The sequence below is a fragment of the Pelmatolapia mariae genome, linkage group LG3_W (assembly GCF_036321145.2).
Source record: "Pelmatolapia mariae isolate MD_Pm_ZW linkage group LG3_W, Pm_UMD_F_2, whole genome shotgun sequence".
Taxonomy (NCBI): domain Eukaryota; kingdom Metazoa; phylum Chordata; class Actinopteri; order Cichliformes; family Cichlidae; genus Pelmatolapia; species Pelmatolapia mariae.
Window position 1 is genome coordinate 79,581,951 of NC_086229.1, and position 141,134 is coordinate 79,723,084.

The 141,134-nt window shown below is 41.2% G+C and overlaps 9 protein-coding genes, 3 long non-coding RNA genes and 1 pseudogene across 14 annotated transcripts in view; 9 read left to right on the plus strand and 4 right to left on the minus strand.

The window, feature by feature from the left end:
- Positions 1-2,465: 2,465 nt before the first annotated feature.
- On the plus strand, positions 2,466-8,413 carry LOC134619077 (calpain-5-like). The gene is made up of 12 exons (XM_063464815.1): positions 2,466-2,630; positions 4,382-4,513; positions 4,669-4,880; positions 5,043-5,235; positions 5,317-5,510; positions 5,847-5,924; positions 6,015-6,438; positions 6,510-6,632; positions 6,710-6,906; positions 7,719-7,837; positions 7,950-8,086; positions 8,161-8,413. The coding sequence occupies exons 1-12, from the start codon at positions 2,466-2,468 to the stop codon at positions 8,335-8,337; spliced, it is 2,151 nt and encodes a 716-aa protein (XP_063320885.1). The 3' UTR covers positions 8,338-8,413.
- Positions 8,414-29,308: 20,895 nt separating this feature from the next.
- On the plus strand, positions 29,309-41,068 carry LOC134624005 (calpain-5-like; annotated as a pseudogene).
- Positions 41,069-42,914: 1,846 nt separating this feature from the next.
- LOC134619086 (transmembrane protein 272-like) lies at positions 42,915-48,824 on the plus strand. The gene is made up of 5 exons (XM_063464826.1): positions 42,915-43,010; positions 45,304-45,389; positions 45,492-45,542; positions 45,646-45,852; positions 48,041-48,824. Exons 2-5 carry the CDS (start codon positions 45,326-45,328, stop codon positions 48,247-48,249), a joined length of 531 nt encoding a protein of 176 aa, XP_063320896.1. The 5' UTR covers positions 42,915-43,010; positions 45,304-45,325; the 3' UTR covers positions 48,250-48,824.
- Positions 48,825-52,866: 4,042 nt separating this feature from the next.
- Positions 52,867-56,399, plus strand: LOC134619096 (transmembrane protein 272-like). Its single transcript, XM_063464837.1, has 5 exons — positions 52,867-52,929; positions 53,788-53,873; positions 53,976-54,026; positions 54,126-54,332; positions 56,102-56,399. The coding sequence occupies exons 2-5, from the start codon at positions 53,810-53,812 to the stop codon at positions 56,311-56,313; spliced, it is 534 nt and encodes a 177-aa protein (XP_063320907.1). The 5' UTR covers positions 52,867-52,929; positions 53,788-53,809; the 3' UTR covers positions 56,314-56,399.
- Positions 56,400-58,286: 1,887 nt separating this feature from the next.
- Positions 58,287-60,681, plus strand: LOC134624006 (uncharacterized). The gene is made up of 5 exons (XR_010573571.1): positions 58,287-58,369; positions 59,029-59,061; positions 59,144-59,194; positions 59,771-59,926; positions 60,559-60,681. It is a non-coding gene; the product is annotated as an uncharacterized LOC134624006 (long non-coding RNA).
- Positions 60,682-67,188: 6,507 nt separating this feature from the next.
- On the plus strand, positions 67,189-69,493 carry LOC135932571 (uncharacterized). The gene is made up of 5 exons (XR_010573572.1): positions 67,189-67,254; positions 67,759-67,856; positions 67,939-67,989; positions 68,553-68,708; positions 69,397-69,493. It is a non-coding gene; the product is annotated as an uncharacterized LOC135932571 (long non-coding RNA).
- A 6,740-nt stretch (positions 69,494-76,233) lies between these two features.
- Positions 76,234-89,118, plus strand: capga (capping protein (actin filament), gelsolin-like a). The gene is made up of 9 exons (XM_063464848.1): positions 76,234-76,354; positions 83,100-83,293; positions 85,800-85,954; positions 86,390-86,548; positions 86,755-86,904; positions 87,124-87,210; positions 87,299-87,431; positions 88,415-88,506; positions 88,705-89,118. Exons 2-9 carry the CDS (start codon positions 83,101-83,103, stop codon positions 88,768-88,770), a joined length of 1,035 nt encoding a protein of 344 aa, XP_063320918.1. The 5' UTR covers positions 76,234-76,354; position 83,100; the 3' UTR covers positions 88,771-89,118.
- A 4,041-nt stretch (positions 89,119-93,159) lies between these two features.
- On the plus strand, positions 93,160-96,173 carry si:ch211-114c12.5 (E3 ubiquitin-protein ligase TRIM39). Its single transcript, XM_063469002.1, has 8 exons — positions 93,160-93,306; positions 93,391-93,489; positions 93,887-94,015; positions 94,181-94,303; positions 94,435-94,563; positions 95,273-95,351; positions 95,514-95,540; positions 95,641-96,173. Exons 1-8 carry the CDS (start codon positions 93,160-93,162, stop codon positions 96,171-96,173), a joined length of 1,266 nt encoding a protein of 421 aa, XP_063325072.1.
- Positions 96,174-96,786: 613 nt separating this feature from the next.
- On the minus strand, positions 96,787-103,377 carry LOC134619115 (natural killer cells antigen CD94-like). The gene is made up of 6 exons (XM_063464862.1): positions 103,320-103,377; positions 101,664-101,765; positions 99,895-100,014; positions 99,553-99,713; positions 98,058-98,182; positions 96,787-97,195 (listed from the first exon to the last, which is right to left on the minus strand). The coding sequence occupies exons 1-6, from the start codon at positions 103,372-103,374 to the stop codon at positions 97,078-97,080; spliced, it is 681 nt and encodes a 226-aa protein (XP_063320932.1). The 5' UTR covers positions 103,375-103,377; the 3' UTR covers positions 96,787-97,077.
- A 928-nt stretch (positions 103,378-104,305) lies between these two features.
- LOC134620160 (uncharacterized) lies at positions 104,306-107,000 on the minus strand. The gene is made up of 3 exons (XR_010092082.1): positions 106,948-107,000; positions 104,625-104,722; positions 104,306-104,480 (listed from the first exon to the last, which is right to left on the minus strand). It is a non-coding gene; the product is annotated as an uncharacterized LOC134620160 (long non-coding RNA).
- Positions 107,001-116,070: 9,070 nt separating this feature from the next.
- tp53 (tumor protein p53) lies at positions 116,071-122,828 on the minus strand. 2 transcript variants are annotated; one of them, XM_063469975.1, is made up of 11 exons: positions 122,714-122,828; positions 121,721-121,848; positions 121,537-121,621; positions 121,231-121,419; positions 119,972-120,146; positions 119,521-119,633; positions 118,796-118,905; positions 118,478-118,602; positions 118,301-118,392; positions 118,149-118,219; positions 116,071-117,288 (listed from the first exon to the last, which is right to left on the minus strand). In XM_063469975.1, the coding sequence occupies exons 2-11, from the start codon at positions 121,807-121,809 to the stop codon at positions 117,192-117,194; spliced, it is 1,146 nt and encodes a 381-aa protein (XP_063326045.1). In that variant the 5' UTR covers positions 121,810-121,848; positions 122,714-122,828; the 3' UTR covers positions 116,071-117,191. The 2 variants fall into 2 exon arrangements, with proteins under 2 accessions (XP_063326045.1, XP_063326044.1); XM_063469974.1 differs by having other exon boundaries at positions 121,537-121,645.
- A 5,329-nt stretch (positions 122,829-128,157) lies between these two features.
- LOC134624867 (solute carrier family 2, facilitated glucose transporter member 4-like) lies at positions 128,158-137,572 on the plus strand. The gene is made up of 11 exons (XM_063469973.1): positions 128,158-128,272; positions 130,086-130,181; positions 131,614-131,774; positions 133,760-133,884; positions 133,988-134,103; positions 134,366-134,528; positions 135,614-135,801; positions 135,915-136,019; positions 136,513-136,614; positions 136,744-136,947; positions 137,274-137,572. The coding sequence occupies exons 1-11, from the start codon at positions 128,240-128,242 to the stop codon at positions 137,514-137,516; spliced, it is 1,536 nt and encodes a 511-aa protein (XP_063326043.1). The 5' UTR covers positions 128,158-128,239; the 3' UTR covers positions 137,517-137,572.
- Positions 137,573-140,102: 2,530 nt separating this feature from the next.
- The window catches only part of LOC134624869 (Y-box-binding protein 2-B-like), a 3,651-nt gene continuing 2,619 nt past the window's right edge, over positions 140,103-141,134 (minus strand). Inside the window, exons 8-9 of one of the 2 annotated variants that reach the window (XM_063469978.1) lie at positions 140,563-140,694; positions 140,103-140,464 (exon numbers count right to left, since the gene is read on the minus strand). In XM_063469978.1, coding sequence (XP_063326048.1) covers positions 140,429-140,464; positions 140,563-140,694 — 168 coding nt within the window. In that variant the 3' untranslated portion in view covers positions 140,103-140,428. Of the gene's footprint in view, positions 140,468-140,562; positions 140,695-141,134 lie in introns of both variants that reach the window. The other variant, XM_063469977.1, reaches the window with a different exon arrangement.

Sequence of the window (141,134 nt, forward strand, 5' to 3'; positions counted from 1 at the left end):
ACGTTTGTAAATTTATCTTAAATACCTTGTGTTGAATGACTAGTGATATCTCGTTATTATCTTAGTTGATTACCTGAAGTGAGCTTATACATAAAACACTATAAACAGGGAATCTGATCAGCAACTATGATTTTTATTAACCTAAGATTGTTTTAAACTATATGAAAAAAATTGATATAAAAAATGGATTGCAAAAGCTACTATAAATCTGACTTTGAACCCTGTACTTTTTGCTATTGGCATATTTACAGATTTGTGGTATATGCTCCTGCTACAGTATACTTTCGCCTGTTCATGCTGTTGGCAAACTGATAATGACGTTGTGAAAAATATATAAATAACAAAATAAAACAAAAAGCAGGTCTGATAAATGTTATTTATATGCTTAAAAAAGTTAATTTTAGCCTGTTGCTAGGTGGTTGCTAGGCAACATGAAGGCCTCATAGAATATTATGCTTACCTCAACTTTTGTGGATAAAACTGAGACGTTATTGTTGTGAAATTAAAATAAACAAAAAATGTTTATGCCCAAAATACCGACTTTGATTACATATAAATTAATAAATTCAAACACTTTGACTTAATTGGTATACTTTCAGTTTATTAATCATTCCTGAATGATTAATTATTCAAATACAAGAACTTTGATTTGATGCTCACTGGGAGCGAATGATGATTTGTTTTGTGTGTGTTAGGATACATTTTATAAAGTGTTGCATAAATGAAAAAGGGTCATTTTAGTCGATTGCTAGGTGGTTGCTAGGCAACGTAATAACACGTTAATATCGGAAAAATATAAAAACATTCAAAGGCCTAAGATGTATTTGTGTGCCAGATATGGTTGCTCAACTAGGTGGCGTTCACAATCAGTGAAACAAATAAACACACAGCAAGACAAAGATTTCATTCACTGTAATAAAATTCATTATTCCACGTAGTGAATTTGGTTTTCGGTATAACAAAAATAGACTCAGATCAGGCTCATCCGAAATAACGACCATCTGTTTAAAGAGTCAAAGTAGTGCACAGCAACAAAACAAACATGTAGCACCTGCAGATAAATTCATAGAAATGTTACTAGAAGTACTAAAAATAAAACTCAGTCTAGTTGTGAGAAAGGCAACATCACCAACATCAGCATCTAATCCAAAAGCATCAAGGAAAAGACATTCATCAATTCCTGCAGCTTGATGTCGTAAAAATGTGTGTTTATAGATTTTCCTTCACATTTGGGACGTCTGTGAAAAGATTGTATGAGAAAAAAAGCCAAAAAATAGACTTCACCAAAAAGTGATAACACTGACCTCCTGGCACACTCTCTCTGGCACTGAATCATTCTGCTACACAAACACAAACAGTTAACGCTCAACTATGCTCATACTGCTGACTCTGCCTGAGTTCATATCACTGATGACTAAAACAGTGCCGTTACTTTATTGCTGTCCTCACCCTGTGCCCCCAAAATACACACTGACCCCACAGAACACCCCCCAGCTACCTCTGCCATGAGCTACATACCCCTTTAGATTCAGTTCAATTAGTTCAATGTTATGTAGCCTGCATATTAATACTTACACAGTTGTTTCTATGTGCTTACTCAGTCTTGGATGTTATACTTGCATCATCAGGATTTTCAGCAAAAACTTAAAATATGCTACATTAGGTGGTTTTATGTACATTTTAAATTAATACACTTTGTGAATTTCAATGAACTTTTATTAATAAGTTAAACAATGACAGTGTTTGCAGTTTTACTTTGACATTTTGGTTAAGTGGGAATTATATGAACTGTGGGGTTTACCTTAATGGGACGGCACAGAAAAGTCTCTAGGCAAGTTGCAGCCGGTCAGTGTGATGTGATATGTTTGTAATGTTTAGTTGGGCGAAACAAATAATAATATTAAGTGAAGTAGTGTGAAAGGTCTCAACTGTCATTGAAACAGCAAAGTCATTGGCATCTATCAATCTGGAAGGTATTACAAAGCCATTTCTAAGGCTTTGAGTCTCCGGTGAACCACGGTGAGAGCCATCATCCAAAAAGGAAGAAAACTTGGAACAGTGTGAACCTTCCCAGGAGGGACCGGCCTACCAAAATTAACAGAAGAGGGCATTAACGACTCATCCAGCTCACAAAAGAACCCAGAACAGCATCTAAAGAACTGATTGTCTCACATTTACCAAAAAAACATTTTGATCATCAATTCAATAAAATTTCATTTATAAAGCACCAAATCACAGCATCAGTTGCCTCAAGGTACTTTATATTGTAAAAATCCTACAATAATACAAAGGAAACAGAGTAAACCCCAACAATCATATGATTGCCCAGTGAGCATGCTGTGAGCATATCCCCGCACTACTTTAGCAGTGCATAGCTCCAGTTTCTTACAGTATGTTCTCTGACCCTCTCTCCCCTTTCTCATCTGCTTTCCACCTTCCTTTAAGGCCTCTGAGGCCCAACCAGGATGCCAGAACGAGTGTATGACTTCCAGGGCCAGAGTTTTCACAAGCTGCGGCGGGCCTGCCTCCGTCGAGGAGCGCTCTTCAAGGATCCTCTATTCCCTGCCACAGACCAGTCCCTCTTTTACAAGAGACAGCCTCCACCGGGTCTGACCTGGAAGAGGCCGAGGGTGAGTTAGACGTGAAGTGTAAAATAGAATTTTTTTTGTTTTTTAACTTGAAATACATCTCCTCCCCTTCCACATCTAAACTGAGTTGCTGCCTCCACATGTTGCATTTCAGCAGATTGGGTTAATTAAAGCACTTTCTATTAAAGGACAGGCGTCATGTCAGCTGGTGAAACCTTAGCCCTCAGGGAGCAAGTCGATGACGGACCGCTGTATTAGTGGGATTGTGGGTGTGTATAGCTGAGTATAGAAAAAGCACAAGCCAATTTAAATAGCCCAGGTGTTTTTACCACACTGTTGTGATGGGTACAGCTGTCTAACTATAGGTTTTTATTGCGTCCACAGAGAGCTAAGGGTGTGGCAATACACTTGGATTAAACCAGTGAAATGTTAAGGTGAATTGAGGTCGAAGGGATTGTTGTTTAGTGTGGATATTTATCAGACATTTGATGGTCCAGTAACTTTATGATTACAGAGTTTTATGCCCGTCTGACATGTTTTAATTTTCAGGACACTGATCCTCACTGTGCTGTGCTGAGGAAAATCTGTTTAATCCAAACGGTGAAACATGTGAAAGGATCAGAAATCCCTGGGTATTTCCCATCGGGGTCATTAGTTCAAGGAGTTCATTCAGTATATTTGCCAGGCCTTCAGTGCTCTTAATGTGAAACGCTGCTGACGATTAATTTGTTGACTCAGAGCTGGAGAGAAAGGGTTAAAGGTATTGTGTTCCTAATGCACTACTCGGGTATTTTAAGCGTGTATCAACACAGATGATAGGGTGTCACCTGTCGCTTCACCCTGCTGGCACACAAACACAAACACACCCTAACTTCCCATTTGCTATCAAAACTATCCAGTTCATAATTTCCGTGGTCTCATCTGAAGCTTGTTACGAACATGATAGCCTCGTAAAGAAGGTTTATTTCTTGTCTAGTGTTACAGCTGAAGAAGTTATGGCCACCCAGAGTGTATCTTTCTGCGTGTGTGTGTGCAGTGACACCTCTACAGTTACCTGATCCCATCCAAAGTGAGAGCAGAAGGTCTACACACACAGGATCTGTCTCCTCAGCAGTGCTTTGACATCCTGACTGAATCAGCCCGCAGGCCCCATAAAACTCTGTGATGATACGAGCTGCTGCAGTCATTAATGACAGTGCTTGCTCCACTTAACTGTGTCGTTTAAAGCTGCTTCACGAAACAACCTGCTTTTAGAGATGAACTCACCGATAATAATGAACACCGACCTTCCTTTCAGCTTTAGATTTAGGTTCAAGCCTGCTACTATCATCACAGGATCTCACATCCCAGGTGGACACAGATGCCATTCACCCCATTAGCTGTCACGCAGTGATGAACAATCCCTGTATTTTCCTAGAAATGTGTAGGTAGGAGCTCATTGGCTCCTTGATGCACAAATAAGAAATGAACCTGCTGTTGCTGATAAGGTGGAAAAACTGTGGTCCAAACTTAGGATACGAAAGTGACGACCAGAAACTGTGGTCACTTGAGGTTAGCTTCAAGCGGGAAGAAAAACTCCCTTTTAACAGGAAGAAATCTCCAGCAAGACCAGGCTCAGGGAGGGTTGGCTGTCTGCTGCGACCGGTTGGAGTGAGAGGAGGAAGACAGGGCAAAGACACGCTGTGGATATACAGTCTATTGCTGAAGCGTTATTGTTTTCCTGCAGCCTGCGAGGTGATTGCTAACTACGTCGCAGATTTTTTGTCATAAGCCTGATCTCTCTTCCTCTCCAGGAGATTTGTAAGGACCCCCGTCTGTTTGTCGATGGCATCAGCACTCGTGATTTGCACCAAGGAAGTCTGGGTAACTGCTGGATGGTGGCAGCCATTTCCTGCCTGGCGTCTGAGCCATCACTATGGAAAAAGGTTGTGTGTGTTTTTCCCCTCACCTTCTTCACAATCATCTTTCCTCTTTTTCCTTATTCTTTACTATCGTCCCTACTCTGCATTCTCTGCATTTCCTCCTAGTTCCTTCCTTGTCTCTCTTCAACCTTCCTTATCCACTTCTCTCCTCTTCCCAGGTCATCCCCGATCATTTGAATCAGGAGTGGAATCCAAAGCGTCCTGACTTGTATGCAGGAATTTTCCATTTCAGGTTCTGGCGTCTTGGTCGCTGGATGGATGTTGTTGTAGATGATCACCTGCCTGTCAGTGAGGATGGAGTGCTGCTCTTCTGCCGTTCGGCAACACCACGAGAGTTCTGGAGCGCCCTGCTGGAAAAGGCCTACGCCAAGTGAGCATCAGCAGAAAATGCTGGTTTTGATATTTGATGGGACTGTTGTTAATTTTATGCAGGCTGCTGAACCTACGTCTTGACTGCCACAACCACTACTTATGGCAATCCTAATGTCTAATGATCCTGAATCAATCACTCAATCCCTCTCTCGCCTTTTAGACTTAACGGCTGCTACGAGGCCTTGGAGGGAGGGAACACTGCAGAGGCCCTGATCGACTTCACTGGTGGAGTTTCAGAGCCTCTCAGTCTGGATAGTGAGGCCCTGAGACTGCACAGTGACCAGAGGAGGGCGCTCTTCCAGACTTTAACCAAGGTCCATGAATGTAAATCACTCATCACTTGCTCCATACGGGTAGGGCTTCTGAGTCTTGAACATTTTGAAAAACTGGTAAAGAGATGGGTTGAAATGATTTCACTGTTTCACGTTTCTCAGCCTGCAGAGGGAGAGACCGTGGAGTCAGTGCTGGAGTGTGGGCTCGTGCGAGGACACGCCTACGGGATCACGGCAGTGAGGAAGGTGAGGTTGGGGGAGAAGGTACTGAAGACAGGCGGGACATCCAGACTCTTTATGGTCCGCATGAGGAACCCGTGGGGGACCACAGATTGGACCGGTGCCTGGAGTCAGAGGTGAGAGGTGACTTTGAACTCTTTGCATTGGCTTCTGCCACATGTCAGACTGCTGAGAGCATTTTGTAGGAGCTCTGGGGGGAAAAGTCTTTGCTGACTTTAACAGTGTCACTGTGGTTTGCAGCATTTTATAATGCCACTGCTGATATTCTGGAGAGATTCTGACATTTTACTATAGTTTCGAATTTATTTTACTGGGGTGGGGGGGACATCTGCTGTTCACATCATGGAAGTCTGAGAAATGGATCAATAAAGGTTTCTAGAAGCTGAAACACTGCTTTTATTTTTATGTCCTTTCCAAGTGTTCCACTTTTTGTCCTTGTGTGCCCCCTGCAGGTCAGAGCAGTGGCAGCAACTGAGTCGCGCAGAGAGGGACAAGATGGGGCTCGTTGTTCGTGATGTTGGGGAGTTTTGGTACTTCTGAGTTTTATTATTTGAAGAACAAAAAGTCATGTGGGTTAGCTGGTTTCTGCCTCACATTTTTTTCTTTTCCTTTTACCTAAGGATGGATTTCGAGGACTTCTGTCAACACTTTACAGATGTGGTGGTGTGCAGACTGGTGGAGAGGACTCTGCTGTGGCCCAAGTCTCGCTGGAGAGAAGTGAGCTGCTACGGGGAGTGGGTTCTACCTCCCCCCACCCATGGAGCACCTCCACCCACTGTTCTCCAGAGTAACCTTACACTGACCCTGAGTAAGAGCAGCAACGGGCCTGGAGGGACCAAGCAGCGTGGGAACAGAAAGGAGGATCGACTCGGTGAGAGTCAACAGGAAGGAAGGAAAAGAAAAAAAATTGAGCCTGATGTGAACAAAGTGACAGCAGAAAAGGGTGGTGGGAAGGTGAATGGAGTCTGGAAGGTGGAGTTGGATAAGAGGAGCCGGTGTGGTGGATGTATCAATCACAGGGACACCTTCCTGCACAATCCACAGGTAAATACAAGATTGAAACCAGGGTTTGCACCAGCACATGAATGCTAAAAATGACTTTTCATTCTTATTAGTTCATGTTTGAGGTGCGAGCCAAAGAGGAGGAGGTGCTGATCTGTCTGCAGCAGGAGGACAGGAGGATGTGGAGGAAAAATGGAAAAGGAGAAAACCTGCCTATTGGCTTTGAGGTGTTGAAGGTGAGCCGGGCCACTGAGCAACCTCACGCTTTTTGAGTCATAAAAAAAACATTTCACTTCTTCCTCATCATCTGCAGGTGGAGGTGAACCGCTGCAGTCGGGTGCAGTGCGTGGTGGAGCAGGCGGCCAGCTCCATCTACATGGATTCCCGCAGTGTGACACTGAGGGGAACTCTGACTCTGGGACGTTATGTTGTGCTGCCCACCACCTTCCTGCCGGGCGTCACTGGACGCTTCCTGCTTCGCCTCTTCTCCCACTCTCGTATCAGACTCAGGTGAAATGCTGGTCAGGAAAGAAGGGTTAGAAATAGCTTTGAACAGTTTGCTATTTGTAGATACTGAAAAGGTACGGAGGACCAAAGCTGCCCAAAGGTTTAAAAACCAAAAAACAATTTTTATTACAATTTTATTTTTATATTTGCCACAATTTATGTTTCCAGTGTTTTGAATTCTCCATCTAACTTTTAATGTATTTACCTACTGACTTTCTGCATTTCAATTTATTCTTCAAGTGGCACTTTTACAAGTTCAGCATTTCACATACTGGATGATTGATCCTAGTAAAAACAGATATTGTTGCTTCTACTCAGGAGATCTTTACAGATGTTCAACTAATTAACACGAAGATTTTAAAATTACTAAAACTAAAATAAAAAATCAAATAGTAAGTAATCAGGTGAATAAATACAAAATTAAATAATACAGGAAAGGTTTAGGAAGTAACAGAAAAATAAATGTAAATGACATTTTTTAAATTGAGTAATGGAAAAGTTTTAATATTTATTTAGTCATAAAGTATATTTATTTATTAATTAATTATTTTTGTATTTATAATTCAAATAATTTTCAATTTGGCGGTTTTGTCCTTCCACGGAACAGAGAAAAAAACAAAAAACAAACAAACTAAATATGACAGAAATTTTTTTTGACAGTTTATAAAAATCAATATAAAATCACTATTAGCATCATAAAGTTTATATTATTTCTTACAATTAATTTTTCCCACTTTTACAGCAACAACCTCTTTTTCTCTTCAGTATTCCCAGTCCTCTTCCTCTAATTTAGTTATTTTCTTTTTTCCATGAAGGGAACTGAGGGAGGACTTACCGTCTCCCTCTGTGCTCCACTGTTTTCTACCTCAGCCCACAGTGGTAACCACAGTTTATCTCCGCAGGGCGTCAGGACTCAGCCCTCCCAAACAAACAGGTGACTGCAAAATGAAAGACTCACATTTGGACAGACTCTTAATTATTGCACATATCTCCCTTGGTGTTTTCTTTCCTTCTTTCTTTACACCGTGCTGGATTTTGTTCCACAGCCCCCGATGTTTACGCTGTAGTGAGATGTGAGAATGACAACGTCAGGACGCGGGTGTTCAAGGAGAGCGGAAACCCTGAATTCAACCTGAGAACCATCTTCTACAGGAGATACCCCAACACAGACATCTCTGTTGAGGTTTGGCACATTCCTGTTCCCTCTCATGCAGCACACAAACACACAGGGCTAATGGGCTTCCTGTGTATTGACAGATATACAGCAGAGGTCTGCTGTGGGACTCGCTCCTCGGTGAGACTCGACTCCAGACGGCCGAGTCTGAGAGGAGTCGAAGCCTCGTGATGAATCTGCGAGGCGGACGGTCTCGTTCAGGGCTCAGAGGTTGCGTATATCTTGAGACGTCTTCCAGCATGTGCCTCACAGACTTGTGACAGTCTGGCTGCCCTGACAAACACTGCCCTCTCAGGTAGAAGCTGATGAGCAAATACTACTAAACTAAATAAAGCTGTGTGACAAAAGGTGCTGTAGTTTTTTGTTTTTTTTGACCTGTTGTATTTTAAGCCACAGTGAGCTGCTTGGTCTCTTGCACTTTGCTGTGGGACTTTAATAATTAGGTTATTAATGTACTGACAGATGCTCTGTGCTGATCTGCTGCTGAGTTATGCAGGCACAACAACTTCGGCAGTTCAACAAGAAAAGCGCCGAAACCAGTTTGTATGTTATTTTAAAATACGTATTATTATGTGTTGTCTTTTTATTGATTTATTATTTATCTTTTGTTTTATTCAATAAAAATGGCAATATTTGGCTCACATTTGCATTTCTCATAATTAAACTATAAACACTGTGTAAGCCTGTTTTATTTTATCATCACTCAGCAGACCTACTTGCCTTCAGTCATTGAAATGGTCAGTCAGCTAAGAGCCATAATCTCTCCAGCATGTTCTGTGTCTGCCCCACCATCTCCCTGCAGTTGGAAATGCCTAGGCTGATGCCTGAACATCCTCCACTGGCTCCTTTCATTTATGTGGAGGAGCATCAGCTTTATTCTCAGCCCCCCCTCCCCGAATGACAGAGCAACTTGCCCTGTTCCTAAGGGAAAACCCAGACATCCTTACTATAGTACACTATAGTTCTGAACTATAGTCAATAATGTGTTATCCATCTGATACGAGTCAGGAGGAAGGAACGGCACAAAGTGAAGGTGAGCAGACTTAGACCTACTCTTGTCTCAGGGGGAAGGCCACAAATGATTTTTATGTAACAATGTGTAATTTTACATTTTCATAAATAAAATAAAATAAAATAAAATAAAACCTAGTAAAAAACCTAGAATTAGCAATAACAAATCAGACTTAACCACTATTTTTATCTCTTATGGTCATACTGAGAGGTTCAGATTACAGACTATTGCAGACAGAGAATCAACACACAGCTCCCACTCTTTTATTTTAAAAAAATTGATTTTCTTTTTAAAGAATAAACATATAAAATTAAAATCAAAGTTTTAACAGCACTGCGCTCCTTTCTTTGTCAGTACGTAGTACAGGATGAGTGGATGTAATGAAATATCCGTTTACATCACTTGGAGCTAGTTCTGGGTCATTTTGACCCAGCATTTTGAGTTTCTTGTATTTTGGTATTGTTCTGTATTATGGTTTATGTTCTGATTCATTAGTTGTGCTGTTTTGATTAATATTGTCTTGGGTTTTGGTTTAATTCTTTTTTATTTTTGACAGTCCCTGTTCTGCGTTTCTCATGTCTGCTCTGTCTGTCCTGGTCTAGTCATCCCTGTTTTTCTGTTCCCTCTGTATCATGTCAGCATTGTTGTGGTGGGAAGTTTGTGTCTGAGTATAAGTCTGTGTCTGTGTGTGCTGTCGCAGTTCCTGTTTTACTATGATAGTCTTGTGTGTGTTGTTAGAGCGTCTAGTTTTGCCTCGCTTGTCTCATCCTGATTAATTTCTCCCAGCTGTGCTTCCTTTCTGTCTACCGTTCCCTGATTACTCCGCTGTGTATTTCAGTACTTTGTGTATGATGCGACAGCAAGCGGTGACTGACAATCGCATCGTGCTGTGTATTCTCGCTTTGTGTCCTGAGGATTGCCTGGCTTGAATTTCTTAGTTTCTTGGTTCCAGTTCCCAGTTCAGGTTTTAGTTCTGCATTTAAGGTTTTGGTTTGTTCTTGTGATTTTTACTCCCACAAAGAGTTTTTCCAGCAATAAAAGCTGTACTTTGAGTTTTACTTTCCGTTTCTGAGTCCTACATTTGGGTCCTTCATCCTGCCTGCCACAGCCCACACCAGGGACTTCTTCAGAACAGACGGCCATGGTGAGTAAAACAGACTTTTTCGTTACCCCTCGCAAATCAATCACAACAATTAAGACTGTGACTGAGGACCTCACCTCACGAGATCTAAAAGCTGTTTCTCTTTGCCCTATGAACAAGAACTCTGATTTTGTTTCTGATTTTGAAAAACCTGAGATTTCTGTTTGTACCACACTGTTTGCTACACTACACAAGGGACAAAATCACAAACTTTTAATGTTTAGTCTGAACCAGTACTTACTATGGACTATCGTACTGCCCAGTTGATTAAAGCAGAGACTGTGTTTCCTGTTTTTGGACCCATGTGTGAGGAAGACTGTTATTCTCCTGTTTTTCCTAAATCTCTAAATTTTAAGTCAGTATATTCTGATGTAGAGTTTTCTGTTTCTGAGCCTGTTAACCCAGAGTCTGTAAATCCAACTAAAGATGATTGTTTTACTGCTAAGATAACCGCAGAGGCCTTTAAAACGGTTTCTTCAGAGCCAGGTTCTGAGGTCTTTATGGACTGTTTTCGTGTTGCTCCGGCCGAGCCCGGAGTTAACAGGACTGTTAACTCTAAGGATGTGAATGTAAAGGACTGTTTTTTACCTGCTCATTCTCAGCAGGGAAACAATATTACAAAGACGGTTTCTGTGTCCCAAGAACTGGCATCTCTGGAGAGTATCACTCTCTCCAGAGATGACAGTTCTACAGAGAGCTCAGGCGAGCTCACCCAGCGTGCAATTAACTTTGTCTCGCTGCAGCACAAAAAGCATCCAGAGCTTGCTGGGTGTTTCACGCAGTCTCAACTGACTTCGTCTTAGCCAGACGTCCCCACACCTGCTGTGTCTGTTCCCGCTGGGGACTCTGGTGACCCACTCCAGCGTTCCGCGGATTGCATGGTGCTGTCCAGCCATCTGTCTCTGCTGGAGGGTCCGAGGAGTTGCTCCAGCCATCAATGGCATCACCATCAGCACCAGCTCAACCATCCACAGCTGCCATGCTACCACCAGCAGCCACCATGCTGCCATCTGGACCTCTAACTGCGTCTCAGTATAGATCAGTTCCAAGTCTGGTCCTGCCTCATCTGCGTCCAGCACGGCCTGCTCATCCAGTGCTCAGCATTATGAAAAAGGATTGTGCGCTCTGACCCATCGTCCAGGATGGCGTACGGCTCTAGCTTCCTTTTGCCATTATAGAGGCATACCATGACCATTTTCAGTAGGACGCAACTGCTCCTCCACGTGGGATCAAGGTAATACGTGACGGGCTGGACAGCCTTCTCCACTGGTCTGTCAGAGCTTTTGTATCACGATGCAACAACCTCATGGAGTACCTCCAAATGCATCTGAGTGCATTGCTGTCATCTAGCTTTCAGGTAGCATTGCGCCTCTGGATGGTCCCTTCCGCATGTCCAGCACCGCTTGCCTGTTTGAGTCCAAGACAACTTCTGCTCCGTACTGAGCTTCTTGAAATCGTTGCACTTATTGAAATAGTGCTAAAGATTATTACAGAAGGGGTAGAATTCCTTTGGCTTCCCCAGTTTGGAAACTGGAAGCAGTGCCTTCTTAGGAAGCTCTGATCCTTTACCCACATAGCAAAATTGGTATGGTCCGGATCTGGCCCACACAATGTGCTTACTTATGGCCCACATATTGCAAAGAATGATGGCCCTTTGGTGGCCCAGATCTGGTTTGCCAAAGGTGGCCCACACATGGGCCAGCACAAAGTCAGTTGCAGACACACTGGTGGTCCTTTGCTGGCCCATGTGTGGATTACCTCTGGCAAACCTGATCTGGGCCACCAAAGGGCCGTCATTCTTTGCGGTATGTGGGCCATGTGTAAGTTGTGTGCAGCCACGGGCCAGTTGCAGACACACTGCTGCCCTGTGCTGGCCCAGAACAGTTTCAGCTATGGCCTAATGCGCATAATAGTGCATAATAGTGCAAAAGTAACATGACAAAACTCTGTTCGGACAGTGAATAGACTGATTCTTATATAGTATTTTTCAACTCTTCCAGATTAATCAATGTGCTCTATACAACATGCCACAGTCACCCAACCACACACTTTCTCTTAACTGCACACTTCCTAACTACATTGACACACATTCAGACTGGAAAAGCCAGGGATCGAACCACTAAACTTCCGATCAATAGGTGACCTGCTCTACCACCTGAGCTACAGCCACCAACTGGCAAAGATGAGTAAACCCTCACCAGGTTTTGGATAAAGTGTACACTCACAAATAGAGATGGCACGATACCACTTTTTTATGTTCGATACCGATGTCATAAATTTGGATATCTGCTGATACTGATATGAATCCAATATAGTTCATTTTATAATCAACAAAACTGTTTTTTTAATTTCTTGCTGCATTTTTTATAGGTTCATACTCAAGTTTTAAAAACCAAAACACTAAACCCACATAGCAAAATTGGTATGGCCCGGATCTGGCCCACACAATGTGCTTACACATGGCCCACATACCGCAAAGAATGATGGCCCTTTGGTGGCCCAGATCTGGTTTGCCAGAGGTGGCCCACACATGGGCCAGCACAAGGCCAGTTGCAGACACACTGGTGGTCCTGTGCTGGCCCATGTGTGGACTAACTCTAGCAAACCTGATCTGGGCCACCAAAGGGCCGTCATTCTTTGCGGTATGTGGGCCATGTGTAAGTTGTGTGCAGCCACGGGCCAGTTGCAGACACACTGCTGGCCTGTGCTGGCCCAGAACAGTTTCAGCTCTGGCCCCAGTTGTCAGCCTAATGTGTACCTTAATTAAGCCATGTAATAACAACATGTGCATAATAGTGCAAAAGTAACATGACAAAACTCTGTTCAGACAGTGAATGGACTGATTCTTATACAGCGCTTTTCTACTCTCCCAAATTAGTTAAAGAGCTCTATACAACATGCCATATTCACTCAATCACACACTTTTTCTTAACTGAGTGCTTTCTAATTACATTCATACACACAACATGCAGACTGGAGGAGCCAGGGAATGAACCACTAACCTTCCAATCAATAGGTGACCTGCTCTACCACGTGAGCTACAGCCACCCACTGGCAAAGATGAGCAAACCCTCACTAGGTTTTGGATAAAGTGTAAACTCACAAACCTGTCAAACTTGCATTTGAAACGTTGGCTACCATAGCAGTATAGTATTGCAACATGGCATTTGGGACTTCTAACTAAAATAGGAAAATAGGAACATAAATAGTGCCATCATTGCCAGACCTGGCTCACATCTGGTTGATGTACACTCTGCCATGACACCAGTCAGTCAGAAGTGCCAGCTTGATGCCATATCCGGGCCAGGCCTGTTTTCTATGAGACTGGGCCACATAAACCAAACCACAATCGAGCCAGATGTGGCATGCCATCACATAAACAGTGCCATCTATGCCAGGCCTGGCCCATATCTGGATGACATACGTCTTATCATGCCAGAAGTCAGCCAGCAGTGCCAGCTTGATACCAGATCTGGGTCAGACCTGCTTGCTATGTGGGAAAGCTATTCTGTTATACCTGTATGCAAAAAATACACTGCACAAAATATTTCATTGTTTGGCAATACCAATCAATCTAATAAACTTAAACCTACACCATCCTCCCTATTCTGGTGTTTTAAAGAGTACGTAGCAGAAATATTAAACAACCTAATAGGGTTGCAAACTCCCAGCAAAAAAATAAATAAATAAATAAAAAATAGGGAACCACCCCCCACCCTCCGCCTTATAATGCTTAATCAACATAATCTACTTTAATTTAATGCATGTGTAAAACAAATGCACAGAAATCAATTATTTTTTCACAATATTTAAATAGATTCAACATCTTTCTTGCACAGAATTGCAGACTGCACAGATGGTACCTTCCTAAAGGCAAAAGTGCTATAGCTTACTAGGGTATATTAGACTTAATAGTTACTATATACAGTAATGGACGTCTATACATTTTACATCAAATTAAAACTTTGGTTGTAAGATTCAGATAATTACTTATTAAAAGCTAGACATTTTAAATGAGAATAAGAAAGAAAAGTATGTCTTTGTGCCCCCCTTTCCCTGTTAATGCCCTACCTGCCCCCCTGGCAAAACTTTGCTAGACCCGCCCCTGCACAGTTACCAGCCGTCAGCTACGTAGAAAAGGATCCTGGTATAGAAAGTAATATGAAATAAATTCTAGCAACAACATATCAAGCTTAAACATGCTGCTCTTGTTCAGCCGCTGGTTTCCTCTTTCTGGTGCAAAGTGGGCCAAAAACATACAAGAGAGACGAGAGTGGCGACAGAAAAGCCGATCAGCTGATCACTGATCAGTTTCGTGACTGAAGTAGCAGCAGGAGAGAGAGGGGGAGAGGCAGTCGCTCCATACATTGGGTGTTAAGCTTAACGTGGGAATGCTTTACAAACATTCAGAGATGAACTTGCTTTACTTCTCTCTGGGATGACTTTCTCGGAGATGAAATGCCGGTTTCGTAGCAAGGCGCCAAATGCTCAACCAAACCGCCGACAGGTCTCGCACGCTACAGCCGCTCTATCATGTGATGCATACTTCTCCAACGTGCTAAGGTTATGAGCTGGGTTACGCCATGTCGCAAGTTTGTGAGGTGCTTTCTTGATATTTAATGGATCGATTACATTTTTTATTTCTCTCCGATATCCGATCCGGTAATTTAGGTCAGTATCGGACCGATACCGACACGTAATATTGGATCGGTCCATCTCTACTCACAAACCTGTCAAACCTGCATTTGAAACGTTGGCTACCATAGCAGTATAGTATTGCAACATGGCATTTGGGACTTCTAACTAAAATAGGAAAATAGGAACATAAATAGTGCCTCATTGCCAGACCTTGCCTGCATCTGGTTGACATACACTCTGCCATGACACCAGTCAGTCAGAAGTGCCAGCTTGATGCCAGATCCCGGCCAGGCCTGTTTTCTATGGGCCTGGGCCACATAAACCAAACCATAATTGGGCCAGATATGGCATGCCATCACATAAACAGTGGCGTCATTGCCAGACCTGGTGCAGATCTGGTTGACATACACTCTGCCATGACACCAGTCAGTCAAAAGTGCCAGCTTGATGCCCGATCCGGGCCAGGCCTGTTTTCTATGGGCCAGCAGTGCTGGCTTGATACCAGATCCGGACCAGACCTGCTTGCTATGTGGGTAGCAGGAGGGTCGTAGCCCAATAAGACTGTTGTGGTCACTGTCGCTGATCCCTGCTTGGCTCCGGCACCCTTCTCATGATCCACACGTGGCTCTTGAGGCTGCTGAGGATGATGGAAATACACAACATCATTTTGAATGTGGACTTCATATTCAAGCCACTCTGCCAAATCTGATAAGGTTGGGATGGGTCTCTGCAGAGGATTGATGAACCGCTTAAACTGTTTTTAGAAATCTCCGTTTTCAGTGACCGAAAACGCCATTTACGTGTGGACGAAAGGTGCAAACGCATAGAAAAATCTCCGTTTTCAAAAATACCCGGGTACGTGTGGACGTAGCCTGAGTTTTTATGTGTTTTGGAGTATGTACGTGCTTCAGGGTTTGTACGTGTTTTGAAGTTTGTACGTGCTGCTTTGTCTCTAGGGGCCACCGTAAATATACTTTTATTTAGTCACTCCACATAAAATGTAATAAATAAATCATATAATACAAAAACCAACTAGTCACTCTTCAGCTTTTAACTATTTAAATTTTCAGCTTTTCCTTTTAAACAAATTTAAAATGAAACAACACAAAACACTGCAAACCACAACACAATTAAATATAAATTAAAATAAGAAAAAGAAGACGCATATTCTCTGTCATATAGGCCTGCATGAATAAACTTTCTGAATCCTTTATCATCTGCAACTGAAAATAGTTGTGGATGATTACTATACCTTTTTAATGTGATGTTGTTGTCCCTGGCTCTCTTTCTCTCTCTTTCCCTCCCGCTCTGTTCCTGTGCTACTGAGAGTGTAACTACCGCCCCTCCCCCCTCTGCCCAGCGCAAAGCACAAGGCGCGTGCGGAGTGAAGCGGAAAAAAAGTGCGAGAGAGAGGGTGAGAGAAAGAAAAAAACCCACGGCTCGCGATAAGGAGCCGGCTCGTGTCGTTCACGTCAAAGATCCGGCTCTAAGAGCCATTTCGTTCGCGACCGACCCATCACTACTCCCCACAAACCGGGAGCAACGAGCAGAGGCAGTATCAGTGTCTTAGTACCAGCCCGATATGCAGCTGAAGATCACCCTAGCCAGCCACGGAAGATGGATTGCAAACAATAGTCCATAAGGGGCTCCGAATGAAACCCAAAGCCCCAACGAGGCGAGGCGAGGCAAAACAGCGGGAGCAAAACAGCCAACAAAAGACAGCAGCTCCACTGAGGAGGAGCCCTGAAACAGCAGCTAGGCAGGCGTCTCAACTCTTCACTTAAGATCAGGCGATTGGTCACTGAGAGGGTGCGGCAGCAATCAAACCCTACAAACAAGTGAAAATATAACTTTAATCTTTTCTAATTTACAAATGCTACTGGCTACAATATAAGCGGCTTACCCCAAGACCGGAGGAACTATACTGCACGGTGGACGTAATTCAAACACTTCTCTCCACCACGCTGGAGTAAAGGAAAAAGAGAAACGGCCGCACCACAAGGGGCCGCAGAAATATTACTACAAGTTCCACTACTTGTGAGAGAAATCAGATGTCAAACGGAAGTCTACCTGTAGCTGTCACACAATCCGATTGTTTCGGTAAATTAATCCGTAACAATAGGCCAGCATTTACTGCTGCGTTGCGCCAGAAGCTAGGGAGGAATGAACCAACAAAAAAACCCGGCTTCCCTTTATACAAACATACACCACCCTGTAATCAATGTGCAGGTGGGTTCCCAATTAGTCCAATCACGTCATACAAGGAGCGAGTGCAGCGGAAAGAGAGAGAGAAGGTGGAGTGAGCGACAGAGAGAGAGAGACACGAGCAACCCATCTGGCCACATAATGGAGGATGTCACTTTAAGAGAGAGGACTTGACCTCCTGAACTACGAATGCCAGGGTGATAAGGTGCTGACTCTATGAACCCACAATCTCAACAGGGTTGTCTGATAAGAACAGATGGCTTATCCGCAAAATCCACTTCCACTCATGTATCTGTCGTTCACTCATTTATTGAACAAGAATCCAGGATGCTCATCCATAATGTGAGTGAGGGGATTTAGAGTGCAGTAAAATGCTATATGCCGTGTGGTAAAGTGATGGTGTGGTTTAGTAGTGTCATGGACGCACACCACTAACAGTATAAGAAAGAACAAAATCCAAACAGTGAGTAAAATCACTGCTGACTCTCCCCACCTGCAGCTCGGACCAAACTCTTCTCGTCAAAGCATGTACCTAATGACTAGGTGGAATTGTATCTTCTAATTGGTGCAGAGAGTGGGTTGTGTCACCACTGATTGGCTAACTGGCTTCTCGCTGTATGCTACACAAACTTGATTTTTCCCCTGCTCGTGATTGTGTTGGCGGTGTCTTTTTTGTATTGTGGATCATGAGCTGTTTCCTTTCCTCTGCTCTTCCAGTAATATTGGTCAAACTGGCTTTGTAGTGAATGCAGACACACCTCTCCTTCATCCTTTCACTGCAGTTCAGTGGAGCCAGTTTCCACACAGGCTGAATCCACTCTGTGTTCACCACATTTAATCACATTCTCTGTCTGTGCTCATAATTGAGAGCTGCATGAAAAGTCAGCTGAATTTAGGATAACATGACCTGACTCTACAATAGGGGTGTCGAACTCCAGGCCTCGAGGGCCGGTGTCCTGCAGGTTTTAGATCTCACCCTGGGTCAACACACCTGAATCAAATGATTAGTTCATTACCAGGCCTCTGGAGAACTTCAAGACATGTTGAGGGGGCAATTTAGCCATTTAAATCAGCTGTGTTGGATCAAGGACACATCTAAAACCTGCAGGACACCGGTCCTTGAGGTCTGGAGTTCGACACCTCTGTGAATACTATTGTTTTGGACTCTTTCTCTTCCGAGTCTCTCCTGCTTTATAAAAATGCCAGACTTGATAGCTGAAAGCATTGCCAGAATTATAAAGTGGGTTATTATAGCTACTAATGCACGATGTCACCGAATTTCATTTATAATGAAATTAAAATATGTTTGTGTCTATAACACTGAAATTGCTAAAAATGTTCAGTTTTCAGGGGGTTCTGCTGCTCTGTAGCATTTTCCAAGACTCAGAGGTGACCAATAAAGTTGGAATTTTCAGTAAATTTATAAGTTACATCTTATTGATCACAGAAAAAGCTTCATCGTGTTTCTGTTGAAATGATAAGTCCAAATATTTCTCTTAGAAATTAAATCCAAACTTCTCCATTGATGCATTTTCTTATTTGTTTACAATAGGGAGACCAACTGTCCTCTTTTTTTGCCCTTGTTGACTTGTAAAAGCCTATACGACATTTTTTATTTCACCATTCATTAACCGCACAGAGAAGGCATTGTTTAAATATGTTAACGTTTTTTTAAGCAAACAGTGTTTTTAAAGTCCTTCATGAATGGGCCACGTGTCCTTTTTTTGAAAATCAACATATGTTCACCCTAGTTTCCAACATTTTACATACCACACCAGCTGCCTCTGTCATTTTCTGACAATGTGGTTTGTGTCACTGTCACATTTTTTGCATACTATCATATTAATATTTCAGACATGCCATCTCACATCAAGTTGGGGTGATTTACTGCAAACAACAAAAAAGTGCTGATGTCTTGCTAACAGTTTTATCATCATCATTGCTAATGCTAGCTGCAGCTCTGTCAGTGAATTTGGCTCTCAGATTTGATATACTCTTCAATTTTAGATATATTTTATGACTGACCTGGTGTTTCATCAGATTAGATGTGCTGTGTTGCCATGACAATTTTTCTGAGATCCTTGCGTGAAACAACAGCTGAGACGGTTTGTGATTCACCACCGCTGCCACCATCCTGTGTGTTTGTTGTTCTTTAACACATCAGAGGAACACTTCCTCTAATCCTGGTACCAGTCCTCATGTTCCGGGACCAAACATTTGTCACAGACTGATTTAGTAATACCCTGACAAGTACAGAGTTTGATATCCAATCCCAGTCTGTTTGCTGCTGGCAAACTGCTGTACTTAATCACATTGAGAAAAGTCCAAAGAAAATAGGAGTGGTGGATGTTTATATGCTAAAATTGGGTCATTTTAGGCCATTGCTAGATGGTTGATACGCAGCGTGATGACCTGATACATGCAAGAAACTAGTGATGTGTGGATCGATCCTGAAATATCGATTCCTCCGATACCAATCATTTATGTTCTAGAATCGATTCTCACATTAAAATATCGATATTTTAGTAATTTAGGGTAAGTTTGCAGTTTATCATTAACAGGAACACAGTGGAAAGAAACTATAACATTCGGATTGTCTACATTCAAAGGAACTACTTCCTCTTCCGCCTTTCATAGTCATGTGCGAAATACGGCTGTATAAATGTCTCGCAGCCCCTTGGCGTGCGCACTCACAACAATGGCTGAACGTAATTGTGCGGACGTATTTTACCTCCACAAACAGCTGAGACGTGGTTTGCGATACATGTGGCAAAAAAGTGAGGTGTTGTGGCCATACTAGGGAGACATTCAAAAGGGCTGTTTGGGGGGGGGGGATAAATACATTTTACAGTGTTTATTTATCGGATAAAATACGTTAAATGTCACCGTTATTATTGGCCGCCCCGGAAACAGCGGGGGTGTCCAAATTCAGAGGCTGCTTCCACCTGAGGACCCGGCCTTCGCGGTCTAAAGAAAGCCGGATTGTACGTCACGAGCTCCCTCGGTGGAGTGAAACTCTTCTGTCTGCTCCTTGCTATCTAAAATATAACAGGGCACTGGCGTAAACTCTCAACCGTCTCACACTTTGTTTAATTCGTTTTCTGTTTAACGTTTATTCAGCTGTGTGAAAACCCTGGAGGAACCCTCCCGAGGGATTAATAAATTTAAATTTAATTTAATCTAATCTAATAACTTTAATCTCAGCCAAACTGATTTACTCACGAACAAATACAACTCTGAAAAAGCCAAACAATAACATTTTTAAGTTATCAAAGTGACTTATATATCATGTTTAACCCGAGTAGTGAAAGACCACAGGGGTTTGAAAACAATGTGTCGATCGGCTCAGATATTTGAAGTTTACACAGCTACATTCTCACCTGAAAATATGTTAAAAGTTTTTTTGCGACCCAGAAAGAGAAATAAGACTAATGTAACGTAAGGGTTCACTAGATGGTTTGGAATCTCTCTGAATAATTAGGAACAGCAAGATGGAGACGAATAACTTTTTAGCAGCCTCTTTACTCTCAGCACACCGCAACAACACACACTTCCTGTGTACCGCCCTCATGAATACTTCACTGGCCTCTCAGAAGCCAGGAAATCTTATACTCAGATCAAAACAGGGAAAACAACTAGGTAGATATAACACATACTTATTACTGGTTTGAACATGCTTGTCTAAACATTCAAATGTGTACACATGTAAATATCAAAACAAGTAACCACCAAATAGCTACATAACTAGCTTTATAACCTTTGTAAACACCTCTTTGTATACCAAATTAGATTTAAATTTACTTCTACACTTTACATTTTCCTCCCCCCCTCACATAAGAAACGTCCCAGTTTCCCAAACAACATGCTGCGAGCAAGGGGGCAACAATAAAACAACAGCAAAACCAAAAACAAGTTCAGTTCAAAACATAGTCCTTGAGGTATCTGGGAGGCACAACTTGATGTCTCCCACATCGCCGTGAAACACCAGATACTCGATGAGGAGTTGAGGGGACAATGTCTGATTGGTGTATCACCACATGGCCAGAGGGGGAAGTCGTTACAGTCTCAGACCAAGGAGAAGGGGACAAAGGAGAGTGGGAATGGGGTCGTGACCGGTTTAGAGGTGGTGGCTGACAAACCTGAGGGTCTGATGAGGTTGCAGGGCTGTGGCCCTGAACATTCCACCCCCCATTTAGCTGCAGATTTTGAAGCTGTGAAGGGCAAAGCACCTGATAATGCAGTCAATTGTGGAATCTGGGGCTGTACAGGTATGTCACCAGCAGGCGAGTTGGTTCCACCTTTAGGGACAGGTGCATTGTAAGGCCTGAGACGATTGTAGTGAACAATTTGAGTCTTGTCTGATTGGTCCAGGAGGTAACGAATCCTGTACGTGACACCAGGGTTTTCTCCATCTGTTCCAAGGCACTCCAATATCTCAAAGGGGCCCTTCCAATGTGGAGCAAGTTTCTGCTTTGCTGTAGTGGGGTCATTTAACCACACCAAGTCACCCGGAACATAAGGAGTGTGTTTAATGCCCCTATTGTACAGTTGTTTCTGCTGGTTGTGGGCACAATCTCTGTTCCATGCAGCAGTGCTGAAGGCAGACTGAAGTCTCTGAGTCAACTGGGTGACATAGTCAGCAAGAGAAGCAGAAGTAGATGATGCTGGCATGTTAGTAGGCAACAGCATATTAGCAGGCATCCGTCCATGTGTGAGAAAGAATGGCGTAAACCCAGTGGTAGAGTGAGGACTGGCGTTGTAAGCCAAAGCAACTTGATTGAGGCAGTCATCCCATTCGCCAGGCTGCTGAAGGAGTAACTTAGCTAACTGGTCAATAAGTGTTCGGTTGAACCTCTCGACCATCCCATCACATTGAGGGTGATATGGGCTGGTCCGTGTCTTCTGGATGCCTAGCAGCTGACACAGGTGTTTCACCAGGTCAGATTCAAATTGACGTCCTTGGTCTGTGTGCAGCATTTCAGGGACCCCGTGCTGACAGATGAAGTTTTCAAACAGGCATTTTGCAACTGTTGTGGCACGTTGGTCTGGGATAGCATAGAGATTGACATATTTCAAGAAATAGTCTTGAACAATGAGCACATACCTGTTGCCACGACTCGTAATGGGGAGTTCAAGTATGTCAGCTGCCAACTTTTGAAATGGCTCCGCAGCAACAATCCTTTTCAATGGAGCTCTGTGATGAGGTGTGGGATTCCGTCTGGCATCACATGGAGTGCATTGTGTGCACCATATTCTGATGTCACGTGACATGAATGGCCAGTAATATAGCTGCTGAGGATGTTTCAGGACCTTATCTGCTGATAGGTGACCGGACACTGGGTTGCCGTGCAGCAGCTGTAGGACAGTGTCTTTTAAAGATTCAGGAACAACCAACTGATGCAACACTGACTTTTGGCACGGGTTGAAAGCTTTACGACAGAGTAAGCCATTGTGAAAGGTAAGTCTAGAGTACTCGTGACATAGCACTTTTTCCTGAGGTGGGCACTTTTTCATACGCCAGTAGGGTGGTTTCCAACCCTTAGCTTTCCAGCCAATGACTTCTGACAGTACAGGATCTTTTTGTTGTTCACTTTTGAGATCATCTTCAGGCAGCTCAAGCACAAATGTGGATGAAACAGATAGCGCTGCACACTGCAGTCGTGGATCAGGAAAGTCATTGCATGGAATGTGTTTTCGGTCAGTACTGCAGGGACTATAATTGGGCGGGCCTGCAGGACCTATGCACCTTTCTTCAGGTTTCAAGTTAGCAGAAGCAGTGCAGACCGTGTCCTGCTCTACGGTTTCACCAGTGACAGGGCGACGTGACAGTGCGTCCGCATTGAGGTGGCAGTGGCCATCTTTATGAATCACAGTCCATTCAAAAGGATCAAGTTCAAGAGCCCAGCGAGCACGGCGACCAGTTCTATCACTGTCTCGATCATAAGTCAACCACTTTCTTTCTGCCTTTGTAAGCGCATGGCTAGCATAGGCAATGACTTTCTTTTGCTGTCCCTGTTTTTGAGCTAGTACACTGCCAATAGCTGTGCTTGAAGCATCAGTATACAGAGAAAATGGCAATGTGAAGTCAGGAAATGAAACCACTGGAGGGTTTGAGGCGACAACACAGACAGAGAACTTATCATGGGCAGACACGGCATAGGCACCTGCAACGAGAACGGAGAGCTGTTCACAGACTTCTGTTCCTTCAATGACCTAGTCATAGGTGGCACCATCTACCCACACAGGAAGATCCATAAGACCACTTGGACTTCACCAGATGGGAAGACTGACAACCAGATCGACCACTTCACCATCGACCGCAAGTGGAGACGAAGTATGCTGGACGTCAGAGTAAGGCGTGGCACAGATGCAGCCTCAAACCATCAGCTGCTAGTGGCAACACTGAAGCCCAAGTTGAGATCCATCTGCGACTCTTCAGGAAGACCACACCATAAGTTCAACATACAGTTTTTGAAAGATGGCAAGAAAGTAAAAGAGTTCAACTGTGAAGTCAGGAACAGGTTCGAGGCGTTGGGGGATCTGGTCAAAGAGACAATAGAGAACCACTGGACAGACATAAAGAAGACCTTGAAGGCCGTTTGTACCAAAGTCCTGGGGAAGAAGGAAAGGGAGCAGAAAGGGTGGATGACAAAAAAAACATGGGAGAAGATAGAGAAGAGGAAGGAGGTGAAGCAGAAAATTAACAGATGTCAAGATCAACAGGAGAAAACAGACCTCAGAGTGCAATATTGGGAGGTGAACCGAGAAGTGAAGAAGAGTGCCAGACGGGACAAAAGACAATTTGTGCACAGTATGACAGAAGAGGCTGAAACAGCAGCCAAGCAGAACAATATGAAGAGAGTGTATGAGATCACCCGGACCTTGTCAGGAAAGAGTTTCAAGCCAAGTAAGCCAGTCAAGGACAAGAATGGGAAAACCAGTACAAGTGACGAAGAGCAAAGAAGAAGATGGGTGGAACATTTTGAAGAGATCCTGAATCGACCACCACCGCAAACAGTTCCCGACATACCACCAGCAGAAGAGCCCCTCTGTATCAACACCAATCCACCAACCAAGGCAGAGATCACCAAGGCCATCAAGTCCTTGAAAAATGGAAAGGCACCAGGGCCTGACGGCATCCCTCCAGAAGCTCTCAAGGCAGACGCGGCAGCAGCAGGAGAGATGCTACATCCGCTCCTAGTGAAGATATGGGAGCAGGAGCAAGTGCCTGCTGACTGGAAGCTTGGGTACCTGGTGAAGCTCCCCAAGAAAGGTGACCTATCCCAGTGTGGCAACTGGCGAGGAATTATGCTGCTGTCCATACCAAGCAAGGTGTTGACCAGAATCATCTTAGAGAGACTGACGGAGGTATTGGACAAGAGACTGAGATCAGAGCAGGCAGGATTTAGACAAGACAGATCATATACAGACCACATCGCCACTCTGCGCATCATCATCGAGCAGTCTATCGAATGGCAATCTCCCTTGTACACAACCTTCGTCGACTTTGAAAAAGCCTTCGCCAGCGTCGACAGGGAGACCATGTGGAAACTGATGCAGCACTACGGAATTCCGCAGAAGCTCATCAACATCATCCAACAGCTTTATGAAGACTCGTCCTGCCAGATCATCCACAATGGAAAACTGACCAACCCCTTTGCAGTGAAAACCGGAGTGAGGCAAGGCTGCATGCTGTCACCGACAATCTTCCTGATCGTCATGGACTGGATCATGAGAAGAACCACAGAGGGCAGCAACACCGGTATCCAGTGGACCCTCACCAAACAGCTGGAGGACCTGGATTTTGCAGACGACATCAGCCTTCTGTCCCATAAGCAGCAACATGCACAGTCCAAGCTTACCCGGCTCGCTGAGGAGGCAGAAAAGATCGGCCTGAAGATCAACGTCAGAAAAACGAAGGTGATGCGGTTGAACAACCGACAAGAACATCCACTGCAGCTACAGGGAGAAGACTTGATGGAAACCAACCGCTTTGTCTACCTAGGAAGCATAGTCAACAGTGATGGCGGCACAGATGAAGACGTTAGGAGCTGGATCAACAAAGCAAGGCTTGCATTCAACACCCTGCGACCCATCTGGAACTCCAAAGCCTTATCTCAGCGCAGCAAGATCTGCATCTTCAACAGCAGTGTGAAAGCAGTCCTTCTGTATGGGTCCGAGACGTGGCGGGTGACCAAGACCACTACCAGCAAGATACAGATTTTCATCAACAAGTGCTTGCGACACATCCTCAACATCAGATGGCCTGAGAAGATCTCAAACACAGACCTGTGGAAGAGAACCAGCCAGAACCCGGTCGGTCAAGACATCAAGAAGAGAAAATGGGGCTGGATAGGCCACACACTTCGAAAACCACTCGACAACGTCGCAAGGCAAGCACTGGACTGGAACCCACAAGGGAAAAGGAAAGTGGGGAGACCCAAACAGACGTGGAGAAGATCTGTCGAGAGCGAAGTGAAGGCCGCTGGAATGACGTGGACCCAGCTGAAGACAGCAGCCCAGAACAGAGCCCGTTGGCGTGGTGTTGTTGCGGACCTATGCTCCCCCAGGAGTCAACAGGAAAATTGATTTTTTGGCAAAACAGCATTTTGAGGGGTTTAGCTTCAAGCCACTTGCCTGGAATCTGCCGAAAATTTCTTCCAGGTGCTGGAGATGTTCTGCGAAAGAGCGGCTGTAAATGAGCACATCATCCAAATACACTAAGCAGGTTTTCCAGGGAAGGCCACAAAGTACCATCTCCAGTAACCGCTGACATGTGGCTGGAGCGTTTGTGAGTCCCATGGGCATAACCGTGAAGTGGTAAAGTCCACTGCCGGTTGTGAAAGCAGTTTTCTCACTATCCTTCTCTTCCAGTTCAACCTGCCAATAGCCATGTTGAAGGTCCATTGTGGAGAACCAGGCAGAACCTGACAGAGCATCCAGTGCATCATCAACCCTTGGAAGAGGATGAGAGTCTTTGATTGTCACTGCATTGAGTTTCCTATAGTCGAGACAGAAACGCCACGTACCATTTTTCTTTCGCACCAACACAACTGGGGCGGCCCATGGGCTGTAGTTCTCTTCGATGACACCTGCCTTTAAAAGGTTGTCAACTTGAGTCTGTATTTCAGCTCTCTGTTCGGGTGTCACTCTATTGGCTCTTTGTTTAATCGGTGTAGCATCACCTGTGTGAATATGATGCTTGATTATGCCTGTGTGACCTCTGTCTTCTGAGTGCTTACTGAAGATTCCTGAATACTTCTGGAGAAGTGATTTCAGGGACTGAACCTGGGAGTGTGACAAGTTTGTTTCATCGATTTCTACCGGCAGAGTCGAATCATACACAGGTGAAGTAGCACAGCATGTCTGCTCCAGTGGGATGATATCAACAGATGAGCCTGAATGAAACTCACCAAGATGCTGTCCAGGGTGCAGTTCAATTTCATCGCTGGAGTGATTAAGCATTCGAACCACTGTAGTACCATTCTGAACTTCACTGAGAGTGTGAGCCACAACAATGTCACATGTTAGATTAGGGATCAAGACACCATAGTAGTCTGTTGTAACAGGAGAAGCCAGTGTGGCTGCTGACACACAGGCTGTGATCAGAGTTTCGCTCATAGCTGGAATTTTGGTTGGCGCTAACACAGAAACATTACAGCAGGCAGCCACCTCATGTCCTTTGGGCAACAGGGGAATGTTCATGTCCCACAATTGCAGTGCTTTGTTTTTAAGGTCGAGAAGAGCATGGCGCCTCTGCAGAAAATCCCAACCTAGTATGACTGGCTGGTAAGCACCTCTGAGGACTCAGAGGTGCTTACTAGTCTTGCTGCCATACCTGAGTCCCAAGCCTAATACCAAGGGTTAACTTGCCTAAGATTTCCAGACGTTCTCCATTGACTGAACGAGCTGGCACAGAGGATGCTACCATAGGCCATTTTTTCAAAGCTGGACAAGAGTTTCGAAAATCTTCACTCACAAGGGAGACAAAGGAACCAGAGTCAATTAGAGCACACACTTCAATGCCCTCGACAATAGCCAAGGCGTTAAAGGAGACTGATCCATCAGATTCTGAGGGGAACTGGGGGATATTGTTTTGGGGCTCTGATACTGTAGCTGATGCTTGCCCCTCAACAGCAGCTAATGAAAGTTTCCCTGTGGGCCGGAGGTGAAATGTGCAGGCCTTTCCAGGGACTGGAAACGAACACTGGTCCTACTGTAGGACCCCGCATCTCTAACTCTACGTGGAGCAGGACTGGGACTGCGTCGGTATCTGTTATTGTCAGGGTAATCGTACCTGGAATACCGGGAGGGCCGTTGGGAATGGTATGTGCGTTGATCGTGTTTCTCACATTTGTCCCACTCATTGAACCTCTGGGGAACAGGGGAAGAAGGACGTTCACGGTGAGACTCTGGATCACGATGATAACGCCTCTCAGGCGAGCAATAGTCTCTGGGATGTTGTCCGGCATGAAAAGGCGACGGGGATGCACTGCGGGTGCTGTACTGAACATTGGAAGGGGAGGATCCATCACGATTGGAGTCCAAACGTTGGGCAAGGTAACTCTGTTTCTCCCGTAACTGCTGTACTTCATGTTTCAGGCTGGTTACAGTAAGCGTGAGCTCCTCAACCGCTTGAAGAAGTTTAGCATCAGTAGGCTGAGGACGTATCATAGCAACCTGTTCCGAAGATGGAATATGAGAGGATCCTGCAGCTGTAAGTTGCAATGCTGCCCGTGCTCTCTCACAACGGCTGGCAATGCGCAGGGCTCCGTCGAGATCCTCTGCACCCATCTCATGAATCTTAGATTGCAAGGTGGGGTCCAACCCAGCAACAAAACGGCGAAATTTTTCCCCTTCCAAGGCATTGTAGTCATAGTTAGGGAAAGCTTCAAGCACAAGACGGGTAATATCTGCGCTGTATACTTTCACCTGGTTTCCGGGGGCGAGCATTCACATGTGTCTGGAAGAACAGCAGAGAATATTTTGGACCTCTGCCGTTCTGAAAACCTCTTTCAGCATATCCTTCACTATATCATAGTCTTTCTGGGTTGATGAAGGCAAACTGTCCCAGTACAAAAATGCAGCATCTGCTAGACGAGTAGGCAGAACAGAGGACATCACAGTTGCCAAATCTACCTCAGGTGGAGTCATAGCTTGCACCGCCACTTCAAAGCGACGAGACCAACTTGTAAAAGATTCAGTCCCATCTCCTTTAAAAACAGGTGGAAGATCTATTGTCAGGGCACTGGAGACGGTATGGTGGGCGGGAGCAGCAACAGTCCGTAATGCATCCACTGACCTCGAATGTGGCACAGGAGAAGAGCGCAGCTCGTGCACAGATTCACTCTCGTCAGCTGACATGTTCCCAAATTTAAATTTACTTCTACACTTTACACTAATATTAAAACTAAGTAGCTGCCGCCATTGTTGGAAACTGGAATTGGCTGGGCCGCGCTATGAATTCTGCGTTATGGTTTTTCAATTTTGTTCCCCTGGTGGATAATCGGGAGAATGGTGGCTCTGGGAGATTTTCAGGAGGGGCACTGAAATTCGGGATTCTCCTGGAAAAATCAGGAGAGTTGGCGTGTATGGTTGTGGCAACATCGCTAACCTTGTCAAACACCTCAGAGTTAACAATATCACAGAATATGACGAGCGTATGTTGAGACGAACTGAAGAGGAGGAGAGGGACAGGTGCTGCTAGGGCGAGACAGACGTCTCTCATGGAGTCCTTTAGTGATGCAGGCAGGCAAGGTGTTCAAATAGCGCACAACTTCAGTTTTTTTATTTCTATATGATGAACCCTGCATTATTAAGTGATAAGAACAAGTAATCTGATGTCCTGTAATCATTATGACGCTATAATTTGAGACAATAAATAAAATAAGTTTTTGTACAAAGTATCGGTATCGGATCAGTATCGTCGATACCACCCTGAATATTACTTGGTATCGGATCGGAAAGGAAATCAGTGGTATCGCACATCACTACAAGAAACCACAAGAGCCTCAGATGAAGGAGGAGCTCACAGACAAAGAGGGGACAAAAACAGATTTCCTGTATTGTACTCAAAAGATTTGTTTAGACACCATTGTCATCGCCTTTTCTGGCTACTCAAGATCGCTTTGCACACCTTCAGTTTGACTTTTAAAAGAATCTGAACAATTTTTCTCTCACACTTCCAGCTCAGCTCTTTATCTTCTTCCACAGGTGAGAAACCTCATTAGGAAAAATGGAGAACAGTAACCTTCTGGGACGCATGCGGAACCGTCCTAAAGCCTCAGCAACTGCACTAGGTAAAATCTAGCGATGTTAATATCATGAACACTGGTGTCATAGTTTTATTTCTGTAAATATCATTTGAAGAAAATGAGTTCAGTGTTTGATTTTTCTTGCAGCAATTTCAAAGGTGATAATTTGCACCCTGAGCATTCCTCAGCTTGCAATTGGTGAGCTTCATATTATTAACTTACTTGAATCAGTGTTCACAGGTGTTAAGGTTTTCCAGGCAGCTCTGATTGTTTTTGCTTGAGTTGTCCTCCTTGTGTCCACCAGGGGGAATATACCTTCATGAGTGTCCACGCCAGCACTACATCCCCATCTATCTGATAGTGTTGGGAGTCTTTAACGTGTTTAGTGTGTTGCTCTCCTGCTTGCCCTGCTCCAAGGAGCCTGAAGAAGGCACCTCCAACCCTCTGAGCACAATCTGCACAACCTGGAACTTACTGACAATGTTCTTTGTCTTCTGCTGGCTTATTGCTGGTGAGTTAAAAAGTCAAGAAAGTGACCTGTTTGCGTTTGCCTGCCTGTTAAAATTGTGTAAACACAATCGTGGTCATCAGACAAACCACCGGCATAAATTCACACCAAACAGATTAAACATTAACAGCTCTCAGCACCGCAAACAGAACAGGACTCTTCCTAGACAATGTTTACAGTGTGTTTCATGCAGCTTTTGTGGCAAAATGTTTCTATTATAGACCGCATTAGTTTCAGCTGTATGAAGCTCCAAACAGCCAGCAAAAAAATATGATACTGTGTTAAGTGCTCTCCCTCCATCATGTCACTCAGATTCATCATAGCAGGCACTGAGTCTTATGTACTCAGGCTGTAGGGTCTCTGTCTAACCATTAAAGCTTGTGACTCATAAATACACATTGATATCCCATGCTAGCACAGCATGCAAGAAGCCAGCTGCGACAAAAACATGAATGTCAATTAGGCCTGTAGTCTTAAGAGTTGAGTGTCTAATTGACAAAAATCTAAATTGCCCATAGGTGTGAATGTGAGTGCGAATGGTTGTCTGTCTCTTTGGCTACATGCACACTAGCCTGGATAGATTTGAAAACGGCTTTTTCATCTCAAAAATGCTCCGTGTCCACACTAGCGTTTTCAGTCGTGTTCACAGAGTTGTGTGTCCACATTGAAACGGCCAAAAACGCTTATGTCCCAGTACAGTGCTTTTCCTCGACATTTTGCCGGAAAATAAATAAACAGCAGACAGAAATGAGGCAGGTCGAATCGTCTTGCGTTTCACGCATGCACAGTACTGGAACGTAAGCTTTTTCGGCCATTTCAATTTGGACGCACAACTCTCTGAAAACGACTGAAAACGATAGTGTGGACGCAGAGTTTTTCCAGACAAAAACACTGTTTTCAAATCTGTCCGGGCTAGTGTGTTAGCCCTATGACAGACTGGCGACCTGTCCAGGGTGTACCCTGCCTCTCGCCCTAAGACAGCTGGGATAGGCTCCAGCGCCCCCCACGACCCTGAAAAGGATGAGCAGAAGCGAATGGATGGATGCTCTCAGTGTTTGTTGCTTTCCGTCAGAGCCAAAAAGTGCAGAAATTGTGTCACCTGATGTTTTGAATCTCCTTATTTTGGTCACGTCTCTTTTGCTACTTAACAGCAACAGCAGTAGCTGACTGTATCTTTTTTAATTGTGGCTTTTGTAGTTGTGCATTTATTTAGGTCATGCACTACAGTGCATCTAAGTCATGATAAAGTAGGAGAGGTAAACCTGGTTGTGGATAAAATAGTGAAATCCCTGCTAATTAAATATTCCCCAAAATAGCTTTTTATTATCAAACTTGAATCCATCCATTTAATCCACTTATCTTATCATTATCAGGCTCCAGATCGTTTTAATCCTTTAATCTTTTAATCATACCTTTTGAGCAACCATGCCCAGAAGCATTAAGACATACTGGTTGAGAATTAATACATGTTGTAACATGCATGAGCCACTAGGTGGGAATATATGGCTGTTTTAATGGATTACTAGATATTAAACCCCTGAGAAGTACATGTAATACGAATTAAGATAATTAAAATAATTGTCTAAACTCAGTGAGGCTTCAAGTGCTGCTGTGCACATCCTGTCAGCTGTCAGGCCTCCAAACACTAAGGTCCAACTTCAAGCAATTATTATTAATTCTTAATTAAATTTATTTATTTATTTTCATAGGTGACGTATGGATCTACTCTATTTATCAGCCCAACTATGACAAAAACACAACAGATGTGAGCTCCTACTGCAACAAGACCCTTTACCTGTTTGCCTTCTGGATAAACACTTTGGGTAGCATCTCGATTGGTGTTATTTTCTTGTGCTGCCCCTTGGTCCTGATCTGCTTCTGCCTGTGTCGCCGTGCCAATCCGGACAATGACGTGTAACGACTTTTGGAAAAAATGAGGGGACTGGACACACGAGGAATTTGCTCTCAAAGCAAATATGTTGGAAATTCGTTCTAAAAAACAGCAGGATAAGTGTGCGATGTGGCCGTGCATCTTGTGTTGAAAGATGCAACCCTTTCAGTAGATTCTCAATTGAAAATTCTATTGTTTTCTCCTTGATGAGCATTTTCTATACCTCTGCAGCAGCTACTGTTTACAGGAACTTTTTTAGGAAATCAAGAAGATCACTGGTGTTTAAGAATTTATTCGAGAGGTGATTCCAATAGAAAAATTATCTTTTAGTTTCTTATCTGTGTCCATATTTGTCCCAGGAAAACACACAGGTCTACATGATAAATGTCAGGAAGGTTTTTCTCACAAGTATTTCAGCTCATCATTAAACTCTTTTAGTAACACTGCAGATAAATATCAGCCACTGACATCGTTTACTGGCATCCTATTTGCCGATAAACGCCCAGCATCGGTCAGTGTCAGTATTCAGCTGATATATCTGTGAATCTGTAGATGTGCTGTTACATGATGAGCCACAAATTCGGGTTATTGAGTGTAAATGATGAAATTAAAAAGTCATTTTTTAATGGTATCATCTACAGAATAATTCAATAATATATATATCATGTGTAATGCTATTTTTCATACTTTATAATACTGTAAAGTGTAGTTTTGTTTTCTGGAAACCAACACTTCTCTGTATTTCACTGTTCAAATGCAATCACACTCTGTGTTATGGATCATGGATCTTGAGATTTGCAATAAACGTCATGCTGCATTTTGTCATGTTAGGAATAAAAATGAAAGACAAGAGTGGGAAGCTTTTATGTCGCAGCTGTGTAGCAACAGGAAATAATTTCATCTGAAAAGAAGAAATTGTGGACCTACACACTAAATGGTTGTGCAAAAAAAGCATTAGACCCAGTCGCACAATGGATGATTAAGGTTATTTTCAGTGTATCTGATCTTTAAAATTTGTAATCGGGTACTATCTCAATACTGAAGCTTAATGTTTTTAAAATATCTGTTTCTTTAAAAAACTACGATGGTTAAGGATTGAGGTGTACACCTCTATACACCACTCTGAGTTTAATTATAAGTTGTTAATAATCTCTGGCTTGGCTTGCTTCCACAGTGTCTTTTTCCTGTCTTTCTCCCCTAACCCCAACCGGAAGACCATGACAAGTGTATTGTGAGCTGGGCGGCGGCCAGAAGCGGAGGCCCTGGCGGACCGATCCCCAGCTACCAAGACTGGGAATTGGGAGGTGGAATGTCAACTCTCTGGTGGAGAAGGAGCCTGAGTTAGTGCATGAGGTTGAGCGGTAATTCAATTTTTCAATTCAATTTTATTTATATAGCACCAAATCACAACATAAGTTGCCTCAAGGCACTTTATATTGTACAGTAGATCGCACAATAATAAATCGCCCACAATAATAGATCGCCCAGCTATATCTAGCCGGTACCGGCTAGATATAGCTGGGCTCACCTCAACGCACAGCTTGGGCTCTAGAACCAGTCTCCTGGAGAGGGGCTGGACTCTGTCCCAGTCTGGAGTTCCCCCTGGTGAGAGATGGCTGGCTGGGTGGATGTCATGGTAAGATAAGATAAGATGACCTTTATTAGTCCCACACGTGGGAAATTTGTTTTGTCACAGCAGGAAGTGGACAGTGCAAAAGTTATGAAGGACAATTAGAATAAAATAAAATAAGAATAAATACAGTACACAACTGTACAGAATAGAATAAAAATAGAATACTATATACAGTAGAATAAAATAGAATAAAATATACAATAGGATAAAAATAGAATACAAATGCTATATACAACAGAGTGAAAAATACAACGGTGCCAGAAAGATTATTGCACATTTGTGTTATTGCACATTTGTGGATGTGTGTGTATGATCAGTTAAAGTCTTTGTTGTGGAGTCTGACAGCAGTGGGGAGGAAAGACCTGCGAAATCTCTCCGTCCCACACCGTGGGTGCCGCAGTCTCCCACTGAAGGAGCTGCTCAGTGCTGTCACAGTCTCATGCATGGGGTGGGAGATGTTGTCCAGCAGGGATGACAGCTTAGCCACCATTCTCCTGTCACTCACAACCTCCACTGGGTCCAGAGGGCATCCTAGAACAGAGCTGGCCCTTCGGATCAGCCTGTTCAGTCTCTTCCTGTCCCCATCAGAGATGCTGCCACCCCAGCAGACCACACCATAAAAGATGGCTGAGGCCACCACAGAGTCATAGAAGGTCTTCAGGAGTGGGCCCTCCACTCCAAACGACCTGAGTCTCCGCAGCAGGTACAGCCTGCTCTGCCCTTTCCTGTAGAGGGCGTCTGAGTTATGAGTCCAGTCCAGTTTGTTGTTCAGATGAACACCAAGGTACCTGTAGCTGTCCACAGTCTCAATGTCCATACCTTGGATGTTCAGTGGTTGCAGTGGAGGATTTTTGTGCCTGCGGAAGTCTACCACCAGCTCCTTGGTTTTACTGGCATTGATCTGGAGGTAGTTCAGCTGGCACCAGTCCACAAAGTCCTGAGTCAGTCCTCTGTACTCCTTGTCGTCCCCATCAGTGATGAAGCCGACTATAGCAGAGTCATCAGAGAACTTCTGCAGGAAGCACTGGGTGGAGTTGTGGGAGAAGTCTGCAGTGTAGATGGTGAAGAGGAACGGAGCCAGAACCGTTCCCTGTGGGGCCCCCGTACTGCAGACGACCCTGTCCGACACACAGCCCTGAGTCCTCACATACTGTGGTCGGTCGGTGAGGTAGTCCAAAATCCAGGTAGTGAGGTGATGGTCCACTCCTGAGTTCTCCAGCTTGTCCTTCAGAACCGAGGGAAGAATAGTGTTGAAGGCACTGGAGAAATCAAAGAACATGATTCTCACAATGCTCCCAGCGGTCTCCAGGTGAGCGAGGGAGCGATGTAGGAGGTGAATGACGGCATCATCCGCTCCAATGCCAGGCTGGTAGGCAAACTGAAGTGGGTCCAGTGATGAGCTCACAAGGCGCCGAAGCTGAGCCAGGACCAGCCGCTCCAGGGTCTTCATCAGGTGGGATGTCAGAGCCACCGGCCTGTAGCTGTTGAGGTCCTTGGGGCGTGAAGTCTTTGGCACTGGAACAACACAGGAGGTTTTCCAGAGCTGTGGGACTCTTCCCAGCCTCAGGCTCAGGTTGAAGAGGTGCTCCATCACACCACACAGTTGGTCCGCGCAGGACCTGACGACCCTCGAGCTGATGCCATCTGGACCCGCTGCCTTCTTGCCATTAATCCTCCTCAGTTCCCTCCTAACCTGGGTGGATGAGAGAGACAGTCTGGAGCCTTGTGTTGATTGTGTATTGGATGCTGTTGTTGGGGGTGGGGAGGAGTGAGCAGGGTGAATAGAGGAGGTGTGAAGTGTCTGAGGTGTCAGAGGTGGAACAGCAGCAGTGGGGTTGGTTGAGTCTGCAGCCGATGTTGGAGACTGCCTCATGGCTGAATCAAATCTGTTGAAGAAATGATTCAGTTCATTTGCCCACCTCACATCCCTCCCAGGCAGAGAGTTCTGATGTTTGTGGCCTGAAATGGTTCTGAGGCCTCTCCAGACTTCACCAACGTTATTTTGCTGAAGCTGGTTCTCCATCTTCTGCCTGTAGCTATCCTTCCCATTCCTTATCAGTCCCCTCAACTCTCTCTGCACCCTTTTCAACTCCTCTTTGTCTTTGGATTTGAAGGCCCTCCTCTTCTGCTTGAGGACAGCTTTAATTTCCGGGGTAATCCAAGGTTTGTTGTTGGAGAAACACCGTACAGTCCTGGTAGGTATGGTGTTATCCACACAGAAATTAATATAGTCCGTAATGCATGTAGTAAGGCTGTCGATGTCCTCTCCGTGGTCGTCACAGATCACCTCCCACACAGTCGACTTAAAACAATCCTTAAGAGCCTCCTCGCTCTCCTGCGACCATCTCTGTACTGTGCGGGTGGCTAGTGGCTCCCTGCGCACTAAGGGCTCATACACAGGGACAAGGTGCACCAGGTTGTGATCAGATCTGCCCAGGGGAGGGAGAGGTGATGAACTGTATGCCTCTTCAGCATTGGCATACAGTAAGTCCAGTGTTTTATTGTCTCTGGTTGGGCATGTCACATACTGGGTGAAGGTGGGCAGTGTGGAGTCCAGTGAGGCATGATTAAAGTCCCCTGATATTATGAGGAGGGCTCTCGGAGATTGTGTTTGCAGTCTGCTGACCACTGAGTGGAGAGTGTCACAGGCTGCATCCGCGTTGGCCGAGGGGGGGACATACGCTGTTATCGCGATAACATGCGAGAATTCCCGGGGCAGGTAGTACGGACGCATGCTAACGGCTAACAGCTCAATGTCTCTGCTGCAGAGTTGTTCTTTTACAGTGATGTGCCCAGGGTTACACCATCTGTCATTCACAAACACTGCCAGTCCCCCTCCTTTCCTCTTACCGCTCTCTCTTGTCCTGTCCGCTCGAAGCAGCTGGAATCCCGGTAGTGTCACACTCGTGTCCGGAGTTAGCGGTGTTAGCCACGACTCCGTTAGCATCATGATGCTACATTGCCGGTAATCCCTCTGTGACCAGGTTAGCGACGTGAGCTCATCCAATTTATTGTGCAAAGACCGTACATTTCCAATAATTACAGAAGGAAGAGATGGTCGATAACGTCTCCTTCTCGGGCGACGGCGCTCCTTCCCAGCACGACACCCCCGTCTTTTCCTCCTCAGCTCGCTGGGAATGTCGGGTCTGTCCGCCGGCAGTACTGCTGTGGGACGCAGCGCTAACAGCTGATCCTTACTGTAAACAAAGGATCCCTGCTCTGGGTCCCCACACACGGGTGAAAAAAGTAGAAAAAAACTAAGAAAAACGACCAGAACTAGCACAAAACGGTAGAACATGGTTGCAGAAGGGCAACCACCAGCAAGCTGAGGGTATCCCCTCAGCTTGCTGCCTGTACGTTGGTGTTTCTCCCAGTGGACGAGAGGGTTTTTCCCTACGCCTTTGGTCGGGGCATAGCTGGACTGGCCATCGAGCATACTGGGCATTTGCCCGGTATGCCCTTTACTATGTTTGTGGTGATTGTGCCTCTGTCCTCTCTGGGAACTCCCAGGCCCTCCAAAGTATGGAGGCCTATCTCCCCTCACCACACTCCCTGCTGGTGACTGATTTCCTCAGGGGTCGGTGCGTTGGTGGTTCTTGGTGTCCAGGGCTGGGCGCTCAGGTATGTACCAGCTCACTCCCGGTGGCTACTTGGCGGGGCCTGGAGCCTGTTGCTCGGTCAGGCCTCTTCCGGGGCCCGGGGGGCCCTCGGGCCTCTGGGCCTGCGGCTTGGTTCACTCTGGCACAGCTGGCTGCCAGCAGAGCCGGCGGGCACGCCAGTGCAGCCCCCTCTGGCTTCTGCTCTGTGGCTACTGGGTGACCCCTCGTCTGGGGCTGTCCTCAGCTCTTCCCAGGAGGGTGGCACAGATGCCCCTCCGGTGGTCTTCCTTGGGCTCTCGCACTCTGGGCCCTCTGGATGTCTGGAGCCTGGATCTTCTCCATGCCTGCTTCATGCTCTGGGGGACGGGGCTATGGCCCTCTACACCCTCTAGCAGACCGTTACATGGGGAAACCTTTTGTATACAAGTGCGCTGATCCACACAGGTGTGCACACGGGTGCTCACTGTTCATAGATATAAACTACACCTTTCTTGGCTGCTATTTCAAAGTACATTGTGCGCTGTCGGTCCTGCGTGCTGCACAACAACATTCAATATTTAGTATTTACTGCTGTTTACACTTAGCTAGATTAATGCGATGGTGTTGTGTTTAGTATGTTGCGTTGGGGTTTTATTGCTTGTTTTCTCTTCTTTTTCTCTCAACAGGTGATCCGGGAGATTTTTTCTTTCTTTCTCTTTTTAAGGAAAAAAAAAAGGAGCATTCCCAAGCGTTGTAGGGAGGTCATAACGGCACGTGGAGGCCACACTGAGCCTCATTCTGACTTGTTTTAAGGACATTACATCAAAGCTAGATCAACCTGTGGTGTTTTTCCACTTTAATTTTGAGTGTGACTCCAAATCCAGACCTCCATGGGTTGATTTAACTTGATTTCCATTGATAATTTTTGTGGGATTTTGTTGTCTGCACATTCAATTATGTATTTACAAAGTATTAAATAACAATATTTCAAAAAAATAAAAAAATAATGCCACTGCCGATATTCTGGAGAGATTCTGACATTTTACAATAGTTTCGGATTTGTTTTACTGAGGTGGGGGGGACATCTGCTGTTCACATCATGGAAGTCTGAGAACTGGATCAATAAAGGTTTCTAGAAGCTGAAACACTGTTTTTATTTTTATATCCTTTCCAAGTGTTCCGTTTTCTGTCCTTGTGTGCCCCCTGCAGGTCAGAGCAGTGGCAGCAACTGAGTCGCGCAGAGAGGGACAAGATGGGGCTCGTTGTTCGTGATGTTGGGGAGTTTTGGTACTTCTGATTTTTATTATTTTAAGAACAAAAAGTCATGTGGGTTAGCTGGTTTCTGCCTCACATTTTTTTCTTTTCCTTTTACCTAAGGATGGATTTCGAGGACTTCTGTCAACACTTTACAGATGTGGTGGTGTGCAGACTGGTGGAGAGGACTCTGCTGTGGCCCAAGTCTCGCTGGAGAGAAGTGAGCTGCTACGGGCAGTGGGTTCTACCTCCCCCCACTCTGGAGCACCTCCACCCACTGTGCTCCAGAGTAACCTTACACTGACCCTGAGTAAGAGCAGCAACGGGCCTGGAGGGACCAAGCAGCGTGGGAACAGAAAGGAGGATCGACTCGGTGAGAGTCAACAGGAAGGAAGGAAAAGAGGAAGAATTGAGCCTGATGTGAACAAAGTGACAGCAGAAAAGGGTGGTGGGAAGGTGAATGGAGTCTGGAAGGTGGAGTTGGATAAGAGGAGCCGGTGTGGTGGAGGGACACCTTCCTGCACAATCCACAGGTAAATATAAGATTGAAACCAGGGTTTGCACCAGCACATGAATGCTAAAAATGTCTTTTCATTCTTATTAGTTCATGTTTGAGGTGCGAGCCAAAGAGGAGGAGGTGCTGATCTGTCTGCAGCAGGAGGACAGGAGGATGTGGAGGAAAAATGGAAAAGGAGAAAACCTGCCTATTGGCTTTGAGGTGTTGAAGGTGAGCAGGGCCACTGAGCAACCTCACGTTTTTTGAGTGATAAAAAAAATATTTCAGTTCTTCCTCATCATCTGCAGGTGGAGGTGAACCGCTGCAGCCGGGTGCAGTGCGTGGTGGAGCAGACGGCCAGCTCCATCTACATGGATTCCCGCAGTGTGACACTGAGGGGAACTCTGACTCTGGGACGTTATGTTGTGCTGCCCACCACCTTCCTGCTTCGCCTCTTCTCCCACTCTCGTATCAGACTCAGGTGAAATGCTGGTCAGGAAAGAAGGGTTAGAAATAGCTTTGAACAGTTTGCTATTTGTAGATACTGAAAAGGTACGGAGGACCAAAGCTGCCCAAAGGTTTAAAAACCAAAACATTTTTTACAATTTTATTTTTATATTTTCCATGTTTCCAGTGTTTTGAATTCTGCATTTAATTTTTCATTTATTAACGTACTTACTTATTTTTCTGTATTTCAGTTTACTTTGCAAAGCTATGTAAAGCGCGTGTTCTCATCAATATTAATAGGTCTGCAGTTTGTTGCAATCCACTTTGCAGTTGTGTCAGTCAATATACGTCAATATATATGTCAATCTACGTCGGACTTAGACTTGCTGAGTCCCCGATGCTCCTTGGGTGGTTTGTCGCAAGCTGGGTGACGCGTTAGCCAAAGTCCTAGCAGCATCCCCAACTAACGTATGCTTCACGTCATTGTGATATTTTAAGCTGGAAGTGCTTTGGTGAAAAGAAAATTTCTTCTTGCACAATGTGCATAATTCTTTACGTCGGTCGATTATTCCGTCTTGTTATTTTTTTAATACTCAAATTTCGCATCGAGAGGGCCAGTGTGGTTAATTGGTTCAGGTGCCCGTCACTACCAGATCTATCTCTGCCTATTTGCGTATGTGCGAAGGTAACTCTACTTGGACAAACTGCCCTGAAATGCGTTGACAGAAACATTTCAGGGATTTTGAGTCATTCTGCACTCCAGATGCGTTAATTGCGTTAAAAATTTTAATCGCGTTGACCGTGATGTTGGATTAATTTGCGTTAATGCATTAATTTTGACGGCACTAATTAAAATGACTGAAAATTGTAAAATGTCTAATCAGAATTAATCAGGTGAATAAATACAAAGTTAAATAATACAGAAAAGGTTTAGGAGGTAACAGAAAACTAAATGTAAGTGACATTTTTTTTAATTAAATAATGAAATACTCATTTTAATATTACTTAGTCTTAAAGTAGATTTATTAATTAGTTTACATTTTTGTATAGTTTTAATTTAGGTGGTTTGGCCCTTCAATTGGACAGAAAAAACCAGTAAAAAAAAAGCTGTAAATTTGACGTATAATATTTTTTTCTCAGTTAGGATCATAAATGTTATATAGTTTCTTACATATCATTTCTCACACGTCAATAGAAATAATCTCTTTTTCTCTTCAGTATTCCCAGTCCTCTGCCTTTAATTTAGTTATTTTCTTTTTTCCATGAAGGGAACTGAGGGAGGACTTACCGTCTCCCTCTGTGCTCCACTGTCTTCTACCTCAGCCCACAGTGGTAACCACAGTTTATCTCCGCAGGGCGTCAGGACTCAGCCCTCCCAAACAAACAGGTGACTGCAAAATGAAAGACTCACATTTGGACAGACTCTTAATTATTGCACATATCTCCCTTGGTGTTTTCTTTCCTTCTTTCTTTACACCGTGCTGGATTTTGTTCCACAGCCCCCGATGTTTACGCTGTAGTGAGATGTGAGAATGACAACGTCAGGACGCGGGTGTTCAAGGAGAGCGGAAACCCTGAATTCAACCTGAGAACCATCTTCTACAGGAGATACCCCAACACAGACATCTCTGTTGAGGTTTGGCACATTCCTGTTCCCTCTCACGCAGCACACAAACACACAGGGCTAATGGGCTTCCTATGTATTGACAGATATACAGCAGAGGTCTGCTGTGGGACTCGCTCCTCGGTGAGACTCGATTCCAGACGGCCGAGTCTGAGAGGAGTCGAAGCCTCGTGATGAATCTGCGAGGCAGACGGTCTCGTTCAGGGCTCAGAGGTTGCGTCTATCTTGAGACGTCTTCCAGCATGTGCCTCACAGACTTGTGACAGTCTGGCTGCCCTGACAAACACTGCCCTCTCAGGTAGAAGCTGATGAACAAATACTACTAAACTAAATAAAGCTGTGTGACAAAAGGTGCTGTAGTTTTTTGGTTTTTTGACCTGTTGTATTTTAAGCCACAGTGAGCTGCTTGGTCTCTTGCACTTTGCTGCGGGACTTTAATAATTAGGTTATTAATGTACTGACAGATGCTCTGTGCTGATCTGCTGCTGAGTTATGCAGGCACAACAACTTCGGCAGTTCAACAAGAAAAGTGGAACTGCTGCCAAAACAAGTTTGTGTGTTATTTTAAAATATGCATTATTATGTATTGTCTTTTAATTGATTTGTTATTTATTTTTTGTTTTATTCATTAAAAACTGTGATATTTGGGTCACATTTCCATTTCTCATAATTAAACTATAAACACTGTGTAAGCCTGTTTTATTTTATTATCACTTAGCAGACCTACTTGCCTTAAATCACTGAAACGGTCAGTCAGCTAAGAGCCATAATCTCTCCAGCATGTTCTGTGTCTGCCCCACCATCTCCCTGCAGTTGGAAATGCCTAGGCTGATGCCTGAACATCCTTCACTGGCTTCTTTCATGTATGTGGAGGAGCATCAGCTCTATTCTCAGACCCCCCAAATGACAGAGCAACTTGCCCTGTTCCTAAGGGAAGACCCAGACACCCTTACTATAGTACACTATAGTTCTGAACTATAGTCAATAATATCGTGTTAGTCCTGTGATATGAGTCAAGAGGAAGGAACACCACAAAGCAAAGGTGAGCAGACTTAGACTGACTCTTGTCTCAGGGGGAAGGCCACAAATGATTTTTATGTAACAATATGACATTTTAAAAATATACATATATCATATACAATACATATACAATACATAATTTTCATAAATAAATGAAACTAAAAACACTTATAGTAAAAAGCTAGAATTAGCAGTATGAAATACACACCGTAATTCAATAACAAATCGGACTTAATGACTATTTTTATCTCCGATGGTCAGACTGAGCGGTTCGGATTACAGACCGTTGCAGACAGAGAACCAAAACACAGTTCGCACTCCTTTTATTTAAAATCATTTTATCTTTTTTTGAAAGCATAAACATGAAAAATTAAAATCAAAGCATTAAACAGCACTGCGCTCATTTCTTTATCAGTACATATATGAGTGCATGTAATGAAATATCCGGTGACATCACTGGGAGCCGTAAGGGTGAATCATTTTTAATAGCATTTCTTCTCATTAGATTCAAATCTGTCTTGTAGCATTACTACACATTACAATGCTTACAAAAAACAATGCACATATACGTGTATTGCTGATATTCGCAGAGCTCCACTTCTCTGTTTAAATGCAAACAATAAACTTTTGAGAAGAACAAACGGTCCAGTCACCTTTTATCTGCTCTCATTTGACAGCATTTGATTATCAGGACAGCTATGTGTGCGCACCTGCTGTCAGAAGTGAAGGACCTCAAACTACCACGACCATTGCTTTGAGCAGAAAAATAATTTCACCCTAATGACACCCTTAGTAATTCAGCCTTATTTGCATTTTATGTCACAGTCGTTCCTTCTTTCTCAAAGATTTAACACCAGTTTAACATATTAGCCTGGAAATTTACTTTACTTCTGAAACTTTCAGAAACCTTTTTGGAGCCATTTTTTAGGCCGGTGGTATGAAAAGAACAAGAGTCTAAAATTGCATTAAGTAATTGTTTTTCAAACTGTTTTATTTAAGTATTGAAGTGTTTATGTCAGTCATTTTGAAGCTTATCATTAACAACTCCCATTATTAAACCGGATGTGTGTCAGAGCCTGTCACCTCTCGCCTCTTTCATAATCAGCTGACCGCGTGAGCGAGCGCTTCAGTTTGTACGCGCGCTCCCTAGAGGCGGAGGCTTTGCATCCGACTAGGTGAGGCTGTCAGAGACGCGAGCAGCTGGCAGGAGGTGAACTCGGAGTGAGCACAAGGTAAGAGATTTAAAAGGGTAACTGTCATTCATTTATTTAAACACAGAAACTCTTTTCCCCCTCCCTCTCTTGTTGTGTTGCCTTTTTGTTGTTGCTCGAGAGACGACACGCGCTTCGTGTCTGTGTCCCACGCAGGCGGAGACGCTTACCGTCTTGCGAACTTAAAAAATTAAGGCGAGGCTGCAGTTTAACGTTAAACATCCTGGATAGGGAACATTATAAAGCGTGTGGGGGGAAAATGCTTTTGAAAGCAATTGCGTCACTTTGCTAGGAACTCCGTAAAGCAACTCAGATGCTGTTAAAAGTTTGTTCAACAGGATCACATGCTTTAGATTTATCCCCTGCTCGTGATTGTGTCTGCGTTCTCTTTTTTGTAATGTGGAGCACGAGCTGTTTCCTTTCCTCTGCTCTTCCAGTAATATTGGTCAAACTGGCTCTGTAGTGAATGCAGACACACCTCTCCTTCCTCCCCTTTCTCTTCTTCACTGCAGTTCAGTGGATCCAGTTTCCACACAGACTGAAGCCACTCTGTGTTCACCGCGTTTAATCACATTTTCTGTATGTGCTCATAATTGAGAGCTGCAACATAAACTGCAAAAAAGTAAATTGAATTTAGGCTAATGTGACCTACCTCCCTATTAAAGGACCCTACCTCAGATGGGAATTTGTTCGACGAGAGATGGGGTCCAGCTGCAGTATGGGAAATGTAGTATTCATTGTTTTGGACTCTGTCTCTTCTGAGTCTCTCCTACTTTATAGAAGAAACACACTTGATAGCTGGAAGCATGCCCATGAATTATAAAGTGGGTTATCATAGCTACTAATGCAGGATGCCATCACCTTTCATTTACAATGAAATGAAAATATTTTTGTGTCTAATTCAATGATTGGAGTTTTGGTCAGTAATTTCATTTTTTGTTTAAAGCTTCTCAATTAATAAAAGTTGCTCTTTTATTTTAATTTTTTTTAGTAATGACACTGAAATATTTGGGAGGTTTCAGTTGACGGTCTATAAATATTACAAAAATGTAAAATAGCTCTGTAGCATTTTGCAAGACTCAGAGGTGACCATTTAAGTTTTTTTTTTTTTTTTAATCAGTTACATCTTATTGAGTGCTCAGAGAGCTTCAGTGTGGAAAATGGCTCCTCCGTGAAATAAAAATATTGCTTTCGGGAAATAACGAAGAAAGGAATGAAGCAAGAACATTGCACATTTTAACCTCCAGTACATGCCCGCCCATGCCACAGGGCTGTTTAGCCTCGCCACATTTGAACCTGTATCGTATCCAACTGTCCTTTTGGTTTTGTTTTGTTTTGTTGTTGTTGTTTTTTCTGTGTTAAAATGATAAGTTCAAGAGTATGTCATACAAAATAAATGCAAACTTTGACACACTTTGTTATTTTGTTTTTGTTTGCAATATTATACATACCACACCGGCTGCCTACATCATTGTCTGACAATGTGGTTGATGTCATATTGTTTACATACTAAAATATTAATATTTCAGACGTGCCATCTCACATAAAGTTAGGGTGATTTACTGTTAACAACAACAATGTCTCACTAAAAGTTTCATCATCATCTCCTAATGCTAATGCTAGCTGCCTCTCTGTCAGTGAATTTGGCTTTCAGATTTGATATAATCTTCATGTCTTAGTGAAGTAGTGACTGACCTGGTGTTTCATCAGATTAGATGTGCTGTGTTGCCATGACAATTTTTTTTCTGAGAGTCTTGTCTGAGGCAACAATTGAGACGGTTTGTGGCTCACCACCGCTGCCACCATCCTGTGTGTTTGTTCTTCAACACATCAGAGGAATGCTCTCTTTCTTCCTCTAATCCTGGTACCAGTCCTCGTATTCTGGTACCAAACATCTGTTGCAGATTGATTTAGTAGTACCCTGAAAAATACAGAGTTTGGTATCCAATCCTAGTGTGTGTGCTACTGGCAAGCTGTTGTACTTAATCACATTGGGAAAATTAAAAAAAAATAGGAGTGGTGGATGTTCATATGCTAAAATTGGGTCGTTTTAGGCCATTTCTCAATGTTTGATAACCCTCTTGATGACCTGACAAACCTGTAGGTTAGAACCCACAGGAGCCTCAGACGAAGGAGGAGCTCACAGACAAAGATACAAATTTCTTGTATTGTAATCAGAAGATTTGTTTTGTTTGTTTCATTGTCACCGCCTTTTCTGACTGCTCAAAATCACTTTGCACAACTTCACTTTGACCTTTAAAAGAATCTGAACAATTTTTCTCTCAGCAGCTCAGCTCTTTATCTTCCTCTGCAGGTGAAAAACCTCATTAGGAAAAATGGCGAGCAGTAACCTTCTGGGACGCATCCGGAACCATCCTCAACCCCCAGCACCCGCTCTAGGTAAAATCTAACAACGCTAACATGATGAACACTGGTGTCATAGTTTCATTTCTGTAAATATCATGTGAAGAAACTGAGTTCAGTGTTTGATTTTTCTTGCAGCGATTTCAAAGGTGATTTTGTGCGGCATGCCCATTGCTCAGATTGCAATTGGTGAGCTCCATACGTACTTACTTGAATGAGTGTTCACAGGTATTAAAGTTTTCCAGGCAGCTCAGATTGTTCTTGTTTGAATCATTCTCCTTGTGTCCACCAGGGACAATATACCTTAATGAGTGTCCGCGTGAGCACTTCATCCCCATCTATCTGATAGTGGTGGGAGTCTTTGGCCTGATTCTGTCGTTGCTCTCCTGCTTGCCCTGCGCCAAGGAGTCTGAAGAAGGCACCTCCAACCCTCTGAGCACAATCTGCACAACCTGGAACTCCTTGACATCTGTCTTTCTCTTCTGCTGGTTTATTGCTGGTGAGTTAAAAAGTCAAGGAAGCGACCTGTTTCTGGTTGCCTGCCTGTTAAAATTGTGTAAATACAATCATGGTCATCAGACAAACCACCAGCATAAATTCACACCAAAGAGATTAAACATTAACAGCTCTCAGCACTGCAAACAGAACAGGCAATGTTTACAGTGTGCTTCATGCAGCTTTTATGGTAGAACATTTCTATTATAGACCGCATTAGTTTCATCTGCATGACTCTCCAAACACCAAACTGAATGTATTAAAAAGCCAGCAAAAAATATATGGTGCTGTGTTAAGTGCTCTCCCTTCATCGTGTCACTTAGATTTATCATAGCAGACACTGAGTCTTATGTACTCACGGTGCAGGATTCCCTGTCTAATCATTAAAACTTATGACTCATAAACACACATTGATATCCCACGCTAGCACAGTGTGAAAGAAGCTAGCCGCTACGAGAACAAGGAGTACAACCTCGAAAACATGGATGTAAATTAGGTCTGTAGTCTTTAGGGTTGAGTGTTGATTGATCGATATGCTCTCTTTTCTCATTGGTCAGAAGATCAATAGCCATTATTCTTGGCAGAGGGAAGAGCAGATCACAATCTGTATATGAGTGATGGATGTAGCTTCCAGTTCTTAAAAGTTTAGCGAATGGAGAAGTGCCTTAAACCTGCATGTGACTGCAGTGATGTGACTGCAGTGATGTGACTGCAGTGATGTGACTGCAGTGATGTGACTGCAGTGATGTGACTGCAGTGATGTGACTGCAGTGATGTGACTGCAGTGATGTGACTGCAGTGATGTGACTGCAGTGATGTGACTGCAGTGATGTGACTGCAGTGATGTGACTGCAGTGATGTGACTGCAGTGATGTGACTGCAGTGGTTCTAAAAATACTTAAGGTTGTGCAAAAGTCTCTGAGAAAATGCTCCTCAGCTTCCTCATTGTCTCACACTTCCCGATGGCCTTATCGCCCTCAAGTACTGGTATTGCCTGGGTAGGGGCATCCAAACGCCTCACAAGAAGGGATAAAGGAAGTAAATTTAGTAAAGTTATGTTAGAAAATGATGGTGGTGTAAGACTTGGATTAATCCATCTCTGGGAAACTGGGCCTAGTTTTCAGAAGTATTCTGGAAGATCTAATAAGATCAAGACAGGACATTATTTTAAAAAAGGTTATGAATTAAGAATGTTAAAGGTGATCACAGTAGATAAACTTTAACTCATTAAAGACTTAAATCTATCCATAGGCTCTCAGCGTTTGCTGCTTTCTGTCAGAGCCAAAAAGTGCAGAAAATGTGTCACCTGATGTTTTCAGTCATCTTTTCAATCGTTTCTTTTGCTAGCTAACATCACCAGCAGTAGCTGACTGTATCGGTCTTAATTGTGGCTTTTGTGGTAGTGCAGTTATTTAGGTCATGCAGTACAGTGCTTCTGAGTCATGATAAAGTAGGAGAGGTAAACTTGGTTGTGGATAAAATAGCGAATTTCTTGCTAATTAAATATTCCCCAAAATAGCTGTTTATTATCAAACTTCAATCGCTCCATTAAATCTGGTCATCGTTATCAGGCTCGCAGGGGTGCTGGAACCTATCCAAGCTACCATTGGTCGAGAGGCAGGGTGCGTTCTGAACAGATCTTCTGTTTGTCGTAGGGCGTTAACAAACTTCAGGCGGTTAATTAGGAATCTTTCTAATTTTGTTTTTTAATTTTTTTATTTTAGCGCCCCCTGCATCCTAATGAAAATGCTGGTAATCTGAATTTGATCATGTTTGAAAGTCTGTACTTGGATCAGAGTGAGCCTATAAGTTCTGTTTTGAACAACCTGGATAAAAGTGAACTCGATTAGATACATATAATCCAGAGAAGGAAAAAACTGGATTACTAAAAACCAGATCATTTTTGAACAACTGTTCACATGAGCATTAAGGTATACCAGGGTGAGAATGAGAATGTTGTAACATGCAAGGGCCACTAGGTGGCAATATATGGCTGTTTTAATGGATTACTACACACAAACCCCTGAGAAGTACATGTAACATGAATTAAGATAATTACAATAGTTGTCTAAACTCAGTGACGCTTCGAGTGGTGCTGTGCGCATCCTGTCAGCTGTCAGGCCTCCAGCTTATGTGCAGAGAGATCAAGCAATTATTATTCACTTCACTTGTTTTCCATTTCTTTTTTTTAGGTAATGTATGGATCTACTCTATTTATCAGCCCAACTACACCAAAAACGCAACAGATGTGAGCTCCTACTGCAACAAGACCCTTTACCTGTTTGCCTTCTGGACCACCACTTTGGTTTACATCCTGATTGGTTTGTTTTTCGTGTGCGGCTTCTTGGTCCTCCTCTGCTTCTGCCTGTGTGGCCGTGCCGATCCCGACGACGACGTATAACGACTTTCAGAAACAATGACGGTACTGGACGCACACAATGAATATGCTGCTGATGCAGATATGTTTACGAATATGTTGTAATTTAAAAAAAAAAAAAAAAAAAGCAGGATAAGTGTGTGATGTGTCCGTGCATCTTGTGTTGAAAGATGAGCATTTTCTATACCTCTGCAGCAGCTACTGTTTACAGGAATTTTATTCTGAAATCAAGAAGATCACTGGTGTTTAAGAATTTATGCAAGAGCTGATTCCAATAGCAAATATATGTTTTACTTTCTTATTTGTTTCCATGTTTGTCCCAGGAAAACACGTCTACATTATAAATGTGAGGAAGGTTTTTTCTGACAAGTATCTCAGCTCGTCATTAAACTCTTTTAGTGACGCTACAGATAAATATCAGCCACTGACATCGTTTACTGCCATCCTATTTGCCGATAAACACCCAGCATCAGTCATTGTCAGGATTCAGCTGATACATCTGTGAATCTGTAGATGTGCTGTTACATGATGAGCCACAAATTCGGGTTATTGAGTGTAAATGATGAAATTAAAAAGTCACTTTGTAATGGTATCATTTAGGGAATAAACAAATACTAAAAAAATCCTGTCTAATGCAGTTTTTCATACTTTATAATTCTGTAAAGTGTAGGTTTGTTTTCTGTGGAAACCAACACTTCTCTGTATTTCACTGTTCAAAATGTAATCACATCATTAAAGTCTGTCAGAGGTTTATCGCTGTAAATTATGGATCATGAATCTTGAGATTAGCAATAAAAGTATTTAGTCATGTTAGGAATAAAAATGAAAGACAAAAGTGAGTCAGCTGAAAAGCAGGAATTCTGTACCACTAAATGGTATTTATCTGTGAACAAAAGCATTAGACCCAATTGCACAATGGACAATAAGGCTTTTTTTATTATTTTTTTTTTTTTAGTGTATCTGATCTTTAAAATTTGTGATCGGGCACTGTCTCAATATCGAAGTTATTTATTTGAATATCTGTTTCTGTGCAAGAGGGCGATTGAAGAGTACACCTCTATAGTTATCTTTCTGTTAAAAGGGATTTTTTTTTTTCTTCCCACTGACACTGACATGCCAGGCATTTTCTGCGTGGGCTGCTGTGCTTTTGGGCCGATGGGTATATTGCTCAACACCACTTTTGCTGTGTTCTCACGCACCTTACAGAACAGAGTTGTGATGAAAAGCTAAAAGGCAAAAGCAAAATTAAATGCAGTAAACTGTGTCAATTTAATCGACATGCTATCTGTCAGGGCTGCTGATGCTACACCGTCAACCGTAGTACCATCAACAAGAAGTAACAACTCCTCACAGTCGCAGCAGGCTTCAATTTCAATATCGACAATCAAACAAAAAAAGAAATACATTGAATTATTTATTTGAGCAATCATGGTGGGTCACATGTACCACAAATGTCAGGCCAGTTTTTTTTCCCAGACAAACCCCAAAACTAGCATAGCTCACCCGTGGGAGAGATTCATAGATTTTTATTTTGAGCTTGGACTAAACTATGAAGACATTAAATCAGTGCTTTGCAGTACACACGTTTTTATATAAGTGGCAGATATCTGAAGAGAGATCTTGGTGTAAGGAGACACACTCATCGCAAGGCATACTTTGGTTGAATTCATTGACAACCAGCCGCAGTACTCTGGACTGTTTCATGGGTACCGATGAAAGTACAATAAATGCAGGACACTGACTGTTTCAGTGTGCTTACCACAGCAAGGCTATGCAGGGACATGGCTATGGGCTCAAATTGTGGTCATAAATATTTTGTACTTGTAAATCAAATGCCTATTTGTGTACTGAGTTTTGTAATCTTGTAAACCAAAATATGTGAAAATTTTATGTTTGTGTATCTACAGATTAGAATTTGTGTGTGTGTGTAAAAAAAGATTTGTTTGTAAAAAATATTTACACGACTTACAAATTATTTTGCTAAGATCTGCTTACAGATACAAAGCAAAAAACTACGTGTAAAACTGCGCTCAGGTTCCCTGGCTGTGTGTGGATTTCAACTTATAAGTACAAATACTGACCAGATTTTTCTTCCTTTCAGCTGATTGGTCAATGTCATGTCAATCACAAATGTAACTATCCAATCAGAGAACAGATACGTTTGGCTGTTGGAGGGGTGCTGCAGTCCAAGCCATAGAGAAATCTATAGGGATGATGATGTTGCAGGAGAGAGCCAGCTGGCTCAACCTGACAAACCTGTCACAGAGGGAGAAGGAGGACATTTTGGACATGCCGATTGTGCCGAACGGTGTTTTCGGGACTGCTCTGGCTTCCATGCAGCAGAAGTGTGAGACAAGAGAGAGGATGAGGCTGTCAAGCTCCCCGGAAAACGGAGCCAACGCCTCTTCCTACCACGCGACACTGCCTGTGAGCTTGTCTTCAGGCTTCTTCTTTAGAGGCTGGACGTCTCTGCTCCAAGTTTCACACCAGTGAGGCTGTGCTGCCAGCAGTTTGTCCAAGGGTGTAATCTTTGTACGAGTAGATCTTTCCAAGTTGGTCTGAGATTTCCTCCTCGCACATCTTCTATCTAGTGAAGTATGAAGTATGTTAATTTAGTTATTTCTTTCTTCCATGAAGGGAAGTGAGGGAGGACTTACCGTCTCCCTCTGTGCTCCACTGTCTTCTACCTCAGCCCACAGTGGTAACCACAGTTTATCTCCGCAGGGCGTCAGGACTCAGCCCTCCCAAACAAACAGGTGACTGCAAAACGAAACACTCTGATTTGGGCAGACTCTTAATTATTGCACATATCTCCCTTGGTGTTTTCTTTCCTTCTTTCTTTACACCGTGCTGGATTTTGTTCCACAGCCCCCGATGTTTATGCTGTAGTGAGATGTGAGAATGACAACGTCAGGACGCGGGTGTTCAGGGAGAGCGGAAACCCTGAATTCAAGCTGAGAACCATCTTCTACAGGAGATGCCCCAACACAGACATCTCTGTTGAGGTTTGGCACATCCCTGTTCCCTCTCACGCAGCACACAAACACACAGGGCTAATGGGCTTCCTGTGTATTGACAGATATACAGCAGAGGTCTGCTGTGGGACTCGACTCCAGACGGCCGAATCTGAGAGGAGTCGAAGCCTCGTGATGAATCTGTGAGTCGGACGGTCTCGTTCAGGGCTCAGGTTGCATCTATCTTGAGACGTCTTCCAGCGTGTGCCTCACAGACTTGTGACAGTCTGGCTGCTGTCTAAGGTGAAGGACCTCAAACTACCATGACCATTGTTTTAAGGGGAAAAATAATGTAACTCTAATGACACCCTTAGTAATTCGGCCTTATTTGCATTTTATGTCACTTTGACAGATTTTGATGTTTTTTAGGTAGCTTGTGGTCAGTCGTTCTGTCTTTCTCAAATATTTTAATAAAGATCAGTTTAACATATTAATCTAGACATTTCAAAATAACTTAATATTGAAATATATCTCTGAAAACAGCACATGGGAATGAATCATTCACAAACCTTTTTGGAGCCTTTTTTTTTTTTTTTTTTTAGGCCAGTGGCATGAAAACCACACTAGAGTCTAAAATTGCATTAAGTAATTGTTTTTCAAACTGGTGTATTTAAGTATTTATATCCTTCAAATTCAGAAACAATTCAATGCTTTTTTCGCTCAAAATCCTACTTAAAAAATACACTTCAAATTAAAGAAAAGGTTCTTGAATATTTAACACTCGTTATTGGGTTATATTTGTTAATTAGTTCATGAGTAGGCCTACGTTACTTTTAGTTTACAAATTAATCATACTCATTTATTTGTACAGTAGTGTATTTAGATTTTATATTAATACTCTAAGGCTGGGGAAATGATTAGAAACATACTAGAACACTGCGATAATGTAAATTTTGGTATTGATCCAATCCTGATAAATACAGGGTCAGTATCACCGATACAAATACTGATACTTTCAACCTATAAAGGGAACTTAAGGAGGGGAGAGCAGTGTGTCGGGATTGATGAGTTGAATCGTCATCAATTTGCCAAATTCTGAAAATATAACCACTAAATGACTGATTTATACTTTATGTCTGTGAATGTGATTTATACTTTCCACAATAATTAGTTAACACAGTGAAACACACCTTTCAGCTTTTCATGGATACTTAAACTGGGTTGCTTAGAGACTTGGGAGTGTCTCTAAAGCACTTTGGGTCCAGTTCTGTTGTTTCAGTGGGCTATAAATAAAATAAATGTGACAGTCCACATGACAGTAAACACAAAAACAACATTTTTCTTCATGCATGTTTGAAGTTTATTTTGCAATTCCAATAATAATAATAATAATTTATTAACGCAATTCATGGGCTAAAAAGTGAACTTCGATAATACAAACAAAACATTGATTTTATGGCACTACTATTGATCTGATACTGATACCAATGTTGGTATCCATTGATATTTTGATCAATCCGCCCACCTCTACTTCACAGTCATTTTGAAGCTTATTATTAACAATTCCCATTATTAAACCGGATGTATGTCAAAGTCTGTCACCTCTCGCCGCATTCACAATCAGCTGACCGTGTGAGCACGCCCTTTCATTTGTACGCGCGCTCCTTACAGGCGCAGGCTTGGCATCCGACTAGGTGAGGCTGTCAGAGACGCATCGAGCAGCTGGCAGGAGGTGAACTGTGAGCACAAGGTAAGAGATTTAAAAGGGAATCTTTCATTCATTTATTTATTTTAAGACAGAAAATCTTTCTCCAATCTCTGTCTTTTTGTGTTGACTTCGTGTTGTTGTGTGGAGGAGAGCTAGGAAGACGACACATGCTTTGTGTCTGTGTCCCACGCTGGCGGGGACGCTTAACTCTTTGCAAAAGTTTGCAATTATATGTGCTGTGTTGCCATGACAATTTTTTTCTGAGAGTCTTGTCTGAGGCAACAATTGAAACGGTTTGTGGCTCACCACTGCTGCCACCATCCTGTGTGTTTGTTGTTCTTCAACACATCAGAGGAACGCTCTCATGCTTCCTCTAATCCTGGTATCAGTCCTTGTGTTCTGGTATCAAACATTTGTCACAGACTGATTTAGTAGTACCCTGAAAAATACAGAGTTTGGTATCCAATCCTAGTGTATGTGCTGCTGGCAAGCTGCTGTAATCACATTGAGAAAAGTCCAAAAAAAATAGGAGTGGTTGAAGTTTATATGCTGTAGTATTCTTTGTTTTGGGTCAAAAATATTCATTGTTTTGGTACTAAAATGACCCATTTTTGGGTCAAATCATTTTAGGCCATTTCTAGATGCTGGATAAGCAGCGTGATAACCTGATGAACCTGTTAAACTGTAGATAAGAGCCCACAGGATCTCCAGACGAAGGAGGAGCTCACAGACAAAGAAACAAATTTCTTGTATTGTAATCAGAAAATGTGTTTGGACATCGTTGTCATCGCCTTTTCTGGCTGCTTAAGATCACTTTGCACACCTTCAATTTGACCGTTAAAAGAATCTGAACATTTTTTCTCTCACACTTCCAGCTCAGCTCTTTATCTTCCTCCGCAGGTGAGGAACCTCATTAGGAAAAATGGCGAGCAGTAACCTTGTGGGACGCATCCGGAACTATCCTAAACCCTCAGGACCCGCTCTAGGTAAAATGTTGCGACGTTAACATCATCAACACTGGTGTCATAGTTTCATTTCTGTAAATATCATGTGAAGAAACTGAGTTCAGCATTTGATTTTTCTTGCAGCGATTTCAAAGGTGGTAGTTTGCATCATTCCCATTGCTCAGATTGCAATTGGTGAGCTCCATACTTACTCACTTGAGTGTTCACAGGTATTCAGGTTTTCCAGGCAGCTCAGATTGTTCTTGTTTGAATCATCCTCCTTGTGCCCACCAGGGGCAAAATACCTTCATGAGTGTCCGCGTGAGCACTTCATCCCCATCTATCTGATAGTGGTGGGAGTCTTTGGCCTGATTCTATCGTTACTCTCCTGCTTGCCCTGCGCCAAGGAGTCCGAAGAAGGCACCTCCAACCCTCTGAGCAAAATCTCCATAGCCTGGAACTCCGTAACATCTGTCTTTCTCTTCTGCTGGTTTATTGCTGGTGAGTTAAAAAGTCAAGGAAGCGACCTGTTTCTGGTTGCCTGCCTGTTAAAATTGTGTAAATACAATCATGGTCATCAGACAAACCACCAGTATAAATTCACACCAAAGAGATCAAACATTAACGGCTCTCAGCACCACAAACAGAACAGGCAATGTTTACAGTGTGTTTCATGCAGCTTTTATGGCTGAATGTTTCTATTATAGACCGCATTAGTTTCAGCTGCATGAAGCTCGAAAACATGGATGTAAATTAGGCCTGTAGTCTTTAGGGTTGCGTGTCTGATTGATCGATATGCTCTCTATTCTCAATGGTTAGAAGATCAATAGCCATTATTTTTGGCAGAGGAAAAAGCAGATCACAGTCTGTATATGAATAATGGACGTAGTTAACTTAATTTCACTTCTTAAAAGTTTAGCCAAAGCAGACGTGCTTTAAACCTGCATGTGACTTCTGTGATGTGACTACTACTAAAAATACTTGTCATGGTCCAGTGCTAGTCTGTGGTTTCTTCTTGGTTCATGTTTACTAGTGTTTTGGTTTCTGTTTTGTATTACTTGTTCTTAGGTTTCGGTCCCTATGCTCATCGTGTTACTCTGTGCTCCCTCCGTTTGGTGTCCAGTCATCCCTGCCCATGTGTTTCCTCTGTACTCTGTCAGTATCGTGTCTCTGAGTTCAGTCAGTGTATTTCCTGTTTTACTTTGAAGGTCCGTGTCTGATGTCAGTGTGTTCCGTTTGCGTCCTCCCTGTCTTGTCACGTTAATTAGGTTCACTCGTGTGTGTCTCCCTCCTGTGTGTGGTTTCCTCGTTTCCCTCTGTTTATATTTAGTGTGTGTTCGTCGTCAGTCCATCGGCGTATACATGTGTTTCATTCTCAGTGTCGGCCCTGTGTAATCTATGCACTCTGTCTCCTCATGTTTCAGGTTTGTTAGTTTGCTTTCTTAATTTTCCCCAGTTCAGGTTATTTCTTAGTTATCTGCTTGCCACCCTCGCTTTTGTTTCTATAACACTCACTGTAAATAAAAGCTCCAAGCCAGTGCATTTCAGGCCCCTCTCTCATCTTCACATGACTGCCATCGCAGGTTGCGCAAAAATCTCTGAGAAAATGCTCCTCAGCTTCCTCGTTGTCTAACACTTCCCGACGGCCTTATCGCCCTCAAGTAGTAGTATTGCCTGGGTAGGGGCATCCAAACGCCTCACAAGAAGGGCAAAAGGAAGTAAACTTAGTAAAGTTACGTTAGAAAGTGATGGTGGTGTAGGACTTGGATCAAGCAATAGTGAAAGTAAAGTAATCTGTAAGGATTTAATAAGATTAAGACAAGACGTTAATTTAAAAAAGGTTATGAATTAAGAATGTTAAAGGTGATCACATTAAAGACTTAAATCTATCCATAGGCTCTCAGTGTTTTCTACACCTGTCTGTCGTAGGGCGTTAACAAACTTCAAGCAGTAAATCAGGAATCTTTCTATGTATTTTTTTTATTTTAGCACCGTGACGTATTTTAACAAGTGTGCCTATAAGCATGAAGTTATACCAGGTTGAGCCACTACGTAGCATTATATGGCTGTTTTTATGTATTACTACACACTAAACCCCTGAGAAGTACCCTACAATGTCTGAACTCAGTGAGGCTTCGAGTGCTGCTGTGCACATCCTGTCAGCTGTCAGGCCTCCAAACACTAAAGTCTAGCTTATGTGCAGAGAGATCAAGCAATTATTATTCATTCTTCATTTCATTTCATATATTTTTTTTATTTATTTTTTTTAGGTAATGTATGGATCTACTCTATTTATCAGCCCAACTACATTAAAAACACAACAGATGTGAGCTCCTACTGCAACAAGACCCTTTACCTGTTTGCCTTCTGGACCACCACTTTGGTTTACATCCTGGTTGGTTTGTTTTTCTTGTGCGGCTCCTTGGTCCTGATGTGCTCCTGCCTGTGTTGCCATGCCAATCTCAACGACGACGTTGTGTAACGACTTTTGGAAGCAATGAAGGGACGGGACGCTGCTGATGCAAATATGTTGGAAATGCGTTCTAAAAAAATGGCAGGATAAGTGTGTGATGTGGCCGTGCATCTTGTGTTGAAAGATGCAACCCTTTCAGTAGATTCTCAATTAAAAATTCTACTGTTTTCTCCTTGATGAGCATTTTCCATACCTCTGCAGCAGCTACTGTTTACAGGAATTTTATTCTGAAAATTAAGAACCTACACAGGTGTTTAAGAATTTGTATGAGAGCTGATTCCAACAGCAAAAATATGTTTTACTTTCCTATTTGTTTCCATGTTTGTCCCAGGAAAACACGTCTACATTATAAATGTGAGGAAGGTTTTTCTCACAAGTATCTCAGCTCGTCATTAAACTCTTTTAGTGACGCTACAGATAAATATCAGCCACCGACATCGTTTACTGCCATCCTATTTGCCGATAAACGCCCAGCATCGGTCAGTGTCAGTATTCAGCTGATATATCTGTGAATCTGTGGATGTGCTGTTACATGATGAGCCATAAATTCGGGTTATTAAGTGTACATGATGAAATGGTATCATTTGGTAATGGTATCAATCAGGGAATAAACAAATACTAAAAAAAATCCTGTGTAATGCAGTTTTTCATACTTTACAATTCTGTAAAGTGTAGGTTTGTTTTCTGTGGAAACCAACACTTCTCTGTATTTCACTGTTCAAAATGTAATCACATCATTAAAGTCTGTCAGAGGTTTATCACTGTAAGTTATGGATCTTGAGATTTGAAATAAAAGACCTGCGACATTTTGTCATGTCAGGAATAAAAATGAAAGACAAGAGTGGGAAGTTTTGTGTGTCTAATTGATTTTATCTGAAAAGCAGAAATTCTGGACCTACATGCTAAACGGTAGTTATCTGTGCAACAAAAGCATTAGACCCAATCACACAATGGACAGTAAAGTTATTTTTAGTGTATCTGATGTTTAAAATTTGCAATCGGGCACTGTCTCAATATCGAAGCTTATTTATTCAAATGTCTGTTTCTGTGCAAGACGACTATGGTTAAGAATTGAAGTATACACCTCTATACACCACTCTGTGTTAAATTATTAGTTATTACTTCTCCTGCTTGGCTCACTTCCACAGCCTGTGTTTGTCCAGTCTTTCTCCCCTGAACCCAGCCGGTCACAGCAGATGGCCGCCCCTCCCTGAGCCTGGTTTTGTTGGAGGTTTCTTCCTGTTAAAGGGGAGTTTTTCCTTCCTACTGTCGCCAAAGCACTTGCTCATAGTGGGTCAATTCTTTTATCTTTGTACTATTGTTGGGTCTTTACCTCACAATATAAAGCGCTTGTGATTTGGCGCTACATAAATAAAATTGAATTGAAAAGGGTTAGTGTCTGTGAATAGTCAGTTGCCATTGAAAACTGACTAATCTGGACCATTGAAACCACTGAATAACAGCCTGTTATATATCATGATTAAAAAAATCTAATGAATGATGATAAACTAACCATTTATCTGCCTAGCCAGTTTAGGGAAAGTAATAAAGTTAAGTGCTTTACAATCATACTCGTTCAAACCCTTTTAAACAGGTTGGTTCATATTCAGTGCAGTTCTGTTTGGTATGTAGAATACACCTTTCATTATGGGAAAACCTTTAAATTGCCCATGTTGTTGGTGTCACAAAAGAGAAACAGTGGAGACTGTGATGATTTCACGCAGGAAACACCAAAAAAGGATAGAGGCTTGCAAAGTGAAGGCTGGTGTGGCAGTTTTAGCAATTTATTTATGAGTGGGGGCTCAGTGGAGAGGAGAAAACTGTTATTTAGGTTTTTTTCTATAAAATAAATCAGAGAAAACTGTGATAGACTAATGAAATATTAGCAGTAATGCATTGTAAACAGATGCCAACTGCAGTTAAACCCCAGAGGAAGTGCTTGCAAATACGTGGCTTCCTGAGGACACAACTTTCTGTTTCATCACTGATCCTCCAGCATTTTTGTTTTGGTGGCGCAGGCTTCTTCCTTGGTACATCTTCACATCTTTTTTCAGTGCACTTCCAGGTAAACACGTTTCCTTATAAAGAGAATGAAGGTATAACAATTTTTATGCTACTTTTGTACTTGTGCGTACTTTTAATGCCAGTTAAGACATGCTTATCAGTACATGACGCTCAGTCTTGTGTCATATCGTCCCACTGGTGGATTTGTTCGGTGTTTCATAATCGATCCTGTATTGTACTCTTTTTATTTGTATTTATGTTTAATAGGCTATTTGCAATAAGTACTGTCCATTAATTCTCTTCACCTTATCCAATCCAGAGGGGCTGGAGCCTGCATTAACTAAATGTTACTTTTAAAAAAAGAAAAGAACCAAAATGTTCAAATAAATTTGTTGTTTGTTTTGTGGTAGACTTCAAATGGGAGGAGCCACTTTATCAGTGTCCTTCAAAGGAAATTTTTAAAAAAGTTTTTTATGTTGTTGGTGGTTACTAACATTTACATACACAAAAGAGCCAGAAAAGATAAACTGGGTGTTTTACACAGCAGAAAGGTAATGCCTGATTTTATTTTCTGTTGGGGGGGGGGGGGGGGGGGGGTTAGGTGGTTGCTCATTATGCAAGACTGTATGGATAGTAAACACTTCTCTTCTCTGATCTTTTCATTTTCCTGACAAATAAAAACAACTGGACTATCCGGATCTGGATCTGTGCTGGTGAAAGTTGACACAATGGCAAAACAAACAGGATCAACAGGTAAGAGAGTGCTGTGCAGCACATCTGCAGCTGTTGAGCCGTTTCATTTGTGATTTTAAAAATCTTTTCTGTCTCCCTTCAGTTTGCATCTCATTGATTTTATTCGTCACAGTCTTTGCTCAAGGGATAGTTGGTAAGTGAAAGAAGCAGCACATTCAGACTGAATTTATCTGAATATATATTACCAGTGCATGTAGCATATGTTATTTTTATGTCATATTTTAATGATATTATTAACAGATCAGTTGCTTCACATGCAGAGCTAACAGAGCCAGACAACAGAAAGTGGCGTGAATAAGTGTAAGAATACCATAGCTTCCCTTTATGCTCCTGCACTTTAACTAATGATGGTGCTGAAGGTGTCTTTGTCCTCTGCAGCCTGAATTCCAAACAAATTAGATACATAACATCTGAGACTACCTCTCAGCATCAGTGAGACGTCCCACACATATTGATTGTTTGCTCCACACTTTGTTTGTTAGGATCTGATCGCTCAAGAAAGCAGAAGTTGTAAAAGCTTAACAGTTGAATTAAGAAAACTGCGACTCCATGAGCGAGCCCTTCACTGTGTCCCCAACAATACACCAGACCAGTGTAGACTAGATCAAATAAACAGTTCCTGAGAAAAGCCAGAGGTTTATAATAAGATAGTCATCAAACAGGTGACGTGCAAGCAGTTCTGGTGATACTTTGTCTTTGTGCCTAAAAGGTTGGATTTTCTACAACGACTGTCCAGGAATTCCCTTCATCCCTGTTTATCTTTGTGGACCCTTCTTTGCCTTCTTTGCATTGCGGATGTACGGGTCATGCAACCTGCTTTGTTGGTCAGTGACCACCACCTTCTTCTTTTGCTGGTACATTGCTGGTAAGCTTTAAGGGTTTTATTCAATTTCTAACCACAGCAGGCAGCTCTTGAAAAATAAGATGAAGCCTGCACAACAGAAAATACCAGATTAAGCAAGCAACAAGTATGACAGAGAAAGGAAACAGAAAGCAAAACTAGAATTATTCAAGTAAGCAAGTGATAAGTTCAGTTTCAGAGTCTTGGCTTTAGATGGCAGCAGTGAGTGTGGAGATCCTCAATTTTATATAATATAACCATTTTTGGTGCACAGCACTCACCAGCTGTTCAATCCTAAACCTAAACCTGACCAGTTTACTCTGGAAATGGACATTTTTAACATCAAGGAGACTTTAACTTGGCAAAAAAAAGGATTAATTAAGCAAAAATATCATACTAATTCAAGTACTGATGGGATTAAAGGAGGAGCTTAAATTGCTTGTTTACAGCTGTGGATGAAGATAAGAAAAATAGAAAAAATGAAAGCTAAAAATGATTGGCTTCATCGCAAAGCTTGTGTTTGGTCTCCTCTCAAGTGCCCAAAGAATAGAAATATATGACACATTGTATTTTTTCAATTATTTATTTGATTATTTCTTTAATTGATATTCCACCAAAGTCATTCATTTTCTGAGATTTCTCTCATATTTCTGCAGGTAATGCAGTGATCTACAGCAATTATGAACCAGACTACAGCTACTGCAACAAGACACTCTACCTTTTTGCGTTTTGGAGCAACAATCTGACAAACGTCTTATTATTAATGCTTCTCTGTTGTTGGCTTGGTGAAGAAGGGGCTGATAATAGTATTGCTGTTCACGTATAAATACACACAGAACATCAAAATCAGTGTGTATGCTGTCTAATGAGTGTTTTCATGGGATATGTGTATTTAAAGCATATCATCAAATGCATAATACAGCAGCACTGACATTATAATTGACGTGTAAAATGCAGGATTTAACATGTTTATGTTTTTGTAAAAATGCTTTTGATATTAGCATGAACTTGAGCTTTTGATTCATTATTACAAATAATATTTTCAGCACTTGATTACATGTGCACATAAAACAGGTTGGTTGATGCTTTTCTGCCTCACTGAGCCACTGGCAGCTCAGTTATTACAAACTCGAGATTCTCAAAGGTCCAAAACGTATAAAGCTGAAATGCAATGAAACGTGGCAAAAAAAACACCAGGGAGAATATTTATTTCATAGAATGTTGCAGCTGAAAAAAGTTTATTCTTCAGTGGAATTGTTAGTTAACTCCAGTGCTGTGCAAAAGTCTTTAGCCGCCCCTCATTTCGGATTATTTTGATCAGAAAATAGGAGGTGCAGAGTTTTTTTTAAACCTGAGAAAAGACATTCATGGAAATACAGTGTACACTGAAAGGAACAGATCCAAGGAAGGAACAGTGGTGAACCAGCGACAGGGTCATGGGCGGCCAAGGCTTACTGATGCATTTGAGGAGTGAGAGCTGGCCTGTGTGATGCGATGCAGCAGTCGAGCTACTGTAGCTCGAAAAACAGCAGAAAAAGTTAATGGTGGTTCTGATAGTTTGTTGCACATGGGGCTTCATAATCGTAGATCAGTCACAACAGTCACGTGAGCATCAGAGCTGGACCACAGAGCAAGGAAGAAGGTGGCCTGAGCTAATGAATTGTGTTTTCTTTTACATCACGGGCCAGGTGCATGTGGGGAACACCTGGCACCAATGTGCACCATGAGAAGAAGGCTAGCCATCAGAGGCAGTGTGCTGTTTATAGGAAATGTCTTGTTGGGAAACCTTGGGTCCTGTCATCCATGTGGATGTTACTTTAACAAGTACCACCCAATCACTATTGCAGGTCATGTAGACGCTGTCATGGAGACAGTCTCTTTCACTTCCTTCAGGATATAGCACCCTAACACAATGCAAAAATGGTTCAGGGTTGGTTTAAGGTGTGGACTCTTAATTCCCTCGATCTCAGTCACATCTGAAGACATATTGCACAAAAAAAAAAGAAGAAAAAACTTAAAAAAACTAAAAATAAAAAAAAAAGACCAACAAAAAAACAACAACAAGATAATCTGGCTGTTTGGAAGCAAAATATAGATAAATGAGGGGGGTCTCAAGACTTTTACTTAGTGCTTTATTAACAACAGAAGTATAGGATTATTGCAGAGATAGTACTTGTATTTAGCCTGTTAATAACAAATAATAACAAATATTCAATAAAAGCACCACATATCCTTATTAGGCCCAGTTTTCTTCCTTCTATATGTTAATGATTTTATTTACTCCTCTAGTATTTTATATAAAGTAATGTTTGCTAATAATACAAATCTGTTTTGTCTCATGAAAACTAGATAATCTCCAACATATTATACATTTAATATGTTATTGTTTGCAAAAATGTAAAAAAAATTCAAAAGTTCCTGTATTTAACTCAAACAGAAACTAGAAAAATGTTGACAATGTATGTATCCAGATAAATAGTAGTGTTATCAAGAGGATAAAATTTGCAATATTTTGGAAGGTTTGATGACTTTGTGACTTCCAAGAGGCAAATTGATGGTTTTATAAAAAAGTTTCGAAGTATGTTGGTTTATTTTTTAAAATTGAGAAATTGTCCTGAATGTGAATTGTTGTGATAATTACATGGTGTAATATGTGTCCTACTTATTTTAGGAGATTGCAGACGTTACAGAAAGAGTTATATTTAGCTGTATCATGATCCAAGGTAGACGCTCCCCCTAATCCTCTTCTGAAGTTGTTTAAATATAACATCCTTCATAATGCCCGTGTAATGCATAATGTTGTTGTTTTTTTACGTGTCACTCTCCAGATGTCACTGGATTTGTGTTATCTTTAAGGTATTCTTAAGATGTTTGATTTAGGTTAGTTGATGATGTCTTTTGGGAATTATATATATATATGTATGTATTTCATATATAGTCCACATTCACAAATTATTCACAAATCATTATTTCAAAAATAACTGTGTCATATTCATTATCATGTTTGAATTTGTATTTTCGTTGATTTGTTTTCTCTATATTATTGCAGGGTCTTTATAATATAAAGCTCTTTCAGGTGACTTTCCTGATTTAGAAATATATATATTAAAATGAATTGAATTCAATTGAATTTAATGTGATATCACTTTATTTGTAACAACCCCAGTCAGACAATGGCTAAGCTTTCTGACATTTTTGCATGTTTTTTATTTATGTTTATGTTTATGTTTATCAGGATGTACATAACAAATTTAGACACCTCATCGTTAAATAAACTTAATTTTACTGCATTTAAAACATCAAAACACTCATCTTGTTTTTGTTCAATCTTATTAAAACATAAAAACTTTAAGTTACAGTTACACCACCTGACTTTCAGTCATGAGAGTGAGTTAGAAAACACTCATAAGGAAGTGCACCAAAATTCGCATTATGTCAAAAAGTACAAATGGCAAAAACAGCTTACCGCTCCTTCAAAATGGAAGAAGCATAATTATTAATAATAGTTGTCACAACTGTGTTTACCCTGCACTCCCATAGTGGCTGCTGTCGTAAAAAATCAGCCTGCTAAAAATCAATCTACTCGCCCCTCGTCCTCTTGGGGGCGCTCTCAGCTCGTGGGCTCACCTCCTCATAGAGTTCACCAGTCACTTTGTAGGAAGTGTAAAGTCCTTCAGTGGACATTAGAGCCGTCTGTTAGTGTGCAAACTGCACAGGTAAAATGTATAAAATGAAAAGGTGAACATGGTGTTAATTTGCAGCTGTAGGGGAGACCGGGGATAGTTGTAACGTGAGTCAGTTGTAACACTTCCAATTTCTCCAATCAGGGCTAAGTTTCAAATGATGTGACTCATCCTGTACATGCCCAATTCAGTTCTGCTATCACATGTGAAAAATCAGCACATTTTGTCAAACACAGACAATTTAACACGAAAAAAAAGTCATTTGTATGCCAAAAAGTAAGTTTTTCTACTTTATTTCAATTTCTAATAGCATTATCTGCTTTGCAGTTAAACTCATCAAACTTAAATTATGTTATTTGTATGTCTATGGGGATATATTCTGTGTAGGTCTTTAGTGCTAATGTTTTAGCCGTTGGCTGTAATCTTAGCTAGTTCACGGCTATAGGAGTCTGGGTCAGTTGTAACAGCAACAGTCTGGGTTAGTTGTAACAATAATGCAGATGTTACAACTTACCACACTATTACTTTAACTTATATTAAACAAGTTGGAGCAAAGATATCAGCAGAGAGAGGTTCACTGGTCACCTTTGTATATGTGGTTAATGCCATTGGCAACACAATTCCTCCACTGTTTGTGTTCCCACACATACATTATGCAGACCACTGTGTCAGAGATGGACCAGTAGGAAGTATTGGTAGTGGAAATAAATCAGGATGGGTGCAAGAAAAAGATTTCCTCATCTTTCTGAAGCACTTTGCAAACCACACCAAGGTAAGCCATGATAAAAAGTAATGGAATTGCGATGCTGGTGCACAACTACATTTTTTCAGCTTCATTGTTATGTTCAAAAGTTGGTGCAAGAGTTGTAGGTTATAATGCCCACTGAGCCAATGAGGCCAAACTCAAGGAAGACCAACCAAAATTAATGAAATATTCAGTTGCAGAAAATTCCATAATTTGTCTTTTTTTGGGGGGGTTGGAATATGTTCAAAAGCTAGATTTCTGCATTCTGTCACACACACATAGCTACATACATGGCTCTAAGTGCATTCATGTGTTGAATAAACAAAGATTACATGTTAATGTTTTGTCAGTACCCTTATTTCATTGTGTTACATTTCACCCCAGGACATGTTACAACTAACCCAGACTATGGGGTTAATTGTAACATTTCACTCTTTGTGTTTGAGACCATACCATGCAATGGGTAATTGTGCTGCAGAGAAAATAGCTGCACTGTTTAATAGCAGAGACATGTAAATACTTTGCATTACATTTTGAATCCACTACCTTAAAAGAGCTCCAAGCTACAGACAGAAATGTCAAAAATGTTACAACTATCCCCGGTCTCCCCTACCTGACTGATTGAAGCTTTCACCTCAGGAACCACAGCGAGGCGTAGCAGGTAAAACAGCTATAAGGATGAAGGTGTTTGACAGGTATGCAAAAAATCAAAACAAAAAAGAAAATAAAGAACATTCATTGATCTGTGAAAGTGAGAGTGAGGAAGAAAAACAAAAGCTGTGTTTAGTTCAGCTACACACTGATAATCCCACTTTGACTCAGCTAAAATCAAGTCCTTTAAGTCATAAACCACTTCAAGAACCTGTTTGAAGCTCAGATCATCTCTAATTGGTTTGTTGAACATTACACGTACTTCACTCGGGCAGCTCTGAAGGCTGGTAATAGCAAGATACAACTGCTGAAGCAGCCAGAGGGTCTTTGTGCTGTTCTGGTAGATGTGCCGATCTGCTTCTCCTACATGATTTGGTCCGTTGGCTTATATTTTATTGTAAATTTCCACATGTAGCTTTTGCAATGAACCAAACATAACAAACCTGTAAAATGTCAGATGCTGAAGTTTAAATATTAAGGACAGGTTTTGTTTTTTTTCCACAGACATGTAGTGACAAATGCAAGAATCACAATAGAATGTAACAGAATAAAGTCTGCACACATATACTCTTGAGCGATATCCTATTCTTAATATATTTCATTTAATATGATGTCAGCCCACTCTTTTCCTTTTATAACAAAACCCCGGCACCCTGGAGCTGTGACATCAACTCTGGATGGGTTAGTTTTAGATAGTTAAGCTAGTGCTTCACGCTCAGAGCATCTTTATATTTCTATTACTGTACAGACAGTCGGAAACCTCTCAGGATGATGCTGGCTAAGCCGACACCATTTCAGTTTTGTTAGCTAATGAGTGAAATGCGACGGTAAACGATTAAACAGGAGTAGCTGTCTACCACTTTGTTTGTTTGTTTGTTTTTCTCACCTTAACATTAGCTTTTATTCTGAATACTAAACCTCTTCCACCCAACTTAAGGTAGTTAATCTGCGGGTCGACATTCAGTTAAACAGTTTATTTGGCATTGAACGCTACACCTTCTGACAAACTATGATATGCAACCAAATTTGCGGTTTCATAAAAATGAAAGACAAGAGTGGGAAGCTTTGTGTGTCTAATTGATTTTATCTGAAAAGCAGAAATTCTGGACCTACATGCTAAACGGTAGTTATCTGTGCAACAAAAGCATTAGACCCAATCACACAATGGACAGTAAAGTTATTTTTAGTGTATCTGATGTTTAAAATTTGCAATCGGGCACTGTCTCAATATCGAAGCTTATTTATTCAAATGTCTGTTTCTGTGCAAGACGACTATGGTTAAGAATTGAAGTATACACCTCTATACACCACTCTGTGTTAAATTATTAGTTATTACTTCTCCTGCTTGGCTCACTTCCACAGCCTGTGTTTGTCCAGTCTTTCTCCCCTGAACCCAGCCGGTCACAGCAGATGGCCGCACCTCCCTGAGCCTGGTTTTGTTGGAGGTTTCTTCCTGTTAAAGGGGAGTTTTTCCTTCCTACTGTCGCCAAAGCACTTGCTCATAGTGGGTCAATTGTTTTATCTTTGTACTATTGGGGGGTCTTTACCTCACAATATAAAGCGCTTGTGATTTGGCGCTACATAAATAAAATTGAATTGAAAAGGGTTAGTGTCTGTGAATAGTCAGTTGCCATTGAAAACTGACTAATCTGGACCATTGAAACCACTGAATAACAGCCTGTTATATATCATGATTAAAAAAATCTAATGAATGATGATAAACTAACCATTTATCTGCCTAGCCAGTTTAGGGAAAGTAATAAAGTGTTTTACAATCATACTCGTTCAAACCCTTTTAAACAGGTTGGTTCATATTCAGTGCAGTTCTGTTTGGTATGTAGAATACACCTTTCATTATGGGAAAACCTTTAAATTGCCCATGTTGTTGGTGTCACAAAAGAGAAACAGTGGAGACTGTGATGATTTCACGCAGGAAACACCAAAAAAGGATAGAGGCTTGCAAAGTGAAGGCTGGTGTGGCAGTTTTAGCAATTTATTTATGAGTGGGGGCTCAGTGGAGAGGAGGAAACTGTTATTTAGGATTTTTTTGTAAAATAAATCAGAGAAAACTGTGATAGACTAATGAAATATTAGCAGTAATGCATTGTAAACAGATGCCAACTGCAGTTAAACCCCAGAGGAAGTGCTTGCAAATACGTGGCTTCCTGAGGACACAACTTTCTGTTTCATCACTGATCCTCCAGCATTGTTGTTTTGGTGGCGCAGGCTTCTTCCTTGGTACATCTTCACATCTTTTTTCAGTGCACTTCCAGGTAAACACGTTTCCTTATAAAGAGAATGAAGGTATAACAATTTTTATGCTACTTGTACTTGTGCGTACTTTTAATGCCAGTTTTTAACATCTCTACATGCTTATCAGTACATGACGCTCAGTCTTGTGTGTCATATCGTCCCACTGGTGGATTTGTTGAGTGCTTCATGACGCATCCTGTATTGTACTCTTTTATACTTGCATTTATGTTTAATAGGCAATAACTTCTGTCCATTAATTCTCTTCTTCTTATCCAATCCAGGGGGGCTGGATCCTGCATAAATGTTACTTTTAAAAAAAAGAAAAGAACAAAAATGTTCAAACAAATTTGTTGTTTGTTTTGTGGTAGAAGTCCTGCCAGTACAAATGGGAGGAGCCACTTCATCATTGTCCTTTATGGGATTTTTTTTTTTATGTTTTTTGTGACACATACTAACATTTACATAAACTGAGTGTCTTACACGGCAGAAAGGTAACGCCTGATTTTATTTTCTGTTGTTTTCAGACTGATCTTTTCATTTTCCTGACAAATAAAAACAACTGGACTATCTGGATCTCTGCTGGTGAAAGTTGACACAATGGCAAAACAAACAGCATCAACAGGTAAGAGAGTGCTGTGCAGCACATCTGCAGCTGTTGAGCCGTTTCATTTGTGATTTTAAAAATCTTTTCTGTCTCCCTTCAGTTTGCTTCTTATTGATTTTATTCGTCACAGTCTTTGCTCAAGGGATAGTTGGTAAGTGAAAGAAGCAGCACATTCAGACTGAATTTATATGAATATATATTACCAGTGCATGTAGCATATGTTATTTTTATGATATTATTAACAGATCAGTTGCTTCACATGCAGTTGCCAGAGTTAACAGAGCCAGACAATAGAAAATGGCGTGAATATGTGTAAGAATACCATAGCTTCCCTTTATGCTCCTGCACTTTAACTAATGATGGTGCTGAAGGTGTCTTTGTCCTCTGCAGCCTGAATTCCAAACAAATTAGATACATAACATCTGAGACTACCTCTCAGCATCAGTGAGACGTCCCACACATATTGATTGTTTGCTCCACACTTTGTTTGTTAGGATCTGATCGCTCAAGAAAGCAGAAGTTGTTAAAGCTTAACAGTTGAATTAAGAAAACTGCGACTCCATGAGCGAGCCCTTCACTGTGTCCCCAACAATACACCAGACCAGTGTAGACTAGATCAAATAAACAGTTCATGAGAAAAGCCAGAGGTTTATAATAAGATAGTCATCAAACAGGCAAGCAGTTCTGGTGATACTTTGTCTTTGTGCCTAAAAGGTTGGAAGTACTTCCAAGACTGTCCAGGAATTCCCTTCATCCCTATTTATCTTTGTGGACCCATCTTTGCCTTCTTTGCATTCTGCATATGTCGGTCATGTAACGAGCTTTGTTTGTTCGTGACCACCCTCGTCTTCTTTTGCTGGTACATTGCTGGTAAGATTTAAGGGTTTTACTCAATTTCTAACCACAGCAGGCAGCTCTTGAAAAAAACATGAAGCCTGCACAGCAGAAAATACCAGATTAAGCAAGCAACAAGTATGACAGAGAAAGAAAACAGAAAGCAAAACTATAAGCATAGTTAATATAGGAATTATTCAAATAACCAAGTGATATGTTCAGTTTCAGAGTCTTGGATTTATACGGCATTAGTGAGTGTGGAGATCTTCAATTTTATATAATAAAATTGAATTTTATAAAATTTATATAAAAAAAACCATTTTTGGTGCACAGCACTCACCAGCTGTTCAATCCTAAACCTAAACCTGACCAGTTTACTCTGGAAATGGACATTTTTAACATCAAGGAGACTTTAACTTGGCAAAAAAAAGGACTAATTAACCAAAAATATAATACTAATTCAAGTACTGATGGGTTTAAGGAGGAGCTTAAATTGCTTGTTTACAGCTGTGGATGAAGTTAGGTGCTGCACCGAAAAAAAATAGATAAGAAAAATAGAAATAATGAAAGCTAAAAACGACTGGATTCATCGCTGAGCTTGTGTTTGTTTTCCTCTCAAGTGCCCGAAGGATAGAAATATATAACACATTCTATTCAATTGTTTCTTTAATTGATATTGCACCAAAATCATTCATTTTCTGAGATCTCTCTCATATTTCTGCAGGTAGTGCAGTGATCTACAGCAATTATGAACAACTACAGACTACAGACTACAGATACTGCAATAAGACGCTCTACCTTTTTGCATTTTCGAGCACCATTCTGATCACCATCTTATTATTTTTTTGTTGTTGTTGCCGTTGTAAAGAAGAAGCAGATGAGGTTGTTGATGTTCAAGTATAAATACACACAGAACATCAAAATCAGTGTGTATGCTGTCTAATGAGTGTTTTTATGGGATATGTGTATTTAAAGCATATCATCAAATGCACAATACAGCAGCACTGACATTATAATTGACGTGTAAAATGCAGGATTTAACATGTTTATGTTTTTGTAAAAATGCTTTTGATATTAGCATGAATTTGAGCTTTTCATTCATTATTACAAATAATATTTTCAGCACTTGATTACATGTGCACATAAAACAGGTTGGTTGATGCTTTTCTGCCTCACTGAGCCACTGGTAGCTCAGTTATTACAAACTCGAGATTCTCAAAGGTCCAAAACGTATAAAGCTGAAATGCAATGAAACGTGGCAAAAAACAAAACACCAGGGAGAATATTTATTTCATAGAATGCTGCAGCTGAAAAAAGTTTATTCTTCAGTGGAATTGTTAGTTAACTCCAGTGCTGTGCAAAAGTCTTTAGCCACCCCTCATTTTGGCTCATTTTGTTCAGAAAATAGGAGGTGCAGAGTTTTTTTTAAACCTGAGAAAAGACATTCATGGAAATACAGTGTACACTGAAAGGAACAGATCCAAGGAAGGAACAGTGGTGAACCAGCGACAGGGTCATGGGCGGCCAAGGCTAATTGATGCATTTGAGGAGTGAGAGCTGGCCTGTGTGATGCGATGCAGCAGTCGAGCTACTGTAGCTTGAAAAACAGCAGAAAAAGTTAATGGTGGTTCTGATAGTTTGTTGCACATGGGGCTTCATAATCGTAGATCAGTCACAACAGTCACGTGAGCATCAGAGCTGGACCACAGAGCAAGGAAGAAGGTGGCCTGAGCTAATGAATTGTGTTTTCTTTTACATCACGGGCCAGGTGCATGTGGGGAACACCTGGCACCAATGTGCACCATGAGAAGAAGGCTAGCCATCAGAGGCAGTGTGCTGTTTATAGGAAATGTCTTGTTGGGAAACCTTGGGTCCTGTCATCCATGTGGATGTTACTTTAACAAGTACCACCCAATCACTATTGCAGGTCATGTAGACGCTGTCATGGAGACAGTCTCTTTCACTTCCTTCAGGATATAGCACCCTAACACAATGCAAAAATGGTTCAGGGTTGGTTTAAGGTGTGGACTCTTAATTCCCTCGATCTCAGTCACATCTGAAGACATATTGCACAAAAAAACTTAAAAAAAACTTTAAAAAAAAAACTAAAAAAAAAAAAAGAAAAACACCAACAAAAAAACAACAACAAGATAATCTGGCTGTTTGGAAGCAAAATATAGATAAATGAGGGGGGTCTCAAGACTTTTACTTAGTGCTTTATTAACAACAGAAGTATAGGATTATTGCAGAGATAGTACCTGTATTTAGCCTGTTAATAACAAATATTCAATAAAAGCACCACATATCTATATTAGGCCCAGTTTTCTTCCTTCTATATGTTAATGATTTTATTTACTCCTCTAGTATTTTATATAAAGTAATGTTTGCTAATAATACAAATCTGTTTTGTCTCATGAAAACTAGATAATCTCCAACATATTATACATTTAATATGTTATTGTTTGCAAAGGTTTTTAAACAATTTAAAAAGTACCTGTATTTAACTCAAACAGAAACTAGGAAAATGTTGACAATGTATGTATCCAGATAAATAGTAGTGTTATCAAGAGGGTAAAATTTGCAATATTTTGGAAGGTTTGATGACTTTGTGACTTCCAAGAGGCAAATTGATGGTTTTATAAAAAAGTTTCGAAATATGTTGACTTATTTTTTAAAATTGAGAAATTGTCCTGAATGTGAATTATTGTGATAATAACATGGTGTAATATGTGTCCTACTTATTTTAGGAGATTGCAGACGTTACAGAAAGAGTTATATTTAGCTGTATCATGGTCCAAGGTAGACGCTCCCCCTAATCCTCTTCTTCATTATAGACTTCTGAAGTTGTTTAAATATAACATCCTTCATAATGCCCGTGTAATGCATAATGTTGTTGTTTTTTTACGTGTCACTCTCCAGATGTCACTGGATTCGTGTTATCTTTAAGGTATTCTTAGGATGTTTGACTGATTTAGGGTAGTATGATGATGTCTTTTGGGAATTATATATATATATGTATGTATTTCATATATAGTCCACATTCACAAAATATTATTTCACAAAGAACTGCATCATATTCATGATCATGTTTGAATTTGTATTGTAGTCGATTTGTGAATAAATTGAATTGACAGTGTTACATTTCCTGTTTGTTCTTTATGTGAAATAATTTCTTCATCGCTCATGTTTGAATCTTAGTTTCACTTCTTCCAAGTGGAGCAAAAACAGACTGCAGTTATATTCAAACTCCACTAGATGCTCCCCTAATGCCTTTACATCCCATGATATTAATGCCTTTGCAAGAATCTGTAATTCAGCAATATTTTCTTACCTGAATTTGTTCATAATCTACAAACAACTTTTCAACTGTCTCTGACCACATGCGCACAATATAATGAAATCCAGTCTGTCTTAAATGTAAACACCTGAAAACGTTTTTACATCGTCTGTCAGTGTAACAACAATCATAATATAATAAATATTTTTATTTTTTTTTTCCAGTTACCCAGATATAAAACAAAGTCAGGGAACCCAGAGGGGGTCATCTGATTGTTGGGGTTTTCCCTGTATTATTGTAGCTCTTTCAGGTGACTTTTGTGATTTAGCTCTATATTAACTGAAATGAAATGAACTGAATTGAATGTGTGATGTCACTTTATTTGTAACGACCTCAGCCAGACAATGGCTAAGCTTTCTGACATTTTCGCATGTTTTTTATTTATGTTCAGCCTTAAGACTCCATAGGAAACATCTTCTTCTTCCTTTTCTTTAATAATATTATTATTCATCTACAGGACAGATGAATAGAAAATTATGCTCTAATACAAAAAATATATATAATCAACAACTGTTAAGTGCATTATTTCAAAAATGTATACACTTTGACACGCGCGCACACACAACAAAAGAAGTCCAGCGTTGTCAAGATGTACATAACGAATTTAGACACCTCATCGTTAAATAAACTTAATTTTACTGCATTTAAAACATCAAAACACTCATCTCCTTGTTTTTGTTCAATCTTATTAAAGCATAAAAACTTTAAGTTACAGTTACATTGTAACTGACTTTCAGTCAAGAGAGTGAGTTAGAAAACACTCATAAGGAAGTGCACCAAAATTCCCATTATGTCAAAAAGTACAAATGGCAAAAACAGCTTACCGCTCCTTCAAAATGGAAGAAGCATAATTATTAATAATAGTTGTCACAACTGTGTTTACCCTGCACTCCCATAGTGGCTGCTGTCGTAAAAAATCAGCCTGCTAATCAATCAAATCAATCTACTCGCCCCTCGTCCTCTTGGGGGCGCTCTCAGCTCGTGGGCTCACCTGCTCACAGAGTTCACCCGCGACTTCAGTGGACATTACAGCCGTCTGTTAGTGTGCAAACTGCACAGGTAAAATGTATAAAATGAAAAGGTGAACATGGTGTTAATTTGCAGCTGTACCTGACTGATTGAAGCTTTCACCTCAGGAACCACAGCGAGGCGTAGCAGGTAAAACAGCTATAAGGATGAAGGTGTTTGACAGGTATGCAAAAAACAAAACAAAAAAGAAAATAAAGAACATTCATTGATCTGTGAAAGTGAGAGTGAGGAAGAAAAACAAAAGCTGTGTTTAGTTCAGCTACACACTGATAATCCCACTTTGACTCAGCTAAAATCAAGTCCTTTAAGTCACAAACCACTTCAAGAACCTGTTTGAAGCTCAGATCATCTCTAATTGGTTTGTTGAACATTACACGTACTTCACTCGGGCAGCTCTGAAGGCTGGTAATAGCAAGATACAACTGCTGAAGCAGCCAGAGGGTCTTTGTGCTGTTCTGGTAGATGTGCCGATCTGCTTCTCCTACATGATTTGGTCCGTTGGCTTATATTTTATTGTAAATTTCCACATGTAGCTTTTGCAATGAACCAAAGATAACAGACCTGCAAAATGTCAGATGCTGAAGTTTTAATATTAAGGACAGGTTTTGTTTTTTTTTCCACAGACATGTAGTGACAAATGCAAGAATCACAATAGAATATAACAGAATAAAGTCTGCACACATGTAAACTTGAGTGATATCCTATTCTTAATATATTTCATTAAATATGATGTCAGCCCACTCTTTTCCTTTTATAACAAAACCCCGGCACCCTGGAGCTGTGACATCAACTCTGGATGGGTTAGTTTTAGATAGTTAAGCTAGTGCTTCACGCTCATAGCATCTTTATATTTCTATTACTGTACAGACAGTCGGAAACCTCTCAGGATGATGCTGGCTAAGCCAACGCGATTTCAGTTTTGTTAGCTAATGAGTGAAATGCGACGGTAAACCATTAAACAGGAGCAGCTACACTGTATACGAGTTTGTTTGGTTTTTTCTCACATTAATATTAGCGTTTATTCTGAATAGTAAACCTCTTCCACCCAACTTAAAGTAGTTAATCTGCGTGTCGACATTCAGTTTATTTGGCATTGAACGCTACACCTTCTGATAAACTATGATATGCAACCAAATTTGCGCTTAGTAACTAAATCTGTGTTCTGTACCAGTAATAAGGCACATAGATGAGTTTGTCCTGTAAAGAGGTTAATGCACCTGTCAAATGACTGAAATCCGACAGAGAGCATCTTTAGCATAGTTATCAGCAGCTTTAAGATAAGAGCAAGCCTTACTCCAGAGCATATCCACTGCAATCGTGAATTCATGAACTAAATTATATGAAAACTTTGCTAACTTGTCATTTTTGACCAGCAAATAAAATCTTTTTCATTTGATTTGAAGCTTTATTTGATCTCATGGACAGAAGCCATTTTTAGTTTCCTATTTGCACATTAATTTGTATTTCCTAATATTCTGATTTACTTCATTTTCATTCTTATGGTCCTATTGAGTACTGTTAAAAACTTTCAAATTCATATGTTTTCTAGGTCATTATTTTAACTTGCTGTGGGACAAAGGTCACACAGGTGGGAAGACTTGAGTAGGGGAGGTGCTGGAGCCTAGAGCAGAAGCTTCCTGCTCACAGGAAGTGGAGATTAAATAATCGTTGACTAATCGAAGAAAAAAAAATATGGAGATTAGTTGGCTATAAAAATAATCGTTAGTTACAGCCCTAGTGTTCTGTTGGGTTGGGGTCAGGACTTTGTGCAGGCCAGTCAGATTCTTCCACACCAAATGTGTCTTTATGGACCTTTCTTTGGTGAACTGGTTTGCAGTCTTGTTGGAACAGGAAAGGGCCATCCCCCAAACTGTTTCCAGAAACTCCAGAAAATCAACCCCACACCATAATCCCCCCTCCAAAAAAGTTTGCATTCAGTGCAATGCAGTCAAACAAGTACCGTTCCCCTGGCAACTGCCAAACCCAGACTTGTCTATTGGCTTGCCAGACAGAGAAGTGTGATTCATCACTGCAGAGAACACGTCTCCACTGCTCTAGAGTCCAGTGACAGCGTGCTTTACACCACTGCATTGACGCCTTGCATTGCGCCTGGTGATGTAAGGCTTGGATGCAGCTGCTCAGCCTGCGATTTTATGTGGCATACCACTTCCTGGCTGAGCTGCTGTTGTTCCCAGTTGCTTCCCCTTTGTTATAATACCAGCTGACTGTGGAATATTTAGCAGCCAGGAAATTTCACAACCGACTTATTGCACAGGTGGCATCCTGTCACAGTACCATGCTGGAATTCACGAGCTCCTGAGAGCGACCAATTCTTTCACCATTCTTTGTAGAAGCAGTGTTCATGACTAGGTGCTCAATTTTATACACCTGTGGTCATGGAAGCGATTGGAACAACTGAATTAATTAATTTGGATGGGTGAGCGAACACCGTGGACAGCGCGGCGTAGCTTGATTGCGTGAGGTTTAAAGTTCTCCTGAATATTTTATGCATTTCATTTGATTTAATTGATCCTATGAATTGAAATTCCAGCCATCAATCCTTATCTGAATCAAATTATACTAAACTTAAAAGATTTGCACTTTATCAATAAGTAGACAGGAAATTAAAAAGTGCTGAATTGCAAAATCCAGACAGCATGCTGTTCACGCCTCTGTCCAGATAAGAGCTCATTTTATCTGTTGGGAGATCCTTTACCTGTGGAAAGGATGAATCACAGGTTTCCCACTATGTGCATGTAAAGCTGTGCAGGCGGGTGGGTGCGTGGCATTCCTTGTGATGAACTGATTAACTACACAGATGGGCGCGTCCGACTGGGAGAATCCGAGTTTAACTAATTACAGGAAAACTGTTAACTTCTGTGAGTCACAGAGAGGCCGACTGAGCTCATATTGTTAAAATGAAGAAGGTTTCATTAAACAACAAGAAAAAAACAACTAATGTTGATGGTATGGCATGTCATTTTTTATTTTTTTATTTATATTTTTTACACCAAATTTTCACATTTCTGACGCAAGACACAAACTACTATGGATTTAAACCACTTTCAACAGCTGGCTGGTGGTTTTGTAAAGCAGCAGCTCTGCCTTCACTCTGAGTCTTGACTAAATGTAGATTTTGTGGGTTTTTTGAGTCAGAGGGCTGGGCTTAGCTTGCCACAGACTGAGGCAGGAAATATCTTGCCTAACTGTGTGTGTGTGTGTGTGTTTTTAAGGTCGTGCTGCTTCTTGCATTGCTGCTTTTCTCTCCACTCCCTGCTCAGACGTGTTTTGTGCCACCACCAGCTCTCTTCCCAAGGTAAGTCTTATCACGGATTTGTTTTTTTGCTTCCCTCTACAGTTCTTCACTCTGATTTCTTCTTTCTGTTCCTACTTTGTCTTTTGCAGCACTTTTCCTTTTCCCTGTACTTTTCCCCTGTCTGCTCAGCACATTCCTGCTCCTGGACAATGAGTCTTTAGTTTCATGTCAGTGGGACTCGCCTCTGTCCATCATTTCATTCAAAGTTTACCCTTTTTCACTGCGACACTCTTACAGTTAGCTGCGAGGGAAGCCCCGTGTTTTTCATTTCCTTTCCTTTTACAGCTTTCTAACAATTTCCTTGAGGTTAGGGTGTGGCACTGAAGTAACTTCCAATCTGTGTCATTACTTGAGACAAGGAAGTAAACTACCCTTGGCTTTAAACCACAGGCAGCGTGCTGTCACATCGAATTCCAGCATTAAAATTACACTGTTTCCTTTCTAACCCCTATTTGTTTTTCAGTCCACTCAGTATCTCCATCACTCTGTCTCGATTTCACTCTCATAAACGTAGAGCCCACTGAACCGTACACAGACACATACACACACACCCTGTTCAGCAATCACCAACTAACAGATTGCTCTCAGGTCTCTCCACGCCTGATGCTCTGTGCACCTGCATGTCGTACGCTCTCATATTTCATTGTGTGCCCAACAGCGCATGAATGGCTGATTGGCTCAGTGACCCCAGCAGCCTATCTTTGACCTTGTGTATCCATCTAAGCCCTCCCTGTCGGCTCTCCTCTCCATCTAACCAGGCGCCACTTGATGCTTCAGTGGACAAGGCCAAGGGGGCATCATTGCGTTTTTACCATTTTAACCCCTCGAGCGACCTCGTTTTCTGCTCTGCAACTCGTCTTTAGTTCATTTTGCTTGTTTCTCCGCAAAAGATTGGACTGGATTTTAGAGATCACAGTGCTCAGTTATTATGCTCCGTATTAAATAGACCAGAGGAGAAACTACTAATGTTAAAATACCCCACATTATTTTAAAGGCACGTGAAAGATGATTTTGAATGAAACCAATACCCAAATTTGAAAAATAATAGAAACCTAAAATGAAGTAAGAAAGAAAGAAAAAGAGAAATAAAAACAGGCCTGTCAGTATTTATACGTTTAATGGAAACTGCAGTAAACAAAAAAGAAGCAGGTTTCGGTTTTGGAAGTTTGATGCCAGGCTTGTAATTTAAAAAGGAGCTTAGCTTCAGAGCTAGTTTTGAAAAGTAAAATTGTAGTTCTGAGGTTACTCTCTCTATATTACTATTTACATTGTCATTAAAAAAAAAATTAAGCATAATGCTGTAACTAAAAAGATGCCCCTTTCAAGACTTCCTCCTGCGACGCTGTTCTTTAAGTTTCATTGGGCTGCTAATGCATGACCCACCTCGTGCAGACTGTTTCATGAAACCAACTTACTTTTGTGCAAATACTTATTTATATTTTTTAACTTCATTACATTTGGCTTCATTGTTACGAAGTATTTTGGGTGGTTGCAGCTGGGCCACTGCAGCATCTTGATCATTTTCCTTTTCAGCTGTTCTGTTGTAGATTTACTGCTGTGCTTGGGATCATTCCCCTCTTGCATGAACCAGATTAGCTTTAGCTGTCAGACAGATGGCCTCACACCTGACTTTAGCATACTTTGGTATACGGAGGACTTGATGGTCCACGTTCCCCTGGCAGCCCGTCCACACAAGCCATACTTGTTCAGTGTTTTTCTATCGGCATGAACTTTAACATTTACCATCCTAGCTGAGAGCTGTAGAGTCTGACATGTAGCTTTTGGGCCTTATCTTGGGGTAAAACTTGCTGCGACATACGCTCCTGAGCAGATTATGACATTGTGTTAAGACACCTGAATGCTTCAGATCTCCAAACTGCTCACACTTATCGGCAACTGGCTGCTACTTACCCTCTGAACCTCAGAGGCTGGATACACAAATGCTTTACTTAGACCAGCCCTTCGCTCCTGTTTTAAAGAGGGCAAATGGGGACAAGGGGAAGAGATGGCGATAGAGGAGGGGGAAACAGTGGAAAGACGAAGAAGCCAGCAGCTCGCTCTCACTGTAATTATCAGCTTGGTGTTTAGCTTTAGCCAGGAAACCAGGAACCCGACTCTCCCCACCTCCACACACACGCAGCGTCCTATCTTCGGGCCTCAGGTAGGCTTTCATCACTCCGGCTTCAGTTACCTCCCACATATAAGCTAACAAGGCCAGGTGAGCTCAAACACTCCTCCTCGTCAGACGCCTCGATATCTTACAACCTCAAACACACAACACACACTCCAGTGGACACGCAGAATGGACCTGGAGTCAGACAGCATGCTGGAGGTACCAGAGGAGATCATACAGTTAAGTGGACCGGTGCTTTTATTTGTGCCTCCTTACTTACTCTTCAAGCGGCTGTCCAAGCACTGTAACCTTAACCCAGTGGCCTCTGCATGTGCCGCCTTTCTCCGTTTCCCTGCACCCCCTCTACACTACTCAGTATATATGTTCAGATGCTCACTTCACTGCGCTGTTTGCTCGATTGATAGTTTACAAAAATAATGCTGAGTTTTAAAAGCATGTTGACATCCTGTTAGTCTGACCACAGTGCTGATAGTCAGCATTGATAGATGCGCTTTTTTCTGCTGCCAAATGAGTTGTTTTAAGACACATAACGCAGTAGCACTGGGAGCAGCTTCTTACATGTTGGATCCTCACTTGACTCTAATCCCTATAATTAAGCTAATTGCTTGTTTTCCAGCCCTCCTTTATCTTCCCGTTGCATCTGTAGCAGCACAGTTAAAACAAAAACTTCTCACTTATATGATGATAGAGCTAAAAGAAAGTGTTTAAGTGTAAGTGCTCCACCCATGCTTTATTTTATAAACAGATGTTTATCTAAATGCCTGTTGGGGCTCACTCTGAATGTGTTATGACACCCATAAGTTTGCCACCTTTTTTTAATTAGTTTTATCGCAAGAAAAAAAAAAAACAACCCCACAGCTTCTTGACGTTGTGAAACATTTTTATGATAAGGTTGATGATGAATATGCGAAACTGCAGATATGCATCAGCATGCATCAATATGATAAAGATTGTATAAAAGCTGGGAAGTCTTTCTTCTCGCCCGTCATCGACACTGAAGTTAATATTTATCAGTCAGCTCTTTGACATCTTGAAAGTTGATTTTTTTGGCCATTGAAACCAGTTGTGTCATCATCAGCTACTGTTTAGCCACTTCCTGTTTATTTTGAGGTCTCTGTTCTGTTTCCCACCCTTTTGTACCACACCTGTGGTCAGTTAGGAATTCAGTCTGCTTAGTATACACCAGTCAGGCATAACATTATGAGCACCTACCTAATATTGTGTTGGTCTCCTTTTGGTGCCAAAACAGCCTTGATCATGGACTCCACTCGACCTCTGAAGGTGCGCTGTGGTATCCGGCACCAAGATGTTAGCAACAGATGCTTTAAATTCTGTAAGCTGCAAGGTGGGGCCTTCATTGATCAGGTTTTTTTGTCCAGCACGTCCCACAGATGCTCGACTGGATTGAGATCTGAGGAATTTGGAGGCCAAGTCGACACCTCAAGCTTGTTGTGCTCCTCAAACCATTCCTGAACCATTTCTGCTTTGTGGCATTATCCTGCTATTTAGAAAGGAGGAAAGGGAGGGGCAGAAGGTCTAGTCATTTTCACATACTTCAGTGACGTATGGGAAAATCCCCTATATGTCCAGGGCGCTTTCTTTCATTGCTCTGTGGTCCCATTCTGATGCTCACATGCTCTTTGTTGGTCGCTTTCGGTGGTGGACAGGGGTCAGCATGGTTATCCTAACTTGTCTGCAGCTATGCAGCGCCCTACCCAACAAGCGGTTATGCTCTGTGCACTCTCACACCTTTCTATTCAAACCAGAATTACATTTTTAGGTAATCTAAACTACAGCAGCTCATCTGTTTGAAATCACCCTGTTACTGGTTCACCATTGTCCCTTTCTTGGATCACTTTTAATAGATACTGACCACTGCAGAATGAGAACATGACACAAGATCTGCAGTTTTGGAGATGCTCTGACCCAGTCGTCGAGCATCACAGTTTGGCCTTAATCAAACCCATTTTTCCTGCTTCTAACACATCTTTGTGGATAAAAATGTTCACTTGCTTGATACATCACGCCCACTAATAGGTGCTATGTTGAAGAGGTAATCAATGTTGTTCGTTCACCTGTCAGTGGTCATGATGTTAAGCCTGATCAGTGTAAATATATCCTGCTTTGCACTCGTCAGTTGTCAAGTTGATTCAGGTTATCAAATATTCCTGACATAATCTCGTGTTTTCTAGTTTTAGCTCATGAGCTCGTGCCATGGCATTGCCATCCATTTATTCGCAATTCACAAGAATCTCTGCTTTTCCTGCACTGTTGGTCTCATTTTAGTGAAACTTACAGTGATCACATAAGTTTATCCAAATTATACTCAAAGTCACTGTCATGTTTGTCATTTCACAGCGCCTTTTATATATTTTTTCACAGTATTACCTTCATGCATACTATTTACAGTTTCAGCATTTCTGCCATTCAGCAAAGTCAGTGACATAAGAATCTCAAGGTTTACAGAGTTTGTACAAAATTGTAAAGAAAGAATTTTGAAATGTTGATCATGGAGGGGAGTGGTCCTATTGGTTAACTTCCTCGTTATATAGGTGTGGCCTTCATATCACAAGCTAACTGCAGTAATACAATCAATGCAACAGTGCTGCTGCATGCTCATAATTTTATGCTTTTTATATCAATGGTTACTACTACTACTACTTTCACAATACTCTGACCCAAAGTCCTTTCATTTGGTGGTGAATGAGATTAATTTGTCCAGATTATCACTGTTTCCAAGCCACCCTAACTTCTCAATGGATTCTAACTCTCACTAGTTTGTGTTGCACAGCCAATGACAAAACTTTGTGTATTTCACAAATTAACTTATGAACTGTGGTCGATCGTGGACCTGATAAGCTATGACGTCGCCGACCTTCAAGTTCCCGTTATTGTTTGGATTAAAACCTGGGTTTTGGCTTCTGTGTCCTTTTCCTGTGAGTCACTGCAAAATTAATTCCAAATAATTTTGTTTACGGTTCCCTTATATAGTTTTGTGCTGCTTTTAGCAGCTGGCAAGGGTATTCCTCAAATCATCAGTCCAACAAAGTCAGTTTCAACATGGTCTGTCTTCATCCAGAAGATCTTGCTGAAAACTGTAGAGCAACGAAGTAGGCCATCACTTAGGGTTACAGTTTCTGTTCTTCTGTTTAAACAACATAATTCTTGTTGCGTGACAGTTCACTAACCTAAAGAAATGGCTACTGTCCCAGAGCTTTCAAAATATCTCTTGGTCTTTTTCAGTAGATAAAGATTGCTGAGTTAATCACCCTTACCTCACAAAAGAGCAAACCTTCACTCACATGATCCAATGAGTCGCCGACCCTGCCAAAGACAACTCGGATGTGCTTGAAAGCTCCAAAAAAAAGACACTTCAAGCCTTTCCAGTGTGATGTATTGCCTTTTTTATTTCTTTGTAACAAAATAAAACTTAAATACTTGTCCTATTAACCAATATATACATAATAGTAGTGTAGTAGTATGTTGGCAATAAGACCAGGGACCTGTCCATGGTGTTCCCCGCTTGCCACTCTATGGCATTTCAAATAGGCTCCAGCACCCTCACCACTGTGAGGGTGCTGAAGCTGAACAAGCCTGAACAAGCATGTAAAAACAAGCATATAAAAACAGACTGATGGTCAGAAATGAACAGTACACATATCATAAAGGGGACAAACGTCATCCTTATCTCCATTTTCCACTTGTCCAATTCTGGGTCGTGTGTGGCTGAAGCCCTAATAGGTACAAGCAATAAAAAATATGATTGCAAGTTTCCACAATTTAGATGCAATGTAAAAATACAGTCAGGCACAGTGAGAGATAATGACATGAAAGGTGGTGACGTTGGTGATCTGATCCCCCTACAAGGCTAACCGTCTGCTCTCGTGCAAAGAGACAAACCAGAAAAACCAACCAAAGACAGGAAGACGTGGGAGTGTGGTTGGATGACACACTTGTTTGTGTACTACAAAAAAACACAAGTTTTTTGTTGCTAATGAAAAACAAGAGGGGCACGATTACGCGAGTCCACCCTGGCCTCATACCTACCTGCGACACCAACTGTTTTTGTGCAGTGGCACTAAGGCTGCGTTGGTGTCGTGTTGCATAAAAGTCATGTAATGTAGCTTGTGGTCCTTAGGCAGCAACACAACCCACACTTTGTATCTACTTGAGATATAATTACACTCATCACAGTGTCTCCAGCCTCTGTTCTGTTGCCTTAAAACGATTACAGTAAGAGCGAATCAAACAACCTCCAGCTACATTCAGAAGTGTACCTTCTCCTTGAGTGTGGAGACGAGTGTGAGTTTAGTGAGAATTTAGGCACCTTTGAGGAGTAGACAAGAAAGGTCACGTAAAGCCGCTCAGTTTAGACAAATGTGGCTTCAACTTCCTCTTTTACTTCTACTTACTCCAGCCAAATCCGTACACGCGCTCCCATGTAGAACAAGTTACACAACACTGTTTTGCCACTTCCTGTTTCTTCTTCCTTCTTTAAGGGACATGATGTGTGACTCAGATGTCCTCCATGGATAAGCTTCCCATATGCTCCCTACTCTTTATTTGTTTTTTCTTCTAACACCTTTTTACTTTGTTCTTTTCTCCATGTAGTATGCTCCCCTTGAAGCCAGTGCCAGGTCAGTTCAGCCCAGAGGTCCGGCAGCAGGGCCTGTGGGTATGGAGAGTAGAAAAGATGAAGGCGGTGCCACTAGATTCCTCTGAGGTGGGAGCTTTCTTCAATGGAGACTCCTATTTGGTGCTGGATAACCGCGGGGAGGAGGGAGCTGACCTCCACATGTGGATAGGTAAGAGACTGAAGACGCATCTGGTTTATGCAACATGCTACCCGATGCAAATCAAACACAAAGTAGTCTTGACTTTACTTGGAGAAAAACAATGGAAGAGTATCTGATTTCCATTTTACTCCACCCAGTAAAAGAGCTAAGCATTGTCTGGTGCTCGCTACACACCTAACCCTGGCTGAAAGGCTAGTAGCCCCGCTGATGGTGATGACACACGAGACACTCTGCTGCCCTGATGCATCATTGTGTGTCGAGAGAAGCTGGATGAAGAGGGATGATGAGGGAATGAATCCAGAGGGAAGCATTAAAAATACAGGAGCACTGTTATAGTACTCAAATGTGGCTGTTGTTTCCAGCATGTATCCGGTGCTTTGGTAACACTAAGCTGATTGTCACAACTTGGAGAGCCCTCTCTTCGCTCAAACATGCACCTCTGTTAATCCTCCCTCCTCCTCTCCTTGATGGACCGGCGGTGTCTTTGTATGTCCACCGTTTTTTTAGTTCAGCTTTTTTTAATCAGTCGTACCAGCGCCTGATTAGAGAGTGTAACCTGTGTGGGGTTTTTTATAATAGTTACAATTTACAGATTTCCATTAAATATGTTGGATACAGGTAAATAATAAAGCTGCTATTTGAAAAGAGGATATCGATGCAAAGCAGTATGTGAAACACTAAGCAAACCTTTAGTGCTTCCACATAAACAAAGAGGGTAAGTAGCAGCCAGAAGATAATCAAATGCACTTGATTAACTGATCAGACCTGGCACTCAGGTCTGTGTTAACATGATGTCAAAGAGAAAAGATGTCAGAAGTGGTCTTGGAGAAGCAACTGTTGTTGCCCATCAAGGAAGAGTTATAAGGCATTCCAGTCTACAGTGAGAAAGATTATTTAGATTCAACTGGAAGCAAGTTCAGAGAAATTACAAGCAAGGTCATCACAAACACCTCATACCGACTGTGAAGCTCAGTGGTTGAGGGGTGATGATTTGGGTTTGTTTTGCAGCCACAGGAACTGGGCAACGTGCAGTCATTGAGTCACACATGAACTCCTCTGTGTACTAAAGTACTCTAGAGTCAAATGTAAGGCCGTCTGTCTGACAGCTAAAGCACGACTGAAACTGGGTCATGTAACAGGACAATGATGCCAAGCACAGCAGCAAACCTACAGCAAAATGGTTGGAAAACAAAAGAATTAAGGTGCTGCAAGGCAAACCTCAACCTTATTTTAATGCTTTTGAGTGCCCTCAATGAAATGAAGCAATGCTGCAAATAAGAATGGGAACAATGTGAGGCACTGATAGTCATACAGAAACCATTACTTCAAGTTACTGTTGCTAAAGGTGGGTCGACAAACTACCCAATCTTTGGGTGTATTTAGTTTTTCACGCACTGCTTCTACACTTTGGCTCAGTTTTTGTTAGATAAATAATGACACAGTCTAATGAGTAATATGTTGTTGCTCATCTGAAGTTGTATTTACATTATTTGAAGACCTGGTAAGAAACTCGTGGGGTTTTTTCTTCTTCTTTTTTATTATGCCCTGTATGTGAAAGTGTAACTCTGCAGAAGAAGAGGCAGACTGTGGCTTTCTTGAAAACTCCTCGTGCTTATTTGTCACAGGAAACCAGAGACAACAAAATAAATTCACACGCCTCCAGCTATTTTTGGAAGAACCGTTTTAGATTATAGATTTATTTCCTTTAATTAAAGCTGTTTGGCCAGCCCACAGTTGTTCCTGACCCCTGTTTAGTATTAATACTTAGTTTTACTGGTAAAGTTAAAATTAGCTTTAGTCTAGGGTAGGAGTAAAGGTTTAGGAGCTTTTTTTATGTAAGCAGTGCAAGAAATAAGACAATGTGCAGAGAAGCAAGAAAGCAAATATGCAGTGTGTAATATTTAGATATGTTAAGAAGCCTGATTGGCCTGGTGGTACAAACTGTCTGTAAGTCTGGTAGTACATGTAGCAGTACTCATATGTTATTTGCAGAGCTAACAGTGCTTTGTGGCCGTAGGGCTAGATGATGCACTAGAGGTCCACAGATAACCTGAATGTCCAGGAAAATGTGTGGCACCACTCTCTGTAGGCTAATTTTTCGCACCGTCTCCTAGCTTTAGTATAATGAGAAGTCAGCCTCAACTCTGACATCACAAAATACAGAAGTAAATACGTTTTGAATTTGTGAGAGTTCAAATTAACAATCAGAAAGTGACTCAAATAGTCGAAGCAGCTCCTACTGGATGCACTGAGGCGGATTTATCATCACAAACTCGACCTCAGCTGGCCGAATGTATTAATATCTTACTGAATGCTTTGGGAAATCTCCCATAAAGTGAGAACAAATTCTAATTGGAGTTACATCACGCTCATAAGTTTAACTTGCAGCAACAGGTTTTCCAGAGCAGTTTTTCAGCTTTTAATCCCCAAACTTGACTTTTCACATCGCCAATCATTTATAAGTGAACTGAGTTTTTGTACTTTTTGTACACCCCCCCACCCCCACCCATTTCAGGTGAAAAATCGTCTCGAGATGAGCAGGTAGCCTGTGCCATGCTGGCCACCCAGCTGGATAATTTTCTGGGTGGAGACCCCATTCAGCACAGGCACGTTCAGGGCTTCGAGACTCCGGAGTTCATGGAGCTCTTCCCCCGAGGGGTCAGCTACAAGGTGAGCAGACCTGATTCTAGAAACAGCGACATGTTTGGATGCCTAAAACTGAAAATGCCAGTAACTTTATTACCACAGCATACCTGTACTGCACTGAACTGTGCACTGCTATTTAAAACAAGCAACAACAAGCTTTAAAATACAATATTCTGTACCGTATGACTTTTTCATTTTATTATTTTATTTTTAGGAGATTGAGGTGGTCAGGTCTGTGTAGATTTGGCCACCTCAGGTACATCCTTGGTTACATAAATAACTCATTTTATTGTTTTAGAGCTTCTGATGACTTCTTTACAGGTATCAATCTGAGCTTGTTAAAATGAATCAACGTTAATGCTGAAATCGCTCGTCCAAAAAGTCAACTGTCGTAAAACGTTAAAAAAATAAACAACCATGAAAGTTCCGTCCAAGTGATAATTCTGCTTCTCCTCACAGGAGGGTGGTGTGGAGTCAGGTTTCAGGAGGGCTCAGGGCTCTGGCACCGTGCAGAGGTTGTACCAGATCAAAGGAAAGCGCAACATCCGTGCCAAAGAGGTGGAGCTGTCCTGGAAGAGCTTCAACAAGGGAGACTGCTTCATCCTCGATCTCGGAGAGGTGAGATAATCTATCAAAAGGAGGACATGCCGGGGAGAGGTGCAGCCAAACGCCACCGAATCATTTACTCTTCTGAAATGTGTCAGAGCTATACACTAGCGCGCTACACAATAACCAGTTTGTTTAGCTTTTTTACTGCAACCTGCATAAAATAAAGTGCCACTTTTACCACGTTGTGCTGATCTAATGTTGATAATTGTACCCAGACGATTGTGTCCTGGATCGGCTCGCAAGCCAACATCTTCGAGAAGCAAAAGGTGCGCGAGATCGCCTCGCTGATCCGTGACGTAGACCGACACGGTAAAGCCCGCATTGTGGATGCAAACGAGGGGGAAGAGCCGGAGGAAATGATCAAAGTAAATAAGTTTTCCTGATTTGTCATCCGATTGTTTTATTCAGGAAGGATGTTTTTTTCTTCCATTTCCAAGTCAATAATTACATTTAAAAAATCTATTTTTTTGGTTTGTTGTTTTTTGTTTTGTTTTTTTTTTTGGGGGGGGGGGGGGGGTTGTTTTTGTTTTTTTTAAAAGCTTCTCTTTGTAGTCCTCATAAGATGTTTTTGTGCTGCTTTGCAGGTCCTAGGACAGATTCCGACTTTGCCAGAGAGCACGCCAGAAGAGGACAGCAAAGCAGACGCCTCCAACGTAGCCTCCCTCTACAAGGTAAGCTCTATATGCAGAACTATATACACAACGTTGACATTTTAAAACCACCATTCCCATCACTGTTCACTGTATGCTCACTCATCAGGTGTCTGATGCTACCGGTTCCATGACAACAACCAAAGTGTCCGATAAGAGCCCGTTTGCCCAGGAGCTGCTGATTCGTGACGACTGCTTCATCCTGGACAACGGCTCCAACGGAAAGATCTTCGTCTGGAAAGGTGAGGAGCTGCTACTCAAACTCAAAGCGGCAAACTTGCCACCTCCTCATATTTGATATCTGATGAAATGAAATTGTAATGAACACAGTGAAAAATAATGATTGGCAGTTTCACGGGGAGGTGAGTGTGAGGACCTGCTTACATGTGATCGGAGTAAGGGTTTCTTAAAGAGCTACAGCGGGGGTTGTACAGCTTCACAATGTCAGCTCTGAACTGATCAGACAACACACCAAACGCAAATAACCATCATAGAAACAAAGCTACTTGCTAAAGTTCAAAGTGGGCAGAAGAGCATCTCTGAACACACAGCAAACAGCAAACCCTGCAGCAGATGGTCTCCAGTAGCAGAAGATCACACCGTAGTAAGAAAAGTACTATGAAGAGTTAAGGCCGCTCTGAAGGTAAAAAGGGATCCAAACTCGTGCAGGCAAGCCGTGCCTAATTAAGGTTTCAATTGAGTGTATAGAAATAACCTAATCGTTAAAAAACTGAAGCCCAAAATTTCTGCCACAACTATACAGCAGCTCCAAGGTTGATTAAAAAAACTGTCAGAGAGATAAAGTAGCTATTAAGGTCACTAAGTTGGCTGATGCATGTGAAAATCAGACTGTATTAACTGACCTCTTTCACATTAACTATTATAGCTCATAAAATAATAAATGCAATCAAAACCTTCATTAAAGTCATTAAACACCCGTGTTTCTGTACGATTTTACTTTAGAAAAGGGCTGCTGTGGAAAACAGTTGGCCCAGTGTGAAGAAGTAGTGTAAAAGCACTACCAGCTGTTTGCTGCTTCGTATGTGGGTCAGTATTTTTTGTAAATGTGCTCAGGGGCCTTTTATTCAAGAATTTGTTCATCGCGGTAGCTTGTAGCAGGGACACCACGCCTGATATCTAAAGTTACCCTGTAAGCCTGTGACTCTGTGTGCGAAAAAGCTCTCAAATAGAGCTACTAATTAACATTAGCTCATTTAATCATCAGGTAACGGAGCAAATGCCGAGGAGAAGAGGGTGGCCCTGCAGATGGCGGACAAATTCATCGAACAAATGAATTACCCACGCATGAAAACACAGGTACTGCTGCTAAAAGCTGCTTATGTTAGACACCACAAACCAGTCAAGCGTCTTTCTTTACTGTAGACAGGAAAGCTCGCACCATCTCTTAGTTTCTATTTTTACAGCCACAGATCTGACGTGTGAGTTTGTGATGTCAACTGTAAGGCCTCTTATATAAGCGGTTAGCAGTAAAGTTTTATGTGCGTTGCACTACAGGTGGAAATCCTGCCACAGGGGAAGGAGACCATCATCTTCAAGCAGTTCTTCAAAAACTGGAACTGAGCATTTCACTGGGAATCCTGCACATGGAGACGAGGCTGCGCATCTTCAGAGAGCACCTGTTACAAAATGCATCGTTTTGTTTTTTTAATATATATATACTGACTTGTATGTACATATTTGTAAGGCTGACCGTAAGCTGCCTCTTGCCTTGGACTTTGGTAGAATCAGAGATGTGATGCCACTTTTATAAAAAAAAAAAAGTTCCTTGTAGTAACAGAAAAAGGATATGAGGAGAAATATTAGTTATAACTCAAGTAAATGAGATGTGCTTCTTTTTTTTTTACATTGGTTCAATGCTGTCCCAGTTTTGCCTGCATTTCAAAAATAAATGTAAAACTCTGGTTTATACAGGAGGAAGTTGTGCTGATTTTTTTTATTTTTTTTTACCTCCCCTCCAGTCATCATGTGGGGAAATTAGCTGATGCTTATCAGTCACGTCTCCACCCACAACTGTGGGCTTTATATAACCTTTATTCTAAACTATGCCCTTACTGCTGCCACGGCTGCACAAATATTACACCCGACTGTATAATAACACACTATTAATAATTAACAATAGACCATCAATAAACTTCCACAATAGTTTGTGATTAAATAATCTGGCATTATTAAGTCGGTCACAGGGGGCATTGCATTTACTGCTGAGTAATATGTGGCATACTTTTACATAAGGGACTTTTTGAAAGGACAGTTATATATACTGTTTTACCTTTTGCCTGTTCGGCTTCAGCTGCAGGGAAATCAAATTTGTATTTTTGCACAAAAACAATGTCGAGATTATTTTCATGCAACTATTGAAAAGGGGGTGAAGAGGAAACCCTAAATAATCTGAGAAGACAATATTATCAGGCCTTCATTATTCCATATCCGTGACTTGGAGTATTCAGAGTAAACCAGCTGTGGGACTAAAAAATGCCAGTAATTGTTTCCTTCACTCACTTCCAAAAATGCTGTCATCATTCCTCTTTGACCAGTCCCTGTGTGGGTTTTTGTATGGCTCCATGACCTATTTCCTACTTAGATTAAGTTCACAGGAACATGCCCTGGCGTTTTCTCTTAATGACTACCTGGCATAGCACAAAGGTCAGTGCTTCTAATCAGCAGGCGCATTGAAACAGATCCAAAGAATCTCCCACCTCCAGATGTCTCTCAGAGGGGATCAGCCTCTGATGCTGATGTTTATTCTGCTTTAACCAAAAACCTTTGGTTTAGGTATTTAACTACAACTACAAAATGTTACTCAGACAGCTTTCTGACTTGTCTCTGTGATCTTGGGTGGCTGAAGCTCAGGAGGTAGAACAGGTCATCGACTTATCAAAAGGTTGGTGGTTCAGTCCCTGACTGCTCCAAGTCCTGTATCCTTGGGTAAGATAATAAGCCCAAGTTGCATTTTTTTTAAAATGCTTTTCTGAATGAGGTAAGTTGTGTATAGTACTTTGATTGGTCAGGTAGAGTACTAAAGTAAAAGAACCACTACATTTACCATTTATAAAAAGCTGCAAATATACAGTACAGCTTTTTTTTGACATAGAAATAAGTTTCTCCTTACGGCCCTGCTGTGGACTCATGAACAATGAAATTAGCCTGTATCAACGAGGCCTTTAGCTGCTTAGAAGCTACTCTGAGCTCTGTGTGACCTCCCAGGCTATAACACGTCTTGTTCTCAGAGTGATTTGTGCTGGTCAGCCACTCTCAGGGAAGGACCAGGTATTTTGATTTCCCCTGATTTGTACCCAGTCTTTCTTACTGCAGACTGCTTAAGTTCAAACTCATTATAGGAGATTATGAAAGGTTGCTGTTTTTTGCTGTTGTTGTTTTAATGCAGAGATTCATTTTCAGTCAAGTATGCTTTTAAAGTCGGACTGAATTGTTGAATTTGGTTCTCTTACACAAACTGTGGAAACATTTGATCATATTTTAGGTTATACTGCTGCTGAAGGTTAGAAAGTTCACAAATGTTCTCTTGCAGGATGATTCATTCAGGTTTAATCTCCACCTGACTCGATTTTAAAAGGCAAACTGAAGTTTGTTCAAAAGGGGAAAAAAACTCAGCGGCTAATAGTTTACCCTAGATTGTTGGTTTAATTGTATACAAACAGAAACAGCATAAGGTTCAGCGGCTTGCATAATGACGCTCTGACCTTGAAGTCACAGATAACCAGACGCTGGAAGATACCCACAATGATTTAGGCAAAAACTCCAGGAATAAGGACCCCACTTTAAAAATCTAATTTGGACCAAGTATAGCTGACTGTAACTTTTCTTCTTCTCCTGGTTATTAAAAGTAATCCTCTCCTTCTCATATGCCTGTTTCATTTTGCACAGTGCAGCGAGATGTAACACTGATGACTAAAGGGTAATAAAGGGCAGCGCGCTGATGATACACACAGGGAAGTATGTGTTTCTGTGTGTAATGCTGAAGACATCCAGATGTGCATGCCTTGAGTCATTTTCAATGGAAGTTCCTATTTTTCTTCCTTTTTTGACACCATGCAACACCCTTCCAAATTACACCCACTCGGGACGTTATGAGTCCAATCAATGGATGTTATTGACAGTAATCAGTAACTTCTTCGACTCATAATTTGCAGTTAAGCAAAAGGAAATAAAGACATAAAAACAAATCCCACATTATGTTAGATGTAGAGCTGTAATGTGTGTTTTTTTTGTCTTTTCAGTTCTAATAATTATTTATATAGCACCTTTCATCACAGAGTTACAAAGTGCTTCACATGAAGATTTACTTAAAAACAAAAAAACAACAAAAATAATGAAATGAAACTAGTATAGTCATTCCTGAAAGATGGCTTTATACTAAGTCACTGAAGTCTTTTTAATAAGCTTCACTACAGTTTCACTACAGTCAAACTGAATCCAGTGATGCAGTAAAAAGTAAAATCACATTTTTTTACTGTTTAAAGAATTTTTATCTTTTATGATTTTTTGCAACAACTGAAGTTTATAAAGCACAGATACTGTAAATGACTCTTAACACTCCTGCTGCATATACAGTTTACCAACAGCCACACAGAGTATCTGTCTCCCTCCCAGTCATAACCTGAAATTTACTGCAGTCATAAAAAGAAAAAAATCACGCCATTATACCCTCACAGTGCCCTCGGTAACGAAGCTGCCAGGAAACTGACAAGGTTTCGTGTCAGGGGATTCTGCATTCAGATTTCCTTGTCATAAAGTTCAAAGATCAAACCGAGAGAGACACAAAAGGATTAGACCAACAGCAGTGACTGTCCAGTCTTCGCCACCAGCAGAGCTGCACCACCGACAGGTACGACAACATAAGCTCATAGTTTGCGTATTAGTGTGTCTCTTTATACCTGAGGTCTGTGGGATATGGTTTAATTTCAAATATGAACCATTATTTTATTTTATGAATTCACTGGCAAACATAAGGCAGGTTTGTGTTTTAATTTTGTGGTGTGTTGCTTTTTTTGTTTGTTTGCTTGTTTTTGTTCTTTTCTTTTTTTTTAATGCTGATTTTCTTTTTACAGCTGTGTTTTATATCTAGCTTTAACTTTTTTCTATATTTATTATTATTATTAATTTAAAGTAATTGTATTATTTTATATTTGATTACTTGTAATCCTGTATATACATATACAGGATTACATATTTAACCTCCTAAGACCCAAACTCTTTCATGGCATGCATTTTTAATTTCTCTTTGCTATTTGGGCTGATTGGGACCTCATGAATGTAAAAACAAAGAATTACATGATTTTTTTTTCTTACCTGATTTTTCTTTCTGAGAAAAATTAGATCCACATATGAGGACATTCGCTTTAAATTTCAGTAGAACAGTGGCAGTATAATGTCTTGACGCCAGGTCCTAGGAGGATTTAGTTTTAAAACTAGCACATATATATATATATATATATATATATATATATATATATATATATATATATATATATATATATATATATATATATATATATATACATATATATATATGTGTGTGTGTGTGGTGTGTGTGTGTTTGTTTGGTTAGTTCTATATTTTTTATCTTTTTCATGTGGCGTGTTTTTTTTTCTCCACAGTGAGGAAGCCATGATGGAAATGAAAAGTATCCTAAAGCCCAAAAAAAGTACGTCTTTTTCTTCCTTTGTGTTTCATAGTGACACTTAGCACACATTTCTTTCCCATCTGATAACTATCAACCTTTGCGTGACGCGATGCTGTGTGGACTGATACAGTATCTAAAATGTTTCCATTTACCAGAGCCATAAATCTATTATACACAGCCTCTGCTGGAAAGCTTTTGTCTAAAGCTTGTAATTCCTGCTGCTTTTCTTAGTTTGGAAAAGCAGCATGACATTAACTGAGATTTAAAAGAGCTTTTTTTTTTTTTTAACCCCTGCAGAGGTGAGCATGCTGCTCTCTGGGGAGGACAGCAGTGCCACCCAGAGCAGTTCCATCGGGGCTGTACGCTGGAACCTGCCCACCCATGATGAAAGCAGCCAGCCTCACAGCTCGGTCCCCAGCAGGCCCACCAACAGCCTCAATAAACAGTCACAGGTAAACCACATACTTCAAACAGCTTTTCTCTTCAGTTGGTCAGTGTCTGTTTGGCCTATTTGTGACCACCTCTGTCTCCTGCAGCAACAAGCTCGCCAAAATGGCCTGAAAGATCTCCGCAGCCTGCAGGAGTGCGTGCAGTTTATCCAGCAGTGGAAGGAACAGGTGGATCAAGTGTGCAAGGTAGAAACTGGCAGACTCTTAGTATAGCCAGAATTAAGAGTGCACAGACCAGATAAGGATCACAATAACACAATATTTATTGTACGCAAGAACTCTATCACACAACAGCACTGACTGTATGGATGCTGATAGCGCAGCTATTCATTAACTCTTCATAGCTCACACCCTTCACCTTATAGCATATGTAGGATGGGTGTTACCTAAGCTATACCATCCTTTAAACACCTGACACATGTCAAAGGTGAACCTCCACTGTGACCCATGTAGTGTAGTTACAATCAGAAGAAGCACTGTTTTGTCAAGTAAATGCCAAAATCAGGGGGGGGGGGTTTTCATCTTCCCTCTGTAGTTTCATTGTATGACACACCACCTGACACAGTGTGATGTCTTTTGGCAGGAAGCTCTGGATCCAGGAGAAGGCACCACGAAGGAAGCCCAGAGTTCACACGGGCGCGCCGAACGCAGTCTCGAGGAGAGCAGGAAGCTAATCCTGCAGTGGGCCGATGAGCTCCGCGATGTTGACAGGGTCAGTATTTACAGATGCTGATGTGAGATCAGACCAGATCAGATTGACCCTTCAAATAAAACTGAACTGAATTAAATTAAATTGAAAATCCTATTTTGATATACAAGGTGAAACGAAAACTGTTAAAAATCTAACAATGTAGTGATTAATTCAATGTCCTTATAGCTCCTGAAGGAGACTCCCTGGGTATCTGACAGTCAAGAACACGAAACTAAAGACAAGGATGCCAATGAGGTGGCACACATGAGAATCATGGAGTGGGCAAAGGAGCTGCAGGAGGCGAGCGAGGTGAGCAGGGGGGTCACTAACCAGACACCTAACTTCAAATATGTTTTACTTTTATGTCATTTATGTTTTGGTTGGTGTCACGCTGTTCAAAGCAAATGGAGGCAAATCTGAAGCATTTGTTTGTGTTGCAGCGTTGTGGCGTTCAGAGCGATGAGCTGGGTAAGGTGCTGCGTGTGCTGACTCTGAAGAAGAACCGGCTGGTCAGGCTGATGCCTCTGTTGGAGTTTATCACCTGGTCCCTGCTCAAGGAAGGAAGCACGGTGAGAAACCTCAGCATTTCTACCGAATCAGCCCTTAAAAACATCCTTAAAACAATTCATGTTAATGCAGAAACTCTGGCATAAATTTGAAAATGAGATGAGAACAATGGCAAGATGTAAGTTTGAAGTAAAAGATAAACATCTTGGAGGTTTGAAAGCACACAAATAAACCAGTGTGTAATAAACCAGTTGTTCATTTCGAATGTCACGCAGGGCAGTCGTGGCCAGGTTGTGGAACAGCTTTATGCCATGTGTGATCTGAGTGAACTCTGCTCCTTCATTGCCCGCATCTATCAATGAAAGATCTCAGTGATTCAGTTTAACGACCCTAATCGGGCTCTGCTCTGATAGCACGCGTGTCAATGTCCTCCGTGAACGACGGGGCAGTCTGCAGATAAACTATCGCCACATTTACAGATGATGGCGTGCTGTTTTATCACAGCTCTGATTGACTCTGGTGCCTTGCTTTAGTTTATCAGTTTCAAATTAGGCTCCAATATTTCACCTGTCACTACTACTTGCAGTTTTTTGTGCAGAGCCGTGACCTTTGAGGTTCTAATTGAGTTTTATCTGGACCTAAATTTATGAGTACCTACTGAATTATGTATGCAGTGACTAAGCATGGCATAGGTTACTCAGTCATAAGGAAATAGAAAGCAAAGGAATATAAAGTTAGTATGAGTTTCATTTTTATGTTTTTCCTTATCAGAAAATCGTCCCACAGTTGTGGCTCCTGGCAAAGCAAAAGTCCTGGGAAGCAGGAATTCCTCGATACATCCCCAACTCAGGTGTGTATTTTAAAATTTGCACAAAAAAAACTTGGGATTTTTCTTTAGCGTTTATTATGAATAATGATTCTGATGCTCAGAACAATTTGTGGAGGGGACTATTTTAAGAGCCAAACTCATCTCTTCTGCAACTATAATAAAACTCTTCATCTGTGTTTTCAGTTTGGGGGTGGATCCGCAGCGCAGCAGGTAACAACAGCCTCAGCTTTATCTCCATCCCACAAATCAACCAACAAATACCAAAGAACATGTGGTTTAATGAGCAATTTTATTTCCTTTCTCCCAACAGCTGATGTGATTCTTGACCCCATGACCAACCACCCATGGCTGCTGCTTTCAGATGACCAGCGTAAAGTCCAGGAGTCCCCTGTAGTGTCAGAGCAGCCTCAAAGCTCCCAGCGCTTCAATGACTGGCCCTGCGTGCTCAGCAGGGAGGGCTTCAGCAGTGGCCGCCATTACTGGGAGGTGAACATAGCCAATAACGGTTACTGGCGCGTGGGCGTGACCACCGCTGACTCCGAGCGGCACGGGAAGTTCACCATGTCGCCAAAGAAGGGCTACTGGGTGCTGTGGCGCAGCACGCACAAATTCTACGCCTGCAGCAAGCCAGAAAAGGAGCTCCCCCTCAGCCTCGTGCCCAGGCGCATGGGGGTCTACTTGGACTACGAAGAAGGGCAGATCTCCTTCTACAACGCTGAAACCAAGTCCCACATCTACACCTTCACTGGAACCTTTAGAGAGAAACTGTACCCTCTGTTCGCCCCATTGGATGGACGCACGCTCATGACAATCATCCCGCCAAACAACATCTCAGGGATATGAGAGATAGAAAATCTCACTGGACTTTAATTTGACTCAACCTGTGAGGTCTAAGTCCCTAATTGGTGATAATCCTGACCCTGTGTGCCGTTTTTTTTGGCTTTAAAAAACAGTGTCTTTTCTTGGCAACCAGGGGGACAAAAATCACTCTAACTGAGATGTGTCAAAAACAATTGCTTCTTGTATTTTTCCTAAGCGTACATAGGGTTAGGGTTGACTGTTGTCATAGCTGCTCAGACCTCACACGGTTGTAAAGAAAAGAAAAACCCAGAATATCCATTAAAAGTATAAAAGTAGGTCATTATTGAAATTAAAAGTGTGTGTTCTCACTTTTAAAACAAAATATTTAAAAGTTAATTTGCTAAGTTTGTCTTAAAAATTAATCTAAAAAAAGAATTTAAAAAAAAGAATGTAAAATATTTAAAACTTTAGCTCAACAACTGAGTTAAGCTATAAGCTACAATGCTAATGATGTTAATAGCAAGAAGACTTTATTGATATTTTCAGTCATAGCGTGCTAAATATAGCAAATACATTTCAGGACAATTCAGGTGTTGCAGTTACAAACAACAACTGCAGAACTGGGTAAATAGAAATAGAAAGATTTATTTTAAAAACCTGCAATTTAAAGTATAAGCTAACTCTGTCCAAAACTGAAGGCAACAACATGTTGCCTATTTTTTTCGACATTTTGCCTCTTCATATATGAATGCACTTTATAATGCACTTTCAGATGGCAATAAATGTTTTATATGGCTAACTTAACGTCTTTTACTCCTGTCCCTTTTGGCTTCTTTTCCTAAGATTCATAGATTTTAGAGTTGTAAACAGCTTTTTGTTTACCTTTTGTGTCATGCCAAATTGACATTGTAAGTAAACTGTGTGTAAAATAAATTGTAACTGTGTGTCAGTACTCCTTCTTACAAGCCCACGGTCCGTACTCTTCACAGTCAGCGGCGAACAGACTCGCGCCTCCCCTCAGGTCTGCGCAGTCCCTGTGATCAGCATCCCACTCCACCATCACCCTTTGAAACACACAGTGGGAGTGAAAACTCAGTGTTTACAGCAAGCAGTACATGACAATAAACCTCATTAAAAAATATAAACTGTAAATATGTTACATAAATAAACATATGTACAGTCACTTTGTGTACAGTCACGTTACATACAGTCAAGCTGATGTCATTTTGTGTGTGTTTGCCTTTGGATATGTGTGTCATGTATATGTGTATATTGTTTGTTATAATATTGTAATAAAGATTAACTTAACCTTAAACGTTTCTGTTTGTGTTTTCAATTTTTTGATTTTGTTCTATTTGTATTTGCCTGTATATTAGATAAAGAGATCATTTTTCATTTAATAAAAACGTTTTTGTGTCTGAAACAAGCGGCATACTACTAATATTTATTATATTCTAAGACATATTTCTGGAGTTATTGACACTGTACTGTACATTTTTTTGTTTGTTGCTTTTTACAAAAATAAATGTGTGCAGTGTATCTCAGGAACAGCCTTCTCATCAGTGCATTTACACTACCACGGTCATCGGGAGGGCCGACAGCGCACAGCCCACCGACAGTTTCTACTCCCGCCTCTAGAGGACTCTGCAGTCAGACAAAAAGCCTCGAGCAGCTTCTAACCCACAGGCAATCAGCCCCTGCTGCCTGTTACTCCCTCAGTGCAAATAACCATGACTGTTTTGCATTCGCAATCGCTGCAGCAGGCAAGTGTTCAACTCCAGTTTTTAATATGAAGACTTTTTATTTGATTTTTTTTAAATATATATTTTACTCCTTGCACTTTTATTTTTAATTCTTCCAAAATGAGTTCCTTAATTATACCGTATTATTTTATTATTTTTATTTTGTTGTTGTGATATGACTTACTGCATGTAGTGCTGGACTGCCCTCCCATCGCCCCACAGCCACTGACCCTCCTGCTTGGCATCTGTCAGTCCCACCCACAGGAAAGGAATCTGGGGGAACTTCCTCATCACTCCTTGGATGAAATCCTGTGGTGGAAGCAACATGTAGAGCAGGGATGTCACTTTCATTTAACATCACCGACCACACACTGCCCACTTTGAACTTAAGTGAGCCAGAGCAGTGACACGCCCCTTTCTGTAAGGTAGAGAAGATTAATCACGCATTGAATCCCTCAGTCAACTTCTTATGAAAAAGTCTTTTTTTAACAGCATGTCTCAGTTTTTCTACACAATAAAGAAATGCTTCTATGTTAAATGCAAGAAATTTGTCAGCACGACTGTTTAAGACTAAATTGTAAGTAATAAATGTGTAAAATTACAGAAAAAATAAACTGTCCCAGACTGTCCTGTAATAATAAAAAGTATATTTGCTTTTTTTCTTTTCTTTCTTTCTTTTTTTAACTGCACGGACCTGCTGTAAAACATAGAAATTATAATATCTATGCCTTTCTTGACATTTTCCAAAGCCAACCAATGGGCTGGAGTCTTTGGCGGGCTGATTCTGGCCCCCAGGCTGTATGTTTGACAACCCTGATTCATTTTCTGCCAGAAATTTTACCCATTTATTTATGTTTGTTACTATGAAAAAAACAAGTGCTGGTACAGAAAGCTGACATCCACCCAGGTTGGAGCCATTACTGGTTTAGGACAAGCTCTGCCTTGGTTACTTAAAGAAAGCCCAGATTTCATCAGTGGTCCATAGCACAAGTTGGGGTAACTGAAAGTCAAGGTGGACAGAAGCTGCAGGATACATCTGGGAATTTCTTGTGGGAGTCCTTAGCAAAGTTCCAACTTTTAGTTTAGCAATTTTTTTTGTTTTGTTTTGGCGTTTTTTTGTTGTTGTTTTTTTTAACTTCTTTTTATGATAGACTCTACAGGCCTCAGTTAGCATGTTAAATGTAAATATTTATGACACACAATTAAAAAAAGATGGAACAAGTGTGGCTTGTTTGGAAGGGATTGCATCTGAACAAAGTGCACAGTGAAGGAGGGGCAATGATTTGGGCTTGTTTCGCAGCCACGTGACCTGGGGTTCCTGCAGTCACTGGGTCAACCATGAACTCCTACCAAAGTATTTGAAAGTCAAATTTGAGGCCATCTGTGTGACAGTAAAACTAAATTGGGTCATGCAACAGGACACAGGCACAGCAGCAAATCTACAACAGAACACTGAAAAAGGAAAGAATCAAGGTGTTGCAATGACCCAGTCATAGTCCAGACCTCAACCTGATTTAAACGCTGTGTATAAAAAATGCTTGCAAATCTCAACAAACTGAAGTGACGCTTTGGAAGTAGAGTGGGCCAAACGTCCTTAGCAGCTTAAAGTGGTTCTGATATGTACAACTTCAGAACTGTAAGTGTGTGTGCTTCACATGACTTGTGCATGGTGCGTTTACCATCTCCGCAGAGTCTTCAATTACAACCAGGCTGCTGTTGTGCTGCCGGCAGAACTCGGTGCTCTCATTCCATCGCCGATTTTCCTGCAGTCCAACTGAGAAAAAGTAGCAACGTCCCATCCACCACAGCCACTTTTCAGGGCACAAACTGCACCTTGAGTCTCCACATAAGAGGAAGAAACACTGATTTAAGTGTCAGATAAAACCCTGTAAGAACTGGAGCCCCACAGCTTTCACCACTCTGTGTGTGAAGCACGTAACAAATGTAACCAGAAACATGCAGTGAATGCAGTGCTGTGGCGGATCACCTGTGTTCACTGTGTTTGAGATCATGTAAATCACCTTGAGTGACAGTGTGAAGCATCAGGTTCACATCACGGTGCTGTTTCTGGCACTGCTGCAGTTGCTCCAGCAGTTCCTGCCTTGATGTCTGACTTGCTTCTGGTGCTGCTGTCAATATGACTGACAAATATAAATATAAAGATAAGAGCTGAGCACTGAAGGTCCACTACAGACAGCAACAAAAAAAAATAAAACATCATGTCTTCCAAATGATTTGGACGCTATAGCTCCGTGTGTTACCTTTTTTGCATTTATATTGAAAGCTAAAAAGCAGATTAGGATTACTTTTGCTGTTTTAAGCTACTTTAAATGCTGAGAAAGACTAATGTAATCATACTATAACCAATTTTCTTATAATAAATTAATATAAATGCATTTTTAATATTTATTTTTCACATTTGGAGGAAATTTGAAGGGATGAACATGGAGGTGGAAACCGCAGGTTTAGAGAGACAAACACAAACAGCAGAAAATAATAGATGAAGTATGTTATATATTATGTTCTGGAAGGTTATACCCTCTGGGGGGTTCTCAAGCACCCCAAAGTTCCATCATAGCCCCCCTAAAAATAACCATAGTAATCATAGTAATAATAATGTGTTTTAGTCTTATTTTCTGACGTTGTCTTCAAATTTTGTATTTTGCCGTCTTGTGTACTTGAAACTCTTTACCTGAAATATAGCAAAACTGCAAATGCTTCTTACAATGAGGGGGCACTGGTGTGCCTTATAAAGTGGCTACTTATGTATGTTTGATTATTTAGGCTAAATGTCTGGAAATTATCAGCTAATTTTAGATTTTGAAGCCATCAGCCTGCTGCCATAGCTGCCAGCCAAGGAGGTGGTTTACTTTATTATTTTAGTGTTTTATTTCCAGTTCAGTGGATTAGCAACCGTAATAATGACAATATTAATTATTATTATATAATTATATTATTATATTCATTTCTAGTTAAATGCTGTGTGTTTGCTTGTGGTTGTCAGAGCGAAAAAGGAGTTAAGTGGAGAAAATACTTGCTGAAAAATGAAAAAGTTAAATTAAATGCTTTTAGATATTTTTTATGGAAGCGATGTGTGCTTTATGGTAACATACTCAAAAAAATGTTAGTATACACAGCGGTGTGAAAAAGTGTTTGCTCCCATCCTGATTTCCTCTTTTTTTGTATGTTTGTCACACTTAAACGTTTCAGATCATCAAACACATTTAAATATTAGACGAAGTTAAAACACGTAGACAGTTTTTCATGCATGGACATGTAGGCCTGCACACTCCCCCTCCCTTAATCATAAACACCTTCATTTAGAAACTTTGTTGCATTTTGAGTTTACTTGTGTTATCTTTTTCTAATATTTGGTGATCTGAAGCATTATAGTGTGGCAAACGTTAAAAAAAAGAGGAAATCAGGGAGGGGGCGAACAGTTTTTCACACCACTGTGTTCAAAACAGAACGTGTTGATATGAACTGATATGAATTTTAATTTGAAGTCTCCAGATCTATTCTCCACTGGGGTACATGATGATGATTTGTGCTGAGTCTGCACAATAAAAGGGGAATTTGTATGAACTCTGTATGTATGAACTACTTTCAGTTTGCTTGTTGTCCAGGTACATGGAGCAGCAGTGTGATTCTCCAGCATCTTTAATGATCATTTCAAGGCGCTGTATGCACGACCTTATGAGCAATGGTTTGATCCTGGAATCTCCCCAAGTGTTTACAGATGAAATAATTCATGCATGTATCATTTCTATGCACGCATATTTAGACTCACCAAATAAAATGAAGGACAATAGGAGTCCTGCAATCAGGGTTAATGCTGCTATAGCAACAGCCACTCCAACTGTTAGATGACAAAATTGACAGGATCCTGCACCTGTAATGATAAAAGCTCAATGAACTGGTTCTTCTTTAGCCTACCCGAGCACTCAAAGCGCTTTATACAACTCACCTCATTCACCCATTCACACGGGCACTTTTATCTATGCTCTTTCTGCGTAAGTACTTTCTATCCAACAGTTGATGGATTACAGAGCAACTTGGGGTTAGTATTTAAGGCCATTAGGCTGAAAATAAACATATATTAAAAAATAGGCCTAAGAAAGAGATAATAAAAACCAAATCAGCAATCTGATAAGGAACACACTGACCAGCACAACAACACCAAAAGACCTCAAAGACCACAGAAGATAGCTAAAGTGCACAATCATAGAATTATTTTTGTGGTTAAGAAAAACAACCTGACAACATCTAACCAAGGCACGAGCACTCTCAAGCAGGTAGAAGCGTCCCTGACAAAACACTGGTTACGCTGAAGAACGAGAAAGCCAGATTACCCTTTGCCACAAAGCATCTAGAAGAGTTTGCACAGTTCTGGAAAAAGGTATCTTTGGATAGATGAAACCAAGATGCACTTGTATCATACTGAGGGGAAGAAATAAAGTATGGAGAAAGACGTAAACAGCTTGTGATCTAAAGCATACCATATTATCTCTCAGACATGGTGGGGGTAGTATTATGGTAGTATGGCTGTAGGACTGGCTCACTAGTGTTTATTGATGATGTGACTGCTGATAGAAGCAGCAGGGCTGTACTCTCTGCTCAGATTCAGCCAAACCTGATCAGACAGTGCTCCACAGGGCAAATGGATCAAAGCATATAGTGCAAAAGCAACCCAAGAACTTCTCAAGGCAAAAAATGTGACATTCTTCAATGAGCTATCTGTCACGATCAACAGAGCGTGCGTTACAGTTACTTGTTACTAAAGACAAAACTAAATGCAGCTGCAGTAAAGGCCTGGTGGGCACCTCAAGGGAGGAAACACAGTGTTGGGTGGTGTTGATGGGCTTTAAACTTCAGGCAGTCAGTGACTGTAAAAGATTTTTTTCACCCAAATACTAAAAACAATCCATAAATGTAAAATTATGTTAGTATGTCCAGTGAATTTGGAGCCACTCTAAATGAGGGACTGCGTATAAAAATGTCGGATCTTCTTAAAAATGAAAACAGTTTTTAAACCCCTTCAATTAAAGGTGAAAGTCTACACTTCAGGTACGTGTTGTTTGATTTAAAATCCCCAGAGAAAAAAAACTAGAAAACCAGCTCTTTGTCCGAAATATTGTGGGCCCGTCAGCCGATGAACGCATTGGGAGTGTGGAGGCAAGAATACAGCAACGGAAAAAACTGAAATCCTGCTTCAATCACAAACAGGAGGTCATTTCACTTTCTAGACCACAGTAAGTGGTCATGTTAGTTCTAAAGAACTTAAATCATGAAAGGATGCAACACAGAGAGACATGTGCCTCTGATCACACCGAGGCCCATCTCTTTTTCAGAAACAAAGAAACATATCATTTTTATTTTCAATATTAACTCATCAGAAGTGTCCTGTTTTAAAGCCTTTCCTTTAATTGCTTTTTTTAAAACTAACCTGCAAGTGTTTCCCTCTTAGCTTCATCGTCTCCGTCTCCTTGTGAAGACTCCATTGCTGCTGCTCGATTGTGGTTTTGCTTCAGCAGTTTCGAAAGCTTTTTTGGCTCACGTTTTCTTCTCTCTGATGCTTCTTTTTTTCACGTTTACATGCTTTATTTAAAAAAAAATGTGATCACTCCACCCCTTCCTCATATTGCAGTGCGCTTTCTTACTCTGGAGCGTTAAAGTTATTACTGTCACACTGCAGAGGAAGCTATGCAGAGAATAACAGCTTACACGCAACGTGACTTAAGTATTTTTAACAGGGACCAGCTCACACCCTGGAAGTGTTATAGATGTTACATGTGCAGGCGCAGAGGCACCGCAGACATTAAGCTTTGTGTTTGGTTTTATGCCATTACTTGACCTCATAAAACTGCAGTATGTTCGAGGGCATCAGGTCCTCGCTGTTGACGTATTTATTGTTCAACTGAACAATGAGAGTTGTTTTTTGGAAAAAGGGGAAGTGTCTGTATGCATGTAGAATTAAGAGAACAAGTATACACAGACTGAGGTTTTTTGGGTTTTTTTACTGTTGATGTTGATAAAATCTTAACAGCTGGACAATCATCAGCAATTATGTGTAATTTATGATCCTTTTGGAAATGTAATAAAGTCCGAACTAACAAGTGCAGGAGTGGATATTATTTATGTTAGTCTACTTGGTATCATGGAAGATGCTTTAAGGTGTGACGTCAACCTTACACAAATATCTGTGTTACAGTGACATGCAGTGACAGAATCCAAACCACATTTAGATCATAGTGTGTTTATTTAAAACATCCTCGGCATACAAAGTTCAGGTCGAGAAGAAAAAAATAGAAGGTGATGTGAAAAAAAGAACAAATAAAAGGCTGATTTTAATAATGATTGGTCATCTACTTTATTCCTATTGCCTATTAAATATTTAAAAAAAATTAATCAATAAATGAATATAATTGCAGGTAATCACGCATCACAATTCTGATCAGAAAAGTCGCTGTACATTTTACTGAAGCACAATCTTGAAGTTTTTACGACTAAATCGCAGGAAACGCGAAGTGTCGTATCCTTGTTTCCTTTATTGCTCAAGACGCCACTTGATTTGCCCTTCCAACAGGTTACTGAATTTGTTCTTCAGCTGTAGCAAAACACACAAATAGAAACAACACTATTAACACAACGCACAATTGAAAACACAAAGCTGAGACCTTTCACCGATGCCACAGCTCAGCACACTTGGCTAATCAAAATGTTGCTTATGTCCAAGTGGTGACAGATTCACCTGATTAAATACATCCGTCCTTGTTTTGCTGTTATCACACAGGAGAGCCTCGGACGAGGAGCACAGCATCGACAGGCTGATTTCCTGTAGGTCTGAATCTGGGAAACGAACAGAGACTGTGAGATGTGCAAACAGGAAAGAAAAAGGCAAGCACTGGCATGCTCCCATTCATGGGTAGAATTTGCATGTGGTGGAATAAATACAGCTATGGTCAGAAAAATAAAAATCCTGGACTAGCTGGTCCGATATGTTTCCCAGCCGTCAACGTTATAGCATTTTGTTTTTTCCACAGTTCTTTCTCTCAGTCTGCCAAGCGAGTTTTCTATCAGTCATATAAAAGCTCACACTCACTGTAAATGGTAAACGGACTGGTTGCTATATAGTGCTTTTCTACGCTTTCTGAACACTCAAAGTGCTTTACACAACTTGCCTCATTCACCCAGCAGGTGAGCAGAGGCTGTAAGCATTTCTCTGCTCTTTGTGAAATTTTGGGTCACTGAAGGTGATTAAAATTGTTGGTTTGCTGTAGTTTTCATGATGCGCTATTAGGTCAGGTCTAAGACATAAATATCTTAACTAAAAACCAGAAACGACTAAAGTGCATGTGGCAGCAGTGGCTCAGGAGGTAGAGCGGGTCATCTGTTGGTCTCTGGTTTGATTCCTGGCTGCTCCAAGTGGCGTGTCAAAGCGTAGTTTTTCCAACTTACTATAGCCCCAATCCATCTATCATCAATCATGTTAGGTTAAAAAAAATTGGAACCGCCTAGTGTTCAAATTACTTACTTTTTTAATCACTTATTTACTATTTACTTTATTTTGCAAGAATTGACCAGAGGGCTTAATTTGCTGATTTTCAAATTGGCCTGGTATGAAATGCAATCATCAAATTTCAAATCAGATAATATTAACTCTATCTGTCCTCTACTTCAAGACTGGATTTCACCTTTTGAAAAAAAGTCAAGTAAAAAGCAAAGTTACATAAAACACAATCATGTTTTTCCTTTCGGTTCCTTTCTGTGGCTCAGATTTAAAAAAAAAAAAAAAAAAAAGCACAGCTGTCTAAATCTAATGGAGAAAGTGGCCAATTAACTTTTTCAACAGCCATAATTGAATTCAGCTCCTCAAAAATTTAAAATCAAATAAGAAATAGCCTATTTTATCTTGGAAGAAGAAAACTTCTGAACCAGAATTCCCTAATACTCAGTGACAGATCTGTGACTGAGACTTAGGGACTATCCACCATACACTGATTTTTGAAAACTGAGTCTGGCATTTTCTTATTTAAGCTTAATGAACGATGTAAATACGTTGTCCTATTCCTTGCTTTTGAATATCTTTTGTTGTCTTCTTACGCTTGTTGGCTTTTAAATGGGACCTAAGTGCAATTTGCACCTCATGTGAATACTGGTGTTGGAATAATAAAAGAAATTCAAGCCTGACCCAGCCCATAATCATGTGTGAAGTACAGAAAGAAAGTCAGCAGTTTTCTTGTCACTATTTTCTGTACTGCGCAAGCTAATGAGAATCAAAATCCATGATGAAGTCAAGGAGTATGGCAACCAATCATATCCAAGACAAACTCCTCTTATTTCACTAAAATCTGAGCAATCAAACAACACCCCTTTGAGCAAGCACTCGGCGATGGTGGCAAGGAAAAACTCCTTTTTAACAGAACCAGGCTCATCCAGGGGCGGCCAATTTCCGTGACCGATTTTAGGCAGAGCTATTTTTAATCTTGATGTTTTTTTGGAAAAGTTTGCAAATCACCGATTAAAGTCTCTTCTCTTCAGTTTCCCATAATAAGGATTATTTCTACAGTGGCCCTGAAGGGTCAAACACACTGCAACTTATGAAAACACCAGCATACAGAAAAAAACTGCAAAAGCACACAAAACAAAATGAAACTTTCAATGACAGTTGAATAAAACACAAGGGAAACAGAATAAAACACCACGAAAGCTCAAAAAAGTGCAAGTGACGAGCTAGCTCCTACCAAGTGTCACCTGTTCCCTGCAAACCATCAAGGTGATGAAGCAGGTTAAAGGCTTCTAAATGTGCTTGAAGTTGACATAAATGCAAACAGCTGTCACTTTTATCCAATAAAAGATACACAGTCTGTTTTTTTAAGAGATAAAGTTAATTAAAATTATAAATATATATCTTTACGTTTCAGAAATACTGCAGATTTGTTCAGAAGGCAAGGACACACCTTGGCTTCAGGCTGAATCCTAGATACTCTAATTCAGACTGAATTTAGGAAACATATCAGTAATCCTAAATTTTCATGTTGTTAACAGTTTTTCTTCCGAGCCAAAAATCTTACCTGTGAAATTTGCACAGCCTACTGGGGCACTTTCCCGTCCGTCAGCGATTGTGTACACACTGAAGGAATAGTTGGTCCCTGATGTCAGGCCAGAAAATGTAAACGTGGTGAGAGAAGTTGTATTATTCCAACTCTGACCCCAGAAGCTGGAGTTGAGTTTAACACCATACGTGGGTGTTGATGTGTCTTTAGGTGCGTCCCAGGCAAAGGTGATGCTGGTCTTATCGGCATAAGTGGCTCTGACATTAATAGGAGGATTTGGCACTGAAATCAGAGAAGATGGAGAAAATTAGAAAGCCATTTCTCATTACTATTTTGCAGTCAAGTCAGCCTGACATAAGAGTAATGAAGTAATGTTTTTTGTGCTTTTATAAATCAGACTTGTATGAAATAGATCATTTCTGCCACTGAAGTTTGTTGTTTTTTTTTTTAAATTTTAACTTAGCTCTGCGTGCAAATCTTTTTTCTCGGTGGCGTAACAATAATTCACAGATTTGCTTTTTTAGAATAAGAATTGAGATATTTCTGCTTGCAGAACAACTCTGACCACAGAAGATGAAAAAAGTGACTCACAGGTGAACTTGGAGGCGGACACGTTCTTGCTGGCAAATTGTCCACTCACTGCATAGACGGCCACAGAGTAATTGGCAGCATTCTTCAGACCACTGAATGTGATGCTTGTGTTTGTTACACTGGTTTTGTTTACAAGTGTCTGGTTGAGACAGAGCTCAACTGTGAAATTTAAGGCGCTACCATCAGGAGGCCGCCAGGTAGCGGTGAGGGAGTCATTAGTTGTACTCAAAGTCAAATTTGAAATCGATCCAGGAGCTACAAAACAGACAGGCAGTCAGATTAGAGGTGATCAGTGTAGCGTGGGACAGTTCCCGTTTATTTGTTTCTGTGCATCAACAATGAAAAAAATCTGAACAATGAGAAAGAGTTACTTGTGAAGCTGTCGATCGTTACGGTTTCTCCCACCAGGTTTTCGTTGACCCGCACGGTCACATAGATGAATATATGTGTGGCCGGTAGCAGACCTGTTACTGTCACGTTCTGCTGAGTGGTATTTACAACTTCTGTGAACAGGCTTCTGTCACAAAGAGAAACTGTTACTATAGCTCATACCCAAAACTCCACTCTTCTTTTCATCCAGCTGAATATGAAGATCTATTCAGCTGTAATAAGAAGACCTGATGGGACAGTTAACCTCAAAATCAGAAGCTACCTATCACCGCATCATTGTCCAGAAGGAGACATACACCCAAACAGTGACCAGTTGTTCTAGTGACCAAATCGTGATTTTTGGAAATTGCCGTTGAAACTCTTTCACAGGTTTTTTATTTCATCGTGAATTTTGGAGGGAGGGCTTTGAGCACTCAAAGACAGGCGCCGTAAAAACGATTCTCTCAGTCTGCCAAGCGAGTTATATTTTAAAACTTTAAAGGTTTATTTATTTCAATGATTAATTACTGAGGAAAATATAAAAAGTCAATGTATATCAATCAAAAACATGTAATAGAAATACATGGAACATTGACAGGAATTAAAATTTACATTTAAAGTCAACATTTAGGGCATTTTTGCAGCTGATCTCTCAAAAAAATAAAAGCTGGGTAACTCAAACAGCAAAGGAATCTAAATGACCAAACAACACAACAGGCTACATATGTGTATATTATTATTTTAATTCTATTTGATTTTTTGGCAAACTTCCTATAAGTTAATCAATAAATCAAAGGGGTGCAAAACTTTGTCCTCACAGTCTGAGAAACATAAACTCTGCTTAGAGAAAAATGTGTGTGCATACAGTGTGGCTGGATTTCTACAAATACATACACTCCATTCGTGTAGTTCGCTACCACAAGGATATCTGTGAAGTTTCCCACAGGTCGATCCCAGTTGACCAACATCGAGTGATCCTTGTTATCAGACACTGTCAGGTTGTAAACTTTATCAGGCTCTGAAATCAGGAACAAACAGATGAGCAAAAAACAGACACATCCACCAGGAAAACTTTACAGGTGCCTCTCTTCACGTCAGCAGTGGCTCTCATTTGCCTTTGCTGATTTGAATTTCATGTTATGTTAGCAAGAAAGGACAAACTGTAAACCGCTTCCTCGTTTAAGCACGAACAAGCTTTTCGGCGCCTTTCACTGGTTTCAATCACATATTACACTTCCTGCTACTAAAAGAAGAAAAACAGATATGAATGTTACATGTGTAGCACAGACGTATACACGACAAAGAATGAGCAAAAACTCACTGGTACACGCTGAGACATGAGCTTCATAACTCCATTTAGATGCATCATTGACTCCCGAGACAACAGTGAAATTGTAGGGGGTTCCAGGTATCAAACCCTCAACCTGTTTTGTCTCATTTGTCACTCTAACAGTGGTGGTCTCATAAGTCAGACGATAGAAATCCACGTTTCCCTCTGGTTTGTCCCAGCTCAGAGAGACAGAGTTTTTCTCCACAGAACTGACTGTCAGGTTTGTGACTGCCTTAGGTACTGAAAAAAACACAGATATCATCAGTGTCTCTCTCTTTTATGTTTTTCTAAACGTCAGGCTGAACCAGGCTCAGATGGGGAAAGCATAAAGAAAAGAAAAACATAAACTTTGGGTAAACTTAAATATACCATGTAGTACAATAGTGGGAAATTTGTGATCTTAAGTGTGAGTGTTGTTCTGGGTGTTTACATGATGCTGTTCGGGGTATATCATCAGAACTATAAGCAGGTGAACAGGTGCGTAAATGAATCTATATTTCTCACGTCCATTGAAACTCACTGGTGTAGAAGGTGGCATTCTCTGGGTTGAGGTCTCTGTCACACTTAACGGGGAACACCTGGACCGAGTAGGAGGTGCCTGCTGTCAGGTTGGAGAGGCCATAGGTCAAATCAGTGTAGTTAAACACCCATGTTTTGTTATCCTTTTGACCTTTGACCTCTACACGATAATGGCTAATACCGCCAGGTGCAACCATCCATGTCAGGTTGGCGCTCTCAAAAGTTATATTGGTGACGTTGACTTGTCCCATGAAGCGATCTGTTTGAAAACATGATGAAGAATTTTACTTAGACAGCAACATGAAGGCAAGGACAAATGCCCCAAAGAGTTGAGGAGGGAGATACTAAAATAAAATGTGTGGTGTATAAAACTTACTTCCTCTAAATGATTGTTTAAGCTATGTGCAATAAAGTCACCTACAGTTAAAGCAAATAAGGAATATTCAAGGGTCTTTTTTGGCAGGAAATATAAAGTGGACATTAGGATACTGAGATTAAGTTTACTCCATGTTCTGAGCCTATAATGAATTAAAACATCATATATCTGATTATGACAGAATAAAACTACTCCTATTTTTTAACCTCCTAGGACCTGGCGTCCACGTATGTGTACATCACATTTTGGATTGTCTAGACCTAAATACTAAATTTCGCTCTACAAGGGCCTGATATCCATTTACAAGGACATTATACTGCCACTGTCCTATCGAAATTTAAAACAAATGTCTTCTTATGTGGATCTAATTTTTCTCAGAGACAAAAATCAGGTAAAAAAAAAAAAATCAGGTAATTCTTATTTTTACATTCATCGGGTCCCAATCGGCCCAAATAGCAAAGAGAAATTAAAAATGCATGCCATGAAGGAGTTTGGGTCTTAGGAGGTTAAATATAAAAAATAAATGAATTTATGGTCTTAACCTGTGTTTGATTGGTTTAGTAGGCCTACTCTTGTCTTGACCCACTACACTAAACAGGCAGCTATGAGTGCTATGTGTACTTGGCGAATTTAAAGCATTGCTTCAAAAAGGTCAATCATATAAGCCTAAATCTGATGAAGTGGCTTGATCATCACCAAAGTGAGGTGATTAGTGTTTTATATGCACTCAATCAGATTCAGTTAAGCTTTAGCTGCCAAACAAATAGTTTGACTGTAGAAAACTTTGAGGAGAACTCAGAGGAGCTTGACTCAGTGACTGCAAGACAAGCCCAAATCATCACCCCACCACCACTGTGCTTGATTGTTGGTATGAGGTATTTGCACTGATATGCTGTTTGGTTTGATCCAGAAGAAGTGGAGATGATTAGCCACAGTGCTGTGCATTATAGCCAGAGATCGCCACCTAGGTCTCACCTGTCCAAAGGACATTGTTTCAGAGGTTTGTCCAAATGGTGCTATACAAATCTAAGCCGTGGTACCATGATCTTTTAGAGAGAACAGTCTTTCTTCTGGTAACACTTCTACCATACTTGTTCAGTCTTTTTCTAATTGTACTGTCATAAACTTTAACATTTAACATGCTAACTGTAACTCTTAAGGGTCTTAGTGGTTTTTCATTGCAGTCTGACCGTGGGGTGAATTTGGCAACACATCCACTACTTGCAGCACTGTGTTTAGACACACCTAAAGTGCTCACAGCATCTGGCTGTAACTTAACCTCTAAATTCCTAAATCGAAGCATTAAGGGTGCCCTTAGTTTTAACTGTAGTATTTTATTTGTGTGATAAATTAGCAGGTATCTGCATCTCTGCACCCATACAGTTTATGACCTACCTTCATAACAAATAAATGGCAGAAGGTCCAGGCAGCTCTTTTCAATCCACGGCCCAAAGCTGAGCATGGCCACACACGAGTCTTCAATGTAATTCTTATCATTACTGTCATCTTCAGGTTTTGCTGGCTCCTGCACAGGCGACTTCTCACACTGTGCTGCTAATGGCATCTCAGTGGTCGTCCAGGGTGCACTTGTGGTGAAATATGGAGTTGTTCTTTGGGTTGTCATGTTTTCCGTTCCTGTTACGTGTGTTGTACTTTTGTTGGTAACAACAGATTGGTCAGTGAAGTCTGTTGTGAAATCAGTTGTTTCAGTCGGGTCATCACTCCAACTTGTCACATTATGTCCTGATTGTGTTGTTGTCGTGTTGGGCGTTGTAGTCATGGGTGTTGTTGTGAATTCTGCGTTTGTAGTCATGGGTGTTGTTGGCCTTGCTGGGCATGTGCAGGAGCAGCTGCAGCACACGGTTTTGTTGGGAGGTTTTGGGGAAGGTTTAGGCAGCGGCCAGCCAGGGTACCAGTTCTGGAACGCTAGGGGATCCCCATTGGCCCACTGAGTCCAGTTCATAATGGGGCTGCTGGAGTCACTGTTGTTGATATAGCGTGTGGTGAAGGCGGTTTCTGTGTAGCTTGCAACAGTGCTGGTTAAGTCGCCGGTGGAGTTGTCGATAGAGTTGTTTTTGAAGTTAAAGTTCTTGCGAAGACCGATCCAGTGGTCAGAGTTGATGCTCCGGGCAAGGGCCTGAATGTTGTCTGGAGTCAGTGTCACCAGCTCTTTGAAGCAGGCCTGGCCACACACAAAAAGCTACCGTCAGTCTTTTATAGATGGGCCAAAGACTGGAGAGCATTTCATGTTATGAGATGTTTTCTTTAACAATTTAGATTAAACTAAATCTATAAAGTGGAGAAAAATGACAGGAAAAGCGCTACAAATTTATATACTAGTAGATTTTGTCTTAGGTCTTAGACCAGTGTTTAAAATTGCTCACATATACCAATAGATGTGGCTCATGGCTCTAAACTGCAAGATGATGTTTGATACAGACATACAACCTGTGCTAAAGATATATCCGCTGCATTTAGACACACAGGTAAGCACACAGTCGACACAAGCACAACTAAAAACACTTTTTTGCTTCAAATATAACCCGGTACGTCAGTTTTGCATACTGAGTTTTGCATACTGAATGCCTGTTGCTAGCATTTAGGCTATTCTAAGTTAACAAACAGCTGCTAGTCTAATCCATAACCAAGGTTTCCAAATGTTAGGCAAGTCATGTTTCTATTACTCCTGTGATACAGGTGTACAAAAAATTTAATTTCCTTTGCCACTACTTTGTAGGTATTGATATCCTTTCATCAAAGGGAACCCAAATCCATTCAGGCTGTAATTGGAAATGATTAAAAAAAAGGGTCTGTTTGATACTGAGGATGATCTCAAAACCAGTAACGACCACCAGGAAAAGAAGTTGGAAAATACTGGTGGTCACCTGTCTCTTAGTAGATACATCTATGGTATCAGTTTTAAAATCCTATGTTGCCATGTTCTCTAGTTATCACATTCACAAGATTTTCAGAAAACTTGACCTCTGACCTTGAGTTCACGGTCACTGAGATTCAAACTGAGATTCTTAGTAGATACACCCAGGATATCAACTTCAAACTCCTATGTCAGTTGCTTCTCGAGTTATCGCATCCACAAACTTGCATTTCCATACCGCCAACCTGCCCACCCGTCAGGCTGGGTGATGACATTACCTCATTGGTCTTTTATGGCTGAGGGGTAAAAATGGAAACCATTGGAAAAGCTGCCCTTTTTATGGCTTTGCTGGGTGTCAACAGCCCAAGCAGGGTGAAGAAGTTTTCTGACCATCAACTCAACTGAGACAAACAGTGTATTTCAAAGAGCGAAGTGCAGCACTGTAAAAAAAAAAAAAATGCTAATGTGGTGGAAGGATGTTGCTAGTGAAGCTAACTGCCAGACAAAAAAAAAGTCATAAGTGCCTTCATCTCTGGAAAAGAAAAAACCCATGTAGATGCTAATAACGACAACATTTAACACTGAACTTCAACACTTCAACACTTCAACACAGCATTGAATGTATTATTAGTCTAAATATGCTCGTCTCAATATATAAATGAGCCCATATGGCATAGAAACTGAACACCTAACATTTTTTTCCTGGAAACACTCTTTTGTCTGATCATTTCTTAATAAAATTCCAACAAGCAGCTACTTTAAACCACTACTTAAAAAATATTGCACTACACAGCACTGGAAACAAAAATTCGGTGCTCTAAAAGTCTTCTGAAAACGCTGTAACAAAGTTTACAAGAGTGTACCACTTTGTTATCTGCTCTAATACTGTGTGCCAACTCAGAGCAGCTACTTAAACTGTACTTGGACTCATAAATACAAGCCTTAAAGCAGATAACTCGAAAGGACATTTGTTCCTGTCAAAAGAGTTTTTCCTTCCCACTGTCGGATACGGCTTGCTCATAAGCGGTCTCTTGATTGTAGGGTTTTTACCTTACAATATGAAGCACCTTAAGGTTTTTGTGATTTGTCTCTATTTAAATAAAGCTGAATTGAACTACAATGAATTTCTCAGTCATCTTGCTTTATTTCTACCTGAAATCAAAGCTACTCAAAAAAGCAACTATAATAATAATTTCTTAAAAACAGCCAGAAATAAAGTTAATGTTTATAGGAGCTTAAAATCTTGATCATAACTGAATCTAAATGACAGTGAAGAAAACAAATCTTCCAATCTGTACTACACACAATGGCAAGTTTGAAATTTTTAAATTCCATATTGAATCCCCTCTCACATATCTGCCTTAGTGAATAAAACTGACGTCATATAGCTCAGCTTCATGCTTCAGCCTGTTAGTGCATAAATTTCAAATTTAGACTGTACCTGACAGGAGTTTCGGGCGTCAACCCAGGTGAGATTTCTGCGCTGGATGAAATACTCTCGCTGTGCAGCGCTGTACATCGACGTCAGAGCTGAGGAAGCAGACAGCAGACAAAGGTTTGCTTGTTTTTTTGGCTTTTTGTTTGGTTTTTTTTTTTACAGGCTTTCCAACTTATCAGTCAACCAATCAGGAAGCATCATAGCTTTTTCCAGAGTTTTCGCAACGCTGGCGTCATCTTGTATTTGCACTATGATTACAGAGACTGTAATACCATGTAGTGTAGTGACTATAAGAACACTTTCACACAAACATGCTCCCAGTCCTATTACCCACACTTTAGTATCATCTTTGAACAAAAAGTAGTGTTTTAAAGTACAGATGAGGACAGAATTATTATCCACACTATTTAAAACATTTTTAAAGTATATCCTCGAGTGTTGTTACACAGTGCATAGAATCTTTAACACTAGTATTCCAAACATCTTAATTTTATATTAACATTATTTTATCGTTTTACTGTTATTTCCCCAAAACTACCAGGGTCAAAATTATTAGCCTCCCTCTTGCTAACAGTCAACCGTGTATCTTTTATTGCTGGATAACAGGCTGCATTCGTTTATTGTAGTTTTAAACTAGTCTCACACACGTCTCTGAGAAATCCCAGGGTTAGGGTTTGTTCTGGGATCTTTAGGCACATGTTCCACTAGTTTTCTTTGTAGTGTCTTTGAAACCATTCGCTTCCTGCCTCTGCCAGGCTTGTTCAGTACTGTGTGGCTCTCTTTGATTTTCTTGATTATGTTTCTCATTCCAGTCCTCCACACTTGGAAAAAGCTGTGATAACTTTGTATACATCCATGTCTTGCTTTGTGACCATCAAAGCAAGCCTTTTTTTTTTTTGGTAAACCACTGAAGTACTATGCTGTTTGTAAATTGGAAGACAACCCTCAGGTTTAACTTGATTTTACAAGAACTAAGCATTAAAAAGTTAAAGCACAGCACTGAACAGCAGTGGTCTCCATTATGGCTCAATTAAAACATCGGTTTCCACACAGAATTGAGTACAGGGTGCAGAAAAGCCAAAACGTAATGTTCCCACATAAGGTCACAGGATCTCAGGAGGTTAATAAACTGACAACAGTTATCACATAGGATGAAAATACAGGACTATCATAAAAGTCTGGACTTGATGTCTCCTTGTACACTGTCTCACAAGATATCTGACATACAGATCAAATTTTTAAAAATGAACTACAAATACTCACCCCAGCACAGTAAAATACAGAATTTCACCAGCAACTTCCCCATATTGGTGATCTGTACACTCCCAGACTGATATTGTATTAGAAGAAGGGAAACAAAACAAAGTGACTAAAAACTCCAGCTAATCAAAAACAATAGCCTAAAGGTGAAATATTTGATGCCTCACCACTCACCCAGTCTACAGACGCTGCATCTCTTGTGACCTCTCGGTTTGTGATGCGGGCAAATAAAACAGGTTATAAACCCCACATTTGACTGCTGTCACAAGGCTCCATTCAACTGGAAGAACCTTTAGATGGCACCAGTTTTGCATTTATAATCCAGACTTGCAAAGCACAGGAAAATATTTGTTTATGCAGTCTAACAGAACACAAAACCACAGTGATCCTTATCGCATTTATTTTACGTTAAAGCTTAGTTACACAAAAAAGTAATTAGTACAATACAAAAGTGAAAAATAACAGAAAAATATAGAGAAACCCTCTTATACAAAACTATTTTCCCCAAATAATCAAAAATAATAAGAGGAATGCCTTTTAACACATTTTTGTTGGCAGTGTAAAAACTGTTTGGTCAGTGGGGACAACAACATGACGTTTAAATGCAAACGTGAGAGCTCACATTCACTTCCTTTTATGAAAAAGGTCCAAAAGGGGAAGGGAAAAAAAAGCAGAAAAAAAAAAAAAAAAAAAAAAAAAAAAAAAGGTTTTGTTCTCATTACATCTATTTACTGTGTGCGACTACTCAAGTAACACTAACTTATAACATCAGACACTTGTCTTTTTTTTTTCTCCTGTAATAAAATCTATACTAAAAGACTGTTAGTTCAGGGGATGATCCAGCCAGCCCCTCATCTACCAAATCTAACTGATAATAAAAAATGTTCCCAACAACAGGCGAAACAAAAAGTGACAAAACTGATACATCTGCATTTAAAAAAAAAAAAAAAAAAAAAAGCCCCACTAAAGAATGATCAGTTAATACCACGGGTTAGTTCTGTTTTACACTGCAAACATGATTACATATTGCATATGAATCAAGGTTGGGCAGAGGTGGTTGCATTTCCCAGACAATCATGCAAAATATATATTTTATTTTTTTTTTAAAATTACATAGTGCGACAGGACTGTAGCACAGTAATACAGCAACATTAGAGGCAAATTCCATTCAAGTTTTCCAAGCCTAGCTTTGAACTTTATTTAAATAAACGGCAGTGACTCGTTATGACAAGGATCATTCTTAATCTCACTCAAACCATGCTGAACGGCTCTAACCCAATTAGGAACATAGGTTTTTTTTTCAAAAATATTTAAAAAAAAAAAAAAACTGAACACAACAGTATGTCAGTGTACAGTGACTGATCAGGCAGTACAGTTTTAGAAACCTTTTTAACTGAGGCAGGATGGCATTTTGGTTTTTAAATGGGCATTTAAAACCTGAAATAAACCTGAAGGCTTAGACAAAAACGTGACGTTTGTTTTCGAAATTGAGGTGACGGGCATCTTAGTCACTGTCACTCCTCTCTCCTCTCTGCAGCAGCCTCTTTCCACTGGAGGGCACGGGAACCTCATGCTTCACTGAGACCTTTGACTTGCTTTTGCTGCAGAGAGAAAGCAGGGTTATAAAATGATGCAACATATGTAAGATCAATGTACATCCCAGTACACTCATCCAAGCTGCTAAACCAAAAGCATAACTTCCGCTTTGAATACCCAAAAGGTTACAGGTAGCACAAACACAACAAAACCATGGCATGGCCAATTAAATAACCCATGTTAATTTACTCTACACTACCTTTGGGTATTCAACACTGGATGCTTCATTTTTGTTTTCATCTCAAAGTACCATGACGGTAAAACTCAGAAAGCAATGAGCTGCATCTGTATAACCCTAAAGTTGCTGCCTGTAAGGAGTTTGTTTGTTTATTTTAAATTAGAGCCCTCATGCGGCCATTTCTGATCTCTACATTAACTGTGGACATGGGTTGTCACCCTGTACTTACACACCTGATATAATACTGGGATTCACCCTACGTTGTAGCAATGCCATGTTTACAGTAGTTTAAAAGTGCTCACATCAAACAATGTGAAACCAGAGGTTCAACTTCGTTTTCATACAACATGAAAAACAGACACCCGGACCATCAAGACGACACGGCTAATTTATTACAAAAAGCTATGTTTAGCTACAGTGTGAGCATCATAAACAATACTTAATGTGGAGCTATGCTGGTATGTGCTTCAGTTTACAGGATGTGCAGCATGGTTAACAACCACAAACAGCGACCTCTAGTGTCAGGATTAGGAGACTCCAGGTTTTGATGGAAACAGGATAAATTCTACTGCAGTAAAGCCCACAGGCACACCTGACAAGTGGAACCAGCTGAGACTGACTCCCTGTTGTTGTCAGTTTATAGTAGCTGTTGTCATATCCAATAAAAGTTTCCAGGGTGCCTCCTACCTGTCCTTGTCAAGCAGCTCCAAACCATCATTGATCTTCTTCAACATCTCGTAACGCTCACGCCCACGAACCTGCGGCAGAAATTAGAGGACAGTCATGAAATTGAAAGGCTAAGAGAGAATTTCAGTGTACTTGTATGCATATTCACTTACATGGAGGAGAAAAACCTCCTTGTCGTCCTCCTCAGCACTGGAGGTACATTTGGACTTCTTTGTGGACGTGGTGTCAGGTGGTGGTGCGCTCTCTGGTTAGGAGATATAAATAAATAAATCAGTGAGGTCAGGAAGAAAACAAAACAAGAACAGAAACTGAAACCAGCATAAACGTACTTCGTTTTTTCATCTCTTTGGTGCCGCTCTCCTTCTTCTGTTTATTGTCCTCCTCAGTTTTACGGTCCCTGCCTGGACAAGCGCAGATGCGCACCTCGAAGCACCTCCGGCCCAAAACCAGCCCCCTAGAGAAGCACATGCAATGCAGTAAGGGTCAAACAGCTTTTCTGTGCTGCACAAACAAACTGTAAGATGAGACTTTTCTCAAGCAGTTTTAAAGATAAAATAGGCCAAAAACCTGATGACCTGTTAAACAACATCACCAGAGAAATTGTTTCGGCTGCGCTTCTGGCCACACATGAGAGAAAACTGACTTACTCTGGAGTCTCCAGGGTCAGGATGGTGAGGATAGGTCTGCGGTTCATCCCGCCCATGCAGGAGCTGTTGCACATGAAGCTCAGCAGGATGGTGGTCATCTCTGAGCCCAACTGAAACAGGAAGAGTATAAATATTAAAATGTACTGCTGGCTCACGCACCTAGAGTTAAAAGGCAATATGATACACATCCAAGAAAAAAAAGAAAAGAAAAACCCTTTTCTAAGAGCATTTATCAGAATCTCACACACACACACGTGCCTTTATGTGGCATTACAAACACCAGTGTTAGTCTGCGCTGTTCTTTCCAAAGTAAAAAAAAGAGACTACATTTTTTATATTATAAAAGTACAACTTATTACATATCAAGTTATAGCAAGATCATAAAAATGAAGTCTCTTTTTTGGATGATTGATTATTATATGTAATCTGTATGAAACTCCACTGAAGAAATGCACACCTGTATAGAAGTGAACACATTCAACTTATGTGTAAATCGTACCCCTTCCCTGAACTGTGTGGGTGTGTGTTCATGTGGAGAAGAAAAATGTTAAGAAAAGAAAAATGTCTAGAGCTCTTGCAGCTCCAGATTTATCCTGGTAACACTTCATCCATCCACTGACAAATTTAATGAGACCAATGGAGGAAACATGAATGGGTACAAATCAAAGTTGTGTAGAAAAAGTGGAGATGTGCACCTCCGAGTGAACACAGTTGGGCAGTCATACCTGTGGGGGCTCATATGGTACAGTCACACTCTGTCTCTTTGTGTGTAGATCTTCAAAATACTGAGCCCTCTGATTGCCCTCCACTCTAATCAGATGGCTGCGATGCTCCGCAGCTGAATAGACGACAGATTAAAACAAATTGAAATAGTCAGGGATGCACCGACAGTTAGGCAAGACTACATTTACTGTGTAGTCTGTGTTAGTTTTGCACAAGTTAATTATTTAAATATTGTGTGATGACAATTGCAAAGGCTTGTTTTTAATAAATGAAGGGCTTTTTTGTACTCCCAAATTAATTTGAAATTTGCCACATTGTTGTCTTGGCATCATCCTTAACGTTCAGAATCGATGCATCCCTTCAATCCAACTCCAACTCTTCTGCTCACAGTCATATTTCAACCAATTTGCTTTTTTCCCCCAAAAAAATGCTGTAAAGTAAAGTTTCCCTTACTGTCCTCGTTCTGGTGATGGGGACATCTGCGAACAACATCAGCCACGTGCTCCGTCTTCTTGTACACGGCGGTGGCCCTGAGTACAGCACCCTGAGGAGGCTCCTTGCTCACCAGCACCTCAATGGGACTGGTCTTTGCCAGCTGACAGTACAGTTTGTTGAGCACCTCTGAGTACTTTATAAAATATAAAAATAAAGAGTTTTGTTAATAACATATTTCTGGATTCACATGCCCACTAAAGACAAAAAAAAAAAAAAAAGTTTAAATCTTTAGTCTCAAACAGATCCAAATTGTTCAACTAGTCTTTCTACTCTAAAACAAAATAATCCGGAATTAAATACATTAACTTTTCTAAGCAGCAAAGAAAAATGAACCGGATTAAAACTTTAACCCTTTCTGTTCTGAGGGTGCAGGAACATGTCCCGTCATGTCAGAGCAGTGCTTTGCAAGCAGAAGGCACTTCTCCTGCAGTCCAGAGCAAGTGGCGGGGGTGGCGGGGGATTACACTGCAGAGCACCCTAACTTTAACTGAGCTAGCCAACCGCATTGCACTACATGGTGAGTCACCATGAAAACCTCAACACCATTGGCTCTTCAAATGCAGCAACTGACTGTGGAAGTTAAATTTTAGCGAATCGTCACAATGAATAAGATTCCACATGAATGGCACAATGACCTATACCAAAGAATGGATTTTTAATAAAAAGGTAAGATGTTTTGTTCTTCATCTTAAAATCAAGGGATAACTTGAAAGCAGTGACTTTACTAATTTAAGACCTTTTCATTAACAAGCCTCCACATTTTAAACTCTATATGCGAGTTTAACTTGTTTTATTGAATTAAAAAAAGTTATAAAACAAATAAAATATGCCCTTCTGCATAAAAAAACCAAACAAAAACAAAACTAAGTTCAGCAACTGCTGCCTAAACTAAAAGCAGCTCTCAAGGTCTTCTTTATCTGTGGGAAAAGCCTCAAAAAGCAGCTTTCTGCTCCATGTCATGTTTGGTTGCAGAATAATCAATTGAGAGCACCTTCAAACTTTACATATATAATGCATCTTGGTTTAATTACTTGGATTCAGTTAAAATGCCCATTATGTTAAAATTCCTGGTGAGATTTTTGGTCGTTTGTTTCATACCAATTAAAACAGATGTAAGACAAATAACATTTATCATCCTGTTTAAGAAAGAAAAAAAAAAAAAAAACCCGACAAGTACAGTTATAAGATTTTCAGAGGTTAGATGAACCATAACTTACAGTTGAAGTCACTGATTTTGCTGTTCCAGACTTCTGGAATCTCAGCTGGAACCCGCATTCGCCAGGGTAATCAGTTGTAACCGGAACAGTGGATGCTGGGGGTGTAATGCCGTCTTTTTGCACAACGTCATTTGGAAGCTCAAAGAGATTTTCATCAAAGTTCTCTGTTAACTGTTGGTCATTGATGAGCTGGAAACAGAGAAAGGGAAGTCAGTTTGCTTCCATGAATAAACATGCAGGTTGAAGTCACAGGAATCTCGACAAATCTTTAAAGATGCTATTCTGCAGAAGGTCGGGTAATCACACCTGAAACATCTCCATGGTGCCATCTGGCCTCCAGGTTTCATCATGACCCGCTGTACTGCTGTTCACGGTTGAGATAGTGTCCAAACTGACAGACAGAGATTCAGTCACACTGTAGGAGTAATAATTGCATTTAAAAAAAACAAACATTTTTTTTAATGGAATCTGGCATGAAGACTTTACTCACGGTAGCTGGTCCCACAGCTCTTTAAATGAATCCTGGCTGAAGGGTAGATTCTGGCTCAGCTGTAAATCCTCGAAGCCCTGCTCTGCCATAGTTTCTCTCCCTCCTTTCCCAGTGGTGAAGCAGGCAGGCTGTGGATATCAACAGGAAATGAGCACGGGAGATTAAGTTAATGGAGGTATGCAACAACTCACATCTCCTACAAAGTCCTACAAAGTCTTAATTTAACAGTTTTCCCACAATTTTAATCAAACAAACTAAATCTAGCATTCGTTCAACTTTTTTAGAAAAAAAACCCCACAACACTTTCCCTTTATTATTGTTATTATGTATTTATTTATTTGTTGTGGTCGAAAAAAAAGAGAAAGAAACAAAGCCGTAGAAAAAGCAGAGAAAAGCAGTTTTAATTTAAATTATTAAGTCTTGTAAACAAAGATCGTCGTAAAAACAGTTCCTGCGGCACAGGAAATGAGTTCAAAACAAGCAGGCCTTTGACTCGACGAGCTGCTGACTAGCCAAGTCAACTACGGTTAGCTTAAAAAAAGATTTTATAAAAGCAAGAATAATAAGAGAATTGTTCCTTAACAGCGCTTTTGAAGATCATTTAAAGACTAGACCAACTTCTGCCTTTGCGGCCCAAACAGCCACTACGATTAGCTACCCTTCCAGTAGTAGGCCGATCTTTTAATTGAATGAAGCTAGCTCGTCGTTTCTCGTATGGCCACCGTGTCAACGTCTCAACAGTAATAACACCACGTACACACTTATTTCGAGTCAAAACGTACCCCGAAGTAAATAAACACTGTGCATCCACAGTCCGACTCACATTTATAGGCTGAGGTTGCCGAACTGCGTTAGCATGACTAGCTAGTTACGTTAGCACGACGTTCGGTTAAACGTTAGCTAGCGAAACTGTCGTAAAACCTTCCCCGTCGTATAAATGTTACTCTCGGGGATTTGGTTTAGTGTATGAGGCATGTACGACCACACGGGTACCTTAAGCGTCCCACTGGTGAGTCACAGTTGACTGCAGAGAGTCAAAACCGCCGACAAGCCAAAATATTTTTCTACGGACCGAACACGTTGTTAAGGGGATTCCCACAGAAAGAGGAGGAGGGGCTCTTCTTAAGAGCTAGCTTGTCCAATCGCAGAGCTGCTTTTCTGACACAACGCAAACGAAACGATGACGATGTGTTCAAAACTATCGTGAACACGGCACCGTTCACAGGAAAAGCCACAAACTTGGGCAAAATGTAATCCATGACCTTAACCTTAACCTTGACCTTATAATGGAAAAGTGTCAACGCTTTCATTGATGTGATTTGGTTTTCAAGAGAGATCTCAATAAATTTCTCTTTTTTATATATGTATTTGAATAAATCCCACCAAACACATATTGTACACTAAAATTGCGATTGCAGTGTTTAAATACTTTCCAAAGTTATTCAAATGTAAAGGCTGAGGCTACGCTATGGGCCAATACATTTTCAATTGTCTTGGTTTTATTGATCATTTCCTTTTCAGTCAGATTTCTCATATTTTAAGGTTTTCTGATGAGTATTTGAATGTGACATCATGACATCATAATAACGAGGAGAGAGAAACGAGTGGATGTCAAAGTACAGTTTAATGCTATCCGTATGTTCAACTTACAAATAAGAAATGAAGTCATTCAGAAGGCCAGAAATACTTTCTTTCTAGTCTAACAAATGAGGAGAGCGTGTTTAGAAGATGGAAGGAACACTCTGAGGAACTGATTAATTAAGAGGGAGAGAAAGTGAGAGGGAGAGAAAGAGCAGGACAGAAAGAAAGCTACTGAATGAGGAGGTGCAGAGGATTGGTAAGGAGGCAGTGGGGGCAGAGGATGAAGAGTGGAAAGGTGGTTGGTCTAGATGACATACACTGTATTGCCCAAAGTATTTACTAACAAGTGGTAAATACACAGAGCAGGGTCAGCAGATACTGAGGCGTAAAGTGCACAGAGGTACTTCCTGTAAAGTCAATCACTACAGAGCTCCAAACTTCATGTGGCCTTCAGTTCAGCTCAAAAGATCTTCATGGAATGGGTTTCCATGGCCAAGCAGCTGCATCCAAGCATTACATTACCAAGAGCAAAGTGTTGGATGTAGTGGTGTAAAGTACGCCACCACTGGACTCTACAGCAGTGGAGATCTGTTCTCTACAGTGACGAATCACGCTTCTCCATCGTGTAATTTGATCGACATGTCTGGGTCTGGCGGTTGCCAGGAGAACTGTACTGAGGAACTTCCATTGAAACCTGATACAAATACCTAAGTATTGTGATTGAGGAAAATCTTTCCTTTAAGCCACACATCGACCATGTATTAAAGAAACTAAGGCTGAAGTTAGGGTTCTTTTTCAGAAACGGATCATGTCTCTTTTTCACCACAAGGAAAGGTCTTGTTGCTGCCACCTCTTTACCCCTCCTCCTATTGCGGTGACATAATTTACATGAATGCCTCTGCTCACTCTCTTCATCTGTTGGATTCTGTCTATCATGGGGCATTAAGATTTATAACAGGCTGTAAACCTTTAACACACCACTGTACTCTATATTTTCTGGTTGACTTGTCCTCAGTGGCCTTACGCAGGATGGTTCATTGGTATCACTTTATCTATAAATCTATTACTGGTTTACTGCCCTATTATTTAACAGAGTACATGTTACGCAAACAGTTTAGTCAATGACTAGACACTGTGCTTCTCAAAAGACGTACAAATGTTTTGGTGAAATCATCACTGTCTCATTGAGTTTCAGTGGGACTACCTGTTGCACAAAGATGGCATTACATACAGTGTGTTTGGATGTTTCTCATATCCCAATACATTATTTGTGCTTAAAACACACTGACTACCTGTGTAATTAAAGGTTAAATTAAAAAAAAAACACTTATATGACTGTACTGTGCCAAATGTAAAGTTAGTGGAGGAGGGATTATGGTGTGGGGTTGTTTTTCAGGAGTCTTTGGGAACAGTTTGGGGATTGCCCTTTCTGTTCCAACATCACTGCACACCAGTGCATCAAAGAAAGGTCCATAAAGACATGAATGAGATCTTTTGAGGTGGAAGAACTTGACTGGCCATCACAGAGTTCTGACCAATAGGCGGCTGTCCTGGCAGAAGAGTTTGCTCTGACACAAAGATATTTTTGTGAGCAAACCCAAATCTTCCTCTCGTGACCAGATGTAGAAAGAGGTCAAGCTGCAGTCACAACAGGTTAAGGGTTGCCCAAATTCTAAGTCAGAAAGATGATGTTCATACTGTCACCAAGTGTGGCGTATATTTTCTGACTGTTTGACCCTTAAACGTAAGCAGGCGCCTCAAGGACAACAAGACATTTATGAGGTGTGCGGTAGGAGTGACAGATGGGCTCAAGGGTGCCCATCTACCTTCACAGGGTTGACTGTGAAGGTAGATTCCCCTCCCTGAGCCTGGTTCTTCCAGAGGTTTCTTTCTGTTAAAGGGGAGTTATTACGTCCCACTGTTGCCAAGTGTTTGCTCAAAGCGTGTCGTTTGACTGTTGGGGTTTTCTCCATATGATTGTAGGGTCTCTACCTGACAATATAAAGCACCTGAGATGACTGTTGTTGTAATTTGGCACTAAATATATGAAATTGATTTGAATTGGACTATGGGATACTCAGGGTTTTTTTTTTTTTTAACTGACTGGCTCCATATACTGCAAAGTGGTTAATGCATGCATGAATTATAACCTAAAATGTTAGGGAACTAAATAATTACATACTGGAGAAGTGTGTTTTAAGCATATGAGAAACATGCAAACACACTGTATGACATTCCAAATTCATCAGTAACTGCACAGTACTGGATCAAAACAGCTGGCAGTTGTAGTGTTAATAAAGCTACTGTATGCTCCTGATCGTCTCTCACGCTTTACTCTGACCTTGCATACATTGAGGTTTAAACCAGAAACACTATGAAATAATCTCCTTCATAATCTCTCCTAACAGACCCGACGATGTTGCCTCTCATCACCCATCATGGACGCACCTTTGCCAGCGAGACGAACAGCTGCACCGACGGGCCCCTGGGGCTGCTCTCAACCTCTACAGCTGTGCCGGAGGATTTGTGTCACGCTGCGGGACTCTTGCATGATCTGTCAGAGAACGCGCTGAATGTTGGTCGTCGTCCATCTCTCCGAACGCTCAGTGATTGCTGGTGCCGCTTTGGGGATCGGTGGCCGTTTGACCTTTGAATGAATGCGCTGATGGGGACCACTGAGTCCACGCTGGATCAGTTCCAGAGTGCATATAGATGCAACAGTGAGGTCTAATGCAACAGAAAGGTATACACATGGATGAGAGTTACTGTTTCATTTATAAAGCCTCACACTTTTTTTGCTAATTGTTGTGATTTGTTGGGTGTATAAAGTGCTTCAGTTACATTAATCCTTTATTTAATACAAAATCGGGGTTGTTAAAGTGTACTTAAATCTATTTTTGCCTATTTGGATCACATTCTTTCTACCCCAGGACGGTGACACGTAAAAAGAGACTACTCAGCCAAAAATACATGCGTGGTATGTGAACGATAAACCCTATCACTGACGTTTGTTTCCAGTCTTTTTGAAATCATGACTTCCAGATTTTTTTATCCCAGGAAATAAAACTAAATCCACGACATAGATTGGTGCAAATGTTGTTGCCTGTCACACACCTGTCATTCAATCAGCAGCTCTATTTACAGTAGCATGATTTTGAACCAGGTGACCTCACCAACCACTCTCTCTCTCTCTCACACACACACACACACACACACACACCCATACATGCCTGTGCATGCATAAATAGGTCACGACAAGGAGGAACAGTATTTACACACTGGGTTAGTTGGCTGTGTCACGTGGTGTTGAGTGCGTGTTTGTGGTTGTGTAACTTTTTTTCGGTTGGATAACAGTAAAACACACACGCAGGTGACACTGTGACATTAAAAACTTTAACTCCTCGGCGCTTCGCTGAGTCTGTGAGGTGTGTTTGTACCGATTTGCCAGTCTTCAGCCTTCCTTGCTCACTCCAAATGAATTCATGTGATACTTTTTGGCTCTGTAATATCATCATCTTAATCCCCCCCCCCCCCCCCCCCAGTTGCGTACATAAACCCCTTAACCGTGCTGGAAGAGGCTCTACGCCACTATTCCGATGGTGTAAAGTTTCTCTACATTTAGTCAGAGTCACACATGACTGTGCTTGGGGCCCTGGCTTTGGATGAGGGGTGTCGGATTCTCCCACTGTTTGAGGGCAGCAAAAGGCAAAGGAGAGGGCGGCATGCTCTGACCAGAGAGTGGTGTGAGGTGGGGGTGTGTCTGCGAGGGGTGGTCATGAATCATTTTATTGGGAGATCTAGAGTAGATTTTTTTTCCACTGAGCTTGCTTGCAGGATCTCCATTCCTCCCGCCCAATGCAAAACCCTCCCACAACCCACTCCCTAATCTACGCCTTCGGTCCCTCCCCAAACTTTCCCCCTGACCACACCTACTGTACACTCCTAACTCAGGTGGCAGGGCCCAATTTTAGGGCCCACCTGTTGCCTGCTGGAAGAGGATTAAGCTTTGTTGTGTGCAACAGAGAAGGGGGGAAGGGGGGTGAAATGAGGCTGATGACCTCTTTGGCATGTGATCTGAAATAGAAAGGGATTTGTATCTGTTGGGAAGGCAGACAATGGCGACCACAGTGGCAAAGACGAGCCCCCTTTTCACTTCCCATTAGGGAAGTTGAGTCATAATGGCGGACTCCGACTTTTAGGTCACCTGACATTTAACATCTCCACAACTGTGTGTCCTCCATTTGCAGGTCCAGAAATGAAGTGATTAACCTTGAGCTGTCAGTGATAAGGGAGAAGCATCTTTGCACATGCTTTGCAGATTGAGTTTATCGTTCTTTTGGGGGGGGGGGGGGTTCTATGGCCATTATGCAACAAAGCTCATGAAAACGGTCCAAAATGAGACCAAATTTGGGCCTCTGCGTCGCTCTGGTTTACGGCTCCAGAGAATGATAAATTATTGTTGATTTAAACAGGAATCTGAAAATGTAATCACACCTTTTGTTATTTAATTCTTCATCTCTTAGCACCATAATAAAAACCAGACACCTCTTCTAAATAACCCCACCCCCACCCTCCTTCCACCACCACCTCTTCAGCCCAAGATAGATTAGGTCAGGAGAGCTTCCCGTTTGTGTCTTGACCTCTGTTGCAGGGCCTCTCTGCGTCTGCCTCCCCCCCGCCCCTCCTCCTGAGAGGCGTGCACGTGGGTATGCCGGTGTCAACTCTTTAACAGCTGGACAGGCAACACAAACTTCAAAGGAGAGAGGACAACCTGCGGGGCACAACGCACCAGAGCTCTTTGTTCTTCTCTTTTGGATTTAGTAGCTCGGTTCGATTTCAGTGCTAAAGTGCTCCAGTGCTCCAGTTTTAAGACGCTCCGTTTGGCACCAGACGCATCTATCACCAGACTCCTACTGGGAGCCAGGAGCTGCCAAAATCATGCCGGCCGGGTTTCAGCAGCTTGGAGTGGAGGTAATTTCTTCTGGAGTTTGTTATAAACAGTTTATTAATCTAGCTGTGCCTGTTTGGAGAGTTTCTGAAGAGAGAAATTCTGCGGGGATATCCGTTATTTGTGAACTTTGCAATGTGTACTTTCAGCTATGGAAAGATTTTATGCACGGCACTTTTTCCCGACTATAAGAGAAATAGCATAATTGGTCATGCACAATTGCAATTTGATTGGTCAGGTATATAATATATATATATATATATGGAAGTCACATGGAATATGATTTTTATGATTCCTAAAACCTTTAAATATCTCCTGATTGTAATGCGCTTCTTTAAAATAAGCCGTTATACACTTTTAACAGAATTTTAAAGGCAAAATCCAAATGTTGAGAAAGTCATGAATTTAGAAGAAGCTTTGAGTAACTCTGTTTCAAAGAGTGGGGGAAGCCTTTCTGTCCTTAGTGGTGACCTTGAGCTGCCAAAACTGAGTTTACAAGTCAGGCCTCATAACTGCAAGCTTATCACGGGCCACCGCCTTTATAAACAAACTCTGTGTTTACTGCCCACCTCAAGCTCCATTGGAGAAATTGTTTCTAAGTTGCGTAGAGGAGTGTTGGTTTTAAGCCTGACTTTCCCCTGATGTAGATTTCCATCATCTTATTAATAGGAAGAATAGGATGCTATCCATGCTGTTTTTAATGCAAAAATATTTACCCTAAGCATAAAATCTGAAAACGGGAAGAAGCAGTCGTACGCTTGTCTCTATTTAAATCACTTAAAGACTGAGATAACCTGCACAACCTGAGATAGTTTTGTGTTTAATCTGGGCTTGTGTTATATCTCACAGTAAATACAAGCAGGTGCAGATTCATGCATAATGCATGGAAATTTACTGCAAAGTGTGCATGCAGTGAAGTGCAGGATGTGTAATGAAACATTAGTGGCCACTTCTGGCACTTTACCTTTTCCACAAGGACGCACACGCTCACCAGTACACACCTCTTTGTTGTGGTTTGTGAATGTTAAGCAGCACTTATCAAAAGCTCAACTCAGCAAGGTCAAGAGTTACAGATTTACACGGACAACATATTTGCAGAAGGTGGCTGAGCAGAACTGCGGGGTCAAATTAGGTCCAACAAATTTTACCAGCATCACCAGCATCATGTTGCTGTTGTGTCTGTGCATAGGCCCACATCACCAAAATGGAAAAAAAAAAACTTTTCAGGAAGCTCGTTGTTTTGACGGTACCCGTCTGTGTTTGTGTGTTCATCCAACAGTTCATCACAGACTTTTTTGCCTTAATTCTTACAGGCGGCATTACTCCAAAAGCACAAAAGACCTATAAAAAAATGAAATTAAAAATTATATAACCATGCTGGAGTGTAGGAAGTTCATTTTCCCCAAGGTCATGCTGTCTGTCACCCTGCAGACAGGTGGCAGAGGGCTGATGGGAAACTGGAGGGAAGCTAGGCGTCGACATGAAAGTAGTCAGAGAAGTCATGAACGGCACTGCAGAGATTGTCTCTAGTCAGGATCACGGTTATATATAGTTGACGTTAGCCGAGCAGCAGTGTTATGGGTGTGTGTGTGTGTGAGAGAGAGAGAGAGTTAAAAAGATAATCATGGTTGTCCAGCAGTTATCTTATTGTTACAGTTATGAAAACACTTTTCAGGATTATTCACTGTTCTGAAAAAAAATGAGTTTTTTATTTGTAATTCACTTCTTTGTGTTTGTGTGTGTATGTGTGTGTGTGTGTGTGTGTGTGTGTGTGTGTGTGTGTGTGTGTGTGTGTGTGTGTGTGTGTGTGTGTGTCTGTGCGTCTTTCTGCTGCAGACAGTGACTGGAACCCTCGCTCTGTCAGTCTTCACGGCTGTCCTTGGATCTTTGGAGTTTGGATATAACATCGGTGTCATCAATGCGCCACAGAAGGTAAAAAAAAGAAGAAGAAAGAAATAAAGACGAATGGACATAATATAAAATGAAAGAATAAAACACATGTAACACTGGTGTCATGCACTAGTCTAACACTGTCATTTAAGCAGACGTCAACAAAGTCGCTTCACCTGATTTTACAAGTTGGTGTGTTTTGAGACCACAACACACTGCCTGGTGATGTTTAGACAATAAACCAAAAAGAATAAAACTATGTCATGTGAAGCCTTCCAAAGCAAAGTCAGGTGACCACAGACACAGCAGGGTGAGGCTCCTTTCCACCTTTACGTGTCATCACAAAAATGACAACACATCCCTGCTCCAGGTGTCATGGAAACAAGGAAATATTTCTGTTTGCATGATGAGAAAAAGGCGTGTGAAATATGATTCATTCCCCACATCTGAAAGCAAATTTTGTGTGTTTATCCGCATTTATCTCTTTAAACAGAGCGGCCCTTCATTTGTGTACCATGATACTTAGACGCTTGGCAGAAATGCCTTTTGCATTTTGCCTTTTGCCTTTTGCTCTGACATCGATCATTAAAATCCTGGCACGGGTCAGGACAATCGACTAAAATTTCTGATACTTGGAAAAATGTGAGCATAACTATCAACAGATCACTTGTTTGATTTAATAAAATACGTCTTTCTTACAAATAGTGTGACACAAAGAGCAACACTCCTTTTAAGGTCACCCTATTTTTAAACCTTTTTAATCCTGCTTTCTTCTGATTGGCTGCCCCATGCAAAGCGATCACTTAAACAGCAGCTGGGTGGGGCTGATTTATGACCATATTTGGGTTTTCCACTCTCATCATTAGATCCAAGAATAGAGAAAAACCCTCTGAAACCGAGTATTTAGAGCACTCTGAAGTCTAAACCTCTGACTCTCAGTGGGTACTTGTACATACAAAGATCTCATTAACTGAAACTTCCCAATTTTTAATATGAGAATGCACCAGCACAAGTGTGTATATGTGAGATAATATAAGTCTACTTTTAAAAATGAGGAAAGCATTCTGAAAATATGAACTTATGGGAGTAAGCTGTTACTTACATGGTGTGCTTGTCTATTTAAATAGCCCATGGCCTGATTTACATAGTACTCTTGTAGTCCATGCAGCCATTCAAAGCGCTTCACGCTGCAAGCTTTTATCTAATCCAAGTTCATATTTAAAGCGACATATAGCTTTTTTTTCCTGTCATAGTTCACTGTTTTTAGTATCTCGCCCAAAGCCATGCAGACAAGTGACTTAACCACCAGCCTTCAAGCAGCCTATATTATATACTCCCTGTTTACAAAAGCTGATTTTAAGCTCTACAAAGGCCCTGTCTACAACACCTCGCTCCAAACTTACCTTCCGTTTTACCCAGTTTATGCTGCTCTTCTCTCACTCCTGTAGTCACTTGCTCCAACTTCTCCTTGCAGATCATTGAGGGGGACTACAATGCAACATGGATGTACCGGTACGGGGAGCCCATCCCCACGGGGACCCTCACCTCGCTCTGGTCGCTATCCGTTGCCATCTTCTCCATCGGCGGCATGCTCTCCTCCTTCTGCGTGGGCTTTGTTTCTGAATGGCTGGGCAGGTAAGACAACACAGGTCAAGCTTAGCCTTTTCTAGTGGTCTCGAGGGGATACGTTGCTTTTATCCTGATGGGTTCATGAAGCTAAGCCTATGAAATACTGTTTTATGAGATGGAGCAGATAGAACAGGCTGCAGCTCATTAATCTTACACTCTAACTGTGACATTTAGAGGATGGTTTCTGTCTGTGCCCATGGTTGCACAGATGACTTTGTTGTCCATCAAAGCAAACCACAAGATTTTCTGGAAATCTGAAACAAACTGCACAAAGTCAATACATGAGCAAAGATTTAAAAAGTACACATTTCTTCTTCCTGAATGACACACACACTTCACAGTCTCCTGTTCTGCTTTCATACAAATGAGAGGTCTGATTTTTCATGTGTATATGGGTAGAAGCTGTAAGTTAATGAAGAGTGAAGTGGGTAGGGAGTTTGTCTGAAGTACCTTCAGTTAAAAAAAGAAAGAAAGCAGCACCCAATCCACTCAAACGCACACACAAAAGACACATTTATGTAAGGAAAGTAGGATTTTGCATGCAGCGGGAGTGGATCCATATAAACGTGGTTTTAAGGGTGAATGAAAAACAAAAAAGCAATTTTAAAAAGCACCACAAACAGAGAGATAGACTTAAAGTTTTAATGCACTACAACGATAACCAAGTACCTAAAACTGTTTTAGGAAAGAGCCAGGCAGACACGACAAAACACCACACAGTGTACAACAGCAAAGTATAAATCGTTATTATAAACAGAGCATTTAAAACCTTAATCTAAGCAAACGACAATACTAGTCCAAAGCCTTCTCTAACTAGCCTTCGTTGTGATACATAAGTATCTCCTTCTCAGTTCTGTATAAGCCCAAAAATAAAACCAATGCCAGTAATTCAGTGAAAGCTCTGCCCAGGATGTTATGACCCAGTTTCCCGCTGTAACCTGAGTCTGTGCAAACTGGGCTGCAGTCCACAGCTTCCACTGGCTGAAAGGACATCTTAACAGAGCTGATGGCATTGGGTGATGAGGGGCGTGGAGAGAAGTGCCAGTAGGGGATGGTAGTCTTTGGAGAGGGTACACTTGGGGCAAGATGTTCCTAAAAAAAAAAAGAAAAAAAAGTGTATTTTATTGCTTGGTGGGTGGTGTGAAATATCTGTCAGTGCAGGAGGCATTAAAAGTGTTCTTCAGTGGCTCCATGTGCAGAACGATGAATGTGCAGGCGGTCACTTTCTCCACACATGGGGGGGAGAAGGGTGGGGAGGGAAGGGGGCTCATCTCACATATCAAGCATGATTGTGTGACATCACAACTGCAAGCAAATCAGGCTCTGAATGTGCAGCTTACATAAGCTTACAACTGGTGCTCATAGGCTGAGAATCAACTTTTCAGTGACTTTTAAAATATATATTACAAAACACTTTAAACCCAAGATATTAACAGAATGTTACAAAATATATACATGAGATATCTTGTTGCTTGTGTCAAGTAAATCCCTGACAGTGTAAGCTGAGCTGTAGGAACCGTGCTACTTCTAAATTAGGTGGGAAAGACTCTTTTTTGGTTCTGATCACAGTCTAGTTAAGTGAAATAACACCAGACTGCAAAATCTAGTCACACCGATGTTACTTTTGTTTAATACTCCTCTGTGCCTTCTACAGGATTTTGTGGATCAACTAAATGTTAAAGTGCTGAATAAACCCGTGTTTCTGTGCGATACTGAATAATTTTGTGTGATACTGCCCTCTAGTGGCTTCTTAGGGTTTTTCACTACTAAACAGTGTGCGTATCCAAACTAGATATGCACAACTCTGCTGGACAAAAACCTGCTGTTTAATCATTTCAAGCAACTGTCTTTGCGTGTGTTTTTTAAATAAACTCTTATATACATCACAACAATAAAAAAAGGTAGAATTGGATCATGTGAAATGGATTTTGCCGTGATGATTTCAAAATGTGGAGAATGGTTTCAAAGATGCCGGTCTGTGCTTCTTTCAGGAGGAAAGCCATGCTTATAAACAACTTATTTGCCTTTATTGGAGGAAGTCTGATGGGAATGTCCAAGCTCTGCCGCTCCTTTGAAATGATGATCCTTGGACGTTTTATCATCGGTGCCTACTGTGGTGAGCTGCCCACTGTCTCTTCCCTCTTTTACTCTCTATTAATGTGTCCATTTAATGAGTGGTTTAACAACCTCTTGCTTCCTTAACTCTTCCTTTGATGCAGGATTGGCATCTGGCTTGACACCAATGTACGTGGGTGAGATAGCACCTACGAGTCTCAGAGGAGCTTTGGGGACGCTGCACCAACTGGCTATTGTCACTGGCATTCTCTTCGCACAGGTATGGCAGGAACGACTGTCTATAAATAGCATCAGCATCTTCTCTGTCTCCATGTCCCCGACATTCAGTGGGCCTTTCCAGGCCACATTTATAAAAATCTGCTCAAAAGAACCACATCTTGAATCCTCAAATCCATTCCCTTTGTCTGTGCACCTCCCCCTCTTTTCCTTTACTTCCACCTATAAAGGATTGTCTTTAGGTGCTTTATCGTATTATCTTTTGAAATGTCACACACTCAAACTTGCTTCCTCTCCCTGTGCAGGTCCTCGGCTTGGAGTCGCTACTCGGCAGTGAGCACTTATGGCCTGTTCTGCTGGGATTAACTGTTGTGCCGACTGTACTTCAAATGGCTCTGCTGCCCTTCTGCCCCGAGAGCCCCCGATTCCTCTACATCGTCCGGTGTCAGGAGCACCACGCCAAGAGTGGTGAGTAGGGCTGCGTTATTTTAAGGTCTTGGTTTACTATTATTATTCTTATTATGTAACTACAGCCACTGACGTCGTGAAGTTTTACATTTTAAAGTCCACACATTTTTAGTATTAGGAGGCAGATAGGGCCTTATAAAATAAGCTGCTGAGTTGCATTTTGGGAAATGTAGGATCTTTTTTTTTCTTCTTTTTTTTTTGGCAATTTCATTTCAATTCAATTCAATTTAATTTATATAGCACAAAATCACAACAGCAGTCATCTCAAGGAACTTGATGTTGTAAGATAAAGACCCTACAATAATAAAGAGAAAACTGCACTTAGTGACAGTGGGAAGGAAAAACTCCCTTTTAACAGGAAGAAACCTTCAGTTCAACCAAGCTCAGGGAGAGGCAGTCAGCTACTGTGTTTGGGTTTGTCCCACTTTGACCCATATCACTTTATTCTTTCTTATATATAACTGATGGAGACTAATGTTCGTACCTGAGAAGTGAAACTAACTCGAAGTGCCTGAAAGCTGCATTCTTTCTTTCGGCCAGCAGGGGGCGACTCCTCTGGTTGCATAAATAAGTCTGATTGTACAAAAGTCTTAGCTTACCTCTGACCTCAGTAAACTGTTTTTTCTGCTGAGTTTATGGCCTCAGTAATTACTTTAAAATATTTTTAACTAATTCTGTAAATCATAGTCTAGTTTAAACCACGGCTATTTGGCCTTTGACAAGCCTTTACATACTGTGTGGTGTCTCCAGTTCCTATGATGTCTGGGTTTATAAGCCAAAATTGCAATTGCCAAAATGCCTCAAGGTTTGGGTGATGTCATGTTAGACACACAACAGAAAATCTGGATATCTGTGACTTCAGTTTTTTCAACTAGTGTCTTATACAAAAAGTAAGGATTAATGGTGACGTGCCTATACCATCACATCATCAGACATTTACAGGACTCAATGTACAGAGTATCAGTTGGCCTTATGAAGTTTCATCAAGGCTTTATCCTTTCCAAGATGATTTCTCCTAGAAGAATTAGCTGCTAAAATGTGATGAGTTTTTGTACATGAAAAAAAAACTTCCTACATTTCTACAGGCCTGAGGAGGCTAACGGGCAGACAGGAGGTGGGTGACATGCTGGCGGAGATGAAGGAGGAGAAGAGGAGGATGGACATGGAGAGGAAGGTGTCCATACCCGAACTCTTTCGCTCTTCGCTTTACCGCCAGCCCATCATCATCGCCATCCTCCTGCAGCTCTCCCAGCAACTGTCGGGGATTAATGCAGTGAGTCCTTCAAATTACACTGACTCACCTAAAGTTCCAGAAACAAGCAGTCCTTTAAAATCAGGAGCCAGAGCAGTTCAACATTGACCTAAATTTGTTTACTCCTCTGGCAGATCTTCTACTATTCCACCAGTATCTTCATGAAAGCAGGAGTCCAGAGTCCAGTTTATGCCACCATAGGAGCCGGGGTGGTGAACTGTGCCTTCACGATAGTCTCGGTGAGAAATCGCATCGACGTGCCTTTAACGCACTTTTGAAATTCAATTTGGGAGCGTTTAAATAACTTTTTGAATTTGGAACAATAAACATTCACGCCCTGTCACAGAGTCACTCTATTACTGTTTAACACTGTTATCAAAGGGTAAACAAGATAAGAGGAGACCAGTCAAAATGTTTCAGTGTCATCAAGCGGATTAAGATGTACGACTTTAGCCGTAAGAGTGCCACGGCTTCAGGGTTAGAGACTGACTATTGTGATTTGATACAATAGATTGTTTTATGAGCGCATGCTTGTAAAATCACTGCTAAACTATGGTTAACACTGTTTTAGAAGTCCTGAACTGCAGTTAGGTATATGGTAAATGTGGTTTTAGCATGATAGTGACCTGACGTTATACGTATTTGAGAAAGAATCTGACAAAGTAAAATGCTTTAGCTCCAAATGTCAGCTGAGGTTAACCCCACATCCCCCCTTTACCTTCATATTAACAGCTTTTCCTGGTAGAGAGGACGGGTCGACGGACGCTCCACATGTTAGGACTTGGCGGAATGTGCATCTGTGCCATCATCATGACCGTGGCTCTTGCTTTACTTGTAAGTAAGCCCCGATCCAAAAAAATGAAAATAAATAAAATCCAGACTATGGTATTCCAGACTTCGGTATTTTATCTATGATTTCTAGTCTCCACAAACATCTGAATCCGCTTTTCTTCCGCTCTATAGGACAGTGTTCCATGGATGAGCTACATCAGCATGCTTTCTATCTTTGGTTTTGTGGCCTTCTTTGAGGTTGGCCCAGGTCCCATCCCCTGGTTCTTTGTAGCTGAGCTGTTCTCTCAAGGTCCAAGGCCAGCTGCCATGGCTGTGGCAGGCTTTTCCAACTGGACTGCCAACTTTATTATTGGCATGTGCTTCCAGTATGTCGCTGTGAGTATCCACAATGGATGTTGTGCATGTCCACAAATGGTTTTCCATTTTTCACCCACTGCAGTTTTGTTTTGGCATTCTTTTTTGGTTCGACAATCTTTTATCCTCTTAGATAAACTGATTAGATTTTGGTCTTTAAAGGTCACCAACCTTACAAAATCAAATTTTTAATTCACATTTGAAAAGCTAAGTCTGGACAGACAGATGAAAACATGAAAACCGCTACTTGACCGGTTAATAGAGGCATGTGACATCAAGTTTGCAATTCTTCCTTAAAGTTAAAGTTCAACTCTTTATAATCCGACCTTCTTCCCGTCCTTCCGCAGGACCTCTGTGGGCCATACGTCTTCCTGATCTTCGCAGCTCTTCTTCTGTTCTTCCTCATCTTCACATTTTTCCGGGTACCAGAGACACGGGGCAAGACCTTTGACCAGATTGCAGCCAATTTTCACCAGCATTCAGCTGGAGGGATGATGGATATGGATATGGATATGAGCATAGGCATGGGTATGGACATTGACAAACCCAGCACTGAGATGGACTACTTGGGGGAGGATACCATGAACTGAAGACGCCCCATGGAACTGAGAAAAATGGAACTGAGCTCAGCTTGTGAAAAGTTGGGTAAAGGGGCATGACACCAAACTTTTATTTACTAATATGTATATTGAGATCTTTATTTTTTTTCACATAGATTGTGGTGAAAAAGCAGTGTTAAAAGTGTGTGACAATTTGGGTGTTATGGAATTGTCCTTTGCTGGTAGCACTGCAGTACAGGGTTAGTGGTTATGAATTCTGGCTTCACTTGAAAGGCTACGAACCAGTGGAGTAAAGGTCGACTGCTGTAGTTTCAAGGGAAGAAGATGCACATAAGAACAACCTGTCTGGCATTGACTGCCAGTGTAATAAGACTTTATTCCATGGTGATGGCAATCAGTTGCAGTATTGACAAATGGATGTGGAGAGACTTGGGAATTCCTGCACTTTATAAACAGATATCTAAAGTTTTCAAAGTTTTTAGGCATAGAAACAATAGGATCAGCAGCCAGGAGTGTGATGGAGCGTGCCTGTTTTTACCAAAGATGGGAACACACATTTAAGAGGTTAATATATGAATTTGATTTTTTGATCTCCAATGACAGGAATCATGTCGACACACTGTGGGTTTTGAATCTTATTTTGGCACCAAATGAAGTGTGTCTGTAACACCCGGTATTTATAGCTGTTATATACTCAAAGCAGATGTAGAAAAGGTAGTGTGATGGGTAGGTAGTGTTTTTTGTTCTTTAAGAACAGGTAACATGCATTTAATCATGTTATACTTTTAGAAACTGATTTTATGTGCTATGTTCATGTATCCAAAGTGTAACCTGGCATCAATATACAAATACCAGTCTGAAACTTCTCAAGGGGCATTATCAAGCGGACCAAAATGCCTCTGGAGTTGTTTTCACAGACATTGCTCTGAACTCCTCCAGATATTAGCCGATGGAGGGGTCATCCCAGGACACGAGTGTCACAGTCATATAGTCTGGACAGTTAATGGTCTTTCCCTGCCGGCTTCTGTCCACATGATTTCATTTGCACAAATTACACAGGTAATTCAAAGTTCATGTCGACAGGACAGGACTGCAACCAACCAGATTATAGTGTGACGCAGTACTGTGTGACCTGAAAGTGTAAACAGTCGTAACAAACTATCCTTGTTGGATGCATGGTTGCGATTGGCTCAGTATGGGTAGTGCTCTGGGGAAATGAGTTTCAGTAAAGAAACAAAATTTTGCCTCAAAAATTTGAACATGAGTCCTCATACTCATCTGGTTGTTAGGTTACCAAAAGTGTTTTCTGCATCAGTACCAAAATGCTGATATTTTGGGGTTTTCACATGTGTTCTTAACTTAAGTGTGAAAGTACTCCTCTGATAATAGGAAACTCACTGCACCACAGAAATACTACTTCTGATCAAGCCTTTTGTATTTCATGTGTACATAGTGTGTTTAAGGGTCTAGGTTTAAAATTCTTTATGCACTCCAGCTGGTGTTCGGCTTCGTAGGCAGACTAGAGAAATTTCCAAGTACAAGCACCGACTTTCAAGGTTTGTGCCACACAATCACCAAGTTTTTGTTGTGTTTTCTTTGCATCCGTCACGTGTGCCGTTTGCCGTCTATTCTTTAATGTGTCAGACTTTTCAGAGATCTGTAATCTGTATAGTGTGAATGTTGATGCAGTGGTTATGTAACCAGAGTGAAAGTACTGCAAATACTGTTAATGAAACCACCTGAAGAACCCTCATTTCTACACCTTCAATTTCTTCACTACAAAAGTAATCCAATTACTTTGGCAACATAAACATGGTACAAAGGCATCAGTGAATCTGCACTCCAGTCAGAAGGGAATGAATCTTGATTTGCAAACATGATTTATTAATTAGCATTTTAAGTATTAACATTGCACATAATCCCCTCCAAAGAAAAAGCACACACACAAGTAAAACAAAAAGGAAATTAAGCTTCTTTCTAATCCAACCTCAACCAAGAAGATTAAGGGAGTACTACGTTTCAAGAATTGATTTGAGGTGTTAACAGAACTAAACAGACTCCCATTATGCATCACCAATCGCAGACCTGCTTAGCTTTCCCCTCTTTAACCAAATTAATCAGAAGCCAAATTAAACTACATGATGGGCTCCATCTGCTCTATTAAAGAAAATATTTCTAAGGGGGTGGGGGTGGAATAACTTTCCCATTTTTTCCTCTCCCCCTTTTTAAAAGCTGTACTTTCAATTTCTAAATGTGCACCCACCAACTACCTGTATCCCCTTACCCCACGCTTCCCCCTTGCCCCCTTTCCCACCCTCTCCAGATGTCAGTGTGGACAGGACAAGACGAGGGGGTGGGGAAGGGGCCTGAAGGATGACTGTGAGAAGTGGTAGGATGGAGGATTGGGGAGTGCAGGGAGGGGAGAGCAGTGCATGTGGTCTGAAATAGGTCCAGTCCTCCAACCCCAGGACCTATGAGAAACAAAAGAAAACGCAGGAGAGATGGATTGAAAGAAAGACCACACAAAAAAAAAAAAAAAAAAAAAAAAAAAAAAAAAAAAAAAAAAGACCTTTAATTTAAAAATAAAAAATAAAAAAGGGCACTTTTAGTCCCGAGCCAAGGATTATATTGAAAGAAAATCCAATTTCCCAGAATTTGAGCCAAAAATCTTCCCTGTGTTAAACAAAAGTCTGACTCCAAACACAGGCAGCGTTCTCAAAGACTCCTTTCAATGCCATCATTCCACCTTAAATCCATTTACTTGACTAAAGAGTTAATGTCCATCATCAGGCCCTCTGTGACAGACTGCTAATGTTGCACATGCAGCACAAGAAGTGCAACCCTACACCCTCACGTCTCCCACCCTGTCTAATCCAAGGTTGCGCCACTTTAGTGTGGGGTCCCACCTCTTGCCAAGCGTCATGTGACCATCCTCGTGGTCATCACTCTGCTGGTGCTGGGACAGTTGTTGGAGCTGCCTGCTGAAGGGAAGAACACAGCTGAGATTTGTCAACAAAACACCTACCAATGAAAAATGAACCAGCTGGAAAAGCAAAGAGCAACTTTAATATCTTACCTCAGGCGATTTTACCGTTTTGGGGGAGATTTTGGGAGAGGTCTTTGGCGACTTTGATGTGGGTTTTGTATCAGATGGCTTTGAGGTCTGTGGTGGGGTGCCAGGCTCTGATGCAGACTTCTCTGTATCATTCTTCAATACATGGAAAAGACAAGTGAAAATATTAGTAAAATACCAAAGCTTTAGAACTTTAGAAGATCCAGCTAAACCATCATACAGGCACAAAACCATAGAAATTCATCTAATAGTTAGACTCCTGTCTACCATCTAGACAATATAAATATTACAGGGACTTAAGGGTTTTTATTGCCAGTCAGGCATATTTTCAGATGAGGCGAACTGTCGTTTTTCCACTCAAATCCTGATTAAAGCCAATGAGAATAACACACATTGACTGTAAAATATACAAACACATTTACAGTACAAGTATATTTAAAAATGGTGGCGGCTCTCAGTTCTGCCCCCCAGCCTCCTATCAGATGCAACTAAGTTATAAATTTGAAAATCCTAGGTGATTTAGAGAAAACGTGACCTCTGACCTTGAGGTCAAGGTCCCTGAGATTTGAACTTGT

What these genes read in the sequence shown, in the direction of transcription:
- LOC134624867 (XM_063469973.1), top strand. Translation starts at nt 128,240, where the DNA reads ATGCCGGCCGGGTTTCAGCAGCTTGGAGTGGAG. An exon ending in TCATCAATGCGCCACAGAAG is followed by an intron (nt 130,182 to 131,613) that starts GTAAAAAAAAGA and finishes TTCTCCTTGCAG; the next exon opens with ATCATTGAGGGGGACTACAA. An exon ending in GGAGCACCACGCCAAGAGTG is followed by an intron (nt 134,529 to 135,613) that starts GTGAGTAGGGCT and finishes ACATTTCTACAG; the next exon opens with GCCTGAGGAGGCTAACGGGC.
- LOC134619086 (XM_063464826.1), top strand. Translation starts at nt 45,326, where the DNA reads ATGGCGAGCAGTAACCTTCTGGGACGCATCCGGAACCATCCTCAACCC. An exon ending in ACCCCCAGCACCCGCTCTAG is followed by an intron (nt 45,390 to 45,491) that starts GTAAAATCTAAC and finishes TTTTTCTTGCAG; the next exon opens with CGATTTCAAAGGTGATTTTG. An exon ending in CATTGCTCAGATTGCAATTG is followed by an intron (nt 45,543 to 45,645) that starts GTGAGCTCCATA and finishes TGTGTCCACCAG; the next exon opens with GGACAATATACCTTAATGAG.
- LOC134619077 (XM_063464815.1), top strand. Translation starts at nt 2,466, where the DNA reads ATGCCAGAACGAGTGTATGACTTCCAGGGCCAGAGTTTTCACAAGCTG. An exon ending in CCTTCCTGCACAATCCACAG is followed by an intron (nt 6,439 to 6,509) that starts GTAAATACAAGA and finishes CATTCTTATTAG; the next exon opens with TTCATGTTTGAGGTGCGAGC. An exon ending in ACACAGACATCTCTGTTGAG is followed by an intron (nt 8,087 to 8,160) that starts GTTTGGCACATT and finishes GTGTATTGACAG; the next exon opens with ATATACAGCAGAGGTCTGCT.
- capga (XM_063464848.1), top strand. Translation starts at nt 83,101, where the DNA reads ATGCTCCCCTTGAAGCCAGTGCCAGGTCAGTTCAGCCCAGAGGTCCGG. An exon ending in TGACCTCCACATGTGGATAG is followed by an intron (nt 83,294 to 85,799) that starts GTAAGAGACTGA and finishes CACCCATTTCAG; the next exon opens with GTGAAAAATCGTCTCGAGAT. An exon ending in ACGTAGCCTCCCTCTACAAG is followed by an intron (nt 87,211 to 87,298) that starts GTAAGCTCTATA and finishes CTCACTCATCAG; the next exon opens with GTGTCTGATGCTACCGGTTC.
- tp53 (XM_063469974.1), bottom strand. Translation starts at nt 121,809, where the DNA reads ATGGCAGAGCAGGGCTTCGAGGATTTACAGCTGAGCCAGAATCTACCC. An exon ending in CAAAGAGATGAAAAAACGAA is followed by an intron (nt 118,393 to 118,477) that starts GTACGTTTATGC and finishes TCTCCTAACCAG; the next exon opens with AGAGCGCACCACCACCTGAC. An exon ending in AGGAGGTTTTTCTCCTCCAT is followed by an intron (nt 118,220 to 118,300) that starts GTAAGTGAATAT and finishes TTTCTGCCGCAG; the next exon opens with GTTCGTGGGCGTGAGCGTTA.
- LOC134619115 (XM_063464862.1), bottom strand. Translation starts at nt 103,374, where the DNA reads ATGGAGTCTTCACAAGGAGACGGAGACGATGAAGCTAAGAGGGAAACA. An exon ending in ATTGTCCTTCATTTTATTTG is followed by an intron (nt 100,015 to 101,663) that starts GTGAGTCTAAAT and finishes TATATTTGTCAG; the next exon opens with TCATATTGACAGCAGCACCA. An exon ending in GCAGTCCAGCACTACATGCA is followed by an intron (nt 97,196 to 98,057) that starts GTAAGTCATATC and finishes TGTGTTTCAAAG; the next exon opens with GGTGATGGTGGAGTGGGATG.
- si:ch211-114c12.5 (XM_063469002.1), top strand. Translation starts at nt 93,160, where the DNA reads ATGCTGCTCTCTGGGGAGGACAGCAGTGCCACCCAGAGCAGTTCCATC. An exon ending in AGCTGCAGGAGGCGAGCGAG is followed by an intron (nt 94,304 to 94,434) that starts GTGAGCAGGGGG and finishes TTTGTGTTGCAG; the next exon opens with CGTTGTGGCGTTCAGAGCGA. An exon ending in TCGATACATCCCCAACTCAG is followed by an intron (nt 95,352 to 95,513) that starts GTGTGTATTTTA and finishes CTGTGTTTTCAG; the next exon opens with TTTGGGGGTGGATCCGCAGC.
- LOC134619096 (XM_063464837.1), top strand. Translation starts at nt 53,810, where the DNA reads ATGGCGAGCAGTAACCTTGTGGGACGCATCCGGAACTATCCTAAACCC. An exon ending in ACCCTCAGGACCCGCTCTAG is followed by an intron (nt 53,874 to 53,975) that starts GTAAAATGTTGC and finishes TTTTTCTTGCAG; the next exon opens with CGATTTCAAAGGTGGTAGTT. An exon ending in CATTGCTCAGATTGCAATTG is followed by an intron (nt 54,027 to 54,125) that starts GTGAGCTCCATA and finishes TGTGCCCACCAG; the next exon opens with GGGCAAAATACCTTCATGAG.